A 144,179-nucleotide genomic window follows, 5' to 3' on the forward strand; every position below is an offset into this window, starting at 1 on the left:
TCTAACAAAAATAGGAAGAATACAAGGTAAAATTATACATCCTAATGCAATCATACCAACTACAACTATAATAGCTTGTAAACCATATCAAAGTTAAGTCTCTTAGTTTTTTCTTTGAGTCCTGTACAATGCCAGATGGTCAGCATAGAAGCAGCGTTCTTCCTTTAAAACCACACACAATCCACCTTCTTGGAGGAAGAGAAGGCCAAAGGAGCGGTAGATGTCTCTTGTAGGAAGAAAAAAGTCAATTGCAATCTTTTGATGGTAGGGACGGATATGTCGACCAGGGACTCACAAGGTCTCACCGTTGATTTGGATGTTCGCTGCATGACAGAAATCTCAAAATACAAATTTTTACATGAATACATAAAACAAGAAACAATCAACTGTCTTAAAAGGTCTTTTGATTGTTACATGTTTAAAAGACATGAGAAAGGGTCCCCTCCTCCTCTTTTTCTGGGTGAGAAAAGGCATTGTTGGAGGATTAGGGAGGGGGTCAAGGGCGAATAGATAGCTTGCAGGTAGAACTGAAAAAGAAACAGCAAACATCAGCATTGAACAGTTAATCTAGTACAATATATTCCCATATGAGAAGAGGTAGCTGGATTCAGGAAGGAAATGAACAGGTGAAATCATTTAAACAAAAGTACAGAGAAGAAAGAAAGTTGAACTCTGTTCTTCACCCTGTCTAGGTAGCCAGTCCATCCTGGAGGAAAAGTCATTTTTCTTCTTTCCAGCACCTTTTAAAATTCATGCCCACATAAAAGCAGGGACAAAGAAGAGATGACACAACTTGGGGAGGGGGTTTACATACAAATCTCAGTTTTGTTTTTTAACAAAGGTACTATGTGGAAGACAGAAAAAAAAATCAATAAAAACCCAACTCCCACCCTTTTTATTCATGTGTGGAAGTTGTTCACTAACAAATCCATACTATCAAAACCTTCCAAAAACAAATCACATTATATCTTAGCAAAATCACCATCTGTCTTACTTTGCTCATACTTTTCTAACTTACTAAAACCTTCTCAGCACTAGTATCAAAACTTCCTCCTAATTTTCTCTTCACATCCTGTAACTTTCTAACTTATCTCTGAAATGGTTCCTAAAACAGGGCACATATTGTGCAGCTAAAAAAGAAAAATAAACAATACAAATAAGGGGCACATTGAGTCTGATTCAAAAAAAAAAACATTTTGTAAGCTTTTGGGTGAGTCTGTTTATGAGGAAAAGCTGAGTGCATTGTCCAAAGAACAGATTTATGCTTAAAAAAATGCATCCATACATAAGAAGATAGCCATTTGTCTGAAATGCTGTAGGGTTTCCTGCCTGGGCAGGAGGTTGGACTAGAAGACCTCCAAGGGTCCCTTCCAACTCTTATTATGTATGTTAACAGCTTCAAAAATACAAAACTAAATGACACATTTTGAGTCAACTCTGTGCTTTGAAAACATTTATAAATGTATAGGTTTAATCAGGCAGTTTAAACCTCAAAAAGTTCCAGAAAAGAGAAAAATTAAAAACAAAATCAAAATTGTATGCAGGGTTAAAAATTAAAATCAAAAGTGTTTTCAGGATTGAAATTTAAAATCAAAATTGTTTTCAGGGTTGAAAGGAAAATATATCTGCAGGGCTTTTATGCAGATGAAGAAATTCCAAATCAGTGAAAAGCAAAGCTCCAAAGAGCCTATTTGTCCCTCCCTTCTCAGACTCAGAGGCTCAGCAGAGAAAAAAAAATGGAGGGGGGGTGAATGGTTCTCCCCCCTCACCCACCCTTTTCCCTGGCACAACAAGGAACGAAGGGGGGAGTAGTTAAGAAAAGCCAGCGAGGGCAGAGAAAAAAGTTAAAAGTAACTCACTGGAAAGACACTCTCATGCATTTGAAGAGAAAAAAATGTCCAAAAGTAACTCACTTGCTTGCAAAAGGAAAAAAAATTGTTTTATTATTTTTTCCAAAAGTACCTGGCTGCTTGCATACGGAATTTATGCAGACAGATACACACACAGACACACACATACACACATGCAGAGACAATTTCTCACGCATGCACACATTTCTTGCAAATCCAAAAAACAACACAGAAATTTCACACCTTCTCAATGAGTTTTGCACATACACACATTCCATGCAAATCAAGCATCACAATTATCTCTACAATTCTTATGCAGGTCTGAAAATGATCACATACATACATACACAGCACACACATCATCAAACAACATTTACAGACCTGGGGAACGTTGTCTGAGAAAACTCAGCAGTTTAAATCATGACTGTAATTGTGGATCCTTTTAAGTCATTTTTGATAAGGCAGAGGTCTTGACAAACTGTTTAAGTGACTTCGTGTAAAATAAGGCATTCAAGGACCATGCACCACTTGGACAAAATTTTTACAGGGGCTCTTGGACTTTCATGGAAATAAGTTCCCAATTTTTCCATATAGTCACTGAGCAAATCCTTTTCCAGATTGTTTTCAAATATAGAGAAGTAATTGAACCAAATCAGTTGCTGGTTAGTCTGAGCAATCGCACCCATGGGGGAAAGGGAGGGGTGCTCTGGGGGAAGGGAGGCAGGAAGGGGAAAGGAGGCAGTTTTCAAAGCAGGGATGGAAGAAGCAGGTATAGGTTTAACTTCTGGCTCAATATGCTTTGAGAGTTGAAGACAAGGAGCTGAAGGGACAGCAAGCACAGATTTAATTTCTAGCTCAATATGCTTTGAAGGTTCAGAGAGGGAAAGGAGGATGAGGAAAGGAAGGAGTTGGAGGGCACAAACAGTTTATGGAAATTTCAGAAGAATTAGGGGTGGAAGGAGAAACAGAGTCGTAAGAGGGGATCAGACAGAGGTTCAGAGGTGCCAATACTTTTGTATTGGACTCAGGTAATGTAAGTGGAAGGATAAAGGATAGTAAGAGCAGCCATGACCACCCTCCATGTGGTTAAGATTTCAGTTGGTGCCCTGGGGTGTTCATAAAGATATTTGCCTAATCGCTCCCAAGAGGAGCAGCAAGGTACCCTCCTGGGGATAGGCAGGACAATGAAGAATCACATAGAGAAGAAATTGATTGAGAGATTTTTTAGAAAGAGGATATACAGTGGTGCCATTAATTTTTTGCAAACAGTTAGTCTTCTTCACTAAAGAATAAAGTTCGTCCCTATGAACTGACGAAACTTTGGAAAGTGAGGAGCCCATTACTTACGTGTACGTAGCCTATTCCAGGTGCGAAGTAATAGGAGTGAAGGAAGTGTATCTCTAGACAGAGATCACACTCTGGAGTCAAGAAGAATCCCGGACGAGCCCCCAGTTGTTGCGTCGTTGTCATCTAGGGTGGGTCTTCTTCGCTGACTCGTAGGGTCCCCGCAGGGATGCTGTTTGCAAATGACTCTGGCCCTCGCAAGGGTGCGTGTTAGGAACACGGGCTACCTTCCCAATAAGGACTCAGACACCATTGTTCTCTCGGGATGGGGTGAGCCCAGATTGCTTTGAGCGCACACCTTTTATTGAGTAGCAAACAGGGGGTAAAGCATGATTATATCTCTTCCCCAATTGCCATATTAGGTTATCTCTTTCCACAATTGCCATATTAGGTAATCTCTTTCCCCAATTGCCATATTAGGTTATGTCTTCCTCTTGATTAGGTTAAGTCTTCCTCTTGATTAGGTTATGTCTTCCTCTTGCTTTGTATGTGTATTGAAAACTGTTGACAGTTGACTCAGTTGTCTGACCAAGGAAATGCACACTGACTCCACACATATGCTCTCAGTGTACATAAAAGAAAAGATACATTCATCAAGGTACAACATTTACAACACAATTGATGGTCAATATATCAATATAAATCAAAAGGATTGCCAGCAACAAGTTATAGTCATACAGTCATAAATGGAAAGAGATTGGTGATGGGAACAATGAGAAGATTAATAGTAGTGCAGATTTAGTAAATAGTTTGACAGTGTTGATGGAATTATTTGTTTAGCAGAGTGATGGCCTTCGGGAAAAAACTCAACTTGTATCTAGTTGTTCTGGTCAGTCACTGTCAGTCTCTGTCAGTCACAATTATCTTGGTGTTTGATACATTAATTTCCAAATATATATTCATAATGGGTATGTATAGATCACATCTATGGTGTGAATTATATGAATCTTTACATTCCATTTACATATCATATCACACTTTCTATATACACAAGTCTGTGTACATAGAGATTTGCATTCCCAAATAACCAATTTGTAAGCAATATATATATATATATATATATATATGTAGGTCTTTGGTTGTTCGGGTTTTCTCCCGTGTAAAATTGGAAATGTCTTGGCAACGTTTCGACGAAGTCTCATTCCTCATCTTCAGGCTTCAGCTTCGTGCTTCTGGGAGCAATATGTGATTCTGGGAGCAATGTGTGGTCCTTGGTCGTGCTTCATGATCAGTGTGGGTTTGGGTCTGCTTTCTGGGTGGATGTGCGGTGGTGACATCCTGTGTGGACCTCGTGAGTGTGGGTCTGGTGTCATTCCTCATGTTAGGGACTCGTTTGTCAATAAGGGCGGGTTTCCAAATGGCTGGTAGGCGGGAGGTATCATCTCGTTTGTTCATGCTGTGGGCGTTTTCTATCTCGATGGCTTCTCTGATTATTCTGTTGTTAAAGTGTTCAGTTTTGGCGATAGTTCTGGTCTTTTAAAGTCAATATCGTGTCCTGTGGCTTTAAGGTGTTGGACCAGGAAGAAGCTGGTTCCTCTTTTGACTGAGTTCTTGTGTTCTTCAATGCATGAATGCGAATGAGACTTATCGAAACATAAGACACTTCCAATTTTCTGGAGAAAACCGAAAAGACCTACATATATATATATATATATATATATATATATATATATATATATATATATATATATATATATATATATATATATATATATATATATATATATATATATATATATATATATGTCTTTGGTTGTTGGGTTTTCTCCGTGTAAAATTAAGTTCATGGTCTCATAAATCATCTTCAGGCTTCAACCCAGTGCTTCTGGGAGCAATGTGTGATCGCAGCTGTTTCTTCCTTTTAACTGCTAGTGGGGTTTGAACTGATTGGGTGGGAGCTTGGCTGTGCTCTGATTGGATGGGGTATTTCTGTGCTCTGATTGGCTGGGGTGTGTCCTGTGTTGGTGGGGGCTTGGTTGTGCTCAGTCTAATCTGTGCTGCAGGGGATTTGAGCTGGTGAGCTGCACTGCTGCTGTTTGGCTTCGTGTTCGTGGTGGTGCTACATCTTCGTAGTGGGTGTCAGTCTGCTGCATGTATGGATTGGAGGGTTTGAAGTGGCTAATGTTGCAGCTGCGGTCTGGCTTCTGGTCCTTGTCGTGCTTCCTGATCAGTGTGGGTTTGGGTGTGCTTCTGGGTGGATGTGGTGGTGACATCCTGTGTGGACCTCGTGAGTGTGGGTCTGGTGTCATTCCTCGTGTTAGGGACACGCTTGTCAATAAGGGCAGGTTTCAAATGGCTGGTAGGTATCATCTCGCTTGTTCATGCTGTGTGGCGTTTTCTATCTCGATGGCTTCTCTGATTATTCTGTTGTTAAAGTGTTCAGTTTTGGCGATAGTTCTGGTCTTTTTAAAGTCAATATCGTGTCCTGTGGCTTTAAGGTGTTGGACCAGGGAAGAAGCTGGTTCCTCTTTTTTGACTGAGTTCTTGTGTTCTTCAATGCATGAATGAGACGAATGAGACTTTGTTGACATCCTTAAGACAGATTCAATTTTTGTGAGAAATCAATAACCAAGAACATATATATATATATATATATATATATATATATATATATATATATATATATATATATATATATATATATATATATATATATATATATATATATATATATATATATATATGTATATAGGTCTTTGGTTGTTCGGTTTTCTCCGTAAAATTGGAAGTGTCTGACGTTTGACAAGTCTCATTCGTCATCTTCAGGCTTCAGCTGCTTCTGGGAGCAATGTGTGATCGCAGCTGTTTCTTCCTTTTAACTGCTAGTGGGGTTTGAACTGATTGGGTGGGAGCTTGGCTGTGCTCTGATTGGATGGGGGTTTTTCTGTGCTCTGATTGGCTGGGGGTGTGTCCTGTGTTGGTGGGGGCTTGGTTGTGCTCAGTCTAATCTGTGCTGCAGGGGGATTTGAGCTGGTGAGCTGCACTGCTGCTGTTTGGCTTCGTTCGTGGTCGTGCTACATCTTCGTAGTGGGTGTCAGTCTGCTGCATGTATGGATTGGAGGGGTTTGAAGTGGCTAATGTTGCAGCTGCGGTCTGGCTTCTGGTCCTTGGTCGTGCTTCCTGATCAGTGTGGGTTTGGGTGTGCTTTCTGGGTGGATGTGTGGTGGTGACATCCTGTGTGGACCTCGTGAGTGTGGGTCTGGTGTCATTCCTCGTGTTAGGGACACGTTTGTCAATAAGGGCAGGTTTCCAAATGGCTGGTAGGCGGGGGGTATCATCTCGTTTGTTCATGCTGTGTGGGCGTTTTTCTATCTCGATGGCTTCTCTGATTATTCTGTTGTTAAAGTGTTCAGTTTTGGCGATAGTTCTGGTCTTTTTAAAGTCAATATCGTGTCCTGTGACTTTAAAGTGTTGGACCAGGGAAGAAGTTGGTTCCTCTTTTTTGAATGAGTTCTTGTGTTCTTCAATGCGTGCACTTATTCTTCTGTTGGTTTGTCCAATGTATGTGGGGCAGGCGGTGCATGGGATTTCATATACTCCTTGATTTTCTAACTCAATTTTGTCTTTGGGGTTTCTTAGGATGGTGGATATTTTTGGTTTGTGCAGAATGCTGTCTTGATGTTATGTTTGTGGAGGATCTTGCTGATTCTGTCTGTGGTGCCTTTTATATATGGGAGGAGGGCTGTGCCATTTCTTGCTCTCTGTCTTGGGTTTTAGTGGGGGTTCTTTTGGATTAGTTTGGTAATCTTATTTCTGGAATCCATTGGATGTTAGTACGTTTGTGAGAGTGTGTAGTTCGGTTTTAGGTGTTGTTCGTCAGCTAAGCATTTTGTTCTAGAGATGAGTGTCTTGGCTACGGAGTTGATCTGTGCTGGTGGTGTGAGAGTGCATGCAGATAGCGGTTTGTGTGTGTTTTCTTCTGGTAGATGGTGTCCTAGGGAGCCATTGGGTTTCTTGTAGACTAAGACATCTAGGAAGGAAGTTGGTTGTTAACTTCTGTTTCCATGGTGAACTGTATTTTGGGGTGTAGGCTATTGAGGTGTGTGAGGAAGTTTTCAAGTTTTTCTTTCCGTGTGGCCAGATTATGAAGGTGTCGCACGATCTGAGCCAGAGTTTGGGTTTGTGATCAGATTTTTCTAGTGCTTGGGTTTCAAAGTGTTCCATGTAGAGGTTGGCAATGACAGGTGAGAGGGTGATCCCATGGGTGCGCCTTCTATTTGTTTGTATTTTGTCCGTTATAGATGAAGTATGTGTTGGATAGGCAGTGGTTGGTCAGATCTAGTATGTGCTTGGGGGTTATATTTGTTTTGGATAGCTGTCAAGGCTTCTTTGATTGGCACTTGGGTGAAGAGGATATGACATCAAAGCTCACGAGTAGGTCGCTGGGCTGTAAGTTTTGTTTCTTTATGATCTCTATGAACTGGAATGAGTTTTTACGTGTGAGGATGGATTCTGCATAGGCTGTAGTTGTTTGGCGAGAAATTTGGCTAGGTTTTGTAGAGGTGAGCCTATGGAGCTGACTATGGGTCTGAGTGGGGTTCCTTCTTTGTGTATCTTGGGAGGCCGAGAGCTTAGGGCATCTGGATGATTTCTCTGGGAATGATTCTTTGTTGGATTTTAGTGGGGGTTCTTTTGGATTAGTTTGGTAATCTTATTTCTCTGGAATCCATTGGATGTTAGTACGTTGTGAGAGTGTGTAGTTCGGTTTTAGGTGTTGTTCGTCAGCTAAGCATTTTGTTCTAGAGATGAGTGTCTTCGGAGTTGATCTGTGCTGGGTGGTGGTGTGAGTGCATGCAGATAGCGGTTTGTGTGTGTTTTCTTCTGGTAGATGGTGTGTCCTAGAGCCATTGGGTTTCTTGTAGACTAAGACATCTAGGAAGGAAGTTGGTTGTTAACTTCTGTTTCCATGGTGAACTGTATTTTGGGGTGTAGGCTATTGAGGTGTGTGAGGAAGTTTTCAAGTTTTTCTTTCCCGTGTGGCCAGATTATGAAGGTGTCGTCTACGTATCTGAGCCAGAGTTTGGGTTTGTGATCAGATTTTTCTAGTGCTTGGGTTTCAAAGTGTTCCATGTAGAGGTTGGCAATGACAGGTGAGAGGGTGATCCCATGGGTGCCTTCTATTTGTTTGTATTTTGTCCGTTATAGATGAAGTATGTGTTGGATAGGCAGTGGTTGGTCAGATCTAGTATGTGCTTGGGGGTTATATTTGTTTTGGATAGCTGTCAAGGCTTCTTTGATTGGCACTTGGGTGAAGAGGATATGACATCAAAGCTCACGAGTAGGTCGCTGGGCTGTAAGTTTTGTTTCTTTATGATCTCTATGAACTGGAATGAGTTTTTACGTGTGAGGCGATGGATTCTGCATAGGGCTGTAGTTGTTTGGCGAGAAATTTGGCTAGGTTTTGTAGAGGTGAGCCTATGGAGCTGACTATGGGTCTGAGTGGGGTTCCTTCTTTGTGTATCTTGGGAGGCCGTAGAGCTTAGGGCATCTGGATGATTTCTCTCTGGGAATGATTCTTTGTTGGATTTCTTCGCTGATGGGGAGGCTTTTATTTTGGATCTAGTGGTTTTCTAGGTAGGTGGTGGGGTCTGTTTTAGGGGCTTGTATGCAGGGTCTTGGAGTAGGTTGGTTAATTTGGTTTGGTAGTCAGATGTGTTCATAACCACCGTGGCGTTGCCCTTGTCTGCTGGTAGGAATGTGTGATCGCAGCTGTTTCTTCCTTTTAACTGCTAGTGGGGTTTGAACTGATTGGGTGGGAGCTTGGCTGTGCTCTGATTGGATGGGGTATTTCTGTGCTCTGATTGGCTGGGGTGTGTCCTGTGTTGGTGGGGCTTGGTTGTGCTCAGTCTAATCTGTGCTGCAGGGGGATTTGAGCTGGTGAGCTGCACTGCTGCTGTTTGGCTTCGTGTTCGTGGTCGTGCTACATCTTCGTAGTGGGTGTCAGTCTGCTGCATGTATGGATTGGAGGGGTTTGAAGTGGCTAATGTTGCAGCTGCGGTCTGGCTTCTGGTCCTTGGTCGTGCTTCCTGATCAGTGTGGGTTTGGGTGTGCTTTCTGGGTGGATGTGTGGTGGTGACATCCTGTGTGGACCTCGTGAGTGTGGGTCTGGTGTCATTCCTCGTGTCAGGACACGTTTGTCAATAAGGGCAGGTTTCCAAATGGCTGGTAGGGGGGAGGTATCATCTCGTTTGTTCATGCGGTGTGGGCTTTTTATTATCTCGATGGCTCCTCTGATTTTTCTGTTGTTAAAGTGTTCAGTTTTGTAACGATAGTTCTGGTCTTTTTAAAGTCAATATCGTGTCCTGTGACTTTAAAGTGTTGGACCAGGGAAGAAGTTGGTTCCTCTTTTTTGAATGAGTTCTTGTGTTCTTCAATGCGTGCACTTATTCTTCTGTTGGTTTGTCCAATGTATGTGGTGGGGCAGGCGGTGCATGGGATTTCATATACTCCTTGATTTTCTAACTCAATTTTGTCTTTGGGGTTTCTTAGGATGGTGGATATTTTTTGGTTTGTGCAGAATGCTGTCTTGATGTTATGTTTGTGGAGGATCTTGCTGATTCTGTCTGTGGTGCCTTTTATATATGGGAGGAGGGCTGTGCCATTTTCTTGCTCTCTGTCTTGGGTTTTAGTGGGGGGTTCTTTTTGGATTAGTTTGGTAATCTTATTTCTCTGGAATCCATTGGATGTTAGTACGTTTGTGAGAGTGTGTAGTTCGGTTTTTAGGTGTTGTTCGTCAGCTAAGCATTTTGTTCTAGAGATGAGTGTCTTGGCTACGGAGTTGATCTGTGCTGGGTGGTGGTGTGAGAGTGCATGCAGATAGCGGTTTGTGTGTGTTTTCTTCTGGTAGATGGTGTGTCCTAGGGAGCCATTGGGTTTCTTGTAGACTAAGACATCTAAGAAAGGGAAGTTGGTTGTTAACTTCTGTTTCCATAGTGAACTGTATTTTGGGGTGTAGGCTATTGAGGTGTGTGAGGAAGTTTTCAAGTTTTCTTTCCGTGTGGCCAGATTATGAAGGTGTCTCACGTATCTGAGCCAGAGTTTGGGTTTGTGATCAGATTTTTCTAGTGCTTGGGTTTCAAAGTGTTCCATGTAGAGGTTGGCAATGACAGGTGAGAGGGGTGATCCCATGGGTGCGCCTTCTATTTGTTTGTATTTTTGTCCGTTATAGATGAAGTATGTGTTGGATAGGCAGTGGTTGGTCAGATCTAGTATGTGCTTGGGGGGGTTATATTTGTTTTGGATAGCTGTCAAGGCTTCTTTGATTGGCACTTGGGTGAAGAGGGATATGACATCAAAGCTCACGAGTAGGTCGCTGGGCTGTAAGTTTTGTTTCTTTATGACCTCTATGAACTGGAATGAGTTTTTTACGTGTGAGGCGATGGATTCTGCATAGGGCTGTAGTTGTTTGGCGAGAAATTTGGCTAGGTTTTGTAGAGGTGAGCCTATGGAGCTGACTATGGGTCTGAGTGGGGTTCCTTCTTTGTGTATCTTGGGGAGGCCGTAGAGCTTAGGGCATCTGGATGATTTCTCTCTGGGAATGATTCTTTGTTGGATTTCTTCGCTGATGGGGGAGGCTTTTATTTTGGATCTAGTGGTTTTTTCTAGGTAGGTGGTGGGGTCTGTTTTTAGGGGCTTGTATGCAGGGTCTTGGAGTAGGTTGGTTAATTTGGTTTGGTAGTCAGATGTGTTCATAACCACCGTGGCGTTGCCCTTGTCTGCTGGTAGGATTATTATGCTGGTATCTTTTTTCAGGTTAAGTAGTGCTGTCTGTTCCTCTTTGGGTAAGTTGCTTTTGGGTGGCTTGCTGCTGCAGAGGATGTTGGTGATTTCGAGTCTGATTTTGTTAGCGCCATGGGGGTTGATTTTGGTCAGGCTGGTTTCAACTCCGCATATAATGGTCTCAGTGGGGATGTATTTGGGAGTGACTGCAAAGTTGAATCCTTTGGAAAGGACATCGGTTTCAGCTTTGGTGAGGATCCTATCTGAGATGTTATGCACTGTTTGTTTCATGTGTTGCTGTGAGGGTGGAGGGGTTTGTTTCTGGCGTTCTTGTAGTCTTCGGAGTTTGTTGGTGTGCGTGTCTGTCTTGAGGGTGGTCTGTGTTTCGGCTCTCCAGACGGCAAGTTGTTTGGATTTGTCCCAAAGTGCCGGGTGCATCTTGTTGCTGAGTTTGAGGTGAAGTGTGAGGAGATCTTTGTTGATTTGATCTAGGAGGAATCTTTTTGTGTGAAGTTCATTTCTGATTAAGGCCAATTCTGTTCTTTTAGGATGCTTGGTGGCTGCAGAGTTGGAGTGGAATTTCAATTGGAAGCATTTGGGGATTAAATTTTCATCGCGGCAGTTTCGTAGGAATGCGAGGTCACATAAAATGGAAGCTCTTTGGACTTCTAGTTTTTCATAGGTCCTGGTCAGATGGTGGATTTCCTCCCCGTAGAGGTGCAATATTTGTTTTCTGAGGTTTCCCAAATGCTTCCAATTGAAATTCCACTCCAACTCTGCAGCCACCAAACGCATCCTAAAAAGAACAGAATTGGCCTTAATCAGAAATGAACTTCACACAAAAAGATTCCTCCTAGATCAAATCAACAAAGATCTCCTCACACTTCACCTCAAACTCAGCAACAAGATGCACCCGGCACTTTGGGACAAATCCAAACAACTTGCCGTCTGGAGAGCCGAAACACAGACCACCCTCAAGACAGACACGCACACCAACAAACTCCGAAGACTACAAGAACGCCAGAAACAAACCCCTCCACCCTCACAGCAACACATGAAACAAACAGTGCATAACATCTCAGATAGGATCCTCACCAAAGCTGAAACCGATGTCCTTTCCAAAGGATTCAACTTTGCAGTCACTCCAAATACATCCCCACTGAGACCATTATATGCGAGGTTGAAACCAGCCTGACCAAAATCAACCCCGATGACGCTAACAAAATCAGACTCGAAATCACCAACATCCTCTGCAGCAGCAAGCCACCCAAAAGCAACTTACCCAAAGAGGAACAGACAGCACTACTTAACCTGAAAAAAGATACCAGCATAATAATCCTACCAGCAGACAAGGGCAGCGCCCACGGTGGTTATGAACACATCTGACTACCAAACCAAATTAACCAACCTACTCCAAGACCCTGCATACAAGCCCCTAAAAACAGACCCCACCACCTACCTAGAAAAAACCACTAGATCCAAAATAAAAGCCTCCCCCATCAGCGAAGAAATCCAACAAAGAATCATTCCCAGAGAGAAATCATCCAGATGCCCTAAGCTCTACGGCCTCCCCAAGATACACAAAGAAGGAACCCCACTCAGACCCATAGTCAGCTCCATAGGCTCACCTCTACAAAACCTAGCCAAATTTCTCGCCAAACAACTACAGCCCTATGCAGAATCCATCGCCTCACACGTAAAAAACTCATTCCAGTTCATAGAGGTCATAAAGAAACAAAACTTACAGCCCAGCGACCTACTCGTGAGCTTTGATGTCGTATCCCTCTTCACCCAAGTGCCAATCAAAGAAGCCTTGACAGCTATCCAAAACAAATATAACCCCCCCAAGCACATACTAGATCTGACCAACCACTGCCTATCCAACACATACTTCATCTATAACGGACAAAAATACAAACAAATAGAAGGCGCACCCATGGGATCACCCCTCTCACCTGTCATTGCCAACCTCTACATGGAACACTTTGAAACCCAAGCACTAGAAAAATCTGATCACAAACCCAAACTCTGGCTCAGATACGTAGACGACACCTTCATAATCTGGCCACACGGGAAAGAAAAACTTGAAAACTTCCTCACACACCTCAATAGCCTACACCCCAAAATACAGTTCACCATGGAAACAGAAGTTAACAACCAACTTCCCTTCCTAGATGTCTTAGTCTACAAGAAACCCAATGGCTCCCTAGGACACACCATCTACCAGAAGAAAACACACACAAACCGCTATCTGCATGCACTCTCACACCACCACCCAGCACAGATCAACTCAGCCAAGACACTCATCTCTAGAACAAAATGCTTAGCTGATAACAACACCTAAAACCGAACTACACACTCACAAACGTACTAACATCCAATGGATTCCAGAGAAATAAGATTACCAAACTAATCCAAAAAGAACCCCCCACTAAAACCCAAGACAGAGAGCAAGAAAATGGCACAGCCCTCCTCCCATATATAAAAGGCACCACAGACAGAATCAGCAAGATCCTCCACAAACATAACATCAAGACAGCATTCTGCACAAACCAAAAATATCCACCATCCTAAGAAACCCCAAAGACAAAATTGAGTTAGAAAATCAAGGAGTATATGAAATCCATGCACCGCCTGCCCCACCACATACATTGGACAAACCAACAGAAGAATAAGTGCACGATTGAAGAACACAAGAACTCATTCAAAAAGAGGAACTAACTTCTTCCCTGGTCCAACACTTTAAAGTCACAGGACACGATATTGACTTTAAAAAGACCAGAACTATCGCCAAAACTGAACACTTTAACAACAGAATAATCAGAGAAGCCATCGAGATAGAAAAACGCCCACACAGCATGAACAAACGAGATGATACCTCCGCCTACCAGCCATTTGGAAACCTGCCCTTATTGACAAACGTGTCCCTAACACGAGGAATGACACCAGACCCACACTCACGAGGTCCACACAGGATGTCACCACCACACATCCACCCAGAAAGCACACCCAAACCCACACTGATCAGGAAGCACGACCAAGGACCAGAAGCCAGACCGCAGCTGCAACATTAGCCACTTCAAACCCTCCAATCCATACATGCAGCAGACTGACACCCACTATGAAGATGTAGCACCACCACGAACACGAAGCCAAACAGCAGCAGTGCAGCTCACCAGCTCAAATCCCCTGCAGCACAGATTAGACTGAGCACAACCAAGCCCCCACCAACACAGGACACACCCCAGCCAATCAGAGCACAGAAAACCCCATCCAATCAGAGCACAGCCAAGCTCCCACCCAATCAGTTCAAACCCCACTAGCAGTTAAAAGGAAGAAACAGCTATCACACATTGCTCCCAGAAGCACGGTTGAAGCCTGAAGATGACGAATGAGACTTCACGAAACGTCGCCAAGACACTTCCAATTTTACACGGAGAAAACCCGAACAACCAAAGACCTATATACACACACCCGTGAAAACCTCAGAAAACAAATATATATATATATATATATATATATATATATATATATATATATCCCACCCTTCTCCGACGACTCAGGGCGGCTTACACTGTGTTAAGCAATAGTCTTCATCCATTTGTATATTATATACAAAGTCAACTTTTATTGTCCCCAACAGTCTGGGTCCTCATTTTATCTATAAAGGATGGAAGGCTCAGTCAACCTTGGGCCTGGTGGGACTTGAACTTGCAGTAATTGCAAGCAGCTGTGTTAATAACAGACAGACTTAGTCTGCTGAGCCAGCAGAGGTTCATTAAACAAGCAAGATATTCATCCCTACTCACTAATGAACAAGTCATGATGTATTCCATTTATTTTCACCCTTCCTTCCTTCCATCCATCCATCCTCTGCCCATCCTTCCTGTTTCATAATAATGGTAAAGAATTAAAATTAATAAGAACCAGAGTGGTAGAAATATATCCATTATTATCTATTTTACATGATCTTATTGATTAATAATGTATGTTTCTCTACTAAGTTAATACAGAGTAAAGCAATATAGTTCATAGAACCTCTAGAATTAAATAAAATCCTGTAATACTTAATTTAATGAAAAATTAGTTGGGAACTCAGCAAAGCCTTAGGAATCTATGGAAATAAACATGCTTAAAATAGTTGATCACTCAGAAAACAGGAGTACATGAAAAATAAAATTGTAGGTGATTGTTGATGATTAACAGATCAGCCCCATCATTTGATCACCAATAACTTAATATTCATTATTTTTAAGAAATCAGATTAAATACAATAATGCTCCAAATTCAAAATAAAAGTTTCCCAAACCTCATATAAATCAGAGATTTTTGTGCCTCATTATATTCTCTCTACAATTCAGATGGGGTCTAAGTAGGATAATGAAGCATTTGGGGAAAAAGATACAAGCCAAGAGACCAGCCCCAGAGGCCAAAATGGAGAAGATCTCCACAGCCACCATGGACTTCCCTTTGGTGCTCAGGTAGGTGGGGAGGAAGGTGATCCAAACACTGCAAAAGACCAGCATGCTAAAAGTAATGAACCTGGCTTCATTAAAACTGTTGGGCAATTTCCTAGCCAGAAAGGCTACTGTGAAACTGACAAGGGCCAGGAAACCCAGGTAGGTGAGGACAATATAAAACATTGAAGCTGAGCCTTCCTTACATTCCAAGATGGCCTCTCCTACCAAGGAGTGAAAGTCCAAGTTGAGAAATGGGGGAGAGGTTACCAGCCAGGTGGCACAAAGAACTGCTTGGATCAGGGGACAGACTGAGACAATGGAGTTGGTCAGTGGTTTTCCTAAGAGATTCCTTGTCCTGTTCCCTGGTTTGGTGGCCATGAAGGCCAGAACCACCATGACAGTTTTTGCCAAGACAGAGGAAACCGCAAGGGAAAATGAAATCGCAAAGGCAGTTTGTCGGAAGAGACAGGTGAGCTTCCTGGGCCGACCAATGAAGAGGAAGCAGCAGAGGAAGCAGAGCAGAAGGGAGGCCAGGAGGAGGTAGGTGAGATCTCGGTTGTTGGCCTTGACGATCGGTGTATCGTATTGTTTAAGGAAAATTGCTAGAACTGCCAACGTGATCATAGAGAGAGAAAGTGTGAGAGAACTTAAAGCATATCCCAGGGGCTCTTGATAGGAAAGGAAGTGGATCTTCTTGGCCATGCAATGGTCCTTGTCCATGTTGGGATATTGGTCTTCTGGGCAGGGGTCACAGTGAGCTGCATCTGAAATGAAAAGTCTTTCTCTGAGGAATTCAGGTGAAGCTACCATGAGCTTTATTCCTCCCTCAAGAATGACATAATAGACCCATTTCTGCTGTGATCAATCTACAAATGTAGTAATGGAATGACCCACTGTGTATGTTAAGGGGCATCAAAAAGTGTAAACGATTCTTCATTCATGCTAACCCTGGGGATGGAGTAGCCAAAGGGAAAGATCTCTTAATTCCAGCTCCAGCTAGCCTGGCTGTCACTTTGAGGGAGTTTTCCAGCTGAATTGTTTTCCACTTTTAACCCCTAAAAGACTGACACCTGTCATCCAGGCAGCCTGCTATTTGTGTGTGTGTGTGTGTGTGTGTGTGTGTGTGTGTGTGTGTGTGTGTGTTGCAGCGAAGGGTTATCATACATAGATGGATGGTTCTCTTCTATCTCCAACAGTTCTATCAATTTCTTGGACGATTGATAATGCTGACAGAAGGAACATATCTTAAGTAATACTGTATTTTTCAGAGTATAAGACACACCTTTTTACCCCCCAAAAGAAGGTGAAAATCTGTGTGCATCTTATAGTCCGAATGTAGCCCCACCCAGCCTCTGAAACGGAGGTTTCAGAGGCTGAAAAAAAACCCAAGGTGCACAGTTCACAACCAATGGACCTGTTCCTAAAATTCACCTCTAGGAACAGCTGATTGGGGGTATTCTGGGAGGCTGAGCCACCCACCAATCAGTTTTTTCTTATTTTCCACCCCAAAAACTAAAGTGTGTCTTATACTCCAGTGCGTCTTATAGTCCGAAAAATATGGTAATTGGAAAACTGAAACCATAATCACACTCCTTCAGAAGAATGTTGTTGGTTGGTTGTGCTAAAGTGATGTGACAATAGGAGTGGAAAGGCTAGTAAGGGACCTTTAAATTGTGCCCAGAAAGTATACTGGATGAAACTGGTGAGGAGCAGGAAAGGTGGACTGTAGGGGAAGAACAGTTTAGATCCATAAACTGAAATATTCTGCAGAAAACTATGAATACTTATCAATATTAGGGAAACTACAGCCACCTATCTCCACAACCCCCATCTCAGACACACCAACAACAGCCAAGCCTCTTACAACTGACCCCATTTCATCGGGTTCACAACCCCTAGTGATCACAGAAAAGGAAGTGCAGGACCTATTTCACAGACAAAAGCCAGGAAAAGCTCCAGGCCCAAACAAGATAACTGTGCTGACCAATTGGCCCCCATCTTCACCCATATTTTCAATAAATCACTAGAGATGTGTTATGTTCCTTCTTGCTTCAAATGCTCTACCATCATCCCAGTGCCGAAGAAGCCCACCATCAAGGAACTGAATGACTACAGACCAGTTGCTTTAACATCTGTAGTCATGAAAACCTTTGAAAGGCTAGTGCTTTCCTACCTGAAAACCATCACGGATCTGCTGTTAGACCCCTTGCAATTTGCATACCGAGCAAATAGATCAACAGATGATGCTGTTAATATGGCTCTGCACTACATCCTACAGCATCTTGAGTCTCCAAAGACCTATGCAAGGGTCCTTTTTGTAGACTTCAGCATTAAATACCATCATTCCAGACATTCTTCTAACTAAGCTAAACCAGCTACAGGTACTGGAACAGACTTGTAAATGGATCACAAGCTTCCTAACAAACAGGAAGCAGCAGGTGAAGCTAAGCAAGATCACATCAAATACCTGCACAATTAGCACAGGGGGCCCCCAAGGCTGTGTGCTCTCCCCACTTCTCTTCTCTCTGTATACCAATGACTGCATCTCCAATGATCCATCTGTTAAGCTACTGAAGTTCGCAGATGACACAACAGTGATTGGTCTCATTCGAGACAATGACGAATCCGCATATAGACGAGAGGTCGAACGACTAGCCTTGTGGTGCAACCAAAACAATCTGGAACTGAACACACTCAAAACCGTAGAAATGGTGGTAGACTTTAGGAAAAACCCTTCCATACTTCCACCTCTCACAATACTTGACAACACAGTATCAACAGTAGAAACCTTCAAATTTCTGGGTTCTATCATATCGCAAGATCTAAAATGGACAGCTAACATCAAAACATCATTAAAAAGGACAACAAAGAATGTTCTTTCTGCGCCAACTCAGTAAGCTCAAACTGCCCAAGGAGCTGCTGATCCATTTCTACAGAGGAATTATTGAGTCTGTCATTTGCACCTATATAACTGTCTGGTTCCGTTCTGCAACCCAACAAGAAAAGACACAGACTTCAGAGGATAATTAGAACTGCAGAAAAAATAATTGCTACCAACCTGCCTTCCATTGAGGACCTGTATACTGCACGAATCAAGAAGAGGGCCGTGAAAATATTTGCAGATCCCTCGCATCCTGGACATAAACTGTTTCAACTCCTACCCTCAAAACGACGCTATAGAGCACTGCACAACAGAACAACTAGACACAAGAACAGTTTTTTCCCGAAGGCCATCACTCTGCTAAACAAATAATTCCATCAACACCGTCAGACTATTTACTGAATCTGCACTACTATTAATCGTTTCATAGTTCCCATCACCAATCTCTTTCCACTTATGACTGTATGACTATAACTTGTTGCTGGCAATCCTTATGATTTATATTGATATATTGACCATCAATTGTGCTGTAAATGTGGACCTTGATGAAGGTATCTTTTCTTTTATGTACACTGAGAGCATATGCACCAAGACAAATTCCTTGTGTGTCCAATCCACACTTGGCCAATAAAAAATTCTATTCTACTCTATTCTATATTACCAAAAATAGGGAAAAGAACAACAATATTTTGAACTACTGAATATCTTTCTTACTCCTGGAAGATCTATATTTCAGATTTTCTCTACCTATCTGATTAGAGATGGTCCCTTCTGGACAAGGGGCACATTGGTAGCAGCAGACCTGCTCTCCCTCTGGAACTTTTCTCCTCTCTCCTGCCTGGCACCTCTTCAGGCCACACCTGGCAAAGGGCACCTTCTAAAAAAAGGAAGAGAGAAATGTTTGAGGTAATCTAAGCAATAAACACATTTCCTTTATTCATGTGCACATTCTACATTCCTCTTCAGAAATGGTTCACCAGGGTCTACCAGAAACATCTCCTGGAGAATTCGGGTCAGTGCCACTCCTGACCCACCAACAGATGTTGAGATTAGAATGGGGAACGTGGCGTGCAAAGGAAGGCTAATGAAACTGAGCTCCACCTTTTCTAAAACAAAGAATCATGGCAATCCAACTGGACATGAATGGTGCACGGAAATTACAGTTTTCTTCCCTAATTGTATTCTGGGACTTCAGGAGAAGTTCTTCCCAATCCCAGTTCTTTGACAAGCGACACATGTCAGTTAGAGGTGGGTTTCAGCAGATTCTGGCCAGTTCTGGAGAACCGGTAGCAGACATTTTGAGTAGTTTGGAAAACCGGTTGTAAAAATTCTGACTGGCCCCGTCCCCATCTATTCTTTGCCTCCCAAGTCCCAGCTGATTGGGATAAAATGGGGATTTTGCAGTAATCTTCTCCTGGAGTGAAGTGGGAATGGAGATTTTACAGTATCCTTCCCCTGCCACGCCCACCAAGCCACACCCATAGAACCGGTAGTAAAAAAATTTGAAACCCACCACTGATGTCAGTCCTCAAATGTTTCACATACAAAGCATGTTTTCCACCAAACAGCTACCTTGTTTTCTGATTCAATAGACCTATTTTCCATTTAGAAAAATGTTCTCTATGCCTAGAAGAGAATGAATTTTTCTCTGAATTTGCAACATTTCCTTCCAGCTGACCTTTGTGGCCCAGACGATTGCATCAGAGTTGATGGCAAAACCTTGGACTGGGGGAGCCCCAGGAGCTATTTGCCCAACTTTCAAGGGGACAAAAGTTTCATTGAGGAAGAAAACCCAGTTGAGAAGATCATAACCAGCAGATCCCAGTCCATTTTCTGAGAAGGATATTTCATCTCCAGCACAATTGTTGAATTGGACTTTCCTCAAATAGGGAAGAAGCTGAAAGGAAAGAGACCTTCAGACACTGGAGCAGTTGGCTGGAAGGCACAAATGAGACCTCATGACTTATATCGTTCTCCAATGGCCTTCTTCTTAGGAGATAAGTGCGTGTCTGAAATGCTAGAGGATTTCCCTAGATGTTATCCTTAATTACTTGATCCAAGCAATCAACGATAACACCAAATATTTCATTCATTTCCCAATACCACAAATGATTCTCTTTATCATTGGGCATTTCTATCGTGACTTCTTAAAACTCCAGTTTTACCAAATGATTCCTACATACAAATGTTTTAATCCACATTCAGAATTTCATTGTATTGTTTTGCTACATTAAATGACTTACACATTTTAAATATATACATATTAAAACACTTGCTTTGGCCCAGGGTCTTATAAATGAGAAAGGCATTTAAGGAATCAAGAAATAATTTATATCCCAACAGTTGACAATCCCATTGACTTTCTTCAGCTGATTGTTAAAGAGAGAAGAATACAGGAACCTCGTCTGACCAAGAGGAGCTTTGTGCAAGGAAAACCCAGCTCTGATTTTTCACTTCAGTGTCAAGAGAGGCCCAATGTTTGAAATCCTATGAAATGGATTTCTGATGGATTTCAGGCCAGTCACCCATTAGGTCCACCTTGTGCTGCTTGATGTGCTGAGGTGGACAGAGGCTGGTTTCACTCATCAAGCAGAGCAGTTGAACAAATGGCAAATTAAACAAGTGGCATGGAGTCACACAGAATGCTAAGCCACAGAAATATGAGCCAAACTTAAAAGGAATTGGGTTGATGATGACTGACTTTTTACAGGTTGGATTCAGGCTACGCACTGAGGGAACCTGAGGTGGTTCTGCAAATGGGCCCACTAGGACTTCAACTGACCTGCTGAAGCACCCAGATTTTCATCTTGCTCAGAGCTGACACCTCCTGTATGGATTTGTCACCCTCTCAAACACAGGTAACCATTGAAGAACATTTGGGATCTTATAGGAACATCTTTCCTCTAGAGAGCTTTTGGGCAACTGGTTTTGTTAATTTTTCCCTTCCCCTCTTCTATCCCTTTTGCAAGAAAACCTTAGTTTTCATTGATATTATTGTTTTAAAAATTGCTCTTTTAAAGTGAGAGCGTATGCACCAAAGACAAATCCCTTGTGTGCCCAATCACACTTAGCCAATAAAGAATTCTATTCTATTCTATTCTATTCTATTCTATTCTATTCTATTCTATTCTATTCTATTCTATTCTATTCTATTCTTAAATGCATTTATATGGTAGCAAACTTATTATAATTACAAATACAAATTCAAGCACATATTACCATTACAAATGAATAATTAGGGAACTATATATGGGAAGTTTCCTCTCGGAGGATCTGTGGATCCTCCAATAAAAAGTCACAGGGATTACCTGCCATGACCGGACGTTGGAGATCCTCTGTCTAAGCCTCAGTTTAGTTGGTTGACCTCTTGATCCATACATTGCATGCAATGAGTGTGCCACAGCATAAATGGCATTGTAGATATTGTAACTTTCACCTTCCATGCTTGTTTCAAAAATGTAAGTTGGCACATTCTTTAAATTCTCCTTTCCTGTACATGGTTTTATCCCATTCTCAGGGTTCTCATCTGGCTGTGGGATCCAGCAGCCAAAGACCCATTCCCACCATAGCTGGAGAAAAATGTCCCCTTGTGGGTTCAGTGGGTCTAAAGACAGGAGGAAGTGGCTGAATTCTGGGACATCAGCCGTGCGGTCCCTAAAATGCAGAGCCCCATGGAAGCGCTTTATATCTTTCAGTAGGTCTTCAGATCCCATCACAGTCACTTTCCAATGAGACGTTAAGATCCAAACTTTCAAAAATGGCTTCTTTGTCAATTCTTCATGAAAATACAATGCCACCAGTACATTCGTAATACTGTGGGAGTCTCCAAATAGAATAATCACTTCAGCTTTAGACAAAGTTTTAAAAAGATGTAACATTTTCAACCCTGTTAAAGCAACAACATCAAATTTGTACTTGTCAATGAAGGCCAAGCAGATCTCCTTCTCCTTGAGCATTGGCAACATGGATGAGATGAAACGTTTTCCACTGTCACCTTCAGGGGCCAGAAGGCCAACCCAGTTCCACTGGAAATACAGGAGCAGTTGGACTAAACTCTCATACTCAGGAAATTCCTTGGGATTAATCCGGAAGAAGGACGGATAAACTCTTCTGTCTCCCTGAGTGAACTCAAAGCCAATGCCGAGCTGGAGAAAGTGAGAATCCACTTTAAGAGACAAAATAAAGTTTTATGGTGACTTCAGGGATCACCACTGTGTGGTTGATTGCCCTAAAACCAGCTGACACACTTTAAGGGACAAGATGAAGCTTCTTCCCTTCTTAGAAGGAGCCGTAATTCCGTATTTTGCCTGGTTGTAAGGAGTGAGATGCCAAGAGAACAAACTATCAACCTGATGCAAAGAATAAACTGCACTGGAAGGGTGGCTAAACTGTAATGTAGAGTAAATTAGGGAGGGATTCCTCTTGGCAAGTACAGCATTTCAGAATTATCTCATTATTTATTTCGTTGGAGTTATATAAATCATATCTTGAAACATATAAATAATGAATTCAACTACATCATGAGTTCTCTAAATCACAGACTCCTGATGTACCCCAGAATCATCTTGGATTCTGGGTGTGCTTTTGTTGTTTGCCTACTTCAGAACTCTACCTAAAGGATCCTCCTTACCTGTGGGACCTTGAAGAGGCTGAAGATGGAGGCCATCAGCCTTGAGGATTTGGGGTTGTCACCCCCAATGACAGAGAGCAGAGGGTCCTTCCGGTCACATTTGTAACCTGGAACCATTCGGCCTCGGGTGGAGAGCAGGAAGAGGCTGATTATGGAAATCTTCAGCTCAACCTGGTAATTGTCATAGATGTGGAAGCCAAGAGTGAGGTTGGGCAGGAGAACCAGATCCTTGTTGATGTTATGTATTCATGTTTGTACCTTTAAATATTTGAGCGGGAAATCAGCACGTTGCTGATTGGTCGAAGCCTCCAGCAGTACTGTATAAAAGGAGAGGTTTTTCCCCCAGCCTGTTGCTGGGTTCACCCTATATTAAAGAGCTGTTGTCACTACCCTGGTCTCCAGCCTCGTTACTTCCCGAACTTAACATTGGCGACGAGGATGGGATCTCGAGGCTAAGGAGAACCAAAACCGAGCTGAAGCACGATAGACCCGAACCCAGCAAACCCAGGGCAGAAAAGCGGAGATGGCCAGTTACACTCCGCCCGCACCGTTTGACCCGGCTAAAGAGAAATGGGGAGCTATGACCCGTTTGAAAGCTTTCTAGAAGCCAACGAACTGCAAGGAGTTCCAGATAACCGAAGAGGGCTTATTTCTAAGCCACTGCGGTCCGGAGGTCGAGACATCGCGGAAGCCCTGGCAGAAACCAACGCCGTTACAAGTCGGTGTCGTGGCCAACTTTGCAGACTTTACTAAAACCACGCACCACGCCGTCCAAATACGTGCGGCGGTTTGAATTCGGAAGCGAAGGCAGATGGAGGCGAATCCATCGGTGACTACATGGCGCTAAGAAAGCGTCCAAGGACTGCGGATACCGTGACCTGGGCGAGGTGCTCCTCGAGCAACTCATCCGAGGTCAAAGACATCCGTTTGCGGCGGCGGCTGCTGGCAAGAGCAACCTCACACTGGCCAGCGCTCTGGGCGAAGCCAGAGCACATGAAATGTCATCCCAGCGGCAGAGACACTGCAGAAGCCGGTCCACAAAAGGCGGCGAAGGCAACTCCGGTGCACCAGGAGGAGGTTCAGACCGAATCCGGCGGTGAAGATGAGGAAGGGTCTGCCGCACCGAGAACGCGACAAAGGGACCGAGACGAATGCGGAAGCTGCGGGGTCAACACCAGCGCCAACGCTGCAAGTTTAAGACGCGACATGTCGGCGGTGTGGGAAGAAAGGGCACCTAGCTCAAGTCTGTCGAGCGGCCCAACCTTCCGCCGAATTCAAATCGGCCAATCAGAGCGGAATCGGCAAGGCGGCCCGATTGGCTCAAACAAAAAGGCGCGTTCAACCAAACAACTGTGGTCATAGGCCGCGCCTCGACCAAAGTGGAGAAGAAGATCTTCACCAAGCCAAAAATAGAGGGTGTACGGTGCCGGCTTGAAGTAGACACGGGATCAGCGATCACCATCATGTCCTGGGACACTTTGGCGAAGTCGCTGCCGTCCGTCGCGAAGCGCCACCTGCAAGCACAACGGCTACGAGTGCACGACTACCAGGGGAATCGCATCCCTGTTCGAGGGACCACCTCCGTCCGAGTCGAGTACGGTCCACATAAAAAGACCCTGCCCATCACGATCGTCGAAGGAACTCTGCCCAGTCTGTTGGGACTAGACTGGTTTCGTGCCCTGGGCATGGGAGTGACTGGCATCTACAGAAGTGACTGTAACCTGAAAGACATTCTCTTTAACGAGTTCGAAGATGTCTTCAAGGACTGCCTGGGCAAGTACAAGGGGACCCCTATTTCCTTCAACTTAGACCCCCAGGTAGCCCCCATTAGGCTTAAGGCGAGAAGAGTCCCTTTTGCCCTAAAACCAAAAATCGATAAGGAGCTGGATAAGCTCATTAATCAGGGGATTTTGGTGCCAGTCGACCACGCAAAGTGGGAGACGCCAATCGTCACCCCCATCAAACCGGACGGGTCAATTAGAATTTGCGCTGACTACAAGGCGACGCTTAACAAAGCCTTACAGAAAAGCGCTTACCCGGTTCCCGTGGTGCAACACTTATTGCACTCTTTGGGGCAAGGGCAAGTCTTTGCAAAGTTAGACTTGGCCCAAGCCTACCAACAACTGCCAGTAGACGCCCGCACAGCCGAAGCCCAAACGATTGTGACGCACAGGGGGGCCTTCAAGTGCACCCGATTGCAATTTGGGGTCAGTGTGGCACCAGGGCTGTTCCAAAACCTGATGGAACGACTACTGCAGGGGCTCCCAGGGGTAGTTCCCTACTTCGATGATGTCCTAATTTCAGGGGAAAACATGGAGGAATTGGGGGAGCGGTTAAGAAAGGTCTTGAGCATTTTCCGGACAGCCGGATTAAAAGTCAAGACAAACAAATGCCAGATCGGGGTCGAATCCGATTTCTTGGGCTACCGGATAGACAAGAAAGGAATTCACCCTACTGAAAGCAAGGTTAAGGCAATTAGGAAGGCTCCAGCGCCCAAAAACAAAGCAGAGCTGCAGGCATTCCTGGGATTGGTTAATTTTTACGCGGTCTTTTTAAAGAACAAAGCAACCGTTGCGGAACCGCTGCATAGGCTCTTAGGAAAAAATACTGTTTGGTCTTGGGGAAAGTCAGAAAATAGGGCTTTTGAAGCAGTAAAGAACCTGCTCTCAAGTGATAGCCTGCTCATCCAATATCACGACTCATTACCCCTAGTACTGGTTTGCGATGCCTCCCCTTATGGGGTGGGGGCTGTACTCAGCCATAGACTTCCAAACGGCACAGAAGCCCCCATAGCGTTCTACTCTAGAACGATGTCCTCCCAGAGAGGAACTACAGCCAATTAGACAAAGAAGCACTAGCCATTGTGTCAGGGGTCAAAAAATTCCACGAGTATGTCTTTGGGCGGAATTTTGAAATCGTGACTGACCACAGACCACTACTAGGGATACTGGCTGGCGACACCAACGCCTGTGGCACTTTCGCCACGCTTGACCCGTTGGACTATATCTTAGCCGCTTATTCACAAGCTGCAGCATCGACCAGGAAAAGAAGTGGGGCATGCAGGCGCGTTAAGCCGATGCCCACTACCAGGCGATCAAGACCCCACTCCGGGGACGCCCATCCTACTTATTGACTCGTTGGACTCTGGCCCAGTCACATCAAAGGAAGTGGCTCGGCATCATACCGACATTGTGTTAAGGACTGTACTCGGTTGGGTACAGAGAGGGTGGCCGCTGCCCGGGCGAACGGTTCAAAGAATTTGTTAAAAAGCGAGATGAGCTCTCGGCTCAAGGGGTGCCTGTTATGGGGTGATCGTGTAATAATTCCTGTTAAGTTAAGGAAAGGTATTGGACCTCCTCCACGAGGGTCACCCAGGATCGTAAGGATGAAGGGTTAGCTAGAAGCTATGTATGGTGGCCACTCATGGACGCAGAGATTGCTGAGAGGGTAGGGAAATGCCAGCTTGCCAAGAGTCAGACCTCTACCCCAACGGCCCCAGTCAGAGAATGGGAAAAGCCCCAAGGGCCTTGGTCAAGAATCCACATTGATTTTGCTGGCCCTTTCACGGCCAAACATTCCTAGTGGTTGTGGATGCATTTTCCAAATGGTTGGAGATCATAATCATGAAATCCACTACGGCCGAAGCAGTAATCGCAACTCTGCGCCACCTATTCGCAACTCACGGGTTGCGGACACTCTGGTGTCCGACAATGGGCCCAATTCACAGCAGCCCAGTTCGAAGAATACCTGGCAGAGGAAGGCATCCGACATGCCCTCTCTGCGCCTTTCCACCCTGCGTCGAATGGCCTTGCAGAGCGTTCCGTCCGGAGCGCTAAGGAGGCCTTGTCCAGGCTCAAGCCAGGTGACTGGCAAACAAAATAGACTTTTTTCCTGGCCGTCCACCACAGAACCCCAAGCCCGGCCACCGGGAAAAGCCCAGCCGAATTGCTAATGGGACGGAAACTCCGGTGCCCACTTGACCGCTTGAACCCCCATTACACACCCGATGGTTACAAGGGCGAACTAGAGAAGACAAGGGAAATGAGCATAGGCGACCGGGTGTGGGCCCGAAACTATGGGGACGGCCCTAGTTGGTTCAGGGACAAATAATAAAGATAACCGCCCAAAATCGTCGTGGTAGAGCTACCCGACAACCGAGTGTGGAGGCGCCACATAGATCAGTTAAGGAAACGAATAACTGACCAAACCGAACCAAATGAAACAGATCATGACCAATACCAATTTGAATCCACAGCTGACAATGACCCGGGGGAGGCGCAAGACTTAGCTGAGGTCCCAGAGTTCCAGCGACGCCATCAGGTTCCCGAGGGAAGCAGCAGGAAAGTTCAAAATTAATCCAAGGCGGATGGCCAAGAAAAGAGTCGGCCAATAATCCAGAGCCCGTTGGCCCAGAGAAAGAGCTGGGAGGAGAAAACAGCCCCTCCGACCAGCTCAAACACCACCCAGAACTGAACCGCGCAGGTCAGAAAGAACTAGGAGACTTGGGTTATTTGCGTGACTACGAAAATAACATGTAAATAAATATGTAAATAGTGGCAAAGTGTTTTCTGGGAGGGGAGGAGTGTTATGTATTCATGTTTGTACCTTTAAATATTTGAGCGGGAAATCAGCACGTTGCTGATTGGTCGAAACCTCCAGCAGAACTGTATAAAAGGAGAGGTTTTTCCCCCAGCCTGTTGCTGGGTTCACCCTATATTAAAGAGCTGTTGTCACTACCCTGGTCTCCAGCCTCGTTACTTCCCGAACTTAACAGTTGACTTCTCTGACTAAAAAAACATGAAGATTAATTCTTAATTCTATAGTGAGAAAAACATTGAGACATTTGTTTTTTATTTATTTATGATTTATTTGTCATAACAATATAACAATATATATATGCGTTATAAATTTATATAATATATGAGTTATATGAAAGCAGTACTAAAACATATATATACATAAGAAACAGTATAACATGCATTTATGCTCTTATGCTATATCCTCTTAGGAAAATTGAGGTCAAATGGACAGTTTTGAAATAAAAATCTTTTGGGGTTATGAAAAAGAAACCACATCAGGTAATGCATTCAAGTATATACAATTCTGTTACAGAAATTGTTTTCTGCAATCTAAACTGGATTGACATTGAGTTTAAATCTGTTGGTAGCTCTTGTGATATTGTAAACTAAAAGTCATTGACAGGAAGGACATTACAGATGATTTTAAATCTAAACCCAGATCTTGTAAGTTCCAAATTTTCTAGACCCAAGATATCAGTCTGGTGGAATAAGGTATTTTTATTAGTTTAGGAGGAGAATTTTCTCTAAAATACCTTTACACACTCAACTGTGTTGATGTCAGATATATGGTATGTTAAGGAAGCAGTAATCAAAATTGGAACAAATGTTTTATATGGTCAGCTTTTTTGAAAAGAAGCTAAATAAAATTAAGTTAACAACTCTTAGAGCCTTCTTGCTATATAGTTGCAGTGGGCTTTGGAACTTAAATGTTAGATATAAAATTCCAAGGTCTTTGACAGGGTTCATAGGCAATGTCCATCAAGCATGTACTTGTGATTTTCTTTCTTAATGCAAGACTGAGCATTTACTGGTTGAATTGTAGTTGCCAAATTTTAGACCAAGCAGTTAGATGATCAAGGTCCTTTTGAATTGTGGATGTATTGTCAGTGGTGTTGAAAAGTTTGACATCATCAGCAAAGAGAACACAGTTACTTGAGATATGATTACAAAGATCATTTATGTATATTATAAAAGTGTCAAGAAATGCCTTGAGACACCACTCTTGACAGGAACAGGATTTGGACATTACCAATTTTAACTATTTGTTGTCTGTTTGACAGAAAAGCAGATATCCAGTTGTGTAAGGGTCCTGAAATGCCATAGGATTTTAATTTTAGGAGAAATTTGTCATGTACTACTGAGTCAAAAGCTTTACAGAAGTCTATGTATATTGCATCTATTGATTTTCCTATTACATTAAGGAAGAAAATTTTTAAATTTCTTGCTATTTTGTATTTGCATAAACAAGTAAAGTACAAATGATTTATTAAAAGTAGCTCCTTCATTAAATTTGAACGCCTTTGTCAGAAAGAAGAAAAGCCTGTCTCTCCATATCATGGACCATTTTTATGCCCCTCTGTTCTTCCTCCTGTTACATTTTAAGTGAATATTTTAAATTCTTAGATAATTATTTCAGATTATCTGAGCATCTTGTTGTCTGTAGCATTGAAACAAGATAATGTGGCATCAATTTGAAACAGAGATTAAAAATTATTGTGTGCTTTTCTTTTCAGTATATAAAGGAGAGATTTATGTGGGCACTATAATCTTCTATTCAAATGAATATTGTAGACCAACTTCTTCTTTTTTTTAAATTTACATTTATATGTTCTCTGAAGACTAGTGCTTACATATGTACAATAGTTTCATCCTATTTGATATTTACAAAGTCAACTTACAATCTGGGTCCTCATTTTACCTACTTTATAAAGGATGGAACTGATCAATTGCTGGTGACTAGAATAAGCTTCAGCTGTGAATAGCAGACTATCTTACAGTGAGTGATTTCCCACAGTTTTCTGAAGACTCAGTAGAAATAAGGCAATGTCTGTTCTATTTGTATATTTTAAGTCAACTTAAACAATCTGAGTATTTATATGATAACTGAGTCAAACAAAGTAATTGCAGGCTTCTGTGTTCTTAACAGTTAGACAGCTATGTAAAGTAGACAGTTTCTAAGAATATTTTGTAACTGAGTTGAAATATTCTTGTTTAGATGATTTTTTTGCTATTTTCATTAAAATCAGAATATCATGTTATAGTTTTGGTAATGAAACATTTGATAAAATAAGCTCAGAAACAAAATATCAGTTGCTAATGTTCTCCTTCTTAATTTAAAATAACATAACTAACAGAGTTGGAAGACCTTTTCTAGTAATGAGGCAAATACACCATTAATGACTTTGAACAGCATTCACAATGGAGGCAATTGTTCCACTGATTAATTGTTCTAATGTGAAATTTCTCCTTAGTTCTGTTGCTTTTTTGATTAGTTTACATTGTTCTTGTTCTATAGGTGCTTTGGAGAACAAGATTTTTCTTTCAGCTGAGATATTGGAACACAGCTATCAGGTCTTAGTCCTTCTTTTTGTTAAATATGCATATTTAGATATTTCTTGTTTTAGTCAGCATGTCTTTGTTGCTTCTGTTTTGTCTAATTTTTTAAATAAAAAACTATGCAGATTAATCTTGGAAGGCATTATAAGTGATTAACACTTCAGATCTTGATTCTATTTGTTATGAGACTGTGTTGGCTTTTCAGCTGCTGCACTGCTGGCTCATATCTAAATGATTGTACTATAAGATTTATTAAGTTGTTTATATTTACTGATAAAGATAGTGCTTTTCATTAGAAAAACACAAGATTGCTAATAATAGGAAATCGCAAGTATCACCAGAATAAATATTTTTAAAGGTGATTAACAAAGAAATTTTCTCATTTTTCTCAGTTACAAAAATCCTGAAAGGAACTGTATTTTTAAAATCTATAGGACTTCTTTGGCACCGTGGGTGATGTGATCTTCGATCACCAACCTCTGGATTATGTGGAATCGCTAGGACAGCTTAAATCTGCTGTCCAGCGGTTGAAACCTCTTCGGGAGGAGAAGGGGTGAGCTGAGGGCAGAGGTTGAATTTCCCTAAAGCCCCTGAGAAAAAGGGGTTTGAAGGGTTAAGTTCCTCCAGTAACCCGGTGCTCCAGATCCGAGGATTCTTCTGCTTTGGCGGAACCAATCACCACGACCAAACGAGATTTATTTTGGACAATAAAGGATTATACCGGACAGAACGAAAGTGGGAGAACTTTAAGCAAGTAGCCAAGCCGATTCCCGATACTTTGTAACAAGCTTGAAAACAGCAAGAAAATGGGCTGTTAACAAGTTAACAGTAACGAGTGGAAAGCGAAAGTGATACTTTCAGCGTGTGCCTCTGCAGTTGGTAATTTGCATGTTACTTGCTGCTTTAACTCTTTGCTGCCTGCTGATAGAATCTAGGAGATTTTTAAATACTGCTTTAAAAGACTGTTTCTCAGAAGTTAAGAAGATTTAAAGTGAATATTAAGTTGGAAATAAATAAATAAATAATTTTATAGAAGATGGCAGCCAAACAATTAAAGTCTACTGTAACAAAGAGCTTTGGAACTTTATCAGCTGGTGCCTCTCCAGCTCATACAGCAGAGACTAGAACATTGAATTTAGAGGCGTTACAAGAGAACTTAAAAGGCTTTATAGAAGAAAAATTTAAAGTTATAACTGATGAGATGTCTGAAATGAAAGAGCAGATATCAGAAATTCAAGTGGAAATAAAGAAGTTAAAAAAGGATTTGTAATGGCAGTACAAAGTTTGATGAATGTGATTTTATTTTGAAGTAATTCAAAATTAGAAAATAAAATGGATGAATTTCAAAGTAAAATGGAAAAGACAGAGGATGAAATAGTTTTGATACAATACAGAAATATGGAATTTGCTCTTAGAATCCGAGGTTTGAAAGAAAATAAGGAAGAGAATTTAAGGGAAATTTTTCTGAAGTATTTGCTGAGATATTAGCAGCTCGTCCAGCAGATGTGGCTTATCAAATTGAAAAAATATATCGTGTGAATTCTTGGATAGCAAGGCAAAAAAAGTTGCCAAGGGATGTTGTTATTTATTTTACAAACAGAATAGTGAGAAATCAGATTTTGCAAGCTTCATATAAGGGGGAGAAGATTCAGATTGCTGGTCAAGATATCTTGATATTAAAGGAAATTCCACCAAAATGTTAAGGAAGGAATTTGCCTTCCTGGTGAATGAACTTAAAAACATCAGATTGAATATAGATGGGATATTCCAACTGGTATAATAGTATATTATGCAGGAAAGTACATCGTTTCAATACAGTTGGAAAAGCAAGAGAATTTTATGTTGAGGTATTAAAGTTGGAAGTCTTCCCCATTGGAAGCTAGAAGAAGGGAGGCTGAAGTGAAGGAAGAGAAGTGAAGCAGGTACAAGAACAGATTGTGATGGAAGAAGATTTATTACAAGTGTTGGAAATACCTACGGGTTTAGATTCAAAAGAACAAAGGCTGACTAGAGCTGCTGCTAAACGCAAGGAACAAGAGATGAAGGCACAACAACAACTGGCAACTACTACAATGGAAACAGTGGGAGGAGCAAGGCCTAAAGTAAAATGTGATCTGCGGCTGGTGTTCCAAAATCCTTTGGCCGATAATGGCAATAAAACTATTATTTTGGAATGTTAATGGCCTGAATTCACATGAAGAGAAGGAAAGTATTTCATTATTTGAAATAATTTAAAAATGACATTACCTGTTTACAAGAAACACATATTAGATCTTGTTAAATGTTGGAGATGCGATTGTGAAGATGCTACTTATTACCATATATGGTGGACTTGTAAAAAAGTTAAAGTATTTTGGATTAAAGGCTGGTGGATCATGCAGAATATTTTGAAAAGAAGATTAAGTTTACTCCGCAGTTCTTTCTACTAGGAATAATTATGGACTATACAGCTATAGAGACTAAATTGATTTTGAACTTAATAACAGTCATAAGACTTTTGATTGCTCAGTATTGGAAGAAAGAAGAATTACTTACAATCGAAGAATGGACAAAACAAAACAACAAATGGACACTCAAAGTATCAAATCTGGCAGAGATGACAAAATCTCGCTTACTTGAAAGACTATATACTAGAAAATATATTTTAGAATGGAAAATGTGGATTGATTATATTTAAAATAAGTATCAGATAAAAAAAAAATATCGAATAGCATATGAGTAAATTTAGGAAATATTTTGTATTAGATATATTTTTGAAGGAGAGAATTGAGAGTGTGACTAAGTGTGGTGTGACTAAAGATTATAATTTAGGAATTATTTTGGATTATGATTGTTAGTTTTGATACCCTGCATTTTGTTCTGGGAAGTCGGGGTGGGGTGGGGTAAGGGGAGGGAATTGGGGGGGTTTGGTAGAGATGGAGTGATGGTTAATGTACAGGGATTATTGAAGAAATATAATTAATGTAGAATTGGGTCTGCATAGTTACCATTTTAGAACGGTGGGAGGAGAAAAGAGAGTAGGAGGTAGGAAGAGGAGAAGAGAGGAAGAGGGATAGTAGAGGAGAAGGAAGGTGTAGGGTGGAGGGAGGAGTGGATGTAGATAAGAGAAGGAGAGGAAGGTTTGGAAAGTAAAAGAAGGTAGAAGAGGGAAGAGTGTTAAAAAGGGTGGTGGTGACTGGGCAAGCCCGACTAATTGTATATAACTGTACATTGGATGAATTATTTGATATGATTGTAAAAATAAAACTTTTTATAAAAAAAAAAAAAAAAAAAGAAAGTCTGGGATACTGGATGAAATAATAGTTACCAGGAGCAAATTTCCACCAATAATGAGGTCACCAGACTTGTAATAGTCCCATTTTTTCTGGCTCTGAAAAGGATTTGTCCTCACACACTTGGTTGGTATCTTCCTAGCAGAGGTTGGAGGCAGGAGCCAGAAGAGCAGCAACAATAGCAGCAGCCCAGCCATTCTTGTCACCTTCCCTCCTAGATGAGAAATCAAGGATTGTGCAGAAGCTGAACTGCTGGTAGCACTTGAAATCACACCCAAATTTCTTCACTATAGACAGAGAGAGACCAGGCCACCTGGATGGTCCCAGGGCAAATTTACATCATCTGTGCTTCCCCTTATCTATACTTGGGCTGTGACCGAAGAGAAAACGAAGACTAGCTGAGTCTCACCAAAGCCAGGAATTAGCTCTTCAGAAGAAGGTAAAATGACAAGTTTTGTCTTCACCAAGGAACTCAGAGCATATTTTTTAAAGCATATTTTATCTTGGAATATTTTTCTGGATTGAAATCCACAGGGGATACATTAAGAATTACTGTTCTTCTGATAATTGCAGGGCAGATTAACATCCTACCCACTTGACAATAGCATGGCAAAAGGCAAAAAAGCTGTTTGTGTCTCTTGTTGTTGATCCAAGGAACCGATGGACTTCAGGTGGTATTTGGCCTACCTGAAACTGAACATCTTCATCCAAGATGGAATCTGGCCTGAGCCAAAATTTATTTGGATACTATAAATCGGGGCTGTCAAACTTGTGGCCCGCCGGCCAGCTGCATTATGCACTGGCCATGCCCATCCCCATGCCCAGTTTAGCCAAAAATTAAAATATTATTATTATTATTATTATTATTATTATTATTATTATTATTATTATTATTATTATTATTATTATTATTATTATTATTATTATTAGAGGGAAAAGTCACGATAGATCACCTGACACCACTGTGATGATGCGAGTTTGACATCCCTGGTATAAATGTCAATGAGACATAGTGGCATTTGACAATTAGTTGTACCTCACATGTGTGAACAATCATACCAACATTTGGATGGAATGATTGGTTTATTTAAAACCCCATGGCAGGGAATAAAATTTGAAATTAACTTCTCCCATAAATCTTAAAAATAGGATCACCCTTGGAATACTGCAGCCAGTTCTGGTCACCACAATATAAAAAAAGATGTTGAGATTCTGGCAAGAGTACAGAGAAAAGGGTCTAAAGGCTAAAAGATATGAAGAAAGTTTACAGGAACTGGATATACTTAGTCTAATGAAAAGAAGGACTGGGGAGACATGACAGCAGTGTTCCAATGTTTGAGGGGCTCACACAAAGATGAAGGGTGTGTGTGTGTCAAACCATTTTCCAAAGCACCAATGGCAAGACAAGAAAGAAAGTGTTGTGACCCAGGTTCCTGGACTCGGACTCCTGGACTCGGATGATTCAGAAAGTGAGGGAGAAGACCTGGCAAGGCCTGCTTCTCCTGGGCCCTCTCCCTCCCTGGCACCCTCCACCAAAGGGAGGAGGAGGGGCCGGCAAGGCCTGATTCTCCCGGACCTTCTTCTGATTTGGCAACGCCCAGAGAACAGTTTTGGCTTGATGCAAGACTGTGCAGACGTGACCGGCGCGTGCAGCAGAGGAGTCGTTGGGACAAAGCCAAAGAATGATGAGTCATGCAGTGACATCTACAGAGGCTATAAAAGCAGTAGGCGGAACTTCCTGGCTTTTTGTCTTGGACAAAGCAGTGAATTTGCGCGGGCAAACTGTATCAATGGAGGGAAGAATATATTCGTGAGTAACTCTGGCCTTATCTATAATTTCCTAGTTATCTCCAGAGACTTGGCAGGCCCGTGGATAGACGTGGGCAGAACATTTATTTATGTAAATAAATTAGAAAAGAAGGCCTTTGACTGACTCTTTGTTGGGAGTATTGGGGGAGGGAAATAGAACAGAATGGATGGAAAATAATCAAGAGTGGAAACAACCTAGAACTAAATAGAAAAATTCCTAACGGTTAGAGCAATCATCCAATGGAATAAAGCTTACCTTCAGAAGTTGCGGGTGCTCCATTACTGGAGGCTTTCAAAAAGAGATTAGACAACCATTTGTCTGAAATTAACAGATTAACAGAGTTGGAAGGGACCTTGCAGGTCATCTAGCCCAACCTGCTGCCCAAGCAGGAGACCCTACATCTGCCTCTACCTAGGATCAAACTCACAATCTCCTGATTGTGAGGCAAGAGCTCCACCTCTAGGCCACAGGTGAAAGTATGATATGAAATGATATAGGGCAGGGGTCCCCAACCTTTTGGACCTCAGGGACCACCAAGTTCATAATTTTAAATCCAGTGGACCACTAATATGTATCCAGCACGCCGCTTGCTGAAGTGCCTGGACTCCCAATGACGGGATGGGGTCCTTCAGGCACTCTCTCTCCTCTCTCTTTCTCCCCCCTCCCCTCTCTCTCCCACTCTTTCTCTCTCATTCTCTCATTCTTTCTCCTTCCTCTCTCCCACTCATTTTCTCTCTCTCTCCCATTTTCTCTCTCATTCTCTTTCTCTCTCCCACCCTTTCTCTCCCATTCTCTCTTTCTCTCTCCCCCTCTTTCTCTCTCTCTCTCTCCCCTCTCTTTCTCTCCCCTTTCTCTCACTCATTCTCTCTCTCTCCCCTTTCTCTTATTCTTTCTCTCTTTCTCTCTTTCTCTCTCCCCCTCTCTCATTCTCTCATTCTCTCTTCCCCCTCTCCCCCTCTCTCTTTCTCTCTCTCTGATTCTAATTCTCCACGTGTCCCTTTCATAGCCAAGCGGCTTCGAGCAAGAGCTGAGAAGAGAGCGGCCCCCTGGGCGACATCCCTGGGGAGGTGGGCAAGCCGGGTGGCAGAGCGCCCTTTGACTTTTCCCTCTGGCTGAGTAAGCAGCCCAGAGACTCCAGGAGGAGGAGGAGGCGGGCAGAAGCGGGAGGGGGGGCGGAGTGCTCCGGAGAAACAAGGTACTCTGGGAAGGACCACTGCCTGCTGCGCCGACCTTGCAAAATTGAGGTGGGGGAATTGATAGTTAATGCAAGACATCCTCCTTCTCCCCCCACCCGCACTTCTTCCAAGAAGGTGGTGCTCTCTCTCTCTCTCTCATTTTCTCTCTCTCTTATTCTCACTCATTCTCTCTTATTCTCATTCTTTCATTCTGATTCTCTCTCATTCTCTCACTCTCTGATGCTCTTTCTCTCTCTCTCTCTCTCTCTCTCTCATTCTGTCTCTTTGTCTCTATTTCATTTTGCACAGCATCAGCATTCCGTCTAGTCCTGCCCACTGCTAAAGCAGAAGACCCTATACTATGGATGTCACATTATGTATTGTGATGTATCATAATGTTTTTTGCCTTTGCGGAGCGGAGTTGGGTGTGGCCTGCTAGTGACGCATCTGTCCCCCAGGCCGCCATTTTGACAGGTCTGCTACCTGTGTGACCCTTGTCCAGAAGGGACCATTTCTAATCAGACAGGTAGAGCAAACATGTGGAATCTCCTTCCATTGTAGATCTTCCTGGGAGAAGGAATGCTCAATTTGGGTAGCATTAAAACTGAGACTCTTCCCTCCCATCCAACAGCTGTCAGGAACCAGGGCAAAACCTTGACTACGTTGCTTGGTCCTTCACTGCTTGTGGAATTGAATATCTCCATCATATGGATGATACCTGACCTTGAACTGAGAAGACCTCACTGAGACAACATGAAGATAAGGGCTTGAGCTCAATCTCTCCCCTCCAACCAACACTGGCTGGAACCAGCTTCAGAGAAAGGGGAGAGCCACATAACACCATGGACCCATTCTTACTACCCCAGGTGGTCCAGACATTGACTATGAATGGTGGTATCCTTTCCACCCCAGCTGAGGATTTGGATGACCTACATCATAAAACGAATACAGCAGACAATCATTTATGACTCCAACAAGTTCTTAGACAACCTGCTGTAGAGTTTAAATTAGCCTGACAACTTGGCTATCTTAAAGATCTATGGACGAAGAAAGGTTCTACTTTTGCCCCATTCCATTTGAGTATCAATAAATCAGTTATTTCAACCTGCGTTGGTGTTATTGCTCACACTTACTAGTGTACAACTGATTGCCATGTGCCACCCTGTCCCATTTGCACTCATCCTATTCGAACAAGCTATGACAAAAGTCAAACTCCATGTTGTTTCCATGGGCGGCTTCATGGAGGTCAAACACCCAACTTTCTTTTGACTCTCAAGTCCATCTGCCCTGTGGAATATCAACAAGAGACACAAACATGTTTTTCCTTTTCTGGTGCACAAACAAAGTCTAGTGCCAAGTGGGTAAGACAATCACTTTTCCTTGCAATTACCAGAAGAACAGTAATTTTTAATGTATCCCCTATGAATTTCCACCTACACAAACCTACCAAGATAAAACCTGATTTGCAAATATTCTTTGATTTCTCCAAGAGGAGGAAGGGAGACCTTTTCGTGTCTTGCAAAGAGCCAATTTCTACCTTCGGTGAGACTCAGACGACTCAGCTTCCTCTTTGATTGCAGCCCAAACACAGGTAAGAGGAAACGTATTTCATATAAATTTGCATTGGGGCCATCCAGGTGGAATGAGCAGACTATGTATTGAGACTCTGCGGAGATTTCAAGCTATACCTGTAAATCAGCTTCTGCAGAAACCTTGATTTTTATTTTTTTACGCAGGAGGGAAAGTGACAAGAATGACTGGGCTGCCTCTTCTGTTGCTGCTGCTCTTCTGGCTCCTGCCTCCAACATCTCCAATATCTGCTAGGAGGATGCAAACCAGACGTGTTCTGCCAAAAAGTTTTATCATTCAAGAATATTATTATAGGCCTGGGGATCTTGTTATTGGTGGGAATTTTCCCCTTGGCGCCTATCCTAGCAATGCTGCTGTCGTAGACTTTAAAAAAGATCCATTACGATTATCTATTGGACTTTTGTAAGTTTCATCTGGAAGAGAAAGATTGACATGATTGTTTGCTTTGTTTGCTCAGAAATATTTGTTCCAACGATGTTTCCATGTCCTAGTGTAGTTCAACTCTCTGTGTTTTTCTCAATAAAGAGCCAAGCTCATAGAACAGGCTACATTCCCAATCTTTCCACAATTCTTCATCAGGAAGATGATAAACCACGTACAGAGGGATGAGGGACAATTTATTAGGAATGTTATTGCCCTAGTTAAGTAGATGACTTGCAAGATTGTTAATTTGGAAAGTATGTCAAGAGGAGACATTCAAGGAAAAGCTCAAAACTGTTCCTTCATGGGATCTATCACACAAACACACACACACACAAATGCACACACCCCCCCTCAGTTTTGGAATCAGCAGAGCTTATTAATAATGACCCTCAGTAAATCTTTGCTGTGGCCTCCACTGGAATCTTGTGCTCAACCATGGTCACCAGACTGGAGAAGAGAGGATAAAAGTGATGAGGGTACTAGAGGAGAAATTGAGTAGGATTAGAGCCACTGGAGAAAAGTGAAGAAGGGAGGGAGGATAGAAGGATATAAAATGGGGTGTGATGGGGACACATACCTACTTCTCCTTTCTCACAAATCTATGCAGGTTGATTAAAATAACATTTTTTAAAAATCTGTTAATATTTGGGACATCCTACTCCAAAGAAAACCCCACAAAGATCAAAGACAAAGCAAACTCCACCTGCACACACACGCTTTCATGTAATACCTCACAATGTTTCTCTCCCTATAGACCCACACCCAACAACTACCACCAGTTCCAGGCCTTGGTGTTTGCAGTTAGAGAAATCAACAAGGATCCGGTTCTCCTGCCCAACATCTCCCTGGGCTTCCACATGTATGACAACAGCCAGTGGGAACGGAGCATTTCTTCAATCAGTCTCATGCTGCTCTCCACACGTGACCGAATGGTTCCAGGTTATAAATGTGACAGGCAGGACTCTCTTCTCTCTGTCATTGGAGGTGACAATGCCAAATCCTCAAGGCTGATGGCCTCCATCTTCAGCCTCTTCAAGGTCCCACAGGTAAGGGGGCTCTTTGAGCTACAATGATGGGATAGACAAACAACAGACAAGATGACCCTAAAGGTGTTTGTGGGGATTCATTTAAATATTTTATGTGTAAAGATAGCAATAGCACTTAGACTTATATACTACTTCACAGTGCTTTACAGTCCTCTCTAAGTGGTTTACAGAGTCAGCCTCTTGCCCCCAACCATCTGGGTCCTCATTTTAGCCACCTCAGAAGGATGGAAGGCTGAGTCAACCTTCAGCCTGGTGAGATTCGAATTGCACTCAGCCAGCAGGCAGCAGAAGTTGCCTGCAGTACTGCACTCTAACCACTGTGCCACTACAGCTCAGTGATACGTTTCATATGATATAAATCATTGGTTGATGGTTTCTTCCCTTGGATTCTAACATTTCCCAACTCTGCAAATATTTTAATTGGTGGTTCTTCCTAAGAAGGGAAGAAACTTATCTCTCAAAATGATTCAACTTGACTGACGGGGTCAATAAACCACACAATGGGGACCATCAAATTTTGCTTTATCTTTTAAAGAAGATTCTCATTGTCTCCAGCTCAGTGTCGGCTTTGAGTCCGCTTGGGAAGACAGAAGAGTTTATTCTTCCTTCTTCCGGATTAATCCCAAGGATTCTGCTCAGTATGTGGCTTTAGTCCAGCTGCTCCTGCATTTCCAGTGGAACTGGGTTGGACTTTTGGCCACTGGGAGCGACAGTGGGGCAGATTTCCTCTCGACTCTGAGGCCAATGCTGAAGGAGAAGGAGATCTGTGTGGCCTTCACTGAAACGGTGAAAGATGATTCTATACAGCATATAATCCAGTTACTTTTACATTCCAAAATGTGGGTTAAAGCTGACATCATTGTTTTCTTTGGAGAGACTGGAACTGTTGCAGCTCTTCAGTTGGGTCTTTATTTTTATGTAAATTATGGTACAGGATCACTTCAGAATGTTTGGATCCTAACTTCCTCTTGGAAACTTGCTGTAATGAATCGTCAAGATATCTGGCAAGTTCTAAAGCCCTTGCATGGGGCTTTGCATTTTAGGGACCACATTGTTGATATCTCAGAATTCAGGCACTTCCTCCGGTCTTTAGACCCTTTGAACCCACAAGGTGATATGTTTCTCCTGTCCTGGTGGGAACAGGTATTTGGGTGCCGGTTCCGCAAACCAGGTAAATTTCATCCAGAGGGGATGAAAAACTGTACAGGGAAGGAGAATTTACAAGATTTACCATCTTCCTTGTTTGAAACAAGAATGACTGGGGAAGGTTTCAACATCTACAATGCCGTTCATGCTCTGGCACATGCTCTGCATGCAATGTATGGATCTGGAGGACGAGCAGCCATGAGGAGGCTTGGAAAGAGGATCTCAGATGTCCAGTCATGGCAGGTAATCTCTCTGGCTTTTTATTCAGTCCACAGATCCTCAGAGTGAAAGTTTCCCGTATGTATTTCTTGAGTTACTCATGAAATGTGTTTATACTTCAACATCAGTGAATACCAGAACAGGTTAAAACAGCAATTATTATAAACAGTGATATGACTTAACGGTAGTGTTTAATTGAAAAGGGAGTGGAGGTGGGGAGGGACAGAAATAAACCAAATGAGGTATCCATAAGATCTTCAGGGGAAACATCTTCCTAGAAAGTCCTGAAAGATCTTCAATGGCTCCCTGAGTTTCAGGAGGTGAATGTTTCATGGAGGAGGTTTCAGCCCAGAGCAAGATGACAATCTGGGTGTGTTTGTGCCAGAGGCTTCCATAGGGCAGCTGATGTCCTTGTGGGCACATTTCCAGAACCATCTCAGTTTCTCTCTGTATGTGGCCTGAATCCAACTTGTTCCTGGTCTAAAATTCATCAGGATTTTCTGCGTCAAAGGATAAAAGTTGGACTTCTCTGGACAGTGAAGGGACAACCCTGGGCAGGCACTTCCTTCTCTAGGACCCCACTTAGTCACAGCTGGTTCCTGCCTTCTGCTCTCTTTGTCCATCAGCGAAAGAAAGTCAGTGGAATTGTACACCATTTTGAAAGAAATTATGTAATCATTCCAATAATGCATTTATTGTCATTTACAAGACAAATTTGCAAGTAAAGATTTGTAAATGTATATAGCCACATAAAGCATGATGGAAAACCAAACACTAATATTTTGAATGCTGCATTAAAATCTATATATGTCGGTATTATTTGTTAAGACTAGAGTTGAAGAAGCCATGATACAAATGCCCAGGCACAAAGGCAAAATTTGGTTGTGCTGGGGAAGAAGATTTGGTGTTACCCCTGATTGCTCAAATCTCCACCAATGGTGCCGTAGAACAAAAGGAACCAGAACACAAAATACATGCTAAGTAGACACAACCTTGTAGATGACCCTCACTCTATGAAGGACCTTGGAGTACTCATATCAAATGATCTAAGTGCCAAAGCCCATTGTAACAACATCGCAGAAAGGCACAAACAATTGTTAACCTAATTTTGTGTAGCTTCTTCTCCGGTAATATTACGCTACTAATCAGAGCATACAAAACATTTGCTAAACCAATTCTTGAATACAGCTCATCTGTCTGGAACCCTCACTGCATATCGGACATTAATACAATTGAGAGAGTCCAGAAATATTTCACAAGAAGAGTCCTCCACTCCTCCGCTGGCAACAAAATACCTTATGCCACCAGACTTGAAATTTTGGGCTTAGAAAATTTAGAACTACACCAACTTCAGTATGACCTAAGTATAGCTCATAAAATCATCTGCTATATTATCCTACCTATCAATGACTACTTCAGCTTCAACCACAACAATACATGAGCACACAATGGATACAAACTTAAAGTGAACAACTCCAAACTCAATTGCAGAAAATATGACTTCAGCAACAGAGTGGTCAATGCCTGGAATGCACTACCTGACTCTGTGGTTTCATTCCAAAACCCCCAAAATTTTAACCTTAGACTGTCTACTGTTGACCTCACCCCATTCCTAAGGGGTCTGTAAGGGGCGTGCATAAGAGCATCAATGTGCCTACCGTCCCTGTCCTAATGTTCCCTTTAATTGTATTCATTTTACGTATTCAATTCGTGCTTATACTTATATATATTATCTAATACCTACTCGACAAATAAATAAATAAAATAAAAATAAAAACTTCTCAGTAAATCGGTCTGCTAAAATGAGGGCCATGATAGAATGGAAGGAGCCATGATGTTTTATTTGTGGTTTTCAGCCAATTACTCCAATTTTGAAAATCTTTTTTATTTCAGATCCTTCCCTATTTGAGGAACGTTCAGTTCAACAACAGTGTTGGAGAAGAAGTCTCCTTCTTGGAAAATAGACTGAGGTCTGTTCGTTACAATCTTCTCAACTGGGTTTTCCTCCCCAATCGATCAATTGTCCTTGTGGAAGTCGGGCAAATCGATCCCGGGGCTCCCCCAGGTCAGGATTTCACCATTAACTCTGATGGGATCACCTGGCCCACAAAGGTCAGTTGAAAGGCATTGATGTAAATTCAGGGAAAGATTTGTTTTATTTATTTGTTTGTTTGTTTGTTTGTTTGTTTTGTCACAACAGTATATATAAGCATAAGCCTGAAAATAACTATATAATATATAAGCATATATATAAGTATAAGTATGTAATAACTATACGAATTGGATACAATTAAAGGGATCATTAGGACAGGAACAGTAGGCATGTTTGTGCTCTTATGCAGACCCCTTACAGACCTCTTAGGAATGGGGTGAGGTCACCCCAGTTTTTGGTTAAAAAAAAGTTTTTAAAAAGTTTTTAAAAGTTTTTGGTTTTTGTTCTCTCCTTCTAGCTGGAAAAAGGTCTATTGAATCATAAAATATGGCAGCAATTTGGTGAAAAAGCTGATGTGCATGTAACACATTTCAGGTCCAATTTTTGCAGGTTCCAGAAAAGATTTGGATTTGGAAGAACTTCCTGAAGGCCAGGATTCCATTAGGGTGGGCAACAGTGATTTCTATGGACTATTCCCACTGTGGGATCAAAGGCGGGACCCCAAAACCAAGAATCAAATCTCACTGCAGGATTTAGCAGTTCACACTGGAGTCAAGAATGGGAGGGGCTCCTTCAGACACAAGGACTCAGTCATATATTTCAGGAAAGGGGAAGAAAATGACAGAGTCAAACACACCCAGATTGTCATTTTGCTCTGGACTGATTCCTCCTCCATGAAACGGTCACCTCCTGAAACTCAGGCGACCATTGAAGATCTTTAGGGACCTTCTATGAAGATGTTTCTTCTATGGATCCTTTGAATGGCTCCTTTGATTTATTTCTATTTTTCCCCCTCTGGCCCTTTTCAGTCAAGCACTACACTTAATTCATACCATATGTATACATAGGTCATTGATGATATAAAGCCATAGATATTCATTATTATCAAACTTCAAAATACCTCTCCCTGTTTCTACTGTTACTAACCTCAAGAAAAAATAATTGCCTTTAAAAAAAAGAAGCACATCCGTTATGTTGTCATAGAAATTTTAAGAAAATCGTACTGAGAACCAAGCAGTTCAATGTTGCCTCAATTAGAACCCATTTCTCCCGTTTCTACTTTATTGACCTCCTCCCACTCCTCCAAGAACTCATTTCCCTCCCAACCTCTTCAGTTTGTCCTCATCATTTACTGTTTCATCAAAGCTGTAGCTCCATCTCACCAGCCCTCCTTTGCATGCTGAGGTCCCAGCTCCAATCTCCAGCATCCATTGAAGGGAGAGGAATGGTGCTTGCCTAGTTCACCTAGAAGATCTTTTCGGTTTCTGGGAAGCCCGGGGGAACCGTTTCTTTTGAAGACTTTCTTTCAGTTGAAATAGGAATGTGGAGAATGAATGAATGAAGCATGTTCTTTGCTTATGCCATCTCAAGCATTTCCCTTTTCTCTTTCAGAAGGTGCCCTTTGCCAGGTGTGGCCTGAAGAGGTGCCAGGCAGGAGAGAGGAGGAGAGTTCCAGAGGGAGAGCAGGTCTGTTGCTACCAATGTGCCCCTTGTCCAGAAGGGACCATTTCTAATCAGACAGGTAGAGAAAATGTCAAAAACAGATCTTCCAGGATCAATCAATAGACATTTTTATTTATTTATTTATTTATTTATTTATTTATTTATTTATTTATTTATTTATTTATTTATTTATTTATTTGTCAAGCATGTATAAGATAACAGGTATAAGTATAAACATGATTATGAATACAGGAAAAGGATATGAATAAAAGGGGACATTAGGACAGGGATGGTAGGTGCTCTTATGCACGCCCCCTAAAGACCTCTTAGAAATGGGGTGAGGTCAATAGTAGAAAGTCTAATGTTAAAGTTTTGGGGGGTTGTGGGAGAAACCACAGAGTCAGGTAGTGCATTCCAGGCATTGACCACTCTGTTGCTGAAGTCATATTTTCTGCAATCGAGTTTGCAGTGGTTCATTTTAAGTTTGTATCTATTGTGTGCTCGGGTATTGTTGTGGTTGAAGCTGAAATAGCAATTGACAGGTAGGACATTGTAGCAGATATTTTATGAGCTATGCTTAGGTCATACAGAAGACGGTGTAGTTCTAAATTCTAGGCCCAGAATTTCAAGTCTTCTGGCATGAGGTATTTTGTTGCGAGCAGAGGAGTGGAGGACTCTTCTTGTGAAATACCTCTGCACTCGCTCAATTGTATTAATGTCTGATATACAGTGTGGATTCCAGGCAGATGAGTTGTATTGGAGAATTGGTCTAGCAAAGATTTTGTATGCCCTAGTTAGCAGTACAATGTTACTGGAGAAGAAGCTTCACAAGATTAGGTTAACAACTCTTAATGCCTTTTTGGCAATGCTGTTACAGTGAGCTCTGGCACTTAGATCATTTGCAATGAGTACTCCAAGATCCTTGACGGAGTGAGGATCATCTATGAGGTCTTATCTGCCCAGCTTTATTTGGTGTTCTGATTTTTTTTTGCCCATGTGTAAGAGGGAGCATTTGTTGGTTGAGATTTGGAGTTGCCAATTGTTTGACCATTCTGACACATAGTCAAGATCGCTTTGTAGGGAGACTTCCGGTGGCGCCATCTTCTTCGCTGAGTTCCTAATTAAGGGGCTCCATACTGAACATCGTAAAAGCCAGGAAAAAGCCGGCTTTAATCTCTCTCCCTGGATGAAAGGGAAAGATAAGAGCTGCGGGGGAGTGGTAGACCTCCCCAGGGGCTTTGTTTTTGATTAAACAGAGCCCTGAGGGTCGAGTCCCATAAATCACCCTGCCAAGCTCCGACCTTCAGTGCGCTCCTGCAAAAGCAGGAAAAGAAGAAAGTGTCCAACTCTGCTAATTGTCTTATCTTTATGGATTTCTATAAGCAGACGGAATAAGCACGAGTGAACAACTACTGGATTGCAAGTATTTTTGATTTCCTGACTTCTACCCTTTTAAAAAGAGAAACTTTTTTTTCTTTGTTTTAACTGACTGTTTAAGATGGCGACTGAAAGGAAGTGAAAGTGAAGAATGGAATTGTAAACAGCCTGTGTAACTAAGCTAAGAAACGTTATGTGTGGATTCTAATGAAGTGAAGTGAGCTCTCCTATACTTAAAGGGGAAAAGAGAAGTTTCTAGACTTATATTTTGTGAATTTTAAAAACTGAAATGGCTACTAAACCACCTAAGACTGGGGTAGAAGGGTTCTGAACCAGCTTTAGAAGATCTGATTAAAGAGCAAGGAAAGTGTCTGAAGAAAGGTTTAAGGAGATTATGGATAATAATGAGAAAATAAGAGAAGAAATAAAGAGAATAATAAAAAATAAGAGAAGATATCTTGATGGCTTTTCAAGGTTTGGCAAAAGACTGGAGGTGGTGGAGGAGGAGGTGCAAGAAACTGTTCAGTCAAATCAACAAATAGAAAATAGAATGGGGGGAATGCAAATCAAATTGGACAAAAATGAAGATCAAGTGGTGGTGATGCAGTATAGAATGATGGAAGGAGCTCTGAGAATTAGGGGTTTGAATGAGGAGAAAGGAGAAGATTTTTTAAAAAATTTATCAGAAGCTCTGGCTGAATTTATTGAACTTGATCCACAAGAGGTTGCTTATCAAATTGACAAAATTTATAGAGTTAATTCCTGGATTACTAGGCAGAAGAAACTTCCTAGAGACATTGTGGTTTATTTTTTGAAAAGAACAGTGAGAATCAAATTTTGCAAGTTGCTTTCAGAAAAACTTGAAAATAGGAGAACAGGAGCTGAAGGTTTGAAAGAGATTCCTCCCAAGATGTTAAGGGATAGAAAGGACTTTACATTTTTTACACAAGAACTTAAGAAATACCAGATTCAATTTAGATGGGAGGTTCCAGTTGGTTTGACAGTGTATTATCAAGGAAGGAGATATCGTATTGATACAGTGCTTAAGGCCAAAGATTTTCTTTCTACAGTGCTGAAACTTGAAAATAGAAATAATAGAAAAAAGAATTCAAGAAACTCAAATGGGTGTGGAAGCTGAGGTGATTCCAGTGATGTTACCATCTGAGGAACAACCACAAGAACAAAGACTGACGAGCCCTTAAGCGCAAAGAAAAAGAGCAACAAACTCAAAGTAAAGTTCCGGATTCTGCTACAGAAGCGGTGGGAGGAGCACGGCCGAAGATACGGGAGGACGATCTTCAGCTGATCGCTCAAAAGCTTCAGCAGGCCAGTAATGGCAAATAAAATCTTGACTTGGAATGTCAATGATTTGAATTCAGCTCAGAAGAGAAGAAAATATTTCATTATTTGAAACAATTTAGAAATGATGTTATTTGCTTACAAGAAGCATATTAAACTATCAGATCAAAAGTACTTAATAAACTCAAAGTTAGGTAAACATTTTGTTGCTTCAGCTTTGGAGAAAAACATGGCATAGTGGTTTATTTAAGAAAAGATATACCAGCCAAGTTAATAGAGGCAGATATTCACGGAAGATATATTGCTATTGAACTTACAATAGAAACAAAAAAGACCCTTTTGTTTGGTATATATGCACCCAATCAGCAACAAGAAAATTTATAGAATGTTATATGATAAGTTGATTCTATGGGATTATAAATCGTGTATTATATTGGGAGATTGGAATGGAGTAATAGATACAGGAAAGGACAAGAGAATTTTTTCTAAGAAGATACCTGCACATGCAAAGCTGCCTAAATCCTTTTTTGACATGATAGAAGATTTTGAGTTGAGACATATATGGAGACTGCGGAATTTGGAGGAAAGAGACTATACTTTTTCTCTGATAGGCATCACGGATCCTGTTAGACCCCTTGCAATTTGCATACCGAGCAAATAGATCAACAGATGATGCTGTTAATATGGCTCTGCACTACATCCTACAACATCTTGAGTCTCCAAAGACCTATGCAAGGGTCCTTTTTGTAGACTTTAGTTCAGCATTCAATACCATCATTCCAGACATTCTTCTAACTAAGCTAAACCAGCTACAGGTACCGGAACAGACTTGTAAGTGGATCACAAGCTTCCTAACAAACAGGAAGCAGCAGGTGAAGCTAAGCAAGATCACATCAAATACCTGTACAATAAGCACAGGGGCCCCAAGGCTGTGTGCTCTCCCACTTCTTCTCTCTGTATACCAATGACTGCATCTCCAATGATCCATTTGTTAAGCTACTGAAGTTCGCAGATGACACAACAGTGATTGGTCTCATTCGAGACAATGACGAATCCGCATATAGGCGAGAGGTCGAACGACTAGCCTTGTGGTGCAACCAAAACAATCTGGAACTGAACACACACAAAACCGTAGAAATGGTGGTAGACTTTAGGAAAAACCCTTCCATACTTCCACCTCTCACAATACTTGACAACACAGTATCAACAGTAGAAACCTTCAAATTTCTGGGTTCTATCATATCGCAAGATCTCAAATGGACAGCTAACATCAAAACATCATTAAAAGGACAACAAAGAATGTTCTTTCTGCGCCAACTGAGTAGCTCAAACTGCCCAAGGAGCTGCTGATCCAATTCTACAGAGGAATTATTGAGTCTGTCATTTGCACCTCTATAACTGTCTGGTTCGGTTCTGCAACCCAATAAGAAAAACACAGACTTCAGAGGATAATTAGAACTGCAGAAAAATAATTGCTACCAACCTGCCTTCCATTGAGGACCTGTATACTGCATCAAGAGGGCCGTGAAAATATTTGCAGATCCCTCATCCTGGACATAAACTGTTTCAACTCCTACCCTCAAAACGACGCTATAGAGCACTGCACACCAGAACAACTAGACACAAGAACAGTTTTTTCCCGAAGGCCATCACTCTGCTAAACAAATAATTCCCTCAACACTGTCAGACTATTTACTGAATCTGCACTACTATTAATCGTTTCATAGTTCCCATCACCAATCTCTTTCCACTTATGACTGTATGACTATAACTTGTTGCTGGCAATCCTTATGATTTATATTGATATATTGATCATCAATTGTGTTGTAAATGTTGTACCTTGATGAACGTATCTTTTCTTTTATGTACACTGAGAGCATATGCACCAAGACAAATTCCTTGTGTGTCCAATCACACTTGGCCAATAAAAATTCTATTTCTATTTCTATTTCTTGTGAATTTTAAAAACTGAAATGGCTACTAAACCACCTAAGACTGGGGGTAGAAGGGGTTCTGAACCAGCTTTAGAAGATTTGATTAAAGAGCAAGGGAAAGTGTTTGAAGAAAGATTTAAGGAGATGATGGATAATAATGAGAAAATAAGAGAAGAAATAAAAGAGAATAATAAAAAATAAGAAGATATCTTGATGGCTTTTCAAGGTTTGGCAAAAGACTGGAGGTGGTGGAGGAGGAGGTGCAAGAAATTGCTCAGTCAAATCAACAAATAGAAAATAGAATGGGGAATGCAAATCAAATTGGACAAAATGAAGATCAAGTGGTGGTGATGCAGTATAGAATGATGGAAGGAGCTCTGAGAATTAGGGGTTTGAATGAGGAGAAAGGGAAGATTTTTTAAAAAATTTATCAGAAGCTCTGGCTGAACTTATTGAACTTGATCCACAAGAGGTTGCTTATCAAATTGACAAAATTTATAGAGTTAATTCCTGAATTACTAGGCAGAAGAAACTTCCTAGAGACATTGTGGTTTATTTTTTGAAAAGAACAGTGAGAAATCAAATTTTGCAAGTTACATTTCAGAAAAACTTGAAAATAGGAGAACAGGAGCTGAAGGTTTTGAAAGAGATTCCTCCCAAGATGTTAAGGGATAGAAAGGACTTTACATTTTTTACACAAGAACTTAAGAAATACCAGATTCAATTTAGATGGGAGGTTCCAGTTGGTTTGACAGTGTATTATCAAGGAAGGAGATATCGTATTGATACAGTGCTTAAGGCCAAAGATTTTCTTTCTACCGTGCTGAAACTTGAAGTAGAAATAATAGAAAAAAGAATTCAAGAAACTCAAATGGGTGTGGAAGCTGAGGTGATTCCAGTGATGTTACCATCTGAGGAACAACCACAAGAACAAAGACTGACGAGCCCTTAAGCGCAAAGAAAAAGAGCAACAAACTCAAAGTAAAGTTCCGGATTCTGCTACAGAAGCGGTGGGAGGAGCACGGCCGAAGATACGGGAGGACGATCTTCAGCTGATCGCTCAAAAGCTTCAGCAGGCCAGTAATGGCAAATAAAATCTTGACCTGGAATGTCAATGGTTTGAATTCAGCTCAGAAGAGAAGAAAAATATTTCATTATTTGAAACAATTTAGAAATGATGTGATTTGCTTACAAGAAACGCATATTAAACTATCAGATCAAAAGTACTTAATAAACTCAAAGTTAGGTAAACATTTTGTTGCTCCAGCTTTGGACAAAAAACATGGCATAGTGGTTTATTTGAGAAAAGATATACCAGCCAAGTTAATAGAGGCAGATATTCACGGAAGATATATTGCTATTGAACTTACAATAGAAACAAAAAAGACCCTTTTGTTTGGTATATATGCACCCAATCAGCAACAAGAAAATTTTATAGAATGTTATATGATAAGTTGATTCTATGGGATTATAAATCGTGTATTATATTGGGAGATTGGAATGGAGTAATAGATACATGAAAGGACAAGAGAATTTTTTCTAAGAAGATACCTGCACATGCAAAGCTGCCTAAATCCTTTTTTGACATGATAGAAGATTTTGAGTTGAGAGATGTATGGAGACTGCGGAATTTGGAGGAAAGAGACTATACTTTTTTCTCTGATAGGCATCAATCCTTCTCACGTATTGATTTTATTTTAATTTCTAATGATTTGCTTTTTAGGGTGAAGAAAACTAAGATATTTCCAAGATGTTTGTCTGATCATAGTCCTGTTTGGATGGAATTGCAATATGGAAAAGAAGGTAGAAGAACTTGGAGATTAAATGAAAATTTGTTTAGATATCAGGATAATGTAAATCAATGTAAAAAGCAGATGAAAGAATTTTTTGATTATAATTTGAATAATGAAACATCGATAGAAATGGTTTGGGACGCCAGTAAAGCTTTTATGAGAGGTGTATTAATATATATTAATAATAGACAGAGAAATAAGCAACAAAGACAGCGTAGGTATCTAGAAGATGAAATTTATAAGAAACAACAATTATTAATAAATAACCCGCATGATCAAAAACTTAAAGATGCAATAAAGTTATTACAGAATCAATTTAATATGATAATGGCTGATCAGGTGGCAACAAATATACAATATGCCAAACATAATAATTTTTGTAATGCAAATAGACCTGGTAGGCGGTTAGCATACATCTTAAGGAAAAGACAAAAACAACGTACTATAGAAAAAATAGAATATAAAGGTAAAGAGAGATATCAACAGGATAAAATTTAAAAAGTTTTTTTAGAATATTATACAAATTTATATCTTAAAGATAATATATTGATAATTATTTGAAGGAATATAAGGTTAAAAATTTAACTTTAGAACAAACGGATGAACTGAATCTGCCTATAACCTCTGAAGAAATTATTTTGGTAATTAAACAATTAAAAATGGGGAAAACTCCTGGTACGGATGGGCTTACAGTTAGTTATTATAGGAATTTACAGGATGAGATGTTAGGTCCACTTAAGGAATTATTTAATCAGATACAATTAGGAGGGGGAATTCCCCCCTCATGGAGAACCTCTTTTATTTCATTGATACCAAAAGAGGAACAGGATTGTTCTAAACCTGGGAACTATAGGCCAATCTCACTTTTAAATAATGATTATAAGATTTTTGTTAAAATAATAGCTAATAGATTAATGTTGATTTTGCAGCGAAGAATTCATAATGATCAATCTAGATTTATAAAAGGGAGACAGATGAGGAATAATGTTAGGCAGCTTATTAATTTACTGAAGTATTTAGAAAAGAAAAATTTTATTCCAGCAGCATTTATTTTTCTCGATGCAGAGAAAGCTTTTGATCGATTGCATTGGGATTTTTTATTTAAATTAATAGAAAAGATGCAATTTGGAGATGGTTTTACAAGAATAATTAGGGCAATTTATGGAGAGCAAACAGCACAGATTATAATCAATGGTAGCTTAACAGAAGCTTTTAAGATCCTGGTTACCACCTTTAAAGCGCTCCATGGCTTAGGACCCGGGTACTTACGAGACCGCCTGCTGCTACCTTATGCCTCCCACCGACCCGTACGCTCTCACAGAGAGGGCCTTCTCAGGGTGCCATCCGCCAAACAATGTCGGCTGGCGGCCCCCAGGAGTAGAGCCTTCTCTGTGGGAGCACCGACACTCTGGAATGAACTCCCCCCTGGCTTACGTCAAGTGCCTGATGTTCGGACCTTTCGTCGTGAGCTAAAAACATATTTATTCATTCAAGCAGGACTGGCATAAATAGTTGATTTTAAATTGGGGTTTTATTAATATTTTAAATTTTTAAATCTTTTTTAATTATCAGCCGTTTAGTAATAGTTTTATTTTAAATTCTTTTAATTGTATATATTCTGTATTTTATTTTGGCTGTACACCGCCCTGAGTCCTTCGGGAGAAGGGCGGTATAAAAATCTAATAAAATAAAATAAAATAAAATAAATAAGATTGCGAAAGGAACAAGACAGGGATGCCCTTTATCACCATTATTGTTTATTTTAACTCTAGAACCATTATTGGATAAATTTATTTATTTATTTATTTATTTAATCAAATTTTTATACCGCCCTATCTCCCAAAGGACTCAGGGCAGTTTACAGCCCGATAAAATACAAATATCATACAAGGTAAAAGATTAATTAAAAAACTTATTTAAATAGGCCAGAAATTTAAAATTACAATTAAAATGCTAAAACCCCATTACCTAAAAATTAATAACTAACCCCAGTTAAAATTAAATAAAACTTTTAATCCAGTCCCGCTTGGATAAATAAATGCGTTTTCAGCTCACGGCGAGAAGTACGAGAATACTTAAAATACGAGAAGTAAAGGAGATAGAGGGAATTAAAGTTAGACAACATGAATATAAGCTGAGAGCTTTTGCAGATGACCTGGTGATTACTTTAACAAACCCTATAAATTCTAGTAAATCTTTGTTGGAAATAATTGATCAATATGGGAAGGTTTCAGAGTTTAAGGTAAATCAGAAAAAGACAAAAGTGATAATAAAAAATATGGCCAGATAACAGAAAGAAAAACTAGAGGAAATAATAGGATTTGAAATTGTAAAGAAGGTTAAATACTTAGGGGTCTATATTACATCGTCAAATGTGAAATTGTATAAGAATAACTATGAGGTTTTATGGCAAAAAGTTCAGAAGGAGTTGATTGTTTGGAAAAAATTGCAATTATCTTTGCTGGGGAGAATTGCTGCTATTAAAATGAATGTTTTACCTAGATTTTTTTTCCTCTTTCAGATGATACCAATAATTAAGAAAGATAAGAATCTTGAGGAATGGCAGAAGGGAATTAACAAATTTATATGGGAAGGTAAAAAAGCTAGGGTTAAAATGAAAATAATTCAAGATTCTCGAAAGGAAGGTTTAAAATGCCCAATTTTAAATTATACTATGAAGCAGCTGCTCTCTCTGCAATAAGTGATTGGTTTAATTTAACAGAGGAAAGAATTTTGAATATAGAAGGTTATGACTTGCTATATGGATGGCATGCATATTTAATTTATGACAAAAAAGTGGATAAGGCCTTTAAAAATCATGTGTTAAGAACTGCTCTTCTGCGTGTTTGGAAAAAATACTCTTATAAACTAAATTATAAGGTTCCTATATGGGCAAGTCCTAGACATACAATAGAGAATATAAATATAGAACAGAATCAGGAAATGATTACATATAAAGATCTTTTGTATACTGAAAGAGGTAATTTGCAATTAAAATCTCTGCACGTACTAAAAGAAGAAGGGAAAAATTATACTTGGTTTCAATATGAGCAATTACGTGTTAGATGGAAGGAAGATCAGAAAATTGGTATAGAGCAGAACGAGGGAAATTTGGTAAAGCAAATTAGAAATCAGTCTCAGGAGCATATAAAGAGATTGTATAATGTGTTACTTGAAATAGATTCTGAAAGGGACTTGGTAAAGGACTATATGATAAAGTGGGCCCAAAATTTTCAGGAGCCAATATTATTGGAAACTTGGGAAAAAATTTGGATTAGAAATGTTAAATTCACGCAGGCACAGAATCTGAGGGAAATTTTTTATAAAATGTTTTATAAATGGCATTTAGATCCTAAGAAATTATCATGTATGTATCCACATATGCAAGCAAAATGTTGGAGATGTAATTGTGATGACACTACATATTTTCACATTTGGTGGACTTGTAAGGATATAAAGGCCTTTTGGATAAAAATTTGGTGGATTTTACAAAATGTTTTGAAAAAGAAGATAAAGTTCCTGCCGCAATTTTTTCTGTTGGGAATTATTACGGACTGTACAGTAATTGAGACTAAATTGATTTTAAATCTAATAACAGCAGCAAGATTACTAATAGGACAATACTGGAAGAAAAAAGAAGTACCTACAATAGAAGAATGGATATTGAAAGTTGCCAATTTGGCTGAGATGGCGAAGATATCAGCCTTTTTGAAAGATGATTGTAGGGGTATAATTAAGTTGGGATGAAATTTTTTTAGCATATGTTTGTTTTATTTTTAACTATACCTTGTGCTCGTTCCGGGAAGTCGGGGGGGAGGGGGGTTGTGAAGGGAGGGGGGAGGGGAGGGGGGGAAAGGGGGGGAAATTTTCTGTAAAACTTTTTGAATAAAATAAAAAAAAAGATCACTTTGTAGGGCAGCAGCATTGTCGGTGGTGTTGAATAGATTAACGTTGTCAGCGAAGAGGATGCAGTTGCTTATAATATGATCACAAATGTCATTTATGTAAAGTATAAAGAGTGTGGGTCCTAAAATGCTGCCTTGGGGGACACCACTGTTAATAGGTGCAGAGTTTGATAAGGTGTTCCCTATTTTGACTACTTGTTGCCTTTTTGATAGGAATGCAGCTCTCCACTTATGCAGGGATCCAGAAATGCCATAAGATTTTAGTTTTAGAAGTAGTTTGTTGTGTACCACTGAATCAAAGGCTTTGCAGAAGTCTATGTAAATTGTGTCTATCCTGGACGAATTGTTTACTCCATATGTTTTTGCAATGTAGGAGTTGCAGATTACAGGACAATTTTTTTCTGAAACCAAACTGCTTGTTAGAGAGTAGGTTGCTTGTTTCTAAGTGGAGGATAATGGATTGGTTTATGATTGATTCCATGACTTTGCAGGTAATGCAACACAATGAGATTGGTCTGTAATTTTCAACTAGGCTGGGGTCTCTGTATTTGAAGATAAGGATGACTATGGCTAATGACCATAAGTTAGGCAAAGAGTCATGTCAGAGGAAAAGGAGATCCATCTGTCCAAGTCTGCTAATAATCAAATACAACAACAATAAAAAATTTATAAATCAAATGATTTTAAGTACGTAGCGGAGAACCTGAGCCAAAGAATTCTCAGTGCTGTGGTGCTTCTGAATCAAACTTTCCTTTTTTCCTCTTGCAATCAATTTCTCTATAAACCACTTTGGATCAGGAAAAGAGACTTTTCCCTCTCCCAAAATTTAGTAGATAATTTCATGACCTTCTCTGTTGCAATTTAGATCTCCTCAGCAGAAACACAAAAACTAATGCACAAACACTCAAAAGAATAGGATTTCTAGCTACAGATCTATCAGTCTTTTTGTAAAATCACTAAAAAGCAGGGAAGAAATGACAATCTCTCTCCCACTTAAAGCCGCAATAGTCATGGGAGAAGCCAGTGACTGGAGACAAACTTTTCTTAAAAAGCAAACAAACCAGAGTAGCTGGAGCTGGGCACCTCCTTGTCTGGGACCAACTCAGCCAAAGCATCATCAATAATATACAAAGAATGAACTTGTTTCATCCACCATGAAATGCACAAAGGGTCGTTCTATCACTTCCCTTGTGGACTGTCCATAGCAGAAAAGGGAAATCATGCCAGAGTAGAGAGAGGGAGGAATAATGACGAAGAAATAAGGCTTATGAAAAGATGTCCCTGGAATCCTCAGGCAAAGCTTTGATTTCTTTATGTCAGATGCAGCCCTCTGTGATCCTTGCCCAGAAGACCAATATCCCAACAAGGAGAAGGACCACTGCATTGCCAAGAAGATCCACTTCCTCTCCTATCAAGACCCCCTGGGATATGCTTTATCCTCTTTAGCTCTTTTCTTTTCTCTGCTCACAACTGGTATCCTGGTGACTTTCCGTAAGCATCGTGACACACCGATTGTCAAGGCCAACAACCGAGATCTCACCTACCTTCTCCTGGTCTCCCTCCTGCTCTGCTTCCTCTGCTCCTTCCTCTTCATTGGTCAACCTGGGAAGCTCACCTGTCTCTTCCGACAAACTGTCTTTGCCATTCTCTTTTCCCTGGCAGTTTCCTCTGTCTTGGCAAAAACTGTCATGGTGGTTCTTGCCTTCATGGCTACCAAGCCAGGGAAAAAGACAAGGAAACTCTTAGGAAAACCACTGACTAACTCCATTGTCTTGGCCTGTCCCCTGGTCCAGGCAATTCTTTGTGCCACCTGGCTGATAGCCTCTCCCCCATTTCCCAACATGGACTTCCACTCACTAGTAGGAGAGACCATCTTGGAATGTAATGAAGGCTCAGCTTTAATGTTTTACACTGTCTTAGCCTATCTGGGTTTCTTGGCCCTTGTGAGTTTCACTGTGGCCTTTTTGGCTAGGAAATTGCCTGATAGTTTTAATGAAGCCAAGTTCATTACTTTCAGCATGCTAGTCTTTTGCAGTGTTTGGATCACTTTCCTTCCCACCTACCTGAGCACCAAAGGGAAGTCCATGGTGGCCGTGGAGATCTTCTCCATCTTGGCCTCTGGGGCTGGTCTCTTGGCTTGCATCTTTTTCCCCAAATGCTACATTATCCTATTCAGGCCTGATCTGAATCAGAGAAAAAATATAATGGGGCACAAGAATCTCTGATTTATATGTAAAATAGTAACATTTATTTTGTCTTTGGCCCCGTTTTTCATTTGATGTGGTTTCTTAACAATGATGAAATAAAAGAGTAGCGTATCCTTTAAATAGTTGGAAATCATTGAAATATTTTGTTGCTCAGGGTTAGAATACAATATTGCAAGCTAATTCTGCTGATTGCCAGGGTTTGATCCTTACTGGATCAAGGTTGACTCAACCTTCCATCCTTCCGAGGTCAGTAAAATAAGGACCGAGATTGTTGGGGGCAATAAGCTGACTCTGTAAACTACTTAGAGAGGGCTGCATAGCACTATGAAGTATATGTCTGCTATTCCTGTTGCTAGTTTATAATCATGTCTGTCCAAACACATATCATTTTTAGTTCCTGTTTGAAATTCCTTCTATTTGCATTTCAGATTTGGTGCAATACAATTTAAAGTATTAAGATATTTCTCTGTACCTCTCAGTATTGTGATGTGATATGCTTAACTAATTAGAATAACATATTAAACATATGTCCTCCTGTCTGGAGGCTATGAGTATTTGCATGGAGAAAAACAGACTTCAACTGAACCCCAGCAAGGCTTAGTGGCTTAGGGTTTTGGAGTCCTCTAGTTCAAGGATTACACCATCTGTGGTGCTGGGATGGGCTGCTTTGCAGTGAGAAATTTTGGATTCTCCTGGGTTCACAACTCCTGGTTGAAGATCAAGGGGCAGTTATGGTTAGAAGGCCCCTCACAACTTTGATTATATGCAAGTTGCACCCATTCCTGGGCAAAAGACCTCCTGGTTGGACTATTTTATTTATTTATTTTTGTCACAACAATATATATAAGCATCACGCAAAAAGATTATATAGTATATAAACATATATATCAGGAAATATAAGGAGGTATAAGCATATATATATATAGGAAGAAGAAAAAAAACAATAGGACAGGAACGGTAGGCACGTTTGTGCTCTTATGCACGCCCCTTATGGTTCTCTTAGGAATGGGGTGAGGTCAATAGTAGAAAGTTTTTGGTTAAAGCTTTTAGGATTATGGGAAGAGACCACAGAGTCAGGTAAAGTATTCCAAGCACCGATGATTCTGTTACAGAAGTCATATTTTCTGCACTCTAGATTAAAGCAGTTAACATTAAGTTTAAATCTATTGGTTGCTCTTGTATTGCAATATGTTCCATCTGGGCCTCCCCTTGAAGAGTATCCAGAACCTTCAGCTGGTGAAAATTGCAGTAGCAAGAAAAGTTATGCATGTTTCTGATAAGGCACATTATCTCTTTGCTTGCTGAGCTGCATTGGTTGGTCTCCTCGCAGCAGACTCAGGGACTCTATTATTAGCATATAAAGATTTTAAGCAATCACTGTCTTCTTTATTTACAATTTACAAAATGAGGAGGTGATAAGTCGCCTGGGAAAGCCAAGGAAAATCATCAAAACCATAAAAAAAATAAAGTTAGACATGTGATGCGACACCCGGAAAAATATGGCATCCTTCACTTAATCCTCCAAGGAAAGATTGAAGGCAAACGAGGTCCAGGCAGAAGAAGAACATCATGGCTTCAAAATCTAAGGGACCGGTTTGTACAAAACTCAGCAGCACTTTTTCGTGTTGCTGTTGATAAAAATAAGATCGTCAACATCCGATGACGGATAGGGCACAAGAGGAAGAAGTACAATTTTTATGGGATGGTTGTATGCTGCTCAGAATCCCTTTGCATGAGATGGGTGGCCATATAAATGTGATCAGTCAATTATTTCCATCTCTTATCTTGTGGGTATAACTAAACCAGTTATTCCATCTAAATAGTGACATGATTGCTCACACTACCTAGGGTACACTGACTGTCACCATGCCCCATTAGCACCCATTCTGTCTGAACATACTATGACACAGGCCAAACTCCATCTTCTGCTCAGGTGTTCACTTTCAGGTAGGTCAAAATCTCAACTCTCAAGTCCTTCTGCTCTGCGGATTAGCAACAAGAGACAACAAGAAACACAAACATGTTTTTCCCCACCTGATGTGCAAAACAAAACATCTATTGCTCAGGGGGCAGGACAAGTGCTTTTCCCTGCAATTACCAGAAGAACAGTAATTCTTAATGTATCCCCTGAGGATTTCAACCCACAGAAATCTTCCAAGGTAAAACCTGCTTCCAAAAATATGCCCTGGGTTCTCCCAATGGTGGAAGACCTTCCCTGGTCTTCCAAAGAGCTAACTCTGAGCTTTGGTGCGGCTCAGTCGTGCCCTTTGTGTCAAAGCCAAAACTCCGGTAAGAGAAGGCATGATTGATACAATGCTAGTTTATTGATTGATTAGTCTTGTGACTTTATCATTAAAATAAATTAAAATAAAATACAGCAGATAGTCTAATTTCAGAATAGTCTAGATAGGAGCAAATAAAGTGATAAAATACAAATGTGTTAATGCAAAAGGACTTCTGTTAAACTTGCCTTGAGGCCATCCAGCTGGCAAGACATTCTGAACTATGTAAACCTGCTGAGATTTCAAGAGCTCCCTTCAATTCTGCTTCCCACTAACTTTGTTTTTTGATCTAGGAGGGAAGGTGATAAAAATGATTGGGCTGCCTTTCCTGATCTTCTGGCTCCTGCCCCCAATGACTGCTAAGAAGACTCAAACCATATGTGCATCACAAAAAGTTTTAAACTTTCAGAATCAATGGGAATATTACAGGCCTGGTGATCTGGTTATTGGTGGGAATTTACCCCTGGCAGCTCTTATGCTCTCCAGCCTCCCAGATTTTCAAAATGACCCATTAGTGCTTATTTATAATCTCTCGTAAGTTTCACCTGTACAGAAAAATATAGATACTGTTTTCTTTGTTTTGGATTCAGAAACTCCTTTTAGAAATAACTTTCTAGAGATGTTTACAAAGTCCTTGTGTAGTTCTGATTTTTGTCTTTTTCTCAATAAAGAGCCAAATTCAACTAGAAATCCCAGGCTTTGCAGAAGTCTTCCTCTGGATGATTATAGACCATATGAAAGTGGGGAGGGACAACATCTTGGAGACTCTGCTGGCCTACAAAGATGTTCACTTAAAATGTTTATTAATCATGATTAAACGCCCCCAGAAACATAACATAAGATAATAACAGAGTTGGAAGGGACCTTGGAGGTCTTCTAGTCCAACCCCCTGCCCAGGCAGAAACCCTACACCATCTCAGACAGATGGTTATCCAACATTTTCTTAAAGATTTCCAGTCTTGGAGCATTCACAACTTCTGCAGGCAAGTTGTTCCACTGATTAATTGTTCTAACTGTCAGGAAATTTCTCCTTAGTTCTAAGTTGCTTCTCTCCTTGATTAGTTTCTCTCCTTGATTAGAAAGCTCAGTCCTTTTCCACAGGTGGGTACTGCCAAAATCCCTGAGTTTTGGAATCAGCAATTCTCATGAATAATGGCCTTCACTCCATCTGTGTAGCGTCCCCCACTGGAGTCTTCTGGTCAGCAAGGGTGACCAGACCTGAAGAAATTGTTCCAAGAGAGACTCAAATTGATTAAGGCAGAAGAGAAGCAGTTGAGGAGGTTTCCAATCACTGAAGCAAAGTGAAGAAGCGAGGCATCAGAAGCAGTTTTTATTTTGAAAAGGCAACTGGAGTGATTTTTTGAGGAAAAAACAAGACACATCACAAATTGGGAGTGGTCAGAACCCTTCACCCCCAGGCTGAAAGGTTGCCTACCAGGAAAGAAGGAAAAGAAAAAGATCTAAAACACATCAAGGAATCCCTCAGAACTTGCGGCTATCCTAGCTGGGCCTTCATCAAATCCCAAAAATGACCCAGCATGACCTCCTTTACTACAGACAAGGGAGAAAGTAACAAAAAAAGCAACATTCCCATTCCATAGGTGGCTGCAATATCTGAAAAGCTCAAGAGGATTTTCAACGGACATCACCTACTTATATATTTTAAGCCCAAGAATACATTAAGGCAGAAACTTGTCCACCCCAAGGATAAAACACCCAGACACAAACTGAGCAACGTGGTATATGCAACACAATGCAGTGAGCCATATGTAGATCTGTACATTGGGGAAACAAAACAACCAGTTCAAAGCGCATGGCACAACATAGAAGATCTAATCTATCAGGACCAGATTCAATGGTCCATCTGCATTTGAAAGATAAGGGTCACTCTTTTGATGACAGCAAAGTCCACCTTTTGGCTAGAGATGACCGCTGGTTTGAAAGAGGGGTCAAAGAGGCCATCTATGTCAGAGCTGATCAGCTCTCCCTCAACAGAGGGGGAGGGATAATACACCACCTATCCCCAATGTATGATGCACTCCTTTTGGCTGTTCCAAGAAAATTCTGCACCTCCGATTCAGGTGACCCTGAGCTCACAGGTAAATCCCCAAGTAACCTAGAGAGTTTTAAGACCAGTTCACTTCAAAGAAGACACAACCTTTCCACCAGCCCCCACCATTCTGTCAAAACCTATCACTCACCCTCCCATCAACTAATCTCAATAGCTGTCCTTCCATCTCCCATCACATACATCCAATACAACTGATGAAGCTTCCAGGATAGAAAGCGAAACGTCTTGTTTTTCCCCTCAAAAAAACAGTCCAGTTGCCTTCTCAAAATAAAAGCCACTTTTCCTGCCGCAATTTTTCCTTTTGGGAATTATAACGGATTGTACAGGGATTGAGACTAAATTGATTCTGAATTTAATAACAGCAGCAAGACTGTTGATTGGACAATACTGGAAGAAAGAAGAGGTACCTACAATAGAAGAATGGATATTGAAAGTCACTAATTTGGCTGAGATGGCTAAAATCTCAGCTTTTTTGAAAGACAATATGCAGGAAAGATATTTAATTGAATGGAAAAAATGGATTGATTATCTACAAAACAGATATCAGATTAAGAAATATCAGATTGCCTTTGAATAATTAGGAAGTATTATTTTATGTAATGGGGAGGGGGTTGGGAGATGAAAAGATTTGGATGAGGTTAATTGGATTAGAAGGGAAAATTTTACTCTATGTTTGGTTTATGTATAACAATACCTTGTGATTGACCCAGAAAGCCGGGGGGTGGGGGGAGGAAGGGAGGGGGGAAGGGGGTTTTCTGGGAGGGAGGGGGGGAAAAGGGGGGAAAATGTTTTTATTTCTTAAAACTTTTGCAATAAAAATAAATAAATAAAAGCCACTTTTGATACAACTATGTCCTGGATGACGGCGAATCTTCATACAGATGTGAAGAAGGGATGGATGATAGAATCTTATAAAATGGTCCATGATATTTTATTTATTTTATTTATTTGTGAAGCATGTATAACAGATATAAGTATAAACATGATTATGAATACAGGAAATGGATATGAATAAATGGGGACAATAGGACAGGGACAGTAGGCACGCTGGTGTGTTTATGCGCGCCCCTTACCGACCTCTTAGGAATGGGGTGAGGTCAACAGTAGACAGTCTAAGGTTAAAGTTTTGGGGGTTTTGGGATGAAACCACAGAGTCAGGTAATGCATTCCAGGCATTGACCACTCTGTTGCTGAAATCGTATTTTCTGCAATTGAATCTGGAGCGGTTTACCTTAAGTTTGTATCTATTGTGTGCTCTTATATTGTGCGGTTGAACCTGAAATAATTATTGACAGGAAGGACATTGTACAGATAATTTTGTGTACTACATTTAGGTCACTGAAGGCAGCGTAGTTCTAAATTGTCTAAGCCCAAAATGTTAAGCCTGGTGACATAAGGGATTCTGTTGTGAGCAGAGGAGTGGAGGACTCTTCTTGTGAAATATCACTGGACTCGCTCAATTGTATTAATGTCTGATATGCAGTGCAGGTTCCAGACAGGTGAGCTGCATTCGAGAATTGGTCTGACAAAGGTTTTGTATGCCCTAGTTAGCAGTTCAATATTACTGGAGAAGATGCTTCGCAAGATTAGGTAAATAATTCTTAATGCCTTTTTGGCAATGCTGTTACAGTGAGCTCTGGCACTTAGATCATTAGAGATGAGCAGTCCAAAGTCCTTGACAGAATGAGGGTCATCTATGAGGTCATATCCACCCAGGTTGTATTTTGTGTTCTGATTTTTTTTGCCAATGTGTAAGACAGAGCATTTGTTGGTTGAGATTTGGAGCTGCCAATTGTTTGACTATTCTAAGACATATTCAAGGTCTCTTTGTAGGGCAGCAGCATTGTCAGTGGTGTTAAATAGTTTTACATCATCATTGAAGAGAATGCAGTTACTTATAATATGATCACAAAGGTCATTTATGGAAATTATAAAGAGTGTGGGTCCTAAAATTCTGCCTTCAGGGACACCGCTGTTAACAGGTGCAGGGCTTGATAGGGCACTCCGTATTTTGACTACTTGTTGCCTGTTTGACAGGATTGCAGCTATCCACTTATGCAGGGATCTGGAAATGCCATAAGATTTTAGTTTTAGAAGTAGTTTGTTGTGTACCACTGAATGAAAGGCTTTACAGAAGTCTATGTAAATTGCATCTACTGCTTTGCCCTGGTCGAGTTGTATAGTCCATATGTTTTTGTAGTGTAGGAGTTGCAGATTACAGGACAATTTTTTTCTGAAACCAAATTGTTTGTTAGAGAGTAGGTTGTTTGTTTCTAAGTGGAGGATAATGGATTGGTTTATGATTGATTCCATGACTTTGCAGGTGAGGCAACATAAAGAGATTGATCTGTAATTTTTAACTAGGCTGGGGTCACCCTTTTTGAAGATAGGGATGACCATGGCTTGTGACCACAGGTTGAGCAAGGAGCTGGTCCTGAAATATTTTTCCTGGATTATGCTTAGAGGTTCTGCTGTGGTATTGGAAAGCTTTTTTAAGAAGTAGGTACATAATCCATCAGGTCCAATAAACAGTGGTAGTTTTAGGCTGCAATGGTTTTAGTCTTTTCAATGTTATCCTTTGTAAAATTGATATGTAGTAGATCATTGCAATTAGTTGTGGTACAACTAGGAAATGAGGGGCATGAGCCACTGCTGTTTACAAAGACTGAACCAAAGAACATGTTAAAGAGGTTGGATTTAATGGCTTCATCATTACAGTCTTTACTGTTAGGTCCTTTTAGAGGTGAGATGGATCTCGAGTCTTTAAGTTTGTTGCTTACAAAATTATAGAAGGCGCTGGTGGATTTCATGCATAGAAGGTTTTTCTCTTGTCTGCTGTGGTACTTGGTGCATTCTGTTTTTATCTGGCAGCATAAGGTTTTGTAGCGGCTTTTATAGTTGGCTATGTAACCAGTTTTGTTTTTTTGCCAAAGGGATTTTTTTTTGATTGAGGCTTCTTCCATACTTCCACCTCTCACAATACTTGACAACACAGTATCAACAATAGAAACCTTCAAATTTCTGGGTTCTATCATATCGCAAGATCTCAAATGGACAGCTAACATCAAAAACATCATTAAAAAAGGACAACAAAGAATGTTCTTTCTGCGCCAACTCAGTAAGCTCAAACTGCCCAAGGAGCTGCTGATTCAATTCTACAGAGGAATTATTGAGTCTGTCATTTGCACCTCTATAACTGTCTGGTTCGGTTCTGCAACCCAACAAGAAAAACACAGACTTCAGAGGATAATTAGAACTGCAGAAAAAATAATTGCTACCAACCTGCCTTCCATTGAGGACCTGTATACTGCACGAATCAAGAAGAGGGCCGTGAAAATATTTGCAGATCCCTCGCATCCAGGACATAAACTGTTTCAACTCCTACCCTCAAAACGACGCTATAGAGCACTGCACACCAGAACAACTAGACACAAGTTGAGTTTTTTCCCGAAGGCCATCACTCTGCTAAACAAATAATTCCCTCAACACTGTCAAACTATTTACTGAATCTGCACTACTATTAATCTTCTCATAGTTCCCATCACTAATCTCTTTCCACTTATGACTGTATGACTGTAACTTTGTTGCTGGCAATCCTTATGATTTATATTGATATATTGACCATCAATTGTGTTGTAAATGTTGTACCTTGATGAATGTATCTTTTCTTTTATGTACACTGAGAGCATATGCACCAAGACAAATTCCTTGTGTGTCCAATCACACTTGGCCAATAAAATTCTATTCTTTATTGTTATGGGTAATTTGTTTTTCCTCATTTTGGGGGTATGTATGTTTGTATGTATGTATGTATGTATGTTTGTATGCAGAGAGAGCCTTTCTCCTATCTCACTAAACCATATAAGTTTAATCAAGGAATATTTATTTAAGCAAGTCAATGAAACTTGGGACTTGCTGTTGCAGACTAACCCAAAAATATTTATTTATTTTATTTATTATTTAAACTTATATACCGCCCTATCTCCCAAAGGACTCAGGGCGGTTTACAGGCATATAAAAACGTCAATATACAAATTAAAATAATCATTAAAAAACTTATTCTAATGCCTATAATTAATACCAATTATTAAAAATAGAAATATAAATATTAAAATCAATTTAAAACCCCTCTAAATTTAAAAATCTAAAAATCTAAGCCAGTCCTGCACAGATGAATAAATGAGTCTTGAGCTCGCGACGGAAGGTTCGAAGATCTGGAAGTTGACGGAGTCCTGGGGGGAGTTCGTTCCAGAGGGCGGGAGCCCCCACAGAGAAGGCCCTTCCCCTGGGCGTCGCCAGACGACACTGCCTAGCTGACGGCACCCTGAGGAGTCCCTCTCTGTGAGAGCGCACGGGTCGGTGAGAGGTATCTGGTCGCAGTAGGCGGTCCCGTAGATAACCCGGCCCTATGCCATGGAGCGCTTTAAAGGTGGTCACCAAAACCTTGAAGCGCACCGGAACCACAGGTAGCCAGTGCAGCCTCGCAGGATGGGTGTTATCACGGGAGCCACGAGGGCTCCATCTATCACCAGCGCAGCCGCATTCTGACTAACTGTAGCCTCCGGATGCCCTTCAAGGAAGCCCCATGTAGAGAGCGTTGCAGTAATCCAGGCGAGACGTCACGAGGCGTGGTGACCGTGCATAGGGCCTCCCGGTCCAGAAAGGGCGCAACTGGCGCACCAGGCGAACCTGGTAGAACGCTCTCCTGGAGCGGCGTGATCTTCTAGAGACAGCCGCTCATCCAGGAGGGCGCCTAAGTTCGCACCCTCTCCATCGGGGCCAATGACTCGCCACCGATGGTCAGCCGCGGATTTAGCTGACTGTACCGGGATGCCGCATCCACAGCCACTCTGTCTTGGAGGATTGAGCTTGAGCCTGTTTCTCCCCATCCAGACCCGTCGGCCTCCAGACACCGGGACAGCACTTGATAACCGTTGGGGTGGTCCGGTGTGGAAAAGTACAGCTGGGTGTCATCCGCATACAGCTGGTACTCACACGAACCCACTGATGATCTCACCCAGCGGCTTCATGTAGATGTTGAACAGAAGGCGAGAGGATCGATCCCCTCGGCACCCACAAGTGAGGCGCCCGGGCCGACCTCTGCCCCTGTCAACACCGACTGCGACCGGTCGGAGAGATAGGAGGAGAACCACCGATGGCGGTGCCTCCCACTCCCAATCCTCCAACCGCGCAGCAGGATACCATGGTCGATGGTATCAAAAGCCGCTGAGAGGTCTAATAGGACCAGGGCAGAGGAACAACTATCCTGGCCCTCCAGAGATCATCCACCTGTGACCAAAGCCGTCTCCGTGCTGTAACCGGGCCGGAAACCGGACTGAACGGGTCTAGATAGACAGTTTCATCCAGGTGCAAGGAAACTGATATGCCACCATACTCTCTACAACCTTCGCGGCGGGTTGGAGACCGGACGATAATTACCTAAAACAGCGGGTCAGGAAGGCTTCTTGAGGAGGGCCTCACCACCGCCTCTTTCAAGGCGGCGGAAGACACCCTCCACCAAGGAAGCTCGTGTCGCCTGGAGCCAGCCTCGTGTCACCTCCTGCGTGGCCAGCACCAACCAGGAGGCACGGGTCCAGTAAACATGTGGTGGCATTCAGCCTCCCAACAACCTGTCCATGTCCTCGGAGCGACAGGGTCAAACTCATCCCATAAAATGTCACCAAGACCACCCTCAGCCGTCTCACCCGTCTCACGCAATCTTGGTCCAAACCATCCCGAAGCTGAGCGATTTTATCGTATAGATAACCGTTAAACTCCTCAGCACGTCCCTGCAGCGGGTCATCCCGCTCCCCTGGTGTAGGAGGCGGGTCACCCAGGCTGGGGCAGCTGGGCGGTTATCTGCCGATGCAATGAGGGAGGAGCGACGCTCGCTTCCCTCAATGCCACTAGGTAAGCCCTAGTATAGGACTTCACTAGTGTCCGATCAGCTTCTGAGCGGCTGGACCTCCAGGAACTCTCTAGGCGTCTTCTCCGGCTTCATCCTCTCAGCTCCTCGGAGAACCAAGGAGCCGGTTGGGACCTGCGCGGGTCAGAGGCCGCAAAGGCACGACACGGTCTAAGGCCCCGCCGGCCCGTTCCCAGGCCGCAACAAGTTCCTCAGCCGAGCCGTGAGCCAGACCCTCAGGAAATGGCCCAAGCTCCGTCCGGAACCCCTCCGGGTCCATCAGGCGCCTGGGGCGGAACCAGCGTGTCGGCTCCGTCTCCCTGCGGTGGTGAATGGCGGTCAGAAAGTCCAGGCGAAGGAGAGAGTGATCTGGCCATGACAAAGGTTCAGTGACTATTTCCTTTAAGTCCAGATCCCTCAACCACTGACCAGAGACAAAAATCAGGTCCAGAGTGCCACCCCCAATGTGAGTAGGGCCATCAACTACTTGGGTCAGGTTCAAGGCCGTCATGGAAGCCATGAACTCCCGAGCTGCCGTCGATGACGAGCCGGACGATGGCAGTTAAAGTCCCCATGACTAAAAGTCTGGGGTCTCAACTGCCACCCCGCCAGCACCTCCAGGAGCTCGGGCAGGGCAGCTGTCACGCAGCAAGGAGCCAGGTACGTGATCAGCAAACCCATCTGGCACCTATGACCCCATCTCACAAAGAGGGATTCGCACCCGCAATCTGAGGTACAGTGGTCTCCTCGGCTCTAGACTCTCTCTAATCACAACCGCCACCCCCACCCCTACCCTGAGCCCTCGGCTGATGGAATGCACGGAAACCCGGGCACATCTCCACAAGGCACACCCTTCCGTGCCCAGCCAGGTTTCCGTAACGCCTATAAGGTCCGCAGCGCCCCCTGGATAAGGTCATATATTAGGGGGCCTTGTAACTACGGACCGTGCGTTGCATAACATCAGCCGGGCCCAGGCTCTGGGGGTCTTGACCAAGGCAGGGAAAAGGGCGAGGATCGGGCGCGCGGCACGCTTGCAAACATCGGGCGCGCCCCCAGAACGATATGATCCCCCTTCCGCCATATCTGCCTCCCACTTACCGTGAAAATCGGGCCACCCTCACCAACAGGAACATAATCTCCCCTAACCTCCGAACCTATTAAAGAACCGTCACGAGCACGCGCGAAGACTGGCTCCCTCGACGGGCTACCCCAACGCCCGCCCTAACCCTCCCACCCCTTAAAAGCCCTATCTAAAACCCCAAAGGCTCTTTTTTCATGCCACCTCTGTGGGTCCCAGGACCCGTCATTGAGGCCGGCCCTTGATAATGCGGCGGGCCATTCCTGCGAGGCGGGGGCACCTCGCAGGCGCAAGAGTTCTAAGGCAGAATATCGCATAAATAGGTTAAAAGCATAAACAGGAGAGAGAAGACGACGTGAGGTAGCAATGTAATGTCTGGGGTGGCAGGATGTAATGCCAAGTCCAAGTGGATACCCATCTTCCAAAATGTCTTCTGATGGTGGCTGGCTTAAAGCTGGTACAAGCTGGTATAAGTTGCAGATGCAGTCTGATAGTAAAAAGTTATTGTGACTCTGCGGAAAGCTCAGTCCTAAAATCCATCCTAATAGAGGTGGTATTCATCTCCCGTTGTGGCATCTCCGAGATTTCCAAAATAGATGTTTCCTCAAAAGATGTTGCAGAGTAGGGCCCCAATACACCATTCGGTCCCCAATCACCTTCCCGGACAGTCCCAAAAATGGCCATAACCCCTAACTCCAGCCGGCCATATAAAGTGCAAGATGACAAATGCAGCTGACCCATGTTGCAGATGGTAATGCAACTCCTAGTCCGAGAAGAGGCAGGCCTGACCAGGCCAAGCCAGGCCAAGCTAGGCCAGGACACCTCCGGTGGGGGCCACAAGAGGGATCTTTCACAGCCCTTCACCCTAGGCCCCTCCACCAAGTCCAGAGGGGGTCAGGGGAAGTCAAGAAGAGCTGGAGAGCCCAGAAACCATCCGAAGACGTCAGATGCCAAGAAAGCAGCAGCGGGGAAAAACCCGGCTGCGGCAACAGCCAAATCCAAGCGCCCAGTGGCTGCCATCCGCAGCTCGCCCATCCTCGGCCTCGTTCCCGGCAGTCGGGGGTCCAGAGGTTCCCAGACCTCTCCCGGCTGCCAGCTGACATACCGGATCGGGCGAAACCGCCCGAGCCACCTAGGTACCGGCGTCCTTCCTCCATGCCCAGCTGTTTCCTTCTTCAGCTCCGCCCGCCGAGTAGTAAAATGGCCGCGTTATAGCTCGCTCTTCCCGGCCGGTCTCGGCAGCCGTGAGTCAAGGAGGTCCCAAGACCCTCTCACGGCTGCTCAGATGGTAATAGACCTGCCGGGCGTGGCTGCTCGACGAGGCCGCCTGAGCGTCGCCATCCCCCACTTCACCGGATCGTCGTCCTCCCGATCTCCCGGTTAAGCAGCCATCTTGCGCATGCGCCAAGCAATATGACCAGGCAAATTCCACCTGCAGACACGAGTTTCCTTGCATCATCCCCTTATGTTTTTTCTCACTATAGACTCATACCCAAGAACTTCCAGCAGTTCCTGGCCTTGATGTTTGCAGTTAAAGAAGTCAATGAGGATCTGGTTCTCCTCCCCAACATCACCCTTGGCTTCCACATCCGAAACAATTACCAAATGGAGTGGCGGATTTCTGCAATCAGCCTCTCCCTGCTCTCCACCCGAGGCCGAATGGTTCCAGGTTACAAATGCGACAGGCAGGACCCTCTGCTCTCTGTCATCGGGGGTGACAACCCCAAATCCTCAAGGCTGATGGCCTCCATCTTCAGCCTCTTCAAGGTTCCACAGGTAAGGGAGCTCCACTGGGCAAGTACGGAACACACAAAGAACATAAACACACACAGAAGCTAAAGATGAAAACGAAGGTGTGTTTATGACTTTGATCATCCATCCTATAGTTGAATTGATTTCTGCATTTTATATGTCAGGTTACATTTCTATATAACCACAAAGAGATATTGATATAATTCTGAAAGTGGAATTCCTTCCTGACTTCCATAGAAGTTTATCATTTTCTGCACCCTTCAGTGCATCTTAATCTCTGTATCAGGTTGATGGTTTATTCCCCTGACTTCCGATCTATCACAACCAGGCAAAATATGTAACCGGTGGTTCTTCCTAAGAAGGGAGGAAGATGAAGCTTGCCACTCACAATCAGTAATTCTGACTGGTGGGGCAAGAAACCACACAATGGGGACCCTTATAGTCTCCATTGAATGATACTTTGTCCTTTAAAGAGGATTCTCACTTTCTCCAGCTCGGTGTTGGCTTTGAGTTCACTCAGGGAGACAGAAGAGTTTATCCTTCCTTCTTCCGGATCAACCCCAAGGAATTTCCTCAGTCTGTGAGTTTAGTCCAGCTGCTCCTCTATTTCCAGTGGAACTGGGTTGGGCTGATGGCCCCCCAAAATGACGATGGAGAACGTTTCATCTCATCTCTGGTGCCAATGCTCAAGGAGAAGGAGATCTGCCTGGCCTTCACTGAGATAATGAAATTAGATTTTTCCGCTGTTCCGTATACAAAACTACATCATATTTTCAACACTTGGTCGAAAGGTGAAGTGATTATTTTGTTTGGAGATTCCAGTACTATTACAAATGTACAGATAGTTGTGTTTGCTTATGAAACACAAGGAAATACATCATTTCTGAAAGTTTGGATCTTTACATCCAACTGGAAACTTAATGTGATGAACTCTCAATATATATTGCACGTTATAAAGCCCTTCCATGGGGCTTTGCATTTTAGGGACCACTCTGGGAATGTCTCAGAATTTAGCCATTTTCTCATATCTTTAGACCCTTTGAATCCACAAGGGGACACATTTCTCCCTATATGGTGGGAATTGGTCTTTGGCTGCAAGATCCACAAACCAGGTGAGATCCCTCCAAAGGGGGGAAAAACATGTACAGGAAAGGAGAATTTACAGAATCTACCTTCTTACATTTTTGAAACAAGCATGATGGGTGAAAGTTACAATATCTACAATGCCATTTATGCTGTGGCACATGCATTACATGCAATCCATGGATCAGGAGCACTGATAAGACTTGTAATGAGGATCTCAGATGTCCAGTCATGGCAGGTAATCTCTGTTTTTTTTAATCCAGTCCACAGTGCCAAATCAGCGTGCCCTAGCAACAATAAACTGGATTTTTGAGGAAGCCAAAACCTCAGAGTCTTGAATTGGTTGGGAGCACTACTTGGAACCATGACACACAGATCCTTAAAATAGAATTTGTTTGTCATGATCTGTTTTTGATGAATCCATGTTGGCTTCCTTTTATAACCTTGTCTGTTCTAGGTGTTTGCAGATTTGTTGCTTGATTATCTTTTCCAAGATCTTCCCAGATATTGATGTCAGGCTGATTGGTCTGTAATTTCCTGGATCTGCTCCCCCCACCTCTCCTTTTCTGAAGATGGGGACCACATCGGCTCTTTTGCAGTCCTCAGGTAGTTCCCTGGTGCTCCAAGAACTTTGACAGATGTGTTTCAATGGTTCTGAAATCACGTCTGCCGGTTCCTTCAGCACTCTGATGTACATCAGGACCCAGGAATTTGACTCTGTCTAGAACTGACAGATGTTCTGTTACCTTATTTTGCATATTTTAGTTTGCATTCCACACCTGCCTTTATGGTTCTCTTTTCGGTAAACTGAGTAGTGTAAAGCTTCTGTCGTTACACTATTATATCACTTTGTGTAAAGAAGATGCAAAAATTGGATTAAGCAGTTCCACTTTATAATATACAAATATAATCTTTCCAGTTCTTGTGCGATGCATTCCAGGACTCAACATGGTCTAAAATTCATGAAATTGTGTGGGGGTTTTTCCTGCATGAAAGCATATAGAATGGACCTCTGTGTCCATTGAAGTCACAAATAAGGGCAGACACTGCGAGGAAGACAAAATCTTTAGAGGTGTGGGAAAGTGTTAGTGTCAGATTGCCTCCGATCAATGCTTAAGAAAAAATGACCCTGACTCCATTTGATTATAGAAATCAGTAACTTTTACCAAGCACATCAGATTGCAATAGAAGCAAAGCTTAAACTGGAAATAGATATGGCTTACAGATTCATTTCCCCTTATTCATCCCTCCTCCCTCCAAAGGTCAAACAGTTCTAGTCCATTGTCTTTCTCCTCTTAAAGTAATAAGCGGAGGCTGACAGTTAGCAATTTCTGAATGTCTCTCTTCATTCAGCTTCTTCCCTATTTGAGGAACGTCCACTTCAACAACAGTGCTGGAGATGAAGTCTTCTTCTCAGAAAATGGGCTGGGATCTGGTGGTTATGATCTTCTCAACTGGGTTCTCCTCCCCAATCTATCTTTTGTCCCTGTGAAAGTTGGACAAATAGATCCCGGGGCTCCTGCACGACAGGGTTTCACCATCAACTCTGATGCAATTGTCTGGACAAATAAGGTGAGTTGGAAGGTCAAATAGATCCAGCAAAAGAGACATTCTCTTCTGGGGATTCAAAATATCTCCCTTACTGGAGAAAAGGTTAGGACATAAAAAAATTGGCAACCATTTTATGAAAAAGCAGTTTTGCATGTAACATATTTGAAATCTGGTTTGTGATAAATCAAAAAGGGTTGAGATCAGAAAGAAATTCTGCTAAAAACCCAGTATGCAGATGGAGTAGCCAAGAGTGGTTTCCCTGGACCATTCCCATTCAGTTGGATCTCCATCACTATTTGATCCCCAATTCCAAACTCCAGAAATCATTGGTAGTTTAGAGTGGCATTAACCTTAATCCCCCAGGAGCTTTTCCTGGTTTGTGCTATACTTGAGTTAACTGTTGCTTCTGAAGATATTCTAATGATGGAGAGAGAAATATACAGGGTAGGGCCCAGGGTAGGGGTGGGGGGGTGGCGGTTGTGATTAAGGAGAGTCTAGAGCCGAGGGAGACCACTGTACCTCAGATTGCCAGTTGTGAATCCCTCTTTGTGAGGTGGGGCCATAGGTGTCAGATGGGCCTGTTTGTCATGTACCTGGCTCCTTGCTGCATGACAGCTGCCCTGCCCGAGCTCCTGGAGGTGCTTGCTGGAGTGGCAATTGAGACCCCCAGACTTATTGTCATGGGGGACTTCAACTTGCCATCGACCGGCATGTCGTCGACAGCAGCTCGGGAGTTCATGGCTTCCATGACGGCCTTAGACCTGACCCAAGTAGTTGATGGCCCTACTCACATTGGGGGAGGCACGCTGGATTTGATTTTTATCTCTGGTCAGTGGTTGAAGGATCTGGACTTGAGGGATTTAGTCACTGAACCTTTGTCATGGTCAGATCACTCTCTCCTTCGCCTGGACTTTCTGACCACCACTCAACACCGCAGGGAGACTGAACCAATATGTTGGTTCCGTCCCAGGCGCCTGATGGACCCGGAGAGGTTCCAGACGGAGCTTGGGCTGTTCCCTGAGGGTCTAGCCCACGGCAAGGGAACAGGCCGCGGCTGGGGCTTTAGACCGTGTCGTGCCTTTGCGGCCTCTGACCTGGTGCAGATCTCAACCAGCTCCTTGGTTCTCCGAGGAGCTGAGGGAGATGAAACGCCGGAGAAGACACCTAGAGAGTTCTTGGAGGTCCAGTCATTCAGAGGCTGATCGGACACTATGTCGTGTCCCACTCCTCCGCTGGCGGCCGGGTCAGGGAAATCCGAATCAGGCTTGCCTCTGCAGCTCTGCCCAAAGTCCTAGCAAAGTCCTCAGAGCAGGCAGGACACCAGTAAGTGACTTCAGCAAGATAAGTTCGACTTTTGCCTGACTCAGAGACTGCCAGAAAGCAGATCCTTTATATAGGCCATGGGGTGTGGCTCCATGACTCAGCACTCATTAAGGCCTGCCCCTCCCTTCCTTCTGTTGCCTCCGCCTATCCAATCTTCTGATGCGAGGGTCACTCCAATCAGCTGTTGGTAATAAACCCTCCTCAGGCTCACATGCTGTGGAGGAGGGGGAGGGATCTAGCTGCTCCGTTTGCCTGGGCTTGGAGTCAGGGCTGGGGCCGGGAGGTGCTCCTTCTTCTGCAGTTTGTCTGGGCATGCAGCCAGGACTGGGGCCGGGAGGCATACATTCCTCCGTGTTCGGGAGCAGATAAGAAGGCCCCGGCTGCTCTGAGGGCGGGCAAGACACAACACACTAGTTAGGTCCTATAGTAGGACCTACCTAGTGGCTCTGAGGGAAGCGAGACGTTGTTACGTCTCCTCTCTCATAGCATCGGCAGATAACCGCCCGGCCGCCCTGTTTCGGGTGACCCGCTCTCTCCTTCAACAGGGAGAGCGGGATGACCCGTTGCAGGGACGTGCCGAGGAGTTTAGTGGTTATCTATACGATAAAATCGTTCAGCTTCGGGACGGTCTGGATCAAAATTGGGTGGATCCAGGTTTTTTGTTTTTTTTGTTTTTGTTTACATTTATACCCCGCCCTTCTCCGAAGACTCAGGGCGGCTTACAGTGTATAAGGCAATAGTCTCATTCTATTTGTATATTTTTTTTTTTACAAAGTCAACTTATTGCCCCCCCAACAATCTGGGTCCTCATTTTACCTACCTTATAAAGGATGGAAGGCTGAGTCAACCTTGGGCCGGGCTCGAACCTGCAATAATTGCAGGCTTCGGTGTTCTTAATAACAGGCTATTACCAGCCTGAGCTATCCGGCCCCTGATAGCTGATGTCGGAGGGCTGTCTTGTTGAGACTGTTTGGGATGAGTTTGACCCTGTGGCTCCCGAGGATATGGACAGGTTGCTGGGGAGGTTGAACGCCACCACATGTTTACTGGACCCGTGCCCCTCCTGGTTGGTACTGGCCACGCAGGAGGTGACACGAGGCTGGCTCCAGGGGATTACGAATGCTTCCTTGTTGGAGGGGATCTTTCCGGCCGCCTTGAAAGAGGCGGTGGTGAGACCTCTCCTCAAGAAGCCTTCCCTGGACCCAGCTGTATTAGGTAATTATTGTCCGGTCTCCAACCTTCACTTTGCGGCGAAAGTTGTAGAGAGTGTGGTGGCATGTCAATTACCCCGGTACCTGGATGAAACTATCTATCTAGACCCGTTCCAGTCCGGCTTCCGGCCCGAATACAGCACTGAGACGGCTTTGGTCGCGTTGGTTGATGATCTCTGGAGGGCCAGGGACCGGGGTTATTCCTCTGCCTTGGTCCTATTAGACCTCTCAGCGGCTTTTGATACCATCAACCATGGTATCTTGCTGCACCGGTTGGAGGGATTGGGATTGGGAGGCACCGTTTATCGGTGGTTCTCCTCCTATCTCTCTGATCGGTCGCAGACGGTGTTGACGGGAGGGCAGAGGTCAACCCCGAGGCGCCTCACTTGTGGGGTGCCGCAGGGGTCGATTCTCTCACCCCTCCTGTTCAACATCTATATGAAGCCGCTGGGTGAGATCATCAGTGGTTTCGGTGTGAGGTATCAACTGTACGCTGATGATACTCAGCTGTACTTTTCCACACCGGGCCACACCAACGAAGCTATCGAAGTGCTGTCCCGTTGTCTGGAAGCCGTACGGGTCTGGATGGGGAGGAACAGGCTCAAGCTCAATCCCTCCAAGACAGAGTGGCTGTGGATGCCGCCACCCCGGTACAGTCAGCTGCAGCTGACTGTTGGGGGCGAGTCATCGGCCCCAATGGAGAGGGTGCGCAACTTGGGTGTTCTCCTGGATGGACAGCTGTCTTTTGAAGACCATTTGACGGCCGTCTCCAGGAGAGCTTTTTACCAGGTTCGCCTGGTCCGCCAGTTGCGCCCCTTTCTAGACCAGGATGACCTATGCACGGTCACTCATGCCCTTGTGACATCTCTCTGGATTACTGCAATGCTCTCTACATGGGACTCCCCTTGAAGAGCACCCGGAGGCTCCAGTTGGTCCAGAATGCGGCTGCGCGGGTGATAGAGGGAGCCCCTCGTGGCTCCCATGTGACACCTCTCCTGCGCAGACTGCACTGGCTACCTGTGGCCTTTCGGGTGCGCTTCAAGGTTTTGGTAATTATCTTCAAAGCGCTCCATGGCATTGGGCTGGGATACTTACGGGACTGTCTACTGCCACCGATTGCCTCCCACCGACCCGTACGCTCTCACAGGGAGGGACTCCTCAGGGTGCCGTCAGCCAGGCAGTGGCGGCTGGCGGCCCAGGAAGGGCCTTTTCTGTGGGGCTCCCACCCTCTGGAACGAACTTCCCCAGGACTTCGCCAACTTCCTGACCTTGAACCTTTCATGAGCTTAAGACACATCTTTTTATCTGCGCAGGACTGGACTAGAATTTTAAATTTTAAATTTGGTTTTAATGGGGTTTTTACTATTTTATTGGGGTTTTAATATTCGGCCGTATTTAATAAGTTTTTTAAATTGGGGTTTTAACTTGTATTTATGTATATTTTTACTTGGCTGTAAACTGCCCTGAGTCCCTTGGGAGATAGGGCGGTATACAAATATGATTAAATAAATAAAATAAAATAAATAAATAAATACAAAAGAATAAGTGAACCATTGCTGAAGACATCTACAGTATTTGTCTTTCCTCTTCTAGAAGGTGCCCTTTGCCAGGTGTGGCCTGAAGAGGTGCCAGGCAGGAGAGAGGAGGAGAGTCCCAGAGGGTGAACAAGTTTGTTGCTACCAATGTGCCCCTTGTCCAGAAGGGACCATCTCTAACCAGACAGGTAAAGCACAATATAGATCTTCCATACGTCGGTGTCCCCTTCCCCTGCAAAAAGATTGTGAAATACAAAGTAGAGAACTTAATCCCAAAAGGTGCAAACTTCATTGTCTCAGGCTAACCTGTCCTCATGATAATCAATATTTATTTTATTTATTTATTTATTTATTTGATTTTTATACCGCCCTTCTCCCGAAGGACTCAGGGCGGGGTACAGGCAAGATAAAACCAGCAATACAATATAAAGGTTAAAATACAATTTAAAAAACTTATTTAAATTAGCCTGGAGATTAAAATTTGCCATACTAAAAAACCCCGTTTAAAAATTAATCAATTTAACATTAAAATTCCAATTTAAGCCAGCCCCGCGCGGATAAAAAGATGTGTCTTCAGTTCGCGACGGAATGTCCGAAGGTCAGGTATTTGGCGTAAACCCGGGGGAAGCTCGTTCCAGAGTGTGGGAGCCCCCACAGAGAAGGCCCTTCCCCTGGGGGCCGCCAGCCGGCATTGTTTGGCGGACGGCACCCTGAGAAGTCCCTCTCTATGGGAGCGTACGGGTCGGTGGGAGGCGTGTGGTAACAGCAGGCGGTCCCGTAAGTACCCAGGTCCTAAGCCATGGAGCGCTTTAAAGGTCGTAACCAACACCTTAAAGTGCACTCGGAAGGCCACAGGCAGCCAGTGCAGTCTGCGCAGGAGCGGTGTTACATGGGAGCTACGCGTAGCTCCCTCTATCACCCGCGCAGCTGCATTCTGGACTAACTGAAGCCTCCAAGTGCACTTCAAGGGGAGCCCCATGTAGAGAGCATTACAGTAATCCAAGCGAGAGGTAACGAACGCATGAGTGACTGTGCATAAGGCATCCCGATCAAGGAAGGGGCGCAACTGCCGAACCAGGTGAACCTGGTGGAAGGCCCTCCTGGAGACGGCCGTCAAATGGTCTTCAAACGACAGCCGATCATCCAGGAGGACACCTAAGTTGCACACCCTATCCTTTGGGGCCAGTAACTCGCCTCTGACAGCCAGCTGCGGCTGCAGCTGACTGAATCGGGGTGCCGGCATCCACAGCCACTCCGTCTTGGAGGGATTAAGCTTGAGCCTGTTTCTTCCCATCCAGACCCGTATGGCTTCCAAACACCGGGACAGCACTTCAACAACTTCAATATTGAAGGATGATTTCTTCTTTTTGACATTCCATGAAATCCAGAGTACTCTTCATTTCAGATTCCGCAAGCTGTGATCACTGCCCAGAAGACCAACACCCCAACAAGGACAAGGACCACTGCATTGCCAAGAAGATCCACTTCCTTGCCTATGAAGAGACCCTGGGATATGCTTTAGCTTCTCTCATTCTTTCTCTCTCCATGATCACACTGGGAGTCCTGGTGGTTTTCCTTAAGCATCATGATACACCGATCGTCAAGGCCAACAATCGAGATCTTACCTACCTCCTTCTGGTCTCCCTCCTGCTCTGCTTCCTCTGCTCCTTCCTCTTCATTGGTCGACCCACAAAACTCACGTGTCTCTTCCGACAAAATACCTTTGCTGTTCTCTTTTCCCTTGCAGTTTCCTCTGTTTTGGCAAAAACTGTCATGGTGGTTCTGGCCTTCATGGCTACCAAACCAGGCAACAGGACAAGGAAATTCTTAGGAAAACCTCTGACCAACTCCATTATCACAGTCTGTCCTCTAGTCCAAGCAGTTCTTTGTGCCAGCTGGCTGATAACCTCTCCCCCATTTACAAACTTGGATTTCCATTCCTTGACTGGAGAGACCATTTTGGAATGTCAGGAAGGCTCAGTTTCAATGTTTTACACAGTACTCACCTACTTAGGTTTCCTAGCCCTTGTGAGTTTTACTGTGGCCTTTCTGGCTAGGAAGTTGCCAGATAGCTTTAACGAAGCCAAGTTCATTACTTTCAGCATGCTGGTCTTTTGCAGTGTTTGGATCAGCTTCCTCCCCACCTACCTGAGCACCAAAGGGAAATCCATGGTGGCTGTGGAGATCTTCTCCATCTTGGCCTCTGGGGCTGGTCTCCTGGCTTGCATCTTTTTCCCCAAATGCTACATTATCCTACTGAGGCCCCATCTGAATTGTAGAGAGAATATAATGAGGAACAAGAATCTCTGATTTCCTGGGATAGGGAAATTTTATTGGGATTGGGGCATTTTGCCAGTTGTCCTAGTAAGGTCCCAATGATCATCTGAGTAATACACACTGATATCAAAGATGTGGTATCAAAGAACTCACACTTAGATGACTCTGGGCAGCTGAAATAATATTTTTTTTTAAAAAAAATAACTCATCACATAATAAATCCATCATATAAAAAGCCATAAGCCATCAATTTACAGCAGGAAAGTTTCCCACGTTAATCAGAGTCTCTAAAATGGATTGTGTTGGGTCAGTGGCAAGGAGGAGGGGAATACTTTTATTATACAAAATGAAAAGTTGCAAATTAAAAAGAGAGAAATAAATTATAAATTACAAATGTCTTCAAGTAGTGCAGAAGTTAAATCTGCACTAAAATAGTATAGTTAATATTAAAACTATTTAAATAGAAAATACTATTTCCTGTAACCCTTTAATTTACCCCATATAATTTTAAAGTCCAATTTCACCATATTTTCACATCTTCCTATTCTATATCTGAATAAATTTATTTATTGCTGACCTGTATATTTCTTCTGTCTTAATCCTAGTTGATCGCTCTCTGTCACTCTCTAAGGAGCTATTCTCCTTTTCCTATGGAGTTCAATCTGCCTTTTAATATTTTTTAATTTCTGTTTTCTCTTTCTGGCCTGTCTTTAATTTCCCTTTGTCTCTCCTGTTTGTTTGTTCCTGGAGGCCCTTCTCCACTCTTCTCCTCTTCCAGCTCTCAGCTCCGTCTGAGAAAATGCTGGAAAAACATTTCCCTGAGTAGCAATAGCATTTAGATTTATATTCCGCTTCACAGTCCTTTTTGCAGCCCTCCCAAATGGTTTATAGATTGTCCCCAAAAAATCTGGTTCCCCATTTTTACTGACCTCAGAAGAATGGAAGGCTGAGTCAACCTTCAGTCGCTGAGAATTGAACTGCCAAACTGCCTTCTAACCAGTGTAACTCCATGGCTTTGAGCTTCTGAAGGGAGAAAATCAATTATTTTCTTTCCCAGCTTTTCTCAGTTGATGCCTTCATCCCTCTTGCCTCTTCTCATCAGGGCAGTCCATCTTTTAGTTTGCCTGGTTATCTGACTCCTGGCCTTTGGCTCTTTTTATTCAGCCTCTTCCTCAGGAAGCTACTGATGGAAGAGCTTCCATGAAGCCATCTTGTCTTATTTATTTATTTTATTTTTTTATAATTACATTTCTATACCGCACCATCTCCTGGAGGACTCAGGGCGGTGTACAGCCAATATTAAAATACACACACCAATATAATATAAATATAATAAATAAACACTATTTAAAAACAATTAAAAGCAAATATTTAGTGGCCGAATCACTAAAATGGTCAAGACCGATTTAAAACCCATTAAAATTTCGCTAAAATACATTCTTAGGCTAGTCCCGCTCAGTGAAATAATAAAGTCTTCAGTTCACGTTTGAAGGCCTGGAAGTCGGGGAGTTGGCGTAACCCTGGAGGCAGCTCATTCCATAGGGCCGGTGCTGCCACAGAGAAGGCCCTCCCCCTGGGGGCCGCCAACCTACATTGTTTGGTCGACGGCACCCTGAGGAGGCCCGCTCTGTGGGAGCGCACAGGTCATTGGGAGGCTATCGGTGGCAGAAGGCGGTCTCGCAAATACCCCGGTCCTAAGCCATGGAGCGCTTTAAAGATGGTAACCAGCACCTTGAATTGCACCCGGAAGGCTACCGGCAGCCAGTGCAGGCCGCGCAGGATGGGTGTTATATGGGAGCAACGCGGTGCCCCCTCTATCACTCGCGTGGCCGCATTCTGGACTAGCTGGAGCCTCCTGGTGCTCTTCAAGGGGAGCCCCATGTAGAGAGCATTGCAATAGTCCAGGCGGGAAGTAATGAGGGCATGAGTGACTGTGTGTAAGGAGTCCCGATCAAGGAAGGGGCGCAACTGGCGAATCAGGTGAACCTGATAAAACGCTCCCCTGGCGACGGCCGTCAAGTGTTCTTCTAAAGACAGCCGATCGTCCAGGAGAACGCCTAAGTTGCGCACTCTTCCCCTGGGGGTCAGTATTTCCCCGCCCCCCCCCCCCGCCCCCCACAGTCAGCAATGGCGTAAGCTGACTGTACCGGGATGCCAGAACCCACAGCCACTCGTCTTGGAAGGGTTGAGCTGGAGCCTGTTCCTCCCCATCCAGACCCGCACGGCCTCAAGACACCAGTCTTCCCTCCTTCTTGTTTCTTGCTCAGTGCTTTAGCTTTTCTCTTTCTTTATTCCTTCTTGATTCTTCTCTTCTTCATCTGAACCTTCACTCCACCTGAGGGAAACTCTCCAGAAGATATTCCAACACCTCTTTCAGTGATTCCCTGTAAAGAAAACATCTGTCCCTTCTAGCATTATTGCTCACACTTTCTAGGCTACAACAGAACTTCCATGTTGAGTGCCTCTTAGCCCTCACTCTGAAAGTCAAGTTGCGTGTCCTATCACAATATGCCTATTTATCAGCAGTAAACACTCCCTATTTTACTTTTCTTAGATGTCCATTGATCCCAGATAGCACCTTTGTCCTCCAGAGCTGGTCTCCTGGCTTGTATCTGGTCTCCATTTCCTGCTGAGGTCAAAACTGAGTCATAGAGAAAACACAATAAGGAACAATAATCTCTGACTAATGAAGGAATTGGGAATTTTTATTTTGACTTTGGAGCTTGCTTAGAATTTAAAAGCATTTCAACAAAAGTGAAGAAAAGAGGGCAGAAGTTTAAAGTTTAAGAATCATTTAACAACTGATATTCAACTGATGTGACTGATCTCAATATACTTGTTAGCTGCTCACCTTGTGTAGGGGAGATGGCAGCCTAAAAATTTAATAAATGAAGAGCCTACAAGAGTCACCCACCCTTTTCTTTTTCATGAAAACCACTTGTTCCCAGGCAGGCTGTCTCCCCAATTTGGTAATACAGGTTGATTTTGAACAAAATCAAAAATGTTGATTTCCAGCAGGACTTTTGTCTCTTTATTTGTTTTAAGGAATCTTTGAAAAGAAGCATCAAGATGCATTACAGTGGCAAAGAAAATCCATACAGAAATAATAAAAAAATACTAAGCACCTGTGTTTTAGACCCATGTCCCTCCTGGCTTGTGAAAGCTTCCTGGGAGGTGTCATGCATGTGGACTCTGGAGGTGATTAATGCTCCCCTACAGGAGGGGGTAGTACCCCAGCACTTTAAGGAGGCTGTGGTCCACCCTCTTCCCAGGAAGCCATCGCTGGATTCCACCCTGGTGGCCCCTTCTCTCTGGAACATCATTCCCCCAGAGATTAGACTGCCCTCCCCACTCTAACACTCCAGGAAGGCCCTGGAGACGTGGTTCAATCATTAACTGGCTTGTTCGAATGTGTGTTATTATCAGGATGGGGGTAGGTGGTTATTATTTTATGAATTTATTATTATTTTATTATTTTCTTTGTATTATTTTAATTTCTTTTATATGGTGTTTTTATATCTGTGTAAGCTGCCTTGGAGAGTAGGCGGCAATATAAATGTTGTAAAATAAAATCAAATAAATATTGGCAGCATACTTGTACACATGGGCTCTTGGGACTTTGCAGGATTCTCTATTAATGTTTTCATTCAAGCGTTTCTCACTGTATATTTTGAATGCAAAACATTAAATTGTATAGAGGGTTCTCTTCATTATGACTAGATAGATGTGCTTCATTCATAAACAAGACCATGTGAAGTGGATATTAAGGGATCTTCACCCTTAATTTGTCCCTGCAATTTTTTCATGCGCTCAGATTATTATGGGGATAGATTGACGGGTGTTAATGGAATACTTACAAAATTGTTTGATCTTGGACAGAGAGGAAGGAAGACAATGTTGTGTGATAGTCTTAGATGTTTCAAGAACTTACAAGAATGCTTAGGGAGAGAGGGGGGGAGAGAGGGTCGACCCTGAAGCACCCCACATAGCAAAGCCCTCTGGGGTGACCTCCCATCTTTCACCGCCATGGACTGAAACTCTCCCTGAATGGAAGCAGAGCATAGCCAGGTCTCCAATCCCCAATCTTACTAGTTGGCCGAAAACAAAAGAAGATCAGAGAACATGTTCTTCCTGAATGAAGAAATCAATGAATGAATGAATGAACCAGCAACCACACGTAAATCCTGAAGGATCTTAGCTCAAAGGATCTCATTTCTCAATTGCCATAATCATCTGCTAAGAAAAACAATTATGACCGTCACACAATGAAGGGGAACTCAGTCCAGAGTTGTCTTTCAGGCAGCCAACCAGATGACTTTGCATTGACCCCAAGCAGGAGAAACACATCCCTCACTTACCATTGCTCTCTGTCAGAGTTTGTTGCAGGAAACACAATCAGACACAATTAAATGAACTTCAGTAGGATTCAAATTACATCAGAGAAACTTCTTTATATACAATACCAAACATCAGAATTCAGCATAAAAATCAGGAACACCAAAGCAATATTCATAGAAGCAATTCCTTACAGAGTGGAGAGATACAGAGGCTAATATATTGTACAGAGGATGCCATTACAGAGGCCAAAAGCAACTCTTATATACAAGTCTAAGCCACGCCCAGACTCCAAACTGTCTCTTATGGCCCCATACAAACAAATACTTTGTTTCAGTATCCAAACAGTCCCCATTGGTTGTCCTGTTGCTATATTGCAGTCTATGAATATTCATAAGCTGACACTTTCACCTACATCCTCCTGGTATCCCTCCTGCTCTGCTTCCTCTTCTCCTTCATCAAGCAGCCAAGGAACTTCACCTTTCTCCTCTGACAAACCACTATAGTTTTGGCCTTCATGGCTACTAAGCCAGGAAACAGGGCAAGAAAACTCTTGGGGACGCAGCTGATCTTAGTCTTGGCTTGTCCCCTTGTGCAAACAGGTCTTTGGGCCTCCCGGCTGTCAATCTCCCCTGCCCCCATTTATTAATTTAGACTTTCATCCTGTGAAGGGGGAAATTGTGATGGAATGCAATGAAGGTTCAAGCACCATGTTTTATGCTGTCCTGGGCTACCAGAAGAAAACACACACAAACCGCTATCTGCATGCACTCTCACACCACCACCCAGCACAGATCAACTCCGTAGCCAAGACACTCATCTCTAGAACAAAATGCTTAGCTGACGAACAACACCTAAAAACCGAACTACACACTCTCACAAACGTACTAACATCCAATGGATTCCAGAGAAATAAGATTACCAAACTAATCCAAAAAGAACCCCCCACTAAAACCCAAGACAGAGAGCAAGAAAATGGCACAGCCCTCCTCCCATATATAAAAGGCACCACAGACAGAATCAGCAAGATCCTCCACAAACATAACATCAAGACAGCATTCTGCACAAACCAAAAAATATCCACCATCCTAAGAAACCCCAAAGACAAAATTGAGTTAGAAAATCAAGGAGTATATGAAATCCCATGCACCGCCTGCCCCACCACATACATTGGACAAACCAACAGAAGAATAAGTGCACGCATTGAAGAACACAAGAACTCATTCAAAAAAGAGGAACCAACTTCTTCCCTGGTCCAACACTTTAAAGTCACAGGACACGATATTGACTTTAAAAAGACCAGAACTATCGCCAAAACTGAACACTTTAACAACAGAATAATCAGAGAAGCCATCGAGATAGAAAAACGCCCACACAGCATGAACAAACGAGATGATACCTCGCGCCTACCAGCCATTTGGAAACCTGCCCTTATTGACAAACGTGTCCCTAACACGAGGAATGACACCAGACCCACACTCACGAGGTCCACACAGGATGTCACCACCACACATCCACCCAGAAAGCACACCCAAACCCACACTGATCAGGAAGCACGACCAAGGACCAGAAGCCAGACCGCAGCTGCAACATTAGCCACTTCAAACCCCTCCAATCCATACATGCAGCAGACTGACACCCACTACGAAGATGTAGCACGACCACGAACACGAAGCCAAACAGCAGCAGTGCAGCTCACCAGCTCAAATCCCCCTGCAGCACAGATTAGACTGAGCACAACCAAGCCCCCACCAACACAGGACACACCCCCAGCCAATCAGAGCACAGAAAAACCCCCATCCAATCAGAGCACAGCCAAGCTCCCACCCAATCAGTTCAAACCCCCACTAGCAGTTAAAAGGAAGAAACAGCTGCGATCACACATTGCTCCCAGAAGCACGAAGCTGAAGCCTGAAGATGACGAATGAGACTTCGTCGAAACGTCGCCAAGACACTTCCAATTTTACACGGGAGAAAACCCGAACAACCAAAGACCTATATATATATATATGCTTATACCTCCTATATTTACTCATATATGTGTTTATATACTATATAATCTTTTTGTATGATACCTACATATATTGTTGTGACAAATAAATAAAAATAAAAATAAATAAATAAATAAATAGAAAGTGAACATGTCCATTGAATAATGCCTTATTAAATGTTATAACTGGTTACAATAAGAGTCACTTGTTTGAGATGGGCAGATATAGAAATTGAATAAGTAAATGAAGTAAATAAACCTTTTATTGGCAGTAAATAAACTTTTTATCAGTAACAATCATGCAACCATTTTCATCCTATGCCTTCCAGTTCTCCAAACGGAGTCCTGCTGCCCTATGTAGAAAGAAAGTTTTCTGTTAAACATATTTGATCTTTCGGTCTACAACTGACTGGTAAGTGCCACTATGTCTCATGAACACTTATACTATTCAAACAAACTGTAGAAGAGGCCAGACTCCATCGTGTGTACACAGGTGGATGATACTAAGCTGGCAGGAATAGATGATAGGCTCAAGATTCAGATGGATCTTGACAGACTTGAACACTGACCCCTCTCTAAGAAAATGAAATTCAATGTAGAGAAAAGTAAAGTCTTACACTTAGGCAAGAAAAAAGTACACATATAGACTGGGTGAAACCAGGCTTAATAGCAGTGACTGTGAGAGGGATCTTGGAGTCTTAGTGGACAACCAGTTAATTATGAGCAAGCCTTGTATGGCGGCAGCCAAAAAAAAGCCAATGCAATCCTAAACTGCATTAACAGAGGGGTACAATCAAGATCAAGTGAGATACTAATACCACTCTATAAGAGTGGTAAGACCACTCTTAATTAGACCATGCCTAGAATCCTGCATCCACTTTTGGTCACCACACTATAAAAAAGAGATTGAGACTCTAGAAAGAGTGCAGAGAAGAGCAGCCAGGATGATGAGGGGACTGGAGGCTAAAACATACGATGAACGGTTGCAGGAACTAGGCAATGGCTAGTCTAGTGAAGAGAAGGACCAGGGGAGATAGAATAGCAGTCTTCCAATATTTGAGGGGCTGCCACAGGGAGGAAGGGGTCAAGCTATTTTCAAGGCACCTGAAGGCCAGACAAGGAATAATGGATGGAACCTGATCAAGGAGAGATTCAACCTGGAAATAAGAGAAAAATTCTGACAGTGAGAACAATCAACCAATGGAACAGAAATTGCCTTGTGGGAGCTTCATCACTGGAAGGTTTCAAGAAGAGCTTGGACTGCCTTCTGTCAGAAATGGTGTAGGGTCTCCTGCTTGGGCAGGGGGAGCTACAAGATGACCTGCAAGGTCCCTTCCAACTCTGTTAATCTGTTAATACTCAGTTCCAGATAACTCAAATACCCAACTTCACCATGACTCTCAACTGCATCTGATCTGTGGATTAACACCAGGAGACGCAAACTCATTTTTCTCCATCTGCTGTATGAAGAGTAGCTATTACTCAGTAAATAGAACAATTGCTTTTCCATGTAATTATCAGAAGAACAGTAATTTCTAATGTGTCCCCTATGGATTTCTACACACAAAATTTTTTTTTTCCAAGATAAAAGCTGCTTTAAATTAGATCCTCGGAGTTCTCCTGGTGGGAGCAGGACATGTCACCTTGCCTTGTGTTGCAAAGAGCCAATTCCTGGGTTTGCTGAGACTCAGATGGCAAGAGGTAAGGTAAGAGGAAACATGGTTGCATATAAATTGGCCTTGGGGCCATCAGGTAGCACAGATTATTTCTCTTGTGCTAAAGCTCTGCTGAGATTTCAAGTCCTCCCTGAGATTCAACTTCTGCAAAAAAAGCAACCATTTTTAAATCTAGGAGGAGAAGTGAGAAGAATGACTGGGCTGCCTCTCCTCCTGCTGTTGTTGCTGCTTTTCTGGTTCCTGCCTCCAACTTCTGCTAAGAGGATGCAAACCGGATGTGTGTTGACAAACACTTTACAGACTAAGAGAGACTTTTACAGGCCTGGTGATCTCATCATTGGTGGGAATGTTGCCCTTGGAAGTACACATAAAATCAACTTCCAATCCTTTCAAGAAGATCCATCTCTGCTTCTGGAGAATATTTTGTAAGTTTCACCCAAAGGAGAAAGATGTAAATGATTATTTGCTTTGCCTTGTATTCAGGGACTCTTTTCAGAAATACTTGTTCTTGTGATGTTTGCAGTATCCTTGCACAGTTCAGATCTTTGTGTTTTTCTCAATAAAGAACCAAAAATAGGCTAGAATTCTCCATTGTTCCAGTACTCTTGATCAGGAAGCAAATAAGCCACCAAAAAAGTGAGGAAGGACAACGCCTTAGGAACTGTACTGGTTTCGTGAAGAAGTTGACTTACAATATTAATTTGGTCAAAAACTCCTGATGCAAAACTCAATGATGAGGTCAAATCCATTTATAGTGTGGAGGAGGAGTTAAAAAATCCATCTGTTTTGTGCTCAGCAATGGTTTCTAGACCTGAAGAAGTTGCTTCAAGAGGAAAACAAATTAATTAGGGTGGAAAAGAAGCGATTGGGAAGGATTACCATCACTGAAGCAAACTGAAGGGGGAAGGGTTGATGGGGGGAGGTATCAAATGAACTATGGAATGGGGAAACAGGATTTTCTCCTTTCTGTCAAGGCCATTAATCAAGGAACAGCCTTGACAATGAAATAAACCCGATGGAATTTGAAACTTCCTGCTACAAAGAACATTTTTTAAACTCCACCAGCACACACAAACTTTCCTTAAAATTTCCCCAATGATTTTGTCACTGTAGAACCATACCCAAGAACTACCAGCACTTCAGAGCCTTGGTGTTCGCAGTCAGAGAAGTCAACAAGGATCTAATTCTCCCCTCCAACATCACCCTTGGCTTCCACATCTACAGCAATTCTCAGACTGAGATGGAGATTTGCTCAAACAGCCTCTCTCTGCTCTCCACAAGGGGCCAAATGGTTCCAGGTTACAAATGTGACACGAAGGACCCTCTGCTCTCTGTCATCGGAGATCTCAATCCCAGATCCTCAAGGCAGATGGCCTCCATCTTCAGCATCTTCAAGGTCCCACAGGTAAAGAGGCTTTATTGGATACAGTGTCAGATAGACAAACAACTGAAGCACACCCAGAAGCCAAAGGTGGAAAACAAAGGTGGTGTTTTGGGGGACGTATATTTATATTTTTTCTGTCATTATATGTTTTTATAGAAGCCAAAAGTGATAGGTGAGATAATTTTGAAATGTGGTACTTGCCAAGAGGAATTCCTTCTTAATCTATTCTTCATAAGAGTGTAGTGCAGTATGTAATATCTCGGTATTGATTTGATGTATGGTTCCCTTGGCTTCTGACATAATCCACATAATGATGGCCCCTAAAATTTAATCTCTCAAGAATCTCACTTTCTCCAGCTCGGCGTTGGCTTTGAGTTAACTCAGGGAGACAGAATAATTTATCCTTCCTTCTTCCGGATTAATCCCAGTGATTTTGCTGAGTATGTGGGTTTAGTCCAGCTGCTCCTCCATTTCCAGTGGAACTGGGTTGGGATTATTGCCCCTGAAGGTGACAGTGGAGAAGGTTTCATGTCATCTCTGGTGCCAATGCTGAAGGAGAAGGAGATCTGTTTGGCCTTCACTGAAATGATGAAATCAGATTTTCTTGCTACTACAATGTTGAAATTACTTCATATTGTGGAGACTTGGTCTAAAGCTGAAGTGATTGTTCTATTTGGAGACCCCAATAGTATTAAAAATGTACAGATGGCAATCAGTGTATATGAACATTTGAGGAAGACGTCATTCTGGAAAGTTTGGATCTTAACTTCCCATTGGAAACTTAGTGTGGCCAGGAATCAAGACATCTTGAAAGCAGTAGAGCCCTTCCATGGGGCTCTGCATTTTAGGCCCCACACTGGGGATGTCCCAGAATTCAGTCCTTTCCTCCTGTCTCTAGACCCCTTGAAGCCACAAGAGGACGTCTTTCTCCTGCAAACTTGGGAAATATTGTTTGGCTGCAGGTTCCATAAACCAGGCAAAATCACTCCAAAGCGGGGAAAGAAATGTACAGGAAAGGAGAACTTTCAGAATCTACCATCTATTTTATTTGAAACAAGCATGGAAGGTGAAAGTTACAATATCCTGAATGCTGTTTATTCGGTGGGACATGCATTGCTTGCAATATATGGATCTGGAGGACGAGCAACCATGATGAGGCTCAGAAAGAGGATCTCAAATATTCAGTCATGGCAGGTAAACTCAGTGATTTTTTTTATCTAGTCCACAGATCTCTAGGTAGGAAACTCCCTTTATGCATTCCTTGAATTGCTGGTTAAATATCTATGTGCTATCAATGTATCTAAGAAGGGATTAAGACAGCAATTATTAAAAATAATTTTTGTAGAACCTCCTCATTTTCTCTCAGTCAGTAGCCTGAATCCAATCTGTAAAAAGACACTCAATTCATTTTAACATTGGTTTAGATTATTGTGGCTTAGAATTGTTTGTTATTCCATGCCATTTTTTAGTACGCTGTTTCTTGTACTGCTTTGTTTGTTGTGTTCAGCCTCTGTCAACCTCAGCATATGCAGAAGAAGATTCAATATATGGTCCTAATGGGTTCCTGGTCTGAAATTCATCAGACTTTCAACATCAAAGGCTAAATTATTCCTCTCTGGACAATGAAGTGACAAACCAGGGCAGGACAAACCTTCCATGTGGCCCCTCTTGGTCAGATCTACTTCTTCATTCCATTCTATGTTACCATCAGCTAGAGAAAGTCAGTGAAATTGTACAATGTTATGATAGAAAATATTTACCAGTAAAGGAGAATATTAAAGCTCAGAGCTGAAATGAGGGATCCTTGGTGCTCTTTGGTTGCAGACTTTTTCATGACCGAACTAGGTAGCATCATCAGTGCTAGAAGGGAGTGATATCACTCTCAGTGTTACCTAGTTTAGGTCATGAAACGTCTGCAAGAAAACAACTAGACTCAGAGAGCACAAAAGATCCCATAGAAATTATTTAATCATTCCTAAAATGCACTTGTCATTTACAAAACGATGGGCCCAAATAAAATTAAAAATACATCTTCCTAAGTATCACAGAGCAAAACTACACAATGTAATTTGGAATATGGCATTAAAATGTATATAACTATCATTCTTGTAAGACTGGAATTGAAGGAGCCATGATACAAATATCCAGAGATAAAGAGAACGTGTCACCATTTTGGGGAAGTAATATCTGATGTTACTTCTGATTGCTTAATCTCCATCAAGGGAATTCATTTAGCTTCTCAGATACAGATCTCTTAGGCTGATGGCCATCACATTATGATAGAAACCAGGATGTCTCATGTGTGGTGTTCAGTCAATTAATCCGGCTTCTTTTCTTTCAGGTTCTTCCCTATCTGAGGAACATCAAGTTCAACAACAGTGCTGGAAAGGAAATCTCCTTCTCAGAAAGTGGATTGGTTTCTTCTGGTTATGATCTTCTCAACTGGCTTTTCCTCCCCAATCAATCTTTTGTCTCCATGAAAGTTGGACAAATAGATTCCACAGCTTCCCCGGGAGAAGATTTCACCATTAATTCAGATGCAATCATCTGGGTCACAAAGGTGAGCTGGAAGGAAATGTTATAAATTCAGCAAAGGAGTCATTCACTCCAGGGGAAGCAGAACACCCTTTTAATTGGGAAACAGATCTATTCAGTCAGGAAAGAAATTCAGGGATTTGATGAAAAATCTACTTTTGAGTTTAACACATTTGCAATTTGTCCAAGATGGGGTAAGATTGGGAAGAACTCCTGCTTGGAACCCAGGATGCCATTAAAGCAAGAATGATTTCCATGGACCATTCCCATTCAGTTGGATCCTCCGAATTCTTTGTTTTAGAAAAACTGTAGCTCCATGTCACAAGCCTTCCTTTCATTTTGAGGTCTCAGTTCCAATCTCCAGCATCCATTCATGGGTCAGGATTGCCATTGCCTAGGTCCCTCTGGAGCTTATCCCTCTGGTCGGCCCTGGTAAACCATTTCTTTTGAAGACATTCTAATGAAAGAAACAGAATTGTAAAAAGAGACAAATGAAGCGTGTTTATTACTTAGGCCATCTCAAATATTTCTCTTTCAGAAAGTGCCCTTTGCCAGGTGTGGAATAAAGAGGTGCCAGGCAGGAGAGAGGAAGAGTGTCCCAGAAGGCAAGGAAGTTTGTTGCTATCAGTGTGACCCTTGTCCAGAAGGGACCATTTCTAATCAGACAGGTAGAGTATATGTCCAAGGTGGATATTCCAGGAAGTCATTCAATGGGAAAATATTAGTTTTGGTAGGCTGCTTTTTATGATTCAATATATTCATATATTCAGCAGACCCTCTCAATTCGTGAATCTAAGATGTGCTACCACACAGGACCCTTTTCTTGCTCCTCAGCAATTTAATAGGGGGTTGTTTCTGGGCAAAATTAATAGGCTTCCTACTAAAGAAAAAGATTGAATGCCTGGATTTGAAGCATAAAGCAGAGAAGTTGAGCCAGAGAACAGATCTGTTTTTCTGGCTAATTTATTCCCAGCATTGTCAATATGGATCAATGATTTGCCTTTGTTGATTCACCATGAAATTCACGCTGACTCTTGATTTCAGGTGCATCTCTCTGTGATCCCTGCCCAGAAGACCAATATCCCAACAAGCACAAGGACCACTGCATTGCCAAGAAGATCCACTTCCTCACCTATCAAGAGACCCTGGGATCCATTTTGGCTTCTCTATCATTTTTCCTTTCTGTCCTCACATCTTCAGTTCTGGTGGTTTTTCATAAACATCGTGACACACCGATTGTCAAGGCCAACAACCGAGATCTCACCTACATCCTCCTGGTCTCCCTCCTGCTCTGCTTCCACTGCTCCTTCCTCTTCATTGGTCAACCTGGAAAATTCACCTGTCTCATACGACAAGTTGCGTTTGCCATTCTCTTTTCCCTTGCAATTTCCTCTGTCTTGGCAAAAACTGTCATGGTGGTTCTGGCCTTCATGGCCACCAAACCAGGGAACAGGACAAGGAATCTCTTAGGAAAACCACTGACCAACTCCATTGTCATAGCCTGTCCTCTGGTCCAAGCACTTCTTTGTGCCACCTGGCTGATAACCTCTCCCCCGTTTCCCAACATGGACTTCCATTCCTTGGTAGGAGAGGCCATCTTGGAATGTAATGAAGGCTCAGCTTTGATATTTTACGCTGTCCTTGCTTACTTGTGTTTCTTGGCCCTTGTGAGTTTCACTGTGGCCTTTCTGGCTAGGAAGTTGCCCGACAGTTTTAATGAAGCCAAGTTCATTACTTTCAGCATGCTGGTCTTTTGCAGTGTTTGGATCTCATTCCTCCCCACCTACCTGAGCACCAAAGGGAAGTCCATGGTGGCCGTGGAGATCTTCTCCATCTTGGCCTCTGGGGCTGGTCTCTTGGCTTGCATCTTTTTCCCCAAATGCTACATTATCCTATTCAGGCCCCATCTGAATTGTAGGGAAAATATAATGAGGCACAAGAATCTGTGATTTTATTATTTATCTATGAAACATAGTTATATTGCCATCCAACTTACACATAGGTGACTCCGGCTGGATTACAACATTAAAGTTCACAACATAAAACCCTTTACAATGCCTCATTACACCCCCATTTATGCAGGGATTGGGAAGTTTTATTTTGATCTTGGATAAATTGATTTTGATTGGGGAGAGGTATCCTCTTTTTCTACAAAATCCAATGTGGTTTTTTTCAATCTTTTTGTGGTTTTTGTTTTCTATTCCTGTTTTGTCAAAGTCTTTAATTTTCTTTGTTTTTGCTGCTTGACCAACTGATGATCTCCTTTTACTGGTCCACTTATTGCATTATGGTATGGCATGCTGGTCTGACAGCCATGGATAGAAAAACATTACAATGGGTGGTGAGCAGAGCAGAAAACATGGTGGGCTGTCCCCTGACACCATTAGATGAGATCGCTAGGGGTCTCTGCCTTAGAAGAGCAAGGAAAATCCTCAGGGACGACTCACACCCTGGTCACCACTTCTTTATTCTCCTGCCATCGGGAAGGAGATATAGAAGTACAGCCAGCTGCACAAACAGCTGCACAAACAGATGAACAGTTTTTATCCATGGCTGTCAGATTCCTTAATGAGAAATAACATCATAACTATGTAGTATGATGGACTGTGGAGCCGGTGCAATGTGTAACATGTTAATAATAATAATAATAATAATAATAATAATAATAATAATAATAATAATAATAATAATAATAATAATAATAATAATAATAATAATAATAATAATAATAATAATAATTTAATTTGTATACCGCCCTTCTCCCGAAGGACTCAGGGCGGTGAACAGGCAGATAAAATATAAATACACACAATAATTAAAAACATCCCTTAAAAATCTAATTTAAATGCCCAAAATGTTAAAAAACGTACTCCCCCGTAAAATCACAAAATTTTAAAAACCCATCCAATAAAAATAAAAATCAGGCTGGTCCAGCCATATGAAATAAATAAGTTTTAAGTTCATGAAAGGTCCTAAGGTCAGGTAATTGTCGAAGTCCGAGGGAAGTTCGTTCCACAGGGTGAGCTCCCACAGAAGGCCCTCCCCTGGGGCCGCCAGTCGACACTGTTTGGCTGGCGGCACCCTGAGGAGTCCTCTCTGTGGGAGCGTGCGGACGATGGGAGATAGAAGCCGGCAGTAGACGGTCCCGTAGATAGCCCGGTCCTAAGCCATGGAGCGCTTTAAAGGTGGTAACCAATACCTTGAAGCGCACCCGGAAAACAACAGGTAGCCAGTGCAGTCTGCGCAGGATAGGTGTTACGTGGGAGCTCCGAGCCGCTCCCTCAATAACCCGCGCAGCCGCGTTCTGAACTAGCTGAAGTCTCCGGGTGCTCTTCAAGGGGAGCCCCATGTAGAGAGCATTGCAGTAGTCCAGGCGAGAGGTAACGAGAGTATGAGTGACTGTGCATAAGGCATCCCGGTCCAGGAATCACATGTTCACATGGCGGATCACATGTTCACACTGGTGCAGTAGGACTGGGTGTTTCGTTAATATGATTTATTGGGTTAGGGATTTTCTGTCTTCACTGTGAGTTTTATTGTGTTTGGGGGGGGTGCACTGAGGGAGCTCAACCAATCTCAATGTACATATGTTGTGCACTGACAATAAAGATTTGAATTTGCTTGTTTGCTCCTTCTTCGCTCTTCTCCTCTTCCAGCTCTTGGTTCCATCTGAGGGAAATCACTGGAAGGACTCAAAGATGCTAGTTTTTCAAGAGGCAACCAGACTTTCTGGTTTTTCTTTGAAGACATTTTGCTTCTGATCCAAGATGCTTCTTCAGCTCTGACTGGATTGTGGAAAATGGAAGGATTTCATTCCCCACCACCCACTTCCATTCAAATCCCTCCATTCTATCCAGTCAGAACTGAAGAAGCTTCTTGGATGAGAAGCAAAATATCTTCAAAAAAACCCCAGAAAGTCCAGCTGCCTCTTGAAAAAACACCTTTGGAACAACCATAACCTGAATGACTGAGAATCTCTCTAGACATTTAACCAGAAGGACTTTTCCCTCATGCAAGCTCTGAGGGGAGGCAACCAACGTCTCTCTTTCCCTGTTTTTCTCAGTTGCTTCCTCCTTTCTGTTTGCCTCTTCTCCTCCGAGCAGTTTATCTTTGAGTTAGCCTCTTTCTCTGACTCCTGGGCTTCAGCTCCATCCAGCTTCTTCCTCCTGAGGCCTCACAAAATATTCTTACTCTATTTTGCATTCTTTGCTGGGTTTGCCTCATCCTGAGCTCCTTCCCCTTGTTCTCGAGAAACCCAAGAACCTGAGTTTGTGTGGAGGTGAAGATCTATTCCCTAAATTTGGAAGAGAAAAATACTGTCCCCTTTGTAAAGTTGGCTTCTTTGCCTACCTGAAAATACAAACCACTAAGGAATTCAGGCAAAGCCAAAGGCATTGGTGGGGGGGGGAGTGTCAAGTCTTTTTATAGGGTACAGAAATAAATACATTCATTAAGTATATGTGATACATCAACAAGGAACTGCTGAGCCTCTGGTGGCTCAGCAGATTAAGTCTGTCTGTTATTAACACAGCTGCTTGCAATTACTGCAAGTTCAAGTCCCACCAGGCCCAAGGTTGACTCAGCCTTCCATCCTTTATAAGGGAGGTAAAATGAGGACCCAGATTGTTGGGGGGTGCAATAAGTTGACTTTGTATATAATATACAAATGGATGAAGACTATTGCTTAACACAGTGTAAGCCACCCTGAGTCTTCGGAGAAGGGCGGGATATAAATGCAAATTTAAAAAAATCATAGAATAATAAAATTGTAAGGGACCTTGGAGGTCTTCTAGTCCAGACCCCTGCTCAGGCAGGAGACCCTATACCAGGGGTGAAACGCTCCTGGTTTTGGACCAAATCGGCTGATCTGGTAGTGATGGTGGCAGGCGGTTCAGAGAACCAGTAGCAAAAATCCCTGCCCCCTCCCCCGCCCATCCCACCTGAGCCATGTGATCATCAGAGCCTTTTGTCAAGGTTCCAGAAATACCTCTTCTCCGTAAAAGAAACTCGGAGGCATTTCTTTTCCAGAGTTCTTTACTAGCATGAGGAGACTGGCACACGATGAGTGCAATTCCAAAACTGAACTTCCGGATTCTTTTCCCAGTTATACAAACCCCAAGAGTCCTACCTCCCTGACCCCTTTGATGGTCACATGGTCCCACGTTCTTCCAGTTCATTCGAATATTTTCTTGCTACTCTTCCTGCAGATGTGAACACCATCCGACCTTGACCGCTTGAAGAATGTTACCATACCCCTCAACCCCCCTCCTCCCCTCAGGGGAAAAATGTGGCAGCGTCTGGAACCCTAAAGTCTAATATGGTTTCCAGGCCTGACAGGCGTCCCCCCTTGGAAAAGAAGCTATATCCTAGGAAAGAAAACAAAGAGTCGATAAAGAAGAGTGTCAGTGGTCCACAATTCCCTTCTACCCCCCCCTCCCCTCTCCAAGAGGTTTCTTAGGTTTGTCAGGGAAAGTGTCGTGAAATTGTTTAATTAAATTGTCCGCATTTACTTTCCAACTTTTGACCCAAGTAGATTCCGATAATGGGTATCCCTTCCAGTGGACTAAGTATTGTAATTGACCTCTGTAGAGTCTAGAGTCAAGAATTTTCTTGATTTCATAGTGGGTTTCCCCTTGGATTATCAAGGGGGGTGGGGGAGCGGTAGGGTGAGGTCTCAGATCAGAATGTCTAGCAGGTTTTAATAAGCTGGTATGGAATACCGGGTGTATTTTCCCCAACATGCGAGGGAGTTTGAGTTGGACGGTAACGGGATTAATAATTTTTACAATGGGGAAAAATGTGGCAGCGTCTGGAACCCTAAAGTCTAATATGGTTTCCAGGCCTGACACCTTTTTTTTTTACTTATAAAAGCATTTTTTTACAACCTATTCGGCCAGTTATAAAAAATGCTTTAAAAGGGGCGTGCATAAGAGCACAAAAGTGCCTCCCGTTCCTGTCCTATTGTTTCCTTTCATTATATATACGCTTATATGTTGTATAGTTGTTTCATGCTTATGCTTATATATACTGTTGAGACAAAATAAATAAATAAAATAAAAATAAATAAAAAAGGTTAAAAAAAGCTCTGACGATCACAGCTGAGCCACACGATCATCAGAGCCTTTTTTTTACTTTTAAAAGCATTTTTATAATCTCTTCGGCCGAATAAGTTGTAAAAAAAATGCTTTTAAAAGTAAAAAAAAGATCGAGCGCCATAGCTGATCACACCCCTTGTGAGCTGTGCTACTTAACGCATCTCTCCTTTTGCCGTGCGCTGCAGCCAGCGCACCAGTAGTAAACCGGTTCAGATTTCACCACTGACCTACACCGTTTATTTTATTTATTTATTTGTTTGTTTGTTGAGTAGGTATTAGATAATATATATAAATATAACTATGAATTGAATACATAATATGAATACAAATAAAGGGAACATTAGGACAGGGACGGTTGGCACGTAGGTGCTCTTATGCACACCCCTTACAGACCCCTTAGGAATGGGGTGAGGTTGATAGAAGACAGTCTAAGGTTAAAATTTTGGGGGTTTGGGGATGAAACCACAGACTCAGGTAGTAGGCATTGACCACTTTGTTGCTGAAGTCATATTTTCTGCAATCGAGTTTGGAGCAGCTCACTTTAAGTTTGTATCTATTGTGTGCTCGTGTATTGTTGTGGTTGCAGCTGAAGTAGTCACTGACAGGTAGGACGTTGTAGCAGATAATTTTGTGTACTATGTTTAGGTCATACCGAAGGGGGAATAGTTTTCTAAGCCTAGAATTTCAAGTCTGGTGGCATAAGGCATTTTGGTGCGAGCAGAGGAGTGGAGGACTGTTCTTGTGAACTATTTCTGGGCTCTCTCAATTGTATTAATGTCTGATATGCAGTGTGGATTCCAGACAGATGAGCTGTATTTATTGGTTTAGCAAATGTTCTGTATGCTCCAGTTAGTAGTGTAATATTACTGGAGAAGAAGTTACTCAAGAGTTAGGGGAATTAATATCTCAACCCTTGTCATGGTCAGATCATTTACTCCTTCAGCTAGACTTTCGGACCGCTACACCTCACCGCAGGGAGATGGAACCGGTTCAATGGTTCCGTCCCAGGCACCTGATGGACCCCGAGAGGTTTCTGACGGAGCTTGGGCCATTTCCGAGGGAGTTAGCCCACGGCTCGGCTGAGGAGCTGGCGGCCGCCTGGGATGAGGCGGCCACTGGTGCCTTAGACCGCGTCGTGCCTTTGCGGCTTCTGACCCGGCGACAAACTTGACCAGCTCCTTGGTATAACAAGGAGCTGAGAGAGATGAAGCACCAGAAAAGAAGCCTAGAGAGCGCTTGGAGGTCCAGCCGCTCCGAACCTGACCGAACACTAGTAAGGTCATATATTCAGACCTACCTAGTGGCGATCAGGGCGGCGAAACATAACTATTTCTCCGCACTCATCGCATCGGCAGATAATCGCCCAGCCACCCTGTTTAGGGTGACCCGCTCCCTGCTCACGCAGGAGGCTCGGGAGGACCCCTTACAGGGACGCGCTGAGGATTTTGTTCAGTATCTGTCTGATAAAATCGCTCAGATTCGGGACGGCTTGGACACTGATTGGATAGATTCAGGTGGGATGGCGGAGACAAGTCTTGAGAATGTTATCTGGGCTGAGTTCGATCCTGTGACTCCTGAGGACATGGACAGGTTGTTGGGTAGGTTGAACTCCACCACATGTTTATTGGACCCGTGTCCCTCCTGGATGGTGCTGGCCACTCGGGAGGTTACACGAGGCTGGCTCCAGGAAGTTACCAATGCTTCCTTGTTGGAGGTGTCTTCCCCGCTTTGAAAGAGGCGGTGGTGAGGCCCTCCTCAAGAAGCCCTCCTGACCCGGCTGTTTTAGCGAACTATCGTCCAGTCTCAACCTTCGCTTCTTAGCGAAGGTTGTTGAGAGTGTGGTGGCAAATCAGCTTCCTCAGCACCTGGAGGAAACTGTCTATCTGGACCCGTTCCAGTCCGGTTTCAGACCCGGATACAGCACCGAGACAGCTTTGGTCGCGTTGGTGGATGACCTCTAGAGACCCCGGGACAGGGATTGTTCCTCTGTCCTGGTTCTATTCGATCTCTTGGTGGCTTTTGATACCATCGACCATGGTATCCTGCTGCGATGGTTGGAGGGATTGGGGGTGAGAGGCACCGTTTATCGGTGGTTCTCCTCCTATCTCTCTGACCGTTCGCAGACGGTGTTGGCAGGGGGGCAGAGGTCGACCCCAAGGCGCCTCACCTGTGGGGGGCCTCAGGGGGGTGGTCTCTCGCCCCCCCTGTTCAACATCTATGAAGCCGCTGGGTGAGGTTATCCGTGGTTTCGGGTGGATTATCATCTGTCGCTGATGATACTCAGCTGTACATTTCACCCGAACCACCCCAATGAAGCCGTTGAGGTGATGGGCCGGTGTCTTGAGGCCGTGCGGGTCTGGATGGGGAGGAACAGGCTCCGACTCAACCCTTCCAAGACAGAGTGGCTGTGGGTGCCGGCGTCCCGGTACAGTCAGCTTACACCATCGCTGACTGTGGGGGAGGAAGTATTGACCCCCAGGGAGGGAGTGCGCAACTTAGGCGTTCTCCTGGACGATCGGCTGTCCTTAGAGGATCATTTGACAGCCGTCGCCAGGGGAGCATTTTATCAGGTCCACCTGATCCGCCAGTTGCGCCCCTTCCTTGACCGGGACGCCTTACGCACGGTCACTCACGCCCTCGTCACTTCCTGCCTGGACTATTGCAATGCTCTCTACATGGGGCTCCCCTTGAAGAGCACCCGGAGGCTCCAGTTAGTCCAGAACGCAGCCGCGCGGGTGATAGAGCTCCCATATAACACCTATCCTGCGCAGCCTACACTGGCTACCGGTAGCCTTCCGGGTGCAATTCAAGGTTTTGGTTACCACCTTTAAAGCGCTCCATGGCTTAGGACTGGGATACCTTCGAGACCGCCTTCTGCCGCCAATTGCCTCCCAACGACCTGTGCACTCCCACAGAGTGGGCCTCCTCGGGGTGCCGTCGACCAAACAATGTAGGTTGGCGACCCCCAGAGGGAGGGCCTTCTCTGTGGCGGCACCAGTCCCGTGGAACGAGCTTCCTCCGGGATTACAACAACTCCCCGACCTCCGGACCTTCAGACGTGAACTGAAGACTCTATTATTTCAGCGTGCGGGACTAGCCTAAGAATAAAATGTTTTAGCTAAATTCTAATGGGGGTTTTACCGGTTTTTACTGTTTTAGTGATCAGGCCATGATAATATTTAGTTTTAACTGGGTTTTAATGTTTATTTATTATATTGTTTTTAATATGCCTGTGAACCGCCCTGAGTCCTCCGGGAGATGGTGCGGTATATAAGTTTGATAAATAAATAAATAAAGATTAGGTTTACAACTCTTAATGCCTTTTTGGCGATGTTGTTACAGTGGGCTTTGGTACTTAGATCATTTGATATGAGTACTCCAAGGTCCTTGACAGAGGACAAATGGTTGTCCAGTCTCCCTTTGAAATCTTCCAATGACGGAGCACCCACAACTTCTGGTGGCAAGCTGTTCCATTGGTTGATTGTTCTCACTATTAGGAAATTTCTCCTTAATTCCAGGTTGCTTCTCTCCTTGGTTAGTTTCCATCCTTCTTGTCCTGTCTTCAGATGCTTTGGAGAATAGGTTGACCCTGTCTTCTTTCTGGCAGCCCCTCAAATATTGGAACAATATTGTTATGTCCCTTCTAGTCCTTTTTCAAAAAATTAGATTGGATATACCAAGTTCCTGCAATTGTTCTTCATATGTTTTAGCCTCCAGCTCCCTAATTATTAACATAACATAACATCAGAGTTGGAAGGGACCTTGGAGGCCTTCTAGTCCAACCCCCTGCCCAGGCAGGAAACCCTATACCATCTCAGTCAGATGGTTATCCAACATTCTTGTTACTTGTTATCCAACATTCTTGTTACTCTTCTCGGCACACTTCCTAGAGTCTCCGCATCTTTTTTAAATTGTGGTGACCAGAACTGGATGCAATATACTGAGTGTGCTTTTACTAAGGCTTTGTAAATCAGTACTAGAACTAGACATCAAACAATCAGACATAATTTAGCCATGAGAATTAAAGAATAGAGAATATTGGTCCTAGATAACATTCCACAAGTTGCAAATTCATGGGTTACGTCAACCCTCTTTTCCAGTTACGTTTATAACTTTCTCATTATACTTGCAAATGTACTTCAGTGATTTCCAGAATACGCTCCCTATTGTTGAGTTGCTAGTTTTTTCATGTTAAAAAATATATGATTTGTCTGAAAACAGTCACATGGGTCACATATTCCTCATGTTCCAAACAGACAGGACAGGACAGGACAGGAAAGGACTTTCCTGAAGTTCAAAAGGGACTAACCTGCTGGAGAGAGAAGCAAAAATTGGCCCCTGGAATTATGCATTTCCTATATGGAAAAAATATGTTCTTAGAAGAATGGAATTGATTAAAGTCGATGCATAGAGATAAAAAGACTAAAGCCTGTAATGTAATTAGAGCAATCCCATAGATTTGCAATGGGAACTTTTCCACTTTTGGTGTCTGGCATTCTGGCTCCTTCTCTTGATTTATGGATTTGATTTCCCTCCTGTCTTTCTTAGATGTATAAACATGAGAGCATCCTTTTCTTGAGCCTCTTTCAATATTGGAGGAGTCCTGTCAGCACTTCCTGTTTCATGAACCCTGCAAAAGGTCTTGATTATTGATTAACCTCCAGTTTTGGAGCACCCACAACCTCTGGAGGCAAGCTGATTCACTGATCAATTGTTCTAGTCAGTGGAATGAGTTGCCTCCAGAAGTTGTGAGTGCTCCATCACTGAAGGTTTTTCAGACGAGACCAGCATATGTCTGAAATGGTATGGGATTTCCTGCCTGAGCATCCGGTTGGGCTAGAAGACCTCTGAGGTCCCTTCCTGCTCTGTTATTCTGTTATTTGCTTCAGGTCCTCTGTTTGATTCCACACCATGCACCCATTCTTGTCATTCCCTCCCAGAACAGATGTTTATGGGAATGATGCTCTCCTTCCCACACCAGCTTACAATGGTGGAGATATTCTTCAGAAGAAAACACTGCAGATAGACTTTTCTGGGTCTACCTGGTTAGACAGCCCTCCTGTACCTTTAAATGTCTTCAACAGTTACAAAACATATAAACAAGGCTTGGTAAAGCTCTCCTAAATGAGAAGCAGGAATAGCTAAGAACAGCAATCTTGCAAGAGAGGCAGATCATGGACTTGAAGCTGTTGAAAATGGCCCCTGGATGTGAGGGATTTCCTGGTTTGGGTTGCTTCAACCTTACTGACAATTCCTTGCACGTGAAAGCAGTATGTGATGGCCTATAGGTGGAGCAATCTGAAGGCTGTGAGTTCAATCCTAGGTAGAGGCAGATATTTCTCTCTCTGGGCACAGAGAGAGATCAGGATATATCTGCTGTGAACTCTGGATTGGCAACAGGAAGGGCCAATAAACACTCAGCTCCATTCAATTGCCTTGACTCCACCCCACAAGTGGGGTGGGGTCATTAAACGACAAAGAAAAAGCAGTATGCAAGATGTAAAGGATCAGGCACAAGGAGCTACAGAACAGGCCTCAGTCATCTATGACATTGGCTTTCCTTGTTGGGTACTTGGTTGAAAAATGTGGCTCTAGATTGCCTAACTCTTCTGTCTGGCATTAAGGTCTTTTCAAACATTGTTTCCAGAAGTGTGGATGGCTAAATCCTGTCCTTTCAGGATTTTGCCCCCCAAGAGGTGAAAAGAGAGGAGAGCTGTGAAGAAACCAAATTGTTGGAGGAGTGAGAGCCTGTTAGCAGGACAGAAGCATAGAAGGAAGGTCTGCTTTTGGAACCCTGAACTCCTTGCTTCTCAGTACATTTTATCAAAAATTGCTACTGCAAAACAACTGATTCTGTTTCTTTTTATTCAGGCAATAACTCTTGAGGATACTAACAGCAGATAGGTGGGAAAGTAACCTGAAAATTGGTATTTATGGATGTTTGTGCTTACATCTTCTACTGTATTTTTTATATGTATGATCATCATTTTGCACCACTTTCTTGGTTTGGCCTCTTAGGAGTCAAAATACTTCTGACTCATGTAGCAATATTTCGTGTCGTTAGTTGCTCCTTTGTGTTCAGGTCTGGCCTCAGAATAATTATGTCGCATTTGGGGATGAAGATGCAACCAAGCAGACCAGCACTGGAGGCCAGGATGGAGAAGATCTGCACAGCCACCATGTATTTCCCTTTGGTGCTCAGGTAGGTGGGCACAAAAGTCACCCAGACACTGCAGAAGACCAGCATGCTGAAGGTGATCAGCTTGGCTTCGTTGAAGGCCCCAGGCAGATTCCTGGCCAGGAAAGCCACCGTGAAGCAGATGGCAGCCAAGAAGCCCATGTAGCTGAGGGTGATGTAGAACATGACAACAGCCCCTTCGTTGCATTGCAGGATGATCTCTCCAGGCTGGGAGTGGAGGTCAGAGTCAGGAAATGGGGGAGAAACTCCCAACCAGATGGAGCAGATGACAATTTGGGCAGCAGCAGAAGAAAGGATGATGGAGTTGGCCAAGCTCTTCCCCAACCATCTCTTCACTCGGTTTCCTGGTTTTGTGGCCAGGAAGGCCAGCACCACCGTGATGGTTTTGGCCAAGAGAGAAGAAATGGCAACTGAGAAGATGATGCTGAAAAGCGTTTGTCGGAGAAGGCAAGTGGCTTTCCTTGGTTGACCAATGAAGAGGAAAGGAGACAAGAAACATAGCAGGAGGGAGACCAGAAGGATGTAGGAGAGGTTCCGGTTGTTGGCTTTGACAAGGGGAGTTTCCCGGTATTTAATGAATACGAGTAAGACAAAGCCTGTGGTTAGGAAAAAGAATAGACCAAATGATACCAGGATGTTGCCCAGATGTTCTTCATAAGATAGGAAGGTTATTAATTTGGGGATACATTGGACTTTATCCCCATTTGGATATTTATCATCCGGACACTTGGTGCATTTTTCTGTATCTGAGGGGGGAAAAAATTATTTCTTTAACATACCATCCTTTCATCTTGAAAAAAATACAATCTTGGGACAAGATGCATTTCTTATCATCTTATCATCTCCACAGAAAGATCATAAAAGGAACATCATTTTCTAAAAAAATAATAATATTTCTAATTATTAAATTGAGGGAAGTCCTAGGACATTCATGATTTCCTGTGTAATGTGGAGAATCGTCATAAGAACCTACATTATTACAGGTAAATAATCAATCAGTTACTCTTTCTGGACACACTTCCTGAGTCCTTCACGTGGCCCTTCTTGATATACAGGACTCAGAAGAGGCTAACTTTTGGAACCTAATCCTGCAAATAATCAAGAATGGCTACTGGGAGCAGCGATAATTTATTTGTCAAGAGTTGGACCCATAACTGTCCTCACCACCTCATTGTGGACCAGGGGGGAGGGGGGAGGGTATTAGTGAAGGGAGGGGGGTTGGGAGGAAAGGGGGGGGGATTTTTTTTTTGTAAAACTTTTTGAATAAAAAAAAAAAGAGTTGGACCCATAACTGTCCTCACCACCACATTGTGGACCAGCAGCACCTTCCCAGTGATCCTCAAGGGGGGAGCCATATAAAATGCATTGTAATCCCAAAGATGCTTTTTCCAAGAGGGAACTGGACTTTTATCTGTGTGTGTTTTTCTTTGAAAACATTGAGCTTCTCATCCAAGGTGTCTATGGAGATTTTCAATCATCCAGGTCATAGTCATCTAGCCATGAAACTAATCAAGGAGAGAAGCAACCTAGAACTAAGGAGAAATTTCCTGACGGAACAATTAATCAGTGGAACAATTTGCCTCCAGAAGTTGTGAATGCTCCAACACCGGAAGTTTTTAAAAAGATTTTGCATAACCATTTGTCTGAAGTGGTGTTGGGTTTCCTGCCTACACAGGGGGTTGGACTAGAAGACCTCCAAGGTCCCTTCCAACACTGTCATTCTGTTCTGTCCCAAAGATGTTTTTTTTTTCAAAAGGCAACTGGATTATCTTGTTTTTTTCTTCCTTGAAGATGTTTCATTTAGAACCAAAGAAGCTTCTGGGATGAGAAGAAAACAGAAAGACCAGTTGCCTTTTGAAAAAAAAAGCACCTTTCGGAACAACCATGACCAGAGGTGGGCGGCACATAAATTAACAACTGGTTCACCCCAGCACTGAAAATGTGAGTGTGCTATGTCGTCCTATTTAGCTCCATTTTTAAAGCCTTCCGTGCATACATGCAACCTTCTACGCATGTGTTTTGCTCACACGTATGCTTACACACATGCGCACTGCTTAAAAAACTCAGCTAAATAGGACAGCATAGCACTGGGACAGGCTCACCCGCAGGTCACAACTACTAGTTCGCCCGAACTGGTCTGAACCAGCTGAATCCCACCCCTGACCGTGACTCGGACGATTGAGAATCTCCATAGACAATGCATTGCAATAATCTTTCTGGGAGATGGACCTGAGGCAATTCCTCAAGTTTCGAAGAACTCAGATCTTCCCAGAAAGGTTAAAAACTATAAGGACGCCTCCAAATTGAAAAGCAGAAGAGAGATTTTCTCTGAGAGTAGTGAAGCTGGTGCAATCTGTCAAATCCTCCTCTCTGTTCCCAGCCTCCCCTTCACCTTTGTCATCCTTTAGATAAGAAATTGAAAATGAACAAGAAAACGGTTGAGCTTCGATCTTTTAACTTGGACTCCCGTGAAAATGCTCTGGAGGAATCCATTTCCACAAGGCCTGCCTTTTTCTTTGGTGTCACCCACCTTCCTGAATGGAGATGGTCCCCTCCGGACAAGGAATGCAGTCGTAGCAGCAAACTGGCTCTCCTTCTCGAGCCCTCTTGACAAATCCAGGCTGACAGTTTTCCACACATTTGGACTGAGGCAGAGACTAAGCAGAAAAGAAGGAATGCCGAAGTAAAACCTCAGAACTCACCATCCATGGAAAAGGGAGGTAGACATAAACCTTAGGGAAGTAAGTAGTCTCTGGCCTTCGGTTAAATAAATATGAAATATTACCTGGATCTCATCTGTCAAAGAAAGGTGTTGGTGAGGTGCAGGAGAAGAGCTTGATCTCCTGTGGCCCACACCTCCGGAATATTCTACCCTTGAGGTGGGAAGGTCCCCACAACACTGACCTCCTGGAAGAACCTTAAAACCTGACTTTGCTGGCTAGCATGGCTAGCCTGGGGCCTCCGTGCTGTTCTTAGGGTGGGCTGTTGTGGGCTGTTCATAATATTGATCGTATTGATAGACATGATTGTATTAACTTTTTAATCTTTCTATCATTTTGTAAGGTGTCCAGAGTTGCTGCAATAATGAGATAGGTGGCATATAAATTTAATAAATAAATAAATGTCTCACTTGCTCCAAAGGGTTGTAGGAGATACAATTACTGGCAGATTTTTTTCATTTATTTCCTTCCTTTTGCTTCTGGCACATTACATTGAAACAAACTTTAGAAAAAGTTCAGAGAAGAGCAACTAAGAGGATCAAAGGCCTGGAGACTAAAACATAGGAAGGGTTTGGGCAGTCTAGAGAAAAGGAGGACCAAGAGTGACATGATAGCAGGATTCCAGGATTTGAGGGGCTGCCACAAAGAAGAGGAGGGGTCAAGCTATTCTCCAGAGCACCAAAGAGAAGGACAAGAAGCAACGGATGGAAACTAATCAAGGAGAGAAGCAACCGGGAATCAAGGAGAAACTTCCTAACAGTGAGGACAATTAACCAGTGGAAAAGCTTCCCTTCAGTAAAACTGGAGCTTTTTAAGAAGAGACTGGACAGTCACTTATCTGAAATGGTATAAGTTTTCTTGCTTGAGCATGGGGCTGGACTAGAAGATCTCCAAGATCCCTTCCAGCTCATTCTATTCTAATCTATCCTATCCTTTCCCATCCCATCCCATCCCATCCCATCCCATCCCATCCTATTCTATTCTTTATTCTATTCTAAATTTCATTCCATTCCATTCCATTCCATAATTCCATTCCATTCTTTAATTCTATATCCTATCCTATCCTAAAGGTCTTTTCTACCTGATAAAGTCTGGAGTGATGGAACTGAGAAAAGATTTTTTAAAAATTCAGTGACAGACAAGGGGCTTCCTCCTATGGCCATTTTAATATGGATTCCTCCATTCTTCTTATAGCCATGATTTTCAAGGATGATGGTCTATCCATTAAATTCTATAATAAAATTTATTCTAAAGGCTTTATTAATTTTTGTTTTATTAGGTTTTCTTTAAAAAAAATAAGTAGAACAAAACAGTGAGAAAGAAAGGAAGTTCTGCCCAGCAGGATACTAAATTGCAGAAGGGACACACAAGGGCCATGATCTATCTCATAAAGTTTAGTCACCCAGCGTCCCATGTTGGACACAGCTGAATCAGCTGAAAACAGTGTTCCGTACTAGAGCATCTGAAGGACATCTTGGTCAATAGCACTGAAGCTTTCTAAGCCACCTAACAAAATTATAAAAGGACCACTCCCCACATTCAATTCTCCATCTTGGGGACTAGGCTTAGCCCACTTGAAATGGGTTCTAGGGCTTTGGACACCAGAGAAAAGTCTCCAATATTTTCCCCACCTTGTTGAGCGACTTTAGCCTTGACAGAGCATCTTGGTTGATAATTACTCTCTCTCTTTCTAAGCTCCCAAGTTTCAGTTGGATGGGATCCTCCTCGGAGAGAATCAATGAGCACACAAAATCCAGATCTGCTGTTACATCTCCATTTTGGTCCAAGTAGAGCTTAAAATTGGAAAGATTCCAAAATTCATTCTTCTCAAGAAAGGGGTGGAACTGGAAGGAATTCATTCCCATATTTTAAAAGTAGAACCCTTCTTTTTTTATCCCAAAAAGCCTTAGTAAGACCACACCTACAGTACTGCATCCAGTTTTGGTCACCAAAATTTAAAAAAAGTTGTGGAGACTCTAGAAAAAGTCAGAGAAGGGGACTGGAAGCTAAAACATACGATGAACGATTGCAGGAACTGAGCCTGGCTAGTCTAGGGAAGAGAAGGACCAGGGGAGACAGGAGAGCCGTCTTCCAATATCTGAGGGGCTGCCACAGAGAGGAGGAAGGGGGTCAAGCTATTCTCCAAAGCCCCTGAAGGCCAGACAAGGAATAATGGATGGAAACTGATCAAGGCTCTCAAGAAGAGACTGGACTGTCATTTGTCAGAAATTGTGTAGGGTCTTCTCCATGTGTCGGGGGAGTTGGACTAGATGACCTACAAGGACCCTTCCAACTCTATTAAGCTGTGTAATTGGTGTATTCAGTTGTCTAAATTGCAAATATGCTTGGCTGGGAGAAAAAAGTGTTACCACTATCTTCAAAAGTTTTTAAAAAAAGGTTCAGCAACATTTGTCAACTACATATTGAGAAAATATAGATTGAGAAAATAAATAAAGTTTGTCAATTATATGGAACATTCTTGAGCAGCTCACAAATAAATTAACAAACAAAGAGATTATGTATACATTCCCTGAAAACAACAGGGTGATTACAAGAAAGCAGGGATTTGTCAAGAAGAAAATTCCCAATTTAATCTTCTCTCTGCTAGTCAACAGAGGAAACACATCCTGGCGAGCTAATTCTGCATTATTGAAAACAGAATCTTGCAAGTCTGAAATTCCAAATCTTCCACCATCAGTTTTGATTGAGAACAATCAATCCATGGAACAGAAGTTTCCTTCGAAAGTTGTGGGAGTTTCATCATTGGAGGCTTTCAAGGGGAGATTGGACTGCTGTTTGTTGGGGATGGTGTAAGGTCTCCTGCTTGGGCTGGGGGTTGGACTAGATGATCTACAAGGTCCCTTCCAACTCTGTTAATCTAATCTAATCTAATTAATGGATAATAGATACTTGGCAGGGTCCCGTACCTGCCATGGTTGCAGCCTTGGAGTTCCCAAACTCTCTTTGCCCTCCTTCCTTCTCCTCCTGTATCTGGAGGAATATGCAGCATTCAAGACATGCACCAGACTCTTAACAATACTATAAACATGTTTGTTATTTGAGATCCGTAAAGTGTTCCTTCCCTGTTGGGTCTCCATTGATGCTTTCTGGGTGCATCTTCTCCGACCATTGGCAGAAGAGACACGGTTTGAAAAAGAACAGCGAAAATACTGATCTTCATACTGGACATCTACAAACAAGTAGGGCTCAAACCCATCATCTTTTGGCCATTGTTTCCTCTGAAAACTAAAGGACCAAATACTATGGACATGTTTGAAACGTCTGTCTTTTCTCAACGAATATGTTCCCAAATTTGTGGTGATCCAGACTTTCCCTTCAATGGGTCCTGGAAAACCTTGAAGTGTTTCATGGAAAGGAAGGATTCTGTCTGAAATGGAAACGTATTCTAAGAAGTGAACAAAGACGTTGACTTGTCTCCACTTAGAGAGAACCTTTCTGAGGAGGGCTGGAGGTCTAGTCATCGAGAATCGTTGTGATATAACCACACAAATTCCATTCCTGACAAGCATAGGAGTCAAAATCCTCATGAAATTCTCTCCCTTCTCTGTGTCTGAAGCGAAGAGGCCAATCAAGGTCCATCTGAAATGGAGAAGCAGATGGACAATTGCTGGGTCCTGGAACTCTCCATTGGGGAGCATCCGGTGGTAAAAAGGGAATTGAGTTTTATCACTCAGAGCCTCTGAAGCAGTTAGATAACTGATCTGAAAAGACAATGAAGAATACTTATATTTGGGTTCAGATCAAGTCTGAAACATCAGCTTTTAATAAATCCAACTTCATTCTCTTGAACTTGTTAGAATAGTTTATGGTTGATTAGTCTTGAGGCCTACAAAAATACAGAATATAAAACACAGAACATTAAGAACACAATATATAAACACAGAATAAAAAATTAAGGAAAGAAGAATATGAATAAAGAATGAAAAACATACTTCTGTATCACCCTTATAATTTACCACAGTCGGACCCAGATATACAGATTCTAGGTGAACTGTTTTTTCCAATAAAGTGCTATATTATATATACATGGAACACTTTGAAACCCAAGCTCTAGAAAAATCTGATCACAAACCCAAACTCTGGCTCAGATACGTAGACGACACCTTCATAATCTGGCCACATGGGAAAGAAAAACTTGACAACTTCCTCACACACCTCAATAGCCTACACCCCAAAATACAGTTCACCATGGAAACAGAAGCTAACAACCAACTTCCCTTCCTAGATGTCTTAGTCTACAGGAAACCCAATGGCTCCCTAGGACACACCATCTACCAGAAGAAAACACACACAAACCGCTATCTGCACGCACTCTCACACCACCACCCAGCACAGATCAACTCCGTAGCCAAGACACTCATCTCCAGAACAAAACGCTTAGCTGATGAACAACACCTAAAAACCGAACTACACACTCTCACTAACGTACTAACATCCAATGGATTCCAGAGAAATAAGATTACCAAACTAGTCCAAAAAGAACCCCCCACTAAAATCCAAGACAGAGAACAAGAAAACGGCACAGCCCTCCTCCCATATATAAAAGGCACCACAGACAGAATCAGCAAGATCCACCACAAATACAACATCAAGACAGCATTCTGCACAAACCGAAAAATATCCACCATCCTAAAAAACCCCAAAGACAAAATTGAGTTAGAAAATCAAGGAGTATATGAAATCCCATGCACCGCCTGCCCCACCACATACATTGGACAAACCAACAGAAGAATAAATGCACGCATTGAAGAACACAAGAACTCAGTCACAAAAGAGGAATCAACTTCTTCCCTGGTCCAATACCTTAAAGCCACAGGACACGATATTGACTTTAAAAAGACCAGAACTATCACCAAAACTGAACACTTTAACAACAGAATAATCAGAGAAGCCATCGAGATAGAAAAACGCCCACACAGCATAAACAAACGAGATGATACCTTCCGCCTACCAGCCATTTGGAAACCCGCCCTTATTGACAAACGAGTCCCTAACACGAGGAATGACACCAGACCCACAGTCACGAGGTCCACACAGGATGTCACCACCACACATCCACCCAGAAAGCAGACCCAAACCCACACTGATCATGAAGCACGACCAAGGACCAGAAGCCAGACCGCAGCTGTAACATTAGCCATTTCAAACCCCTCCAATCCATACATGCAGCAGACTAACACCCACTATGAAGATGTAGCATGACCACGAACACGAAGCCAAACAACAGCAATGCAGCTCACCAGCTCAAATCCCCCTGCAACTCAGACTAATCTGAGCACAACCAAGCCCCTACCCAAACAGGACACCCCCCCAGCCAATCAGAGCACAACCAAGCTCCCACCCAATCCGTTCAAACCCCCACTAGCAGTTAAAAAGGAAGAAACAGCTGCAATCACACATTGTTCCCAGAAGCACGAAGCTGAAGTCTGAAGATGACAAATGACACTTCGTCGAAACGTCGCCAAGACACTTCCAATTTTACGTGGGAGAAAACCCGAATAACCAAAGACCTACATATATATATATATGTTTTCTCCCACAAACACAACATCAAGACAGCATTCTGCACAAACCAAAAAATATCCACCATCCTAAGAAACCCCAAAGACAAAATTGAGTTAGAAAATCAAGGAGTATATGAAATCCCATGCACCGCCTGCCCCACCACATACATCGGACAAACCAACAGAAGAATAAGTGCACGCATTGAAGAACACAAGAACTCAGTCAAAAAAGAGGAATCAACTTCTTTGCTAGTCCAACACTTTAAAGTCACAGGACATGATATTGACTTTAAAAAGACCAGAACTATCGCCAAAACTGAACACTTTAACAACAGAATAATCAGAGAAGCCATTGAGATAGAAAAACGCCCACACAGCATGAACAAACGAGATGATACCTCCCGCCTACCAGCCATTTGGAAACCCGCCCTTATTGACAAACGAGTCCCTAACACGAGGAATGACACCAGACCCACACTCACGAGGTCCACACAGGGTGTCACCACCCAGAAAGCAGACCCAAACCCACACTGATCATGAAGCACGACCAAGGACCAGAAGCCAGACCGCAGCTGCAACATTAGCCATTTCAAACCCCTCCAATCCATACATGCAGCAGACTGACACCCACTATGAAGATGTAGCACGACCACAAAGCCAAACAACAGCTATGCAGCTCACCAGCTCAAATCCCCCTGCAACACAGACTAAACTGAGCACAACCAAGCCCCCACCAACACAGGACACCCCCCCATCCAATCAGAGCACCAAAAAACCCCCATCCAATCAGAGCACAGCCAAGCTCCCACCCAATCAGTTCAAACCCCCACTAGCAGTTAAAAGGAAGAAACAGCTGCGATCACACATTGCTCCCAGAAGCACGAAGCTGAAGCCTGAAGATGACGAATGAGACTTCGTCGAAACGTCGCCAAGACACTTCCAATTTTACACGGGAGAAAACCCGAACAACCAAAGACCTACATACAAACACCCGTGAAAACCGCAGAAAACAAATACACACACACACACACACACACACACACACACAAAATATACAATATACATATATATATATAGAATTCTGATAGCATAGGAAATTAGTTGTTTTAATATAAGGATCACAATAGGTTGCTTTTAGCTCCAGAAAGACAAGTTCATTGAGACTTGGTTAAATCTTCTATATTTAACCATTGGGCCCAGCACACTCAGACTAAAATAAATATCATCCTAAGGCACTTTTGCATTTAAATACTTGCTTTTTAATTGAATTTTTGTATGTTAAAAAAGACAGAATTTTAGAAATCTCAGTTTCTACAGCTTAATTTTATATCAATACTTATATACCCTGATTTTAGACAGGGAACAAGTTGTATAAATTCCCATTTCAGGCCTGAGGGTGGAAGAACATTTATCCACCCCCAAGATCTTTCTTGGATGACTGTATTTGTTTTAGTGATGATCTATGTCTTAAACTTCAAATCACACCATCATATAAGAGTTTAGGGGTAACCTAAGAGACAGAAGCAACCTAGAACTAAGGAGAAGATTCCTGACAGTTAGAACAATTAATCAGTGGAACAACTTGCCTCCAGAAGTTGTAAATGCTCCAAAACTGGAAGTTTTTAAGAAGAAGGTTGGATAATCATTTGTCTGCTGTAGGGTTGCCTGCCTAAGCAGAGGGTTGGACTAGAAGACCTCCAAGCTCCCTTCCAACTCTATTATTCTATTCTGATCTAATCTCGGCATTATATACTTTAATAAGTGGAGCTAAGGAAGTGGGATGGTTATGATTTTTATTTAATTGAAGTAGTAGATTCACTTATGTCCTTGCTCTGGGCTTTTTTCATGTAGAGTGAGCAAAGACCCAGACTCCAGGAAAACTACCTCCAGATAAGGAAAGGGGTTACTTGCTGTATGGCTCACCACTGAATGGACATGATGTCATTTTTAAAATTCATAACTCTTGACTTTGATTTATTAAGAATCAGATAATTATTTTGCAAGATGGAGCCAAGTCTTCTTTACAGCGTATGGAACTCAACTTGAGGGAGTCCTTGGTGGTCTCGGAGCTTGCTTGTTTTCCTGCAGACGTTTCATGACCCAAACTGTCTGACTTCATCAGTGCTAACCATCATCATCACTAACACTGATGATGTTACCTAGTTTGGGTAAAGAAACGTCTGCAAGAAAACAAGCATGTTCAGAGACCACCAAGGACCCCTAATGTCAACCCTGAGCTACAAATATTCTCCTTTATTACAGGTATAATAATAATAATATCATTCTCAGTGTCTAACAAGATGATAATATATGTATCTAGTGCCTTAGGCATGTGTACCTGAGGGTCCTTTAGGAGTCCTGGTAAGTCATTCGTGTCATTCACTGAATAATAACGGTACAAGTATGCACCCTTCGTGAGTTTTGGTCCTATTTGCTACAAGAGTCCGGCAGAATCCACCAAAGCCATGAAGATGGTGTCATGAGAAGATACGGTTGCCTCCTTCTCAATACGGATCCCAATCCCCAGCCATGAGACCTACAATGGCTATGCTGAAAAACAGCTCCTGAGAATTCCATTGAGAAGATGTATTGATCAGCCACCACCTCTTCACTCACTTTACCAGAGACAGAAACACACACACATACACAAACCTGTGGGACTTTGTAGGTGCCTACTAAAGTTGACATCTGGATGGAGATGTCCCTTCTAGCTGCATCGAGAAGAGTCAAAAGACTGTCCTTCTTCCCACAGCTGTAGTTGGGAACATTGGCTTCTCCGGTAGAGAGCATGTCCAGCAAAGCATCTGAAGTGACACGGGTGCTCAGCGAGTTGTCATGGATGTTGTAGCCAAGTGTGAGATTGTGCAGGAGCTGTGGATTCTTGTTAGCCACGTGAATGGCAAAAATGAATCGGACAATTCTAAACTTATCAGCAGATAACTTACCCGAAGGTGCCCACCTGTAGAAAAATAGTCGAAGTATCAACACCACCATCGAAAGCAATAAGAGAATATTGTTTAATGTATATACTCTTTGTCACACAAACCCATTGCATCTTAAGCCAATACTGACCCAAAACTAGAGGCAAAAAGTAAACCATTCAATAAGCATCTATAGATAGATACAGATACAGATTAACAGAGTTGGAAGGGACCTTGCAGGTCATCTAGTCCAACCACCCAGCCAAGCAGACCCTACACCATTTCTGACAGATGGCAGTTCAGTCTCTTCTTGAAAGCTTCAAGTAATGGGACTGACACAGGAAACTGCAACCTTTTCAATAGTTACTTTAAACAAAAGTCAGTTTTCAAACAGATGAACTCAGGGCTGGATGGGGAGGAAGAAATAATCTGGAGTTCTTTTAGCTTTCTCCATCTTTGGATTTGAGTCTCTTCCAGGAAATTAGGTGGGTCCTGCCCTACAGGAGTAAGTGAAATAAGGAGGGGGGAAAGGAGAATATTACACCTGCAAATGGAAGGAGTGCAAATCCATCATCCTGAATGACTTACGAGATAGACTGACTAGAAGGAGCCATGTTGAAAGGCAATATTATATTTGAGCTCAATGTTGCCGTGGTGACCACGCTAACAAGATGGTCTCCTGGCCTGTAATAGCTTGGTGGATTTTTTCCATCCCGGTGCTCCAAATTCATCCGGCACTTCCTCCTCAGCTTTCCAGAGACCGGCTGGAACACCGGCAGCATCAGAAGCACCAGGAGCAAAATCAGGAGGTCCATCATTCATTGGGCTGAGTCAACCCCTTTCTAAACACCTGGAAGAGATGGAAGAGTTCCAGGATCTCCACAAGATGGCAATGCCAGCGGTTCTCCTGGTTCAGACAGAGACAAGCCGAGCTTCATCTGGAAAGGAGAGAAAGTACATTCAAGAGCCGAGCCCCCACCTGTCCCCAACCTTGTGCCACCAAAGAGCCTGCCCTGAGGCATTGATCCTCTTCTGATGCAAGATCCCTTCCACGCACCTCCAGTCCGATGTTTACATCAAGGCAGTCGCTGGAGAAGTGACAGAAGAGGTCACAGAGAAGAGGATGGTGACCATCACACTGTGAAGCCACTTCTCCTCTGGGAACCCTGAAGTTCTACCAGGGCTCCATGGGAGGAGGGATGGCTGGAGAAAAGAATCAAAATCACTCATACACCCCTAGGGACATTATTCTGTCCTTCCTGTCCGGACATGCCCAGAAAATTATCAAAGGTATAAGTACAGATTAGGCGAGACCTGGCTCAAAAACAGTAACTGTGGGAGGGGCCTTGGAGTCCTAATGGATGATCACTTGAATAGGAGCCAAGAGTGTGCAGAATCCGCCTAATACAATCCTGGGTTGTATAAACAGAGGCATAGAATCAAAACCACATGAAGTATCAGTGCCGCTTTATAAAACCCTAGTAAGGCCACACCTGGAATACTGCAACCAATTTTGGTCACCCTACTACAAGACAGTTGTTGAGACTTTGGAAAAAGTGCAGAGAAGAGCAACTAAGAATATCAAAGGCCTGGAGACTAAAACATATGACTTAATGATTAATGATCAACGCACTCCAATCAACATCTAAAAAGCCACTTACAAGAGGCACAATAAATACCTCAGACAGAACAGCACTCACTCTGCTAGAGAGAAGTTCCCTGAATATGGGCTCCAGCATGAGTCTGAAAGCTCAGAAGACAACACCGACCCAGATTGGATCCTGCAACATTATCCTAGGACACGTATATTCACCTTCATTCATGGAAAAAACACAGTTCACAGTTTATCTTACTCGGAAATGTATAGTAGGCATTGATGTGCCCATTGACTGGAGAGGCCGTTTTTCCCAGAGAAAACTGATCGAACAGTTGGGACTGAACAGATTCTTATCTCTGGCTAAACTATCATCATGAAAGTGGCTTTTGATCCACCATAAAATGTAGACAGGGTCATTCCATCACTAAGTGGTGGTTGGCCATAGCAAAAAGGAGGAAGTCATGTCACCATTGAGGGAGGGATAATGCTCATGGCACTTGCAGTGAAATCCTTAAACAAAGATTCTTGATTGTAGATGCAGCCCAGTGTGATCCCTGACCAGAAGACCAATATCCAAACAAGGACAAGGACCACTTCATCGCCAAGAAGATCCACTTCCTTGCCTATCAAGAGATCCTGGGATACATATTGGCTTCTCTAGTTCTGTTCCTTTCTCTGATCACATCTGCAGTCCTGGTGGTTTTCCTTAAATGTCACGATACACCAATTGTCAAGGTCAACAACCGAGATCTCACCTACATCCTCCTGGCCTCCCTCCTGCTCTGCTTCCTCTGCTCCTTCCTCTTCATTGCTCGGCCCAGGAAGCTCACCTGTCTCTTCCGACAAACTGCCTTTGCAATTCTCTTTTCCCTTGCAGTTTCCTGTGTATTGGCAAAAACTGTCATGGTGGTTCTGTCCTTCATGGCTACCAAGCCAGGGAACAGGACAAGGAATCTCTTAGGAAAACCACTGACCAACTCCATTGTCCTAGCTTGTCCCCTTGTCCAAGCAGTTCTTTGTGCCACCTGGCTAGTAACCTCTCCCCCATTTCCCAACTTGGACTTCCACTCCTTGGTAGGAGAGGCCATTTTGGAATTTTATGAAGGCTCAAATTCAATGTTTTATGCTGTCCTCGCCTACCTGGGTTTCTTGGCCAGTGTCAGTTTCACTGCGGCCTTTCTGGCTAGGAAATTGCCTGACAGCTTTAATGAAGCCAAGTTCATTACTTTCAGCATGTTGGTCTTTTGCAGTGTTTGGATCACCTTCCTCCCCACCTACCTGAGCACCAAAGGAAAGTCCATCTTCTCCATCTTGGCCTCTGGGGCTGGTCTCTTGGCTTGCATCTTTCCCCCAAATACTACATTATCCTACTGAGGCCCCATCTGAATTGCAGGGAAAATATAATGAGGCACAAGAATATCTGATTTATGCTCAGACTGGGAGATTTATTTTGATTGTGGGCTTTTCATATTTGATCTGATTTCTAAAAAAGGATGAAGTGAGAAAAGGGCTTGTGTATTATACAACTGGAAATTAAGGAATGCATCTGATCACAAACTATCTGTTAATCAACGATCGTCACCCATCCTTTAATTTTTTCATTAATGCTAGTTGACCGTAATAATAAACATGGAAATTAACACTGCAACATTTATTGTTAACATTTCACATGAAGTTTCTCCTCCAAATTTGGAGGGCTAAACATTTTGTGTAGTTTGTCTAGAATTGGAATTGTCAACATAGATTAGAGAAAATTGGGGGGATGATAGGTATCTTGGTTTCTGCAAACAAAGAAACTGAAGCTTAACAAAAAAAAAACCTTCCTGGCTATAACTAAGAGTCCAAAAGTTCCCCGCATTGCAAAGCAGTCCCAAGCATGACAGAACAACACGAAGCTGGACAAAAAGATGGAAAGTCCCAGAGTGGAAGGACCAATCATCCCCATGTCAGGGGTCCGACTGATGCCCTAATTAAATCATGAGCTTCGAGCCAAGCTTCAAAAGAAATCCAGTTCTTTATTAGGAGCTTCATGTTGGTCCGTTCCAAGTTAAGCCAACTCTGACCCACATAATTTACAGCCCAGGGTTGACCCTGTTACCCCCCTCCCCCCAAGGTATCATCAGTCACATTCACAAAGGAGTAATTTCATGGGTTGTAGTGATCATTCCCCTCCGGTCACTGTGGGTAACCTTGGAGATGGCCTTGACAGAGATATAACAATAGAATAGAATAGAATAGAATGGAATGGAATGGAATGGAATGGAATGGAATGGAATGGAATGGAATGGAATAGGCCTAGTATGATTGGACACATAAGGAATTTGTCTTGGTGCATGTGCTCTCAGTGTACATAAAAGAAAAGATATGTTCATCAAGGTACAACACAACACTTAATGATAGTCATAGGGTACAAATAAGCAATCAGGAAACAATATCAATATAAATCATAAGCAACAAAGTTACAGTCACAGTCATAAGTGGAAGGAGATGGGTGATGGGAACTATGAGAAGATTAATAATAGTGCAGACTTAGTAACTAGTTTGACAGTGTTGACAGTGTTGATAGTTCGACAGTTTGACAGTGTTGCACAAATAATTATTTGTTTAGCAGAGTGATGGCGTTTGGGAACAAACTGTTCTTGTGTCTAGCTGTTCTGCTATGCAGTGCTCATTAGCGTCGTTTTGAGGGTAGGAGTTGAAACAGTTTATGTCCAGGATGCGAGGGGTTTTCACAGCCCTCTTTTTGACTCATGCAGTACATTTTTGTGCACAGGTGCTCAGTTTCATCACAATTTCACTTTGACTCTCAAGTCCCTCTTTGCTGTGAATGACAAACAAGTGACACAAACATGTTTTCCCCCTGCAAATAAGATCTTGTGCTAAGTGGGTAATCCTTGAGATTATCAAAAGAACAGTCATCTAGAATGTATCCTCTGTGGATTTCCTCCCACAAATATCTTCCAAGATAAACACTTTTAAAAAAAATGTATGCTGAGACGTCTCCTGACTGGGGGGAGGGAGGGGACGGATGTGGCACCTTGCCTTGGAAAGAGCTCAGTCTGAGACTTGGTGAGACTTGGCTGGGCTTCGTCTCCTCTTTGGTCGCAGCCCAAACACAGCTAAAGAGGCGGCATGGTTGATACGCATTTGCCCTGAGGCCCATCCGTGTAGCACAGCCGCTCTCCGTTGTGCTGAAGCTGCGCTGAGCTTTCAAGGGCTGCCTGCAATTCCCCTTCTGTATAAACCTTGGCTTTTGCTCTAAGAGCGAAGGTGGCAAGAATGAATGGGCTTCCTCTCTTGCTGCTACTCTTCTGGCTCCTGCCTCCAAGTTCTGCTAAGACGAGGCAAACGGTATGTGTGGTGGAAGAAACTTTGAGAAGGAACAAGAACTGTTACAGGTCTGGTGATCTCATTATTGGTGGGAATTTGCTCCTGCAAAGCGGTTTTGCCGCCGAAGACCGAGATTTTGCAAAGCCGCCATTGTCCATTCAAACTAAAATTGTGTACGTTTCGCCTGCATGGTAAAGGTGTAGATCATTATTTGTTTGCTCAGAAATAACTTTTTAGTGACTTTTTCAAGGTCCTAAAATTGTTCAAATCTTTGTGCTTTTTTTTTTTTTTTACTGAAGAGCCAAGTTCATAAAAAGAATTCTAGATGTTTCTAGAAATCTTCATTAAAAAGGTGATAAACCACAAAAGAGTCAGGAGAGACACTATATCTGAAACTGTTCTGATCTAGTAAAGAGAGTGACATATTGCTCCCTTTGAAAGAACAACATGGTGGAAACTTCAAGGAAAAGTTCAGTCCTTTTCCAGTGTACAGGAGTTGTAAAAAGCTTTCTGTTTGAGGATTAGCCATGCTCATGAATAATGGCCATCAGTAACTCTATGCTATTTATTCCCCACTGAGGTCTTGTGCTCAGCAATGGTTGCCAGACCTGAAGAAGCTGCTCCAAGAGGGATCCAAATTGGTTTCTGTGCTAGAGGAGCAATTGGGGAGGATTAGAGCCCCTAGAGCAAAGTGAAGAAGGGAGGAAAGGGTAGAGGGGTATAAAATGGTCCATGATATGGACTTGTTGGCTCTTTTCTGTTCTCACAAAGCCATCCAGCTTTAACCAAAGAACCTATTTTAGATAAACCAAACCCAATAAAAATGGTTTCCGCTCCAAAATTTAAAAAAAAATCCAAGGCAAACTCTACCAGCACTCAGAAACATGTTAATGTTTCCCTCACTATAGAGTTATACCCAAAAACCTCCAGCAATTTTTGGCCTTGATGTTTGGAGTCAGAGAGGTCAACAATGATCTGGTTCTCCTCCCCAACATCACCCTTGGCTTCCAAATTTATGACAGTCACCAGATGGAATGGATGATTTCTGTACTCAGCTTATCTCTGCTCTGTGGACGTTACAAATTAGTTCCAGGTTATGCATGTGACAGGCAGGACACTCTGCTGTCTGTCATTGGAGGTCTCAATCCTAAATCGTCAAGGCAGATGGCCTCCATCTTCAGCATATTCAAAGTCCCTCAGGTAAGAGGCATCCATTGGAAGTAGTATGGAATAGAAAAACAATAGAAACATACACATAAACCAAAGGCTTTTTGGCATGCATGCCAGGCAATCTATTAGAAATTCTGTTTATATATACCACCACAGAGCAAACAAAGAGCACAGTCACCATGTGCTTTACTGCTCAATTATGTTACAAATTCTGGTTATATATAGCACTGCAGAGCAAACAAAGAGCACAGTCACCATGTGCTTTACTGCTCAACTATTTTAATTGTAACAGGAAACTCTACTTAGAACAAAAGAGCATAGAGTATATACCATAGATCCAAACTGGTAAATTCTGCCATCTACTGGCTGAATACTTCTGTAGTTGTTGCATTCCAAAAATGAATTCCAACGCAATCCATACTATATCTTATGTGTTCACTTATGTTTTTATTTAACCTCAAGGAGATACACAATGTTATTATGGTGAAATGCTATAAAAGCAATCTCTTCATGATATATTCTTCATGAAAGTGTAGCCACCCTCCAAGTGCAGTTTACTGTCTGTATCAGGTTGATACTTTCTTCCCTTCCCTTCTGCCCTCTCACAACCAGGCAAAATATGTAACTGATGGTTCTTCCCAAGAAGGGAAGAAACTAAGCTTGACACTCAAACTGAGTCAGCCTGACTGGTGGGCCAATAAAGCCCACAAAGGTGATCCCTAAAGTCACCATAAAACTTTATTTTGTCTTTGACAGAAGAATCTCTTTTTCTCCAGCTTGGTGTTGGCTTTCAATTCTCTAGAGGAGACAGAACAGTTTATCCTTCCTTCTTCCAGATTAATCCCAAAGAATTTCCTCAATATGTGGGTTTGGTCCAGCTACTCCTGCACTTCCAGTGGAACTGGGTTGGACTTGTGGCCTCTAAAGATGAGAGTGGAGAATATTTTGTCTCATCTCTGATGCCAATGTTGAAGAAGAAGGAGATCTGCCTGGCCTTCACTGAAATGGTGACAACTGACCATATTACTGCACAATTGGTGTCAAAATTACAACTTATTTTCAAAACTTGGTTTACAACTGAAGTTATTATTGTGTTTGGAGACAGCAGTGGTGTTTCTAGTGTACTGGTGGCTGTATATCTTTATGTACAAAGGACAAAGACAGCATTTCAAAGAGTTTGGGTTTTAACTTCCCATTGGGATCTTAGCGTGGTGGGAACTGAGTTAATATTGCAGTTTATAAAGCCCTTCCATGGGGCTTTGCATTTTAGGGACCATACTGGGAATGTCCCAGAATTCAGCCATTTCCTTCTGTCTTTAGACCCTTTGAATCCACAGGGGGACCTCTTCCTCCCTCTATGGTGGGAATTGGTCTTTGGCTGCAAGATCCACAAACCAGGCGAGATCCCTCCAAAGGGGAATAAACAATGTACCGGAAAGGAGAATTTACAGAATCTTCCAACTTATGTATTTGAAACAAGCATGTCAGGTGAGAGTTACAATATCTACAATGCCATTTATGCTGTGGCACACGCATTGCATGCCATGCATGGATCTGCAGTGAGACCAACCATGCAGAGGCTTGGAAAGAAGATTTCAGATATCCAATCATGGAAGGTAATTCTGGTCACCTTTTATCCAATGCATAGATCTTTAGAGAGGAATCTTCCCATTCATATTTCTTGAATTTCTGATTAAACGCCTTTATGCTATCATATCAAAATGTTTCAGAAAAGAATGAATCAGAAATTAGTTAATATAGCAATACAGATAAAATATTGTAGTGGTGGTTGAGGGGTGTGTGCATTGTTTTTGTTTTGTTTTTTGTTTTTTTGAAAAGTGGTAGAGTGGAAAAAAGAGAAGTCAACCAAACCAGCTCCCCATAAGATCCATAGAGGAAACACCTTCCTATATTGTCTTGAAAATTCATCAACTGTTGATTGAATGTCGGGGGGTGGGGGTGTCACCACTCCAAAGAGGAGGTGTTGGCTCAGAGAAAGCTGACCATCTGGGCACATTGTGCAAGGTACATCAGTTGAGCTACAAGTGAGCATGTATACATAATCACCCCACTTTCTCTCAGCATGTAAAATGAGGTGAGGCAGGGGAAGGGAAGGGAAGGGAAGGGAAGGGAAGGGAAGGGAAGGGAAGGGAAGGGAAGGGAAGGGAAGGAAAGGGAAGGAAAGGAAGCTAACATATGACATATGACATATGACATATGGGATGGGATGGGGAGGGGAGGGGAGAGGAGAGGAGAGGAGAGGAGAGGAGAGGAGAGGAGAGGAGAGAATTTAGAGTGGAATGGAATGGAATGGAATGGAATAACAGAGTTGGAAGGGACCTTTAAGGTCCTTTGGAGATACGATACCAGATACAGGATACAAGATGAGATGACTTTTATTGTCATTTTTTGTCACAGGAACAAATTAAAAATGAAAATCTGTTGCCTGCTCTCAAAAGAAAGTTTATATCTACCCATGCACATACATAACACACATATACACATGCTATTACATACATAGATAGATATTGCCGAAACTGAATACATTTTATAACAGTTTTCTTTATATGTTACTGCCGTAGTCAATTTATTTTTTCCACACAATTTTTCCCATTTTTCCAATTCTATAGTGTGTCCAAAATTCCTAGCCCAACTTATCGTTTCCTTAACTGTTTCTTCTTCCAATTTATATCCTAATAGGTAATTATAAATATTTGTAATCATTTTTCTCCCCAATCTCAATAATATTTTATCTAATTCCAATTGTTCCCTGTTTATGCCAAATTGTTCCTTATCTTTTTTAAATCTAATTTTGATTTGTAAATATGGCCACCATTCCAAATTTATTCCTTGTTTTTTCAAGTCTTGTACTGATTTTAATTCTCCTTTTGTGTCTAGTAATTCTGTATATCTCACCATTTTGTCTAAATCTGTGGTATTTGGGTGTATCATTGCTTCCATTGAAGACAACCAAATTGAGACCTTCGTATAGTAATTCTCTTTAATCTTTTCCCAAACTTTCAGTAGTGCATCTCTTAACATGTGTCTTTGAAAGTAGGTATGTGATTTATTTTTCCCATCCCTGAGAAAGCCATGCCAACCAAACTGGAGGTCATGGCCTTCTATTGTTAATATTCGTTTATTTTTGAGTTGTATCCAATCTTTCAGCCATGTTAGGGATGCCGTTTGATAATAAAGTTCCCATTCTGGTAAATCAAAACCTCCTTTTTTCCTACTATCGTGCAATAATTTATATTTGATACACGTATTTTTCCCTGACCATATAAATTTTGATATCATTTTATTTAATTGTTCAAAGAATTTTTTCCCTAATTTTATTGGTACTGTTTGAAATAGTAACTTGGGTAATATATTCATTTTAATTGTCAAAATTCTGCCAATTAATGATATTGGTAATTTAGTCCAATTGTCCAGATCTTTTTGTATTTGTAATGTAAGCATATCGTAATTATCCCTCTTTATCATAGTACATTTTTCTGATAGCCAAATTCCTAAATATCTAATTTTCTTTGCTCTCGAGATTCCCAGCTTCTCCCCTAATTCTTCATTCTGTCTACTGGTTAAATTCTTAGTCAATATTTTAGTTTTGTCTTTATTCATTTTAAATCCTGCTACCATGCCAAATTGGTTTATATCTTGTAATAAAGTAGGTCCAGATTCTAAAGGTTCCTCAATAATGAATGCCAAATCATCCCGAAATGTGTGGACCTTTTATTCTTGTGATTTAATTTTTAGTCCCGTTATTTCCGAATTATCTCTAATTTGTGACATTAATGTCTCCACAGACAGAATGAATAACAGAGGTAATGGGGGCAACCTTATCTTACTCCTTTAGCTATCTCAAAGCTTTCTGTTTCTTCCCCATTTATTATTTTTGCCCTCTGTGTAGTATATATGGCTCTAATCATTTCTGTAAATTTTTCTCCAAAATTCATTTTTATTAATTGGTTTATCATAAAGTCCCAATTTAAGTTGTCAAAAGCTTTTTTTGCATCAAAACATATCACAGCTACCTGTTTTTCAGGGTGAGCTTCATAAAATTCTAAGGCATTGATGATAATTTGTATGTTATTTTTTATATATCTGTTTGGTAGGAATCCATTCTGATCTGATTGTATAATTTTGTTTAATATAATTTTGATTCTATCTGCTATTATAACCATACATATTTTGTAGTCAGCATTTAGCAACGAGATTGGCCTATAATTCTGAATCTTCTGTTGTTCATTATTGTTTTGGGGGATGAGGGTTATTAAAGCTTCCATCCAGGATTCTGGTATCTTGGCCTTTCCCAGTACTTCATTGTACCTTTCTATAACAATTGTTCTAATGGTTCTTGAAAATTTTTATAAAATCCAGTCCGGGCCTGGAGTCTTATTATTTTTTTGCTTTTGGATTGCTCTTTGTAACTCCAGTTTTGTTATTTTCTCATTTAATACTTCTTTTGTTAAATCTGGTAATCTGAGACGATTCCATTTTTGAAGATATCTTTCCCTTCAATTTTTTCTTGACTGTATAATGTTTGAAAATAATTTACTGCTATGCTTTTCTTTTTTTTCTTTTTGAAAGTATATTATCCCGTCCTCATCCTCTAATTGTTTTATTAATTTCTTTTCCTTTTATTTTTTTAATTTATGGGCCAGGCATCTTCCAGGCTTGTTGGCAAAATAATTTTGCTTAACTGCTCTATTTTTTTGTTTCTCCTTGGGTTAATAGTTGTAGTTTGTGTTTAATTAATTCTTTTTCTACTTTGGTTTCTTGATTTTGAGGTTCTTTCTGTAATTTAGATTCTAATTTTGCCAATTTCCCTTGGAGTTCTGTAAGATGTTTCTTTTTAATTCTATTTTTCCTTATTGTACAGTATGTGCTATCAGTAGACCTCTTACATAAGCTCTCATAGTGTTCCATAAATTTTGAATGGTGGTTTGTTCATTCCAATTTTCTTTTAGAAAAAGGCCTAATTCTTTTTCTATATGTTGAATAAAATTCTTTTCTTTCACCACCCTTTGGTTCATGGTCCATCTTCCTTTCCTCCTGACTTCTCCTTTCCATCTAATTTTTAATGGATTGTGGTCTGCCCAGATATTAGTTTCAATTTCTATTTCTGCAATGTCTTTCCCTGTTTCTGGGTCCACCCACGCCATGTCTATCCTAGACCATGAGTTTGGGGGTTAGAGAAGAAAGTATATTGCTCAGGGGGGGGGGTTGAGTTCTCTCCATGTGTCTTTTAAGTTAAATTCCTGGGCCAATTCAAAGAATGTAGTTGGTAATATTTTCCTTTCATGGTTTCTCTTTTTTCCAGTTTTAGAATCTTTTTTGGGGTCTACCACTGTATTAAAGTCACCTAATAGGCACAGATTTTCCACCTCTAGTTCTATTAGTTCTTTATGTAATTTACCATAATATTTTCTCGGATGCATATTAGGTGCATAAATAACCACGATTTATTTATTTATTTATTTATTTATTTAATCATATTTATATACCGCCCTATCTCCCGAAGGACTCGGGGCGGTTAACAGGCACTTAAAAAACATATAAATACATAAATACAACATAAAAACAATTAAAAAACTTATTCTAAAAGCCCGATAGTTAAAATTATGATTAAAAATATAAAACTAAAACCCAATTTAAAACCCATAAATTTAAAATCTAACTCAGTCCCGCGCAAATAAATAAGTGTGTTTTAAGCTCGCGGTGGAAGGTCCGAAGGTCCGGAAGCTGACGAAGTCCTAATATTCTTTTTTGTTTTATTGAGACTTCAATCTTTAGATAATGAGTTCTTCCCTTGTTATCTGCATAAATTGGTTTGGGGTTTAACTTTTCCATTATATACACTGCTATCCCTCTTTTCTTAGATTCCGCCAATGCTGCAAATAGTTTTCCTAATTTGGGGGCTTCCAAAAAACTACTTTTTCCTTTTGGAATATGCAGTTCTTGTAAGCATACTATTTCCATATTCAATTTTTGAAATTTGGTAATTATTTTTCTTCGTTTATTGGTGCATTCAATCCATTTATGTAAATTGATATTAAATTCACCTCCTCCTCCATTAAATTACTTATTTGTCTTTCTTGTTTCTTTTTTTGTTTGTTTTGTTTTACTTCCCTTTCCTGTTTTGTTCTTACCCCTTTTCTGTCCTGGTTTTCCGTATCTAGCTGGTCTCGTGATTCTCTGGCTGGTTCATTATCTTCTATCTGTTCTTCTCCTTGACTCTTTGTTTCTAACTCCTCTCTACTGTCTAATTCTTCCCCAAAACATTGATCAAAAAATTCCTGGGTCTTTTCTACCGTATCTAGTCTTATTTTTTTATCTCCCCAGGTTATCAGCATACCTTCTGGTATTAACTAGTGGAACATTATTCTATGTTTAACCAGTTTAGAAAAGAGGAATTGATAGTTCCTACGTTGATAATGGATTCTTTTTGGTAATTGCTTCTTCCTCAAAGGCCAAACTCTGGAGAGTGAAGACAGAAACCAGGGAAAAACATTCTTTCCCTCTGGCCTCATATCCTCACCCCGTCAAAGACCTTGGAGTTTTCATATCAAACGATCTAAGTGCCAAAGCCCACTGCAACTACATCGCCAAAAAGGCTTTAAGAGTTGTAAACTTAATCTTGCATAGCTTCTTCTCCAGAAACACTACACTACTAACCAGAGCATACAAAACATTTGCTAGACCAATTCTCGAATACAGCTCGATTGTTTGGAACCGATACTGTTAAGTTTGGGCAATAACGAGGCAGGAGACCACACGAGTGACAACAGCTCTTTAGTTTATTGTGACCCAGCGAAAGACCAACAGCAAAAACCCCTCTTTAAATACTATTTTGGTTGAGGCATCAGCCAATCAGCAACGTGCTTGTTCCCGCCCAAACTTCCCTCCTAAAGTTTAAATACATAACAGATACCTCATTTCGGACATCAATACAATTGAACGTGTCCAGAAATATTTTACAAGAAGAGTACTCCACTCCTCTGATCACAACAAAATACCTTACGCCACCAGACCTGAAATCCTGGGTTTAGAAAATTTAGAACTCCGCCACCTTCGGCATGACCTGAGTATAACTCATAAAATCAACTGCTACAATGTCCTTCCTGTCAAAGACTACTTGAGCTTCAATTGCAACAATACACGAGCACACAATAAATTTAAGCTTAATGTTAACCGCTCCAATCTTGATTGTAGAAAATATGACTTCAGTAACAGAGTTGTTAATGCCTGGAATGCACTACCTGACTCTGTTGTCTCTTCCCAAAATCCCCAAAGCTTTAACCAAAAACTATCTACTGTTGCCCTCACCCCATTTCTAAGAGGTCTGTAAGGGGCATGCATAAGAGCACCAGCATTCCTACCATTCCTGTCCTAATGTTCCCTTTGACTGTATCCAATTCATATAGTTATTTCATGCTTGTACTTATATATACTGTTGTGTTTGACAAATAAAATAAATAAAATAAATGTCTTCAGACCTCATTCCTCCATTTTGTCTCTCTTGGCCGCTCAGCTAGAGAAAGTCTGTTGAATTGGACGCGGTGGGGACAGGACTTATTTGATCATTCCTAAAATGTATTTATCATTTACAAGACCTTGGGCCAAATAAAACATTTCAAAATGCATATAGCCCTGTATCACAAGAACAAGACATACAAAGAATTTTTTGGGGAATGTGGCCTTAAAATCTTTGTATGTAGATATCATGAGGGTAAACCTGAAGAGGAAGAAGCCATGATACAAATGCCCAATGATAAACAGAAACTTTGTAGTGTTGGAGGAAGGAGACAAATACTGTTACTTCTGAGTGCTAACATCTGCATGAAAAAACTAACATTCCAGACAGGGGTGCTATTCAGCAGGTTCTGACAGGTTCTGGAGAACCGGTAGCAGAAAGGGCCGGGATAGCTCAGGCAGTAGAGAAGCCTGTTATTAGAACACAGAGCCTGCAATTACTGCAGGTTCGAGCCCGGCCCAAGGTTGACTCAGCCTTCCACCCTTTATAAGGTAGGTAAAATGAGGTAAAATGAGGACCCAGATTGTTGGGGGGGCAATAAGTTGACTTTGTAAAAAAATATACAAATAGAATGAGACTATTGCCTTATACATTGTAAGCCACCCTGAGTCTTCGGAGAAGGGCGGGGTATAAATGTAAAAAAAAAAAAAAAAATTGAGTAGTTCGGAGAACTGGCAAATACCTTCTCTGGCTGGCCCCAGAGTGGAGTGGAAATGGAGATTTTGCAATATCCTTCCCACAGGAGTGGGGAGGGAATGGGGATTTTGCAATATCCTTCCCCTGCCACACCCACCAAGCCACACCCACAGAACCGGTAGTAAAAAAAATGAATTCCACCACTGATTCCAGACATACGCCCATCTCCTAAGATGATGGCCAGGACAGAATGAGAGAAGCCATGATGACTCAGTTGTGCCTTTCACTCATTTTCAGAAGATCACTTTTGTTTCAGGTTCTTCCCTATTTGAGGAACATCCGGTTCAACAACAGCGCTGGAGAGGAAGTCTCCTTCTCAGAAGATGGACGGGAGTCTTCTCATTACGATCTTCTCAATTGGGCTTTCCTCCCCAATCAATCTTTTGTCCCCAGGAGAGTTGGTGGAATCGATCCCAAGGCTCCCTCAGGCCAGGATTTCACCATTAACTCGGATTCAATCATCTGGATTACAAAGGTAAGCTGGAAGGAAAAGTTGTAAATTCAGGAAATGATTTTTCTTTGGATTGTGCTTTAAATCCAGGAGGCAATAAAAGCAGGAAACTGCAATTTCTGTGAATTATTCCCATTTAGTTGGATCCTTATGATTCTTTATTTTTGATAAATGGAGCTCAATTCATAAACCTTTCACAATTCCAATTTGCAGCCTCCCTTGGTGGGTTGAGAGCGTCATTGGCCTGAATCAGCCAGGAGCTGTTCCTAGTTTTGCAGAGACCATGGTGAACCATTTCTTTTCAAGACATTCTGAAGGTGGAAATAGGGATGTAGAAATGAATAAACGAGGTATGTTGATTGAGTAGCCCCTCTTACACATTTCTCTTTTCCCTTTTAGAAGGTGCCCTTTGCCAGATGTGGCATGAAGAGATGCCAGGCAGGAGAGAGGAGGAGAGTTCCAGAGAGAGAGCAGGTCTGCTGCTACCAATGTGACCCTTGTCCAGAAGGGACCATCTCTAATCAGACAGGTAGGGCACTGCTCAAATGTAGATCTTCCAGGATGATGGACTTTAGTATATCAAAATATTACTATTTTGTCATTTGGATAGGATTGACATATATACTTTTGATTTCAGACGCAGCCCAGTGTGACCCTTGCCCAGAAGACCAATATCCAAACCAGGAGAAGAATCATTGCATTGTGAAGAAGGTCCACTTCCTTGCCTATCAAGATAACTTGGGATACGCTTTAGTTTCTCTTGCTTTTTTTCTCTTTGTGACCACATCTGCAGTCCTGGTGATTTTTCTTAAACATCGTGACACTCCGATCGTCAAGGCGAACAACCGAGATCTCACCTACATCCTCCTGGTCTCCCTCCTGCTCTGCTTCCTCTGCTCCTTCTTCTTCATTGGTCGACCTGGGAAGATCACCTGTCTTTTCCAACAAACTGTCTTTGCCGTTCTCTTTTCCCTGGCAGTTTCCTCTGTCTTGGCAAAAACTGTCATGGTGGTTCTGGCCTTCATGGCCACCAAGCCAGCGAACAAGGCAAGGAAATTCTTAGGAAAACCACTGACCAACTTCATTGTCTCAGTCTGTCCCCTGATCCAGGCAGTTCTTTGTGTCATCTGGCTGGCAACTTCTCCCCCATTTCCCAACATGGACTTCCACTCTTTGTTTGGAGAGGCCATCTTGGAATGTAATGAAGGCTCAGCTTCAATGTTTTATGCAGTCCTCGCCTACCTGGGTTTCCTGGCCTTCATCAGTTTCACGGTGGCCTTTCTAGCTAGGAAATTGCCCGACAGTTTTAACGAAGCCAAGTTCATTACTTTTAGCATGCTGGTCTTTTGCAGTGTTTGGATCTCATTCCTCCCCACCTACCTGAGCACCAAAGGGAAGTCCATGGTGGCCGTGGAGATCTTCTCCATCTTGGCCTCTGGGGCTGGTCTCTTGGCTTGCATCTTTTTCCCCAAATGCTACATTATCCTACTTAGGCCCCATCTGAATTGTAGAGAAAATATAATGAGGCACAAGAGTCTCTGATTTATGCAGAGATTGGGTACCTTTTTTATTTTTGGACATTATTTTATTTGATCTGACTTCTAAAAACATTAGGTGAGTGAAGGGCTAGTTGTTAAGTAATTGGAAATCAAATGATGTGCCTAATCACAGACCATCTATTAATCAGGAACAATCACCCATATGTTTATTTTTTTTAATCCCAATGATGCCCCATGAACAACTTGGAAATAAGCATTGACATAAACAAAGCAGATATTAGTTTCCAGCACTATAGTTCACCACTATTTTAATCAAATGTATGTTTAAAAATATGTTGGGTTGACGTTGCTATTGTTATTTTTAAGCATGTTTGTTTACATTGATCCATGAGGCTTTGCTCAGTCCCCTCCTAAAAAAATTTATTCAAATACTGTACATATTAGAGTTCTTTTAATTCTATAGTTTAAATGAGCCACATTGTTCATTGAATAGGAAAACATTGTTCGTAAATAAAATCTATGCTGAACATTTGCAATTCTAAGACTTTGCCGCAAACAAAAAAAAATAATTTCACCAGAAGCCACAAAACCATGGCATACCAAGGATTCTTCCCCATTGTTTGCATTCAGATTAACAGATTAAGAGTTGAAAGGGACCTTATAAGTCATCTAGTCCAACCCCCCACTCAAGAAGGAGACCCTACACCATTTCTGACAAATGGCAGTCCAATCTTTTCTTGAAAGTCTCAAGTGATGAAGCTCCCACAACTTCTGAAGGCAACTTCTGTTCCATGGGTTGATTTTTCTCACTGTCAGGAAATTTCTCCTTCTTTCCAGGTTGAATCTCTCCTGGATCAGTTTCCATCCATTATTCCTTTGTCTGGCCTTCAGGGGCTTTGGAAAATAGCTTTACCCCCTTCCTCCTCTCTGTGGCAGCCCCTCAGATATTAGAAGACTGCTATCATGTCTCCCCTGGTCCTTCTCTTCACTCTACTAGCCAGGCCCAGTTCCTGCAACCGTTCATCGTATGTTTTAGCCTCCTTGCTCTTCTCTGCATTTTTTCTAGAGTCTCAACCTTTTTCCTAATTTCCTGTTGCTCCTTGTTCGGGTTGAGTAATGCCTGTATGACATAGTGTGATTGAACATGGATTCTGTCCAATCTCCAAACTCCAAAACTGATTCATAATTATTCTCCAAAGCACCAGACAAGACAAGACAAGAAACAATGGTTGGAAACTAACGAAGGAGAGAAGCAACCTGGAATTAAGGAGAAACCTCCTAACAGTGAGGACAATTAACCAGTGGAACGCATTTTCTCCAGAAGTTGTGGGTGCTCCATCACTGGAAGTTTTTAAGAAGAGACTGGACAGTCATTGTCTGAGATGATATAGGTTCTCCTGCTTGAGCAGGGGGCTGGAGTAGAAGACCTCCAAGGTCCCTTCCAAGTCTATTCTATTCTATTCTAAATTTAACCCTACGCCAATCATTGAAAGAATAGTTCTGCCAAATCTCTTCCCAAATTGTGTGCTATGGAAAAGTGCTCAACATGATCTAAGTCACATTTATTCCAGATGCTGAAATTCCAATCGTGGTGTTGTATGATCCTAAATGTATGAGTAATTTTGCCCAGGTCTGGATATTTAGCATATTTTTTTTATTTAATTTTGTCATAACAGTATATATAAACATTGTCATAAGTAAAAAACATATCATGAATATATACATATATATATGTAGGTCTTTGGTTGTTCGGGTTTTCTCCCGTGTAAAATTGGAAGTGTCTTGGCGACGTTTCGACGAAGTCTCATTCGTCATCTTCAGGCTTCAGCTTCGTGCTTCAGAAGAGGTCAATAGTAGACAGTTTTTGGTTGAAGATTTTGGGGTTTTGAGTAGAGACTATGGAGTCAGGTAGTGAGTTCCAAGCATTAACAACTCTGTTACAGAAGTCATATTTTCTGCAATCAAGTTTGAAGTGGTTGACATTAAGCTTGAATCTATTTTTTGCTCTTGTAATATTGCGATTGAAGCTGAAGTATTCTACAGGAAGGACATTGCAATAGATGATTTTGTGTGTTAAACACAGGTCATGTCGAAGTCGATGGAGTTGTAAGTTTTCTTACAACTTTATGTTGTAATTATGTGTGTTCATAATCCAGAACTCCCAAAGATGGCCCTATAGGCTGTTTGTTGTTCTAACCGAGAGAAAGATCCCCCCCACAGTGCATGTCCCAGACCAGAAAACCAGTAGATATTTATAAACAAAGCGTCTCCATAAGAAGCACAACTGGGATGACTTACTATGAAGTAGCTCCCATGTGAGGGAGCCCCCTTCATCCTGGGGGCCGTTCGAGACCAGGTGTCAGGCCTGGAAGCCATATTATGTTGGTGCCTTCAGGATCCAGGCCTGCCACAATCCTACCGTAGGAAGTTGGGAGGGGGGAATTTCATGAGTGAAGTAGAATTAGCCATAATAAACTTTACAAACCAACAGCTGGGCTGAGCAGAAAGTGGACATTGTCTTCTGTACATGAAGGAACTGATTGGAGCAGTGGTGGACATGTGGGAGAAATGGGCAAGATCTTGAACTTTCTTTTGGAAGCTCTCAGATTCGGGTTTTCCCAGATGTGCCAATATGACATCTCTAATAAAAGTTAGCTTTGAGGAATTGCGAGCCTCGGAGTTTGATTTCGTTGGGGGTGTTACTTGGAACCCTGACACCAGGCTGACATTCCTTCATACAAGTGGCAGAGGACCGACAGTTCCATTTCAACCATGCCAAAGGCCTAATGGCATGTTGTGACTCATCCTCCCTCCTCTCCTTAGCCGGGCCTCTCCTGTCTCCAACTGGGCCTTTTATCAGACTCCAAGTCTGATAATGAAGATGAACGGCCTGTCATGCCTCCAGCCACCGGCCCTGGCCCCATGCCCGGAGAGGATCCCAGGAGTGAAAGGACAAGCCCGATAAACCTCACTCATACAGCGTGTGTTCCTTTGGCTCAGCCTTCAGAGCAGGAAGCCAGCCAGGTGCTGGAATCACTTGGCCCTACTCCCTCTGACCCCTCCCTTTCCCAGAAGCTGACAGCAGATCCAGCTGAAGACAATTCAGAGTGGGAAGACCCTCGCTTCCGGAGATCTGAGAGGCAACACCAGCAGAAGGAGGGGTGGAGCAGGCCTGGATAAATGCTGAGTCATGGAGCCACACCCCACAGCCTATATAAAGGATCTGCTTTTAGCATTCCAACCTTGAGTCAAGCAAAGTCTTATCTAGTTTGCTGATACCAGACCCTATCGCTGAAGTCACAACTTGGACTCCTGCCTGCCCTGATAAACCTCAAAGGAACTTGGCAAGCTGCAAAGGCTTCGTTGCCAAGTTTGTTACGGACTTCCTTGACTCGTTCGTTGGAGTGGGAGTGGGACACGACATGGCATTTCTATGATGCCTCCCATAGGGTATGATTAACCTTGCAGTTGATGGTGCACTAGGCATATATACCAAGTTTATATTTGGAGAAATAGTTGAAGTGTTGGAGGCAAGCCACAGCTTGCTGCTGGAGATGATCTCCCACCTTTGGAACAACCTGCTTTTTATTATGGAGAGTGGGGTGTTCTCCAGCTATTGGTAACATTTGTGATTTTATACATGTGGCTTCCGGGGGGGCGGGGGGGGGGCTCCTTCCATGACCAGCCCCTCAGTGCTAGTTGGAGGTATGTGTGCATTGACCCAAGCAATCAATAGTGTTTAGTAGTTAATCAAGAAACTATATAACTTCTTGTTAAGCTTAAAAGTGGAAGACCAACAGGTGAAAGAGATAATGATAGCATGGGCAAATTTTTTTTGATTATAATACAGAACTAAGATAACTGGCAAAAACGCCGGAGAAGACGCCTAGAGAGCTCCTGGAGGTCTAGCCGTTTAGAGGCTGATCGGACACTAGTTAGGTCCTATACTAGGACCTACCTAGTGGCACTGAGGGAAGCGAGGCGTTGCTACGCCTCCTCCCTCATTGCGTCGGCAGATAACCGCCCAGCCGCCCTGTTTCGGGTGACCCGTTCCCTCCTTCACCAGGGGGAGCGGGATGACCCGTTGCAGGGACGTGCTGAGGAGTTTAACGGTTATCTATACGATAAAATCGTTCAGCTTCGAGACGGTCTGGACCAAAATTGCGGCGATTCAGATGAGGCATCTGAGGGTGGTCTTGGTGATATTGTCTGGGATGAGTTTGACCCTGTGGCTCCCGAGGACATGGACAGGTTGTTGGGTAGGCTGAATGCCACCACGTGTTTACTGGACCCGTGCCCCTCCTGGTTGGTGCTGGCCACTCAGGAGGTGACACGAGGCTGGCTCCAGGCGATTACGAGTGCTTCCTTGTTGGAGGGAGTCTTTCCGGCCGCCTTGAAAGAGGCGGTGGTGAGGCCCCTCCTCAAGAAGCCCTCCCTGGACCCGGCTGTTTTAGGTAATTATCGTCCGGTCTCCAACCCGCTCGCCGAAGGTTGTAGAGAGTATGGTGGCATATCAGTTTCCTCTGCACCTGGATGAAACTGTCTATCTAGACCCGTTCCAGTCCGGTTTCCGGCCCGGTTACAGCACGGAGACGGCTTTGGTCGCATTGGTGGATGATCTCTGGAGGGCCAGGGATAGGGACGTGTCCCTAACACGAGGAATGACACCAGACCCACACTCACGAGGTCCACACAGGATGTCACCACCACACATCCACCCAGAAAGCACACCCAAACCCACACTGATCAGGAAGCACGACCAAGGACCAGAAGCCAGACCGCAGCTGCAACATTAGCCATTTCAAACCCCTCCAATCCATACATGCAGCGGACTGACACCCACTACGAAGATGTAGCACGACCACGAACACGAAGCCAAACAGCAGCAGTGCAGCTCACTAGCTCAGATCCCCCTGCAACTCAGACTAATTTGAGCACAACCAAGCCCCCACCCAAACAGGACACACCCCCAGCCAATCAGAGCACAAAAAACCCACATCCAATCAGAGCACAGCCAAGCTCCCACCCAATCAGTTCAAACCCCCACTAGCAGTTAAAAAGGAAGAAACAGCTGCAATCACACATTGCTCCCAAAGCCTGAAGCTGAAGCCTGAAGATGACGAATGAGACTTGTCGAAGCGTCGCCAAGACACTTCCAATTTTGGAGAAAACCGAATAACCAAAGACCTATATATATATATATATATATGTAGGTCTTTGGTTGTTCGGTTTTCTCCATGTAAAATTGGAAGTGTCTTGGCGACATTCAACAGTCTCATTCATCATCTTCAGGCTTCAGCTTCGTGCTTCAGAAGAGGTCAATAGTAGACAGTTTTTGGTTGAAGATTTTGGGGTTTTGAGTAGAGACTATGGAGTCAGGTAGTGAGTTCCAAGCATTAACAACTCTGTTACAGAAGTCATATTTTCTGCAATCAAGTTTGAAGTGGTTGACATTAAGCTTGAATCTATTTTTTGCTCTTGTAATATTGCGATTGAAGCTGAAGTAGTCTTCTACAGGAAGGACATTGCAATAGATGATTTTGTGGGTTAAACACAGGTCATGTCGAAGTCGACGGAGTTGTAAGTTTTCTTACAACTTTATGTTGTAATTATGTGTGTTCATAATCCAGAACTCCCAAAGATGGCCCTATAGGCTGTTTGTTGTTCTAACCGAGAGAAAGATCCCCCCACAGCGCATGCCCCAGATCAGAAAACCAGTAGATATTTATAAACAAAGCGTCTCCATAAGAAGCACAACTGGGATGACTTACTATGAAGTAGCTCCCATGTGAGGGAGCCCCCTTCATCCTGGGGGCCGTTCGAGACCAGGTGTCAGGCCTGGAAGCCATATTATGTTGGTGCCTTCAGGATCCAGGCCTGCCACAATCCTACCGTGGGAAGTTGGGAGGGGGGAATTTCATGAGTGAAGTAGAATTAGCCATAATAAACTTTACAAACCAACAGCTGGGCTGAGCAGAAAGTGGACATTGTCTTCTGTACACGAAGGAACTGATTGGAGCAGTGGTGGACATGTGGGAGAAATGGGCAAGATCTTGAACTTTCTTTTGGAAGCTCTCAGATTCGGGTTTTCCCAGATGTGCCAATATGACATCTCTAATAAAAGTTAGCTTTGAGGAATTGCGAGCCTCGGAGTTTGATTTCGTTGGGGGTGTTACTTGGAACCCTGACACCAGGCTGACATTCCTTCATACAAGTGGCATAGGACCGACAGTTCCATTTCAACCATGCCAAAGGCCTAATGGCATGTTGTGACTCATCCTCCCTCCTCTCCTTAGCCGGGCCTCTCCTGTCTCCAACTGGGCCTTTTATCAGACTCCAAGTCTGATAATGAAGATGAACGGCCTGTCATGCCTCCAGCCACCGGCCCTAGCCCCATGCCCGGAGAGGATCCCAGGAGTGAAAGGACAAGCCCGATAAACCTCACTCATACAGCGTGTGTTCCTTTGGCTCAGCCTTCAGAGCAGGAAGCCAGCCAGGTGCTGGAATCACTTGGCCCTACTCCCTCTGACCCCTCCCTTTCCCAGAAGCTGACAGCAGATCCAGCTGAAGACAATTCAAAGTGGGAGGACCCTCGCTTCCGGAGATCTGAGAGGCAACACCAGCAGAAGGAGGGGTGGGGCAGGCCTGGATAAATGCTGAGTCATGGAGCCACACCCCACAGCCTATATAAAGGATCTGCTTTTAGCATTCCAACCTTGAGTCAAGCAAAGTCTTATCTAGTTTGCTGATACCAGACCCTATCGCTGAAGTCACAACTTGGACTCCTGCCTGCCCTGATAAACCTCAAAGGAACTTGGCAAGCTGCAAAGGCTTCGTTGCCAAGTTTGTTACGGACTTCCTTGACTCGTTCGTTGGAGTGGGAGTGGGACACGACATGGCATTTCTATGATGCCTCCCATAGGGTATGATTAACCTTGCAGTTGATGGTGCACTAGGCATATATACCAAGTTTATATTTGGAGAAATAGTTGAAGTGTTGGAGGCAAGCCACAGCTTGCTGCTGGAGATGATCTCCCACCTTTGGAACAACCTGCTTTTTATTATGGAGAGTGGGGTGTTCTCCAGCTATTGGTAACATTTGTGATTTTATACATGTGGCTTCCGGGGGGGCGGGGGGGGCTCCTTCCATGACCAGCCCCTCAGTGCTAGTTGGAGGTATGTGTGCATTGACCCAAGCAATCAATAGTGTTTAGTAGTTAATCAAGAAACTATATAACTTCTTGTTAAGCTTAAAAGTGGAAGACCAACAGGTGAAAGAGATAATGATAGCATGGGCAAAAATTTTTTGATTATAATACAGAACTAAGATAACTGGCAAAAACTTTGGGAAAGAAACTATGAATTGACGATGGCAACCACTTACAAAGAAAATTTGTATAAAATATTTTATAGGTGGCACCTACCACCAATGAGGTTAGCAAAAATGTTTAAAAATATGTCTACCAAATATTGGAAATGTAATAAAAAAACCGGGGACGTGCCCAAAAAGCAAAAAAAAGTTTGGATGAAAATACATATTTGGTTAGAAAAAAATGTTAAGACAGCATACAGATTTTAAGCCAGAAATATTTTTGTTAGGCATAATACCAGAAAAATATGATAAGGGGGATGTATATTTGATATTGCATTTTTGACAGGAGCAAGAATTGTATTTGCACAATATTGGAAAAGCAAGGAAACACTTACGGAAGAAGATGTAATTTTAAAAATATTGGACTGTGCAGAACTGGACAGATTAACAATGAAGATAAAAGAAAAAGAAGACACAGAATATTACATACACACACACACGCACACGCACACACATACGTAGTAGTAGAATTGGATATTTAGAATATGTGTGTTGGTAATCCAGAACCCCCAAAGATGGCCCTATAGCTGTGATCATAAGCCTGTGGCACACGTGCCAGTAATGGCACACAGAGCCATCTCTCCGGACACATGAGCCATAAGCTTGTGTGCCATGTACAAATCCTAGGAGTTTGTCTGAGCTAAGTTTGGTTGAAGTTTGGGCTGATGCAATGAGGGGGATTGTTGAGCAATTCCTATTGTGGCTGAGAGCCAATCCTACCTTTGTTCAGACCTTGCGGCAGGGAATTTGCTTAGGAACAGAACTATCTATCTCTTTATCTCTTAAGTGAGGACGTCTGCTGAGGGCTATTAAGAGTGAGTCTGTTTCCTGCCTCTAAAAAAAAACATGTTTCTCCATTTCTCATTTCTCATCCAGGGAATATAATATTCTGCCTTTTAAATATTTCTCAAAATATTTCATTCTTCTAGGAGAGGGCTGGGTGTTAACTTTCTACACCATTATTTAGTCAATGTTGAGGAATGGGAATCTGTGGCCTGTTTCCTCTTTGCGTGTGAATTTGATGCCAGGGAATATGTTACTGAGGAGGTGGTGTGTTTCTTCAATTTGGGAGTGTTTGATGATGACGAAGGTGTATTTACTTTGTATTTACTGACTAAACACCATACCCACAAAGGTGATGCCACTACAGAACACTCCATGTCCACAGAAACCTTCGTGAAACTCCTGGATCTGTGCCTCAACACATACTTCAAGTTCAATGGGAAAATCTACCGTTTCCCCGAAAATAAGACCCCGAAATAAACACTTGGCCTTATTTTTGGAGAAGTCTTATTATTTTGGGGTGCGTGGAGGAAACCAGAGGAAATGGCAGGAAATGGCTGCATATGCATTTAAATACTTTCGGGGAGGGCTTATTTTCGGGGGGTGGGGTATTATAGTGCATGCGCTCAAAAGCTCGACTGGCCTTATTATCAGGGGAGGTCTTATTTTAGGGGAAACAGGGTATAAGCGAATACAAGGCATCCCGATGGGATCACCCATATCAGGCCTAATAGCAGAAGCACTCATGCAATGACTCAAATCCATAGCACTACCCACCATCCAACCAAAATTCTGGACACGCTATGTCGATGACACCTTTGTCATTGTCAAACACTCCCAAATTGAAGAAACACACCACCTAGTTAGAGAGTGCTGACTCATGCATGAGGCAACCTATTGTTGTGACCCAGGTTCCTGGACCCGGACTCCTGGACTCGGATGATTCAGAAAGTGAGGGAGAAGACCTGGCAAGCCCTGCTTCTCTTGAGCCCTTTCCCTCCCTGGCAACCACTCAAAGGGAGGAGGAGGGGCCTGATTCCCTGGAGCCTTCTTCTGATTTGGCAACGCCCCAAGAACAGTTTTGGAGTGATGCAAGACTGCGCAGGCGTGATCGGCGCACGCAGCAGAAGCAGCATTGGGATAAAGCCAAGTCATAATTGTCATGCAGTGACATCTGCAGAGACTATAAATAGGAGGCGGGACTTCCTGGTTTTTTGTCTTGGACAAAGCAATGAATTTGCGCGGGCAAACTGTATCAATGTAGGGAAGAATATATTCGTGAGTAATTCTGGCCTTATCTGTAATTTCCTTGTTATCTCCAGAAACTTGGCAGGCCCGTGGGTAGACGTGGCCAGGACATTTATATATATGTAAATAAATCAGAAAAGGAGGCCTCTGACTGACTCTTTGCTGGGAGTATTGGGGGAAGGGAAACAGAACACCTATGCTGTGATTGGTTGCTCTAAGTATAAGTATGCTGTAGGTTTCCCTATTTTCCCCGCCTTTTTCTTTTGTGTGCTCTGTATACTTTTTGATTTACCTCATGATGTTCCTGTGTTCCTAGCTGTCTTGTCTGCTCACGCATGAGGCAATCTGCACTGTGATTGGTTGCTGTGTAAAGGGGGAGTTTCCCTATTTTCCCCACCTTTTTTGTGTGTGTTCTGTATATTTTTCGATTTACCTCATTATGTTCCTGTAGTCCTGACTATCTTGTCTGCTCATGCATGAGCCAATCTGCATTGTGATTGGTTGCTGTGGGTGTAATAGTAATAACAACAACAACAACAACAACAACAACAACAACAACAGAGTTGGAAGTGACCTTGAAGGCCTTCTAGTCCAACCCCCTGCCCAGGCAGGAAACCCTACACCATCTCAGACAGATGGTTATCCAACATTTTCTTAAAAATTTCCAGTGTTGGAGCATTCACAACTTCTGCAGGCAAGTCGTTCCACTGATTAATTGTTCTAACTGTCAGGAAAGGGGGAGTTTCCCTATTTTTCCTGTCTTTTTCTTCTGTGTGTTCTATATACTTTTAGATTTACCTCATGATGTTCCTGTGTTCTATCTTGTCTGCTCATGCATGAGGTAATCTGCACTGTGATTGGTTGCTGTGGGTGTAAAGGGGGTTTCCCTATTTTTCCCGCCTTTTTCTTCTGTGTGTTCTGTATACTTTTAGATTTACCTCATGATGTTCCTGTGTTCCTATCTTGTTTTTTCCTTTCTGGATGATGACAAAGACTGCTGCAAATTTGTATAATTTGCAAATTTGACTGCAAATTTGAATGTTAAATATGTTTATATTTATACAAAAGTTTGTGCTAGTGTTTCCGCCTTCATCTGGGCAGATGCTGCGCAATTCCCTGGGAGGGTTGTCTGCGAGGAAGGAAAGATATGGAGAACTGTACTTTAGCTCTGTTTCCTTTCTTAATTTGTAATAATACAAAACAGTCTTCTGTTAATGTGTGAACAATTAGAGGATCAGTAAAATTGAGAGCAAGAGCTCAGACACCAAATGCGTCACAGACTATTCATTTTTAAATAGTTTGCTGAACAGGGGAGCAGAAAAAATTCTTATTGTGCCTGATGGCTTTCCTGTGTGTTAGACTTTTTGGGTGAGGAGCAACTTGCTCTAATCCTATCGCTCTGCTTTTGTTAACTGTCGAAATTGCTGTAAGGGGTTTTGAAATAGTTTGTCTTGAATGGACTTCTGCCAGCAATATTTGCTTTGCTTATGAATGGAGCCATCTAGCTTGTTGGCTTCCTCTTTCAATAAGCTCTTTATCTCCTTAAGTGCCGGCATCAGCTGTGGGCTACTGAGAAAGACTGGGGGCTGCTTTCTCCCTCTAAGAACATGTTTCGCCATTTCTCCTTTATATAATATTCTGCCTCTTAATATTCCTCAAAATATTTCATTCTTGGGAGGGGGGCTTTCCACAAGGGGTTGTGGGTACTTCATCACTGGAGACTTTTAAGAAGAGACTGGACAGCCATTTGTCTGAAATGGCATAGGGTCTTCTGTTTAAGCAGGAGGTTGGACTAGAAGACCTCCAAGGTCCCATCCAAATCTGTTATTCTGTTATTTATCAAAATAATAAAGGTGGGATATTATTATTGTTAAATCTGTCACCCATCTTGTGGTTCTGAGCTTCTTGCAATGATAAAAACATGCAAGCATCAAAACAATTATAACTACAAAAACAGATTAAAATTACAAAAAACCCCAAACAATTCAAGCAAACTAAAAACCCTGGGTTTGGCAAGGAGAGGCGATGGTGCCTTCTCTATTACTGCACTTTTTTTTGGGGGGGAGGGGTGTCCAGAGCTCCACCTGCTGATGAAAAAGTCGCAAGGTTTTGGTGTCACCATGTCACGGTTTTATTTCATGTGAAAATCAGAACCACCTCTGGTTCAGGATTTGCCCAACCGCAGCAGGCCAGAACTGGTGAAGAACTCTTGGAATTTGATGGTCGTCTTCTGGTTTCTGATGAAATCATTTTTATTGTTTTGGACGGATTCCTAGAATTAGGATTGTTCAACATTGGTGAGAGAAGATGGGAGGGTAGCGATATTTCGCTTCAAAAGTCTGAAAGGCTATTGTAGAGAAAAGTTCAGTCTGATTCTCAGTTGTTCCAGAAAGTACAACATGGTTGTCCCAAAGGTGCTTTTTCAGGAAGCAATTAGACTTTCCTGGTTTGTTTGGGTTTTTTTTTGAAGATGTTTCACTTCTCATCCAAGAAGTTTCTTCAGCTCTGACAGGACTTCAAGGACCCTCTAAAACAGCGGTTCTCAACCTGTGGGTCGGGACCCCGTTAGACGTCGAATGACGATTTGCCAGGGGTCGCCTAAGACCATCGGAAATATGGGAAGTATACTTGCAAGTTGAAGAATCGCGCTCCAATGGTTGACTCCACAAGCCAGCTGCAGGCTCTTCAAATTCGGCTTCAGGCGTAATCAATTAAAAAAGAGAGAAATCTTTGCTCTGATGTCTCCCTCTCAAGCCAGCTGCAATCACTCCCAATCGCTAGCCTAATCTGGCTTCAGGCGCGATAAACTTAATAGGGAAGGAGTCTCCGCTTTAATGCCTCCGTCCTCAAGGCAATCGCAAGCAGTTCAGATCGCTATGTCTGACTTCAGGTGCGATAAATTCAAAACGAAAATAATTTTATGGTTGGGGGTTGCCACATCGTGGGGAATTGTATTAAAGGGGTTGCATCACTATAAAGTTTGAGAACCATTGCTTTAAAAGGATGCAAAGGACCAGCTGTCTGCAAGGAATATAAATCCTTCCGTTCCCCACTAGCCTGTCAGAACTGAAGAAGCTTCTTGGACAAGAAGCCAAATGTCTTCAAAAGAAAAAAGGAGAAAGCCAGTTGCCTCCTGAAAAAGTCACCTTCGGGACAACCATGACCTGGGATGACTGGGAATCTCTACAGACATTTTGCTATACAATTTGGGATGAACCCCCTTGGAATGGTGTGGGAGTAGCAATGGATTTCCAGAGAAAAAACTGCGGACTATAGGAACCATTTGCACTACTCAGGTGACCCTGAGGACACCTGAGACAAATCTCCAAGTGCTTCAGCAACCCTCTAAAAGGATGCAAATGACCAGCTGTCTACAAGGAAGTATACCGTATTTTTCGGACTATAAGACGCACCAGAGTATAAGATGCACCAAGATTTCAAAGAGGAAAACAAGAATAAAAAGTTTTTTGCCTCCGTGCGTCCCATTTTTGCCCTCCCCAGCCCTCAGGAGCACTCTGCAGGCCTCCCAAACCCTCTGTGTGTCCCGTTTTTATTAAAAACAGACCCGTTTTTGGCAAAAACGGGACATGCGGGGCAGGGTGTCGGGAGGCCAAAAATGGCTGCATTCGGTCTACAAGATGCATCAACATTTCCATTCTCTTTTTGGGGGGTGGGGAGTGTGTCTTATACTCCGAAAAGTGTGGTAAATCCTTCCATTCCCCACTATCCTGTCAGAGCTGAAGAAACTTCTTGGATGAGAAGCGAAACATCTTCAAAAGAAAAAATCCAGTTGCCTCCTGAAAAAGCACTTTTGGGACAATCAGGACCTGGAGGACTGAGAATCTCTACAGACTTCCAACATGGAAGAACTAAGTTGAGTTCTAGGAGACTGTTCTAGGAGATTGCACAGTGGTAAACCCTTGTTAGGTGTCTCTGCAGCTCAACAACTCTAAAGCTTTCGGGGATGTTTCCATTTGGATTTCTGGACTGAAGACAGGGCTGGATTGAACGGCCGCTCCCAACTTTTGACTCTGTGTATGATTTTGATTGATTTTTCTCCCTCCAGATCATTTTTTTATTATTATTATTCCTAGTGACCACATAGATCTATTTTTCCATCTATGATTTACTGCAGTTTAATGGCCTTTTGTTTAGCAGCAAAACATACCTGCATTTTCTTTCCTGATTTTAAACAAGAACATTAATCAAATGTTTCCTAAGCATGGATGAAGGAGAT

General features: G+C 42.6%; 5 protein-coding genes across 5 annotated transcripts; 4 read left to right on the forward strand and 1 right to left on the reverse strand.

Annotated features, from left to right (window-relative positions):
* Positions 1-37,119: 37,119 nt before the first annotated feature.
* On the forward strand, positions 37,120-56,829 carry LOC131188441 (vomeronasal type-2 receptor 26-like). Its single transcript, XM_058163714.1, has 8 exons — positions 37,120-37,171; positions 37,768-37,819; positions 39,045-39,336; positions 39,892-40,175; positions 40,380-40,507; positions 43,244-43,299; positions 44,225-44,375; positions 55,925-56,829. Exons 1-8 carry the CDS (start codon positions 37,120-37,122, stop codon positions 56,827-56,829), a joined length of 1,920 nt encoding a protein of 639 aa, XP_058019697.1.
* A 4,290-nt stretch (positions 56,830-61,119) lies between these two features.
* Positions 61,120-78,912, forward strand: LOC131188447 (vomeronasal type-2 receptor 26-like). The gene is made up of 5 exons (XM_058163727.1): positions 61,120-61,192; positions 69,031-69,283; positions 69,632-69,923; positions 76,661-76,790; positions 78,008-78,912. Exons 1-5 carry the CDS (start codon positions 61,120-61,122, stop codon positions 78,910-78,912), a joined length of 1,653 nt encoding a protein of 550 aa, XP_058019710.1.
* A 259-nt stretch (positions 78,913-79,171) lies between these two features.
* On the forward strand, positions 79,172-92,748 carry LOC131188455 (vomeronasal type-2 receptor 26-like). The gene is made up of 5 exons (XM_058163739.1): positions 79,172-79,185; positions 87,994-88,285; positions 90,606-90,824; positions 91,338-91,467; positions 91,844-92,748. Exons 1-5 carry the CDS (start codon positions 79,172-79,174, stop codon positions 92,746-92,748), a joined length of 1,560 nt encoding a protein of 519 aa, XP_058019722.1.
* A 15,138-nt stretch (positions 92,749-107,886) lies between these two features.
* Positions 107,887-115,074, reverse strand: LOC131188463 (vomeronasal type-2 receptor 26-like). The gene is made up of 3 exons (XM_058163752.1): positions 114,848-115,074; positions 113,991-114,297; positions 107,887-109,535 (listed from the first exon to the last, which is right to left on the reverse strand). The coding sequence occupies exons 1-3, from the start codon at positions 115,072-115,074 to the stop codon at positions 108,702-108,704; spliced, it is 1,368 nt and encodes a 455-aa protein (XP_058019735.1). The 3' UTR covers positions 107,887-108,701.
* Positions 115,075-119,694: 4,620 nt separating this feature from the next.
* On the forward strand, positions 119,695-130,582 carry LOC131188468 (vomeronasal type-2 receptor 26-like). The gene is made up of 5 exons (XM_058163766.1): positions 119,695-120,386; positions 121,235-121,363; positions 128,846-129,064; positions 129,440-129,569; positions 129,678-130,582. Exons 1-5 carry the CDS (start codon positions 120,132-120,134, stop codon positions 130,580-130,582), a joined length of 1,638 nt encoding a protein of 545 aa, XP_058019749.1. The 5' UTR covers positions 119,695-120,131.
* Positions 130,583-144,179: the final 13,597 nt, after the last annotated feature.

This window comes from Ahaetulla prasina, chromosome 1 (genome assembly GCF_028640845.1).
Source record: "Ahaetulla prasina isolate Xishuangbanna chromosome 1, ASM2864084v1, whole genome shotgun sequence".
NCBI classification, from domain to species: Eukaryota; Metazoa; Chordata; class Lepidosauria; order Squamata; family Colubridae; genus Ahaetulla; species Ahaetulla prasina.

What these genes read in the sequence shown, in the direction of transcription:
- LOC131188468 (XM_058163766.1), top strand. Translation starts at nt 120,132, where the DNA reads ATGTTTGGAGTCAGAGAGGTCAACAATGATCTGGTTCTCCTCCCCAAC. An exon ending in GCATATTCAAAGTCCCTCAG is followed by an intron (nt 120,387 to 121,234) that starts GTAAGAGGCATC and finishes GGTTTGGTCCAG; the next exon opens with CTACTCCTGCACTTCCAGTG. An exon ending in CAATCATCTGGATTACAAAG is followed by an intron (nt 129,065 to 129,439) that starts GTAAGCTGGAAG and finishes TTTCCCTTTTAG; the next exon opens with AAGGTGCCCTTTGCCAGATG.
- LOC131188447 (XM_058163727.1), top strand. Translation starts at nt 61,120, where the DNA reads ATGTATGATGCACTCCTTTTGGCTGTTCCAAGAAAATTCTGCACCTCC. An exon ending in AGGTGACCCTGAGCTCACAG is followed by an intron (nt 61,193 to 69,030) that starts GTAAATCCCCAA and finishes CCCTCCACCAAG; the next exon opens with TCCAGAGGGGGTCAGGGGAA. An exon ending in GACCATCTCTAACCAGACAG is followed by an intron (nt 76,791 to 78,007) that starts GTAAAGCACAAT and finishes TCTTCATTTCAG; the next exon opens with ATTCCGCAAGCTGTGATCAC.
- LOC131188441 (XM_058163714.1), top strand. Translation starts at nt 37,120, where the DNA reads ATGGACCCATTCTTACTACCCCAGGTGGTCCAGACATTGACTATGAAT. An exon ending in GACATTGACTATGAATGGTG is followed by an intron (nt 37,172 to 37,767) that starts GTATCCTTTCCA and finishes GATTTCTCCAAG; the next exon opens with AGGAGGAAGGGAGACCTTTT. An exon ending in GACCATTTCTAATCAGACAG is followed by an intron (nt 44,376 to 55,924) that starts GTAGAGAAAATG and finishes TCTTTATGTCAG; the next exon opens with ATGCAGCCCTCTGTGATCCT.
- LOC131188455 (XM_058163739.1), top strand. An exon ending in GCATCTTCAAGGTCCCACAG is followed by an intron (nt 88,286 to 90,605) that starts GTAAAGAGGCTT and finishes CTTTTCTTTCAG; the next exon opens with GTTCTTCCCTATCTGAGGAA. An exon ending in CAATCATCTGGGTCACAAAG is followed by an intron (nt 90,825 to 91,337) that starts GTGAGCTGGAAG and finishes TTTCTCTTTCAG; the next exon opens with AAAGTGCCCTTTGCCAGGTG.
- LOC131188463 (XM_058163752.1), bottom strand. Translation starts at nt 115,074, where the DNA reads ATGGACCTCCTGATTTTGCTCCTGGTGCTTCTGATGCTGCCGGTGTTC. An exon ending in CCTTCTAGTCAGTCTATCTC is followed by an intron (nt 114,298 to 114,847) that starts GTAAGTCATTCA and finishes ATTTTTCTACAG; the next exon opens with GTGGGCACCTTCGGGTAAGT. An exon ending in GCACCTACAAAGTCCCACAG is followed by an intron (nt 109,536 to 113,990) that starts GTTTGTGTATGT and finishes TTGTCTTTTCAG; the next exon opens with ATCAGTTATCTAACTGCTTC.